Source organism: Hippichthys cyanospilos, chromosome 14 (assembly GCF_059441005.1).
Source record: "Hippichthys cyanospilos isolate Australia breed blue-spotted pipefish chromosome 14, RoL_Hcya_1.0, whole genome shotgun sequence".
NCBI classification, from domain to species: domain Eukaryota; kingdom Metazoa; phylum Chordata; class Actinopteri; order Syngnathiformes; family Syngnathidae; genus Hippichthys; species Hippichthys cyanospilos.
The window spans coordinates 18,172,501-18,282,500 of record NC_142382.1 but is presented as its reverse complement, the minus strand read 5'-3'; the positions used below and the strand labels follow the sequence as shown (position 1 = coordinate 18,282,500).

Sequence of the window (110,000 nt, the reverse complement as noted above, 5' to 3'; positions counted from 1 at the left end):
AGAACTAAGAAACTCCAGAAATGCCCTCTACAGGCATTTGTACGCGTATCTTGAATGCACGTCATAACAGAGATGGTTATGGGACCATCAACAACCCAGAGGTGTTCTTCAACCAAGACTACCAAAGTTTGAAAGAATATTGCATCAACCAGCAACTACGCTACATCGATGAGATGTTCCCCCCAGACAGAGGATCCATTGGCAATGGCATACTGAAGCCCTCTGACCTGAATAGAGTCCAATGGCGCAGACCAGGGGTAAGCGTTTTAAGAATGAACTGCGGTGGTTTTACAGCTATGATAATCAAATAAAGGAGGCCCTACATAACTCATCACAGGTGTACAAATAAATAAATCAGTCATTTTTTTTGCAAAACAATGTCCCTTCTAATTGTCTTGCAATACAACCTCACTAAATAGCAGATTACACTGGACATTATGTATAATTTGAAATGCATAAATATGACTATTATGTGATGCGTTTTCATAAAATCAAGCTTATGTCTAAGAAAATTCAAAATGAGATATTGCAATTCTACACTTAATTCCCGTTTAAAATGATATATAATATATGAAGATAACTCAAAATTGAATTATGTTAAAACTATTTGGATGTGGCCAATTTAAAGTCTCTTGTTTTGACAAATATGCCTTTAGTTTTGGCACAATATTTCAGTGGTGCACATTGTCCACTAAGCTCTTATTTTTCAGACTTTTACTACAATTTGAACCTTTGAGACCTTAAGCAGGACGTTTTGACAAAAAAACATCACAATTACATTTATTAATGCCCCCACCCCCCTTTTTTTGATTTTTGGTTAACGCAATGCTTCCTCCATGTCTGTTTCAGAAATTGGTTTCCAATCCGTCTTTTGTTGTTGATGGCATTTCGAGATTTGACTTTGGTCAAGGCATGATTGGTAAGAAAATAACTTGCCCTTATTAAATAGCTTTTGTGTTAACCTTCTGGAACTCTCTAACGTCTTCCGATCAACTCAATAAAAATGTGATTTTTCAGGAAACTGCTGGTTTCTTGCATCTCTGGGTGCATTAACATTCCAGGAAACTATTTTTCAGCATGTTGTTCCTCTTCAGCAAAACTTTGTTCAAGACTACTGTGGCCTGTTTCACTTTCGGGTAAATACACACAGAAGTGACATTACCACTCAGATGAAAATGTTTCTTTTTTTGCTCGTCTTGGTGTTTCATTTTATGCTGTCACAGAGGGTACACCATGTGTTTTTTTTAACATGGCAGCAAAAAAAACAAAAAAACATTTAAATTCATGTTTTTATTCAGATGCGGTTCACTTAATCGGAGTAAAGTAAATACAGAAGGTCCTCAGTTTACAGCATAGTTCGGTTTCTATGGCAGTGACCTAACACTAATTAGTCATGCTAACCTACGTTAATGTAGCAGTAAAGTCAAAATTAGTAATTATAAGTATTTCCTATATTCTGCCTTTACTATATCATAATAGATAATACTATTACTGTTGTGTTTGGCATAAATTTAAAATAGTAAGATGAAAAATCTTACAATAAATCTTAGACCGCAGCACAAACTGTAACCCTTTGTAACCTCAAAACGTCATGCATTTAATGTAACAATAACCCCTGAATTGAAAAAAAAACACTTTTATGAAAAAGTTGTTGCAAAATAAACAATAAAATATGTTATGTGTTATAGTGACTGGAAAATGAAACTTAATAGTATCTCATAAACCAGGTGTCGCATTTGTTGCCTACGCTAGATTGCACTGTTCTAAATTGGACTGAAGCACACTGGCTTGCCTTTTCTTAAACCTCTTTCTCTAAACTACGGTGTCAAACTCAAGGCCCTGGGACCAGATGCGGCCCATCTCATCATTTTATGTGGCCCGCAAAAATGTTGATTTGACTTCAACTTTCGGGCTAAAACGCCAAATATGTTCAAATACAATACCAAATTCAAGTTGTCTTGAATTAAAAAAAAAAAAAAATCTGGGAAAGAAAACAAGCATTTTTTGCTCAGTCTGTCTTATGAACAGATTTTACCAGCCTATGATTTTAAATCTACATAACTGTGTGACTAACACACTTCAAATTTATTTAACTTCACAGTCATACCAGCCCTCTGACATAAACTATATAACTACCGTAATTTCCGGACTATAGAGCGCACCTGATTATAAGCCGCAACCCACTACATTTTAGAGAAGAATGGATTTTGTACATACACAAGCCGCACCTGCATACAAGCCGCATGTGCCCACATAAACATGTAAACATATTTACAAAGAAAGACGGTACACAGAGAGAGTTTTCAAAGTTTTAATGATATAACTTAATAATAATATAACTTTCTTCCCAAACCGTGCCTGTGACAGGGCAGTAAAACGGTAGCAACACGCTAGCAACATGGTAGCAACACGCTAGCGGCATGGTAGCAACACGCTAGTAACACAGTATAACAGGTCTGGTAAAACAGGTCTGGTAAAAGAACATACTGGTAAAAATCACGGTAAGCCGTCTTCATCTTCCTCCTTTGAACTGAAGCCTGTGACAGGGCAGTAAAACGGTAGCAACATGGTAGCAACACGCTAGCAACATGGTAGCAACACGCTAGCAACATGGTAACAACACGCTAGTAACACAGTATAACAGGTCTGGTAAAACAGGTCTGGTAAAAGAACATGCTGGTAAAAATCACGGTAAGCCGTCTTCATCTTCCTCCTTTGAACTGAAGCCATCAAAGTCATCTTCCTCAGTGTCGGAATGAAACTGTTATATAGACGTCGTCACACACTCCCTGGTCATCCAATTCTCCCATTCAACACGGAGCGCCACTTTAAATGCACGATTCACACTAATGTCAAGCGGCTGCAAATACTTCGTTGTGCCCCCAGGAATCACAGCTGGAATGGAGTTTGTCCTGTGTCATATGCCTTTCTTTTTGCATTTTCCATGATGAGGGTATGTTCACGCTAATTTAATTTAAGAACAAGACAGGAAGTTGCAGTCTTCCTCGACGCATATATTCCACCGGTCTTAATCTTACCTTTTCTACTCGAGCGCCCCTAGCGGCTGTTAGAAAAATTACATAAATTGGCCGCATCACTGAATAAGCCGCAGGGTTGAAAGTTTTGGAAAAAAGTAGCGGCTTATAGTCCGGAATTTACGGTACATGGTGGCCCAGAACAAAAATTTGTTTGACCCCCTGGCTCTAAAACAACCGTGCTATCTAGAGAAGTAAAAAAAAATACAACTGGTTCAGCATCTTGAAGCTTTATTTTCAGTACTGTATTGGTAACATCTCTCTTAACATTTCAGTTCTGGAGGTTTGGGAGATGGGTGGATGTTGTCATTGATGACAAGCTCCCAACAATCAATGGCAACCTCATCTTTGTGAGGTCGAAAGACCCAACAGAATTTTGGCCTGCTTTATTGGAGAAAGCTTATGCTAAGTATGGACATATGGACATAAAATTGGTTATGTATTTCAGTCTTTGCAATTAATTTCAATCTACTTGTGTCAGAGTGTGTGGCTCCTATTCAGACATGAATTCGGGGACACCTGATGAGGCGTTGGTGGACTTCACAGGTGGTGTTCACATTTGTATCAATCTGTCAGATCCTCCTCAAGATCTTTGGGAGCTAATGTGCAGAGCTGGACAATCCAAGTCACTGATGGGATGTGGCACTCCTCAAGGGGTAAGCACAAATCTACCACACAAGACAAATCAAGCATTTCATTATAATTTTTTCAAAGAAACTTAACTCCTCATTGAGCCATATGTTATGATGTTGGGGATGTTTGTGTATCCCAACGATCGTAGGAGCTAAGTTGGGGGTCACCAGCATGGTGCCTGCGGGCACTGGGTAGCCCCATGGATCACCTGTTCTGCAAATAGTTTACAAGTTATAGAACTTTGTGATTTTCTAGGAATTTCACTGACAATTGTGCATATGTGACATATACATACAGTAATATATTACATTTGATTTACATATTTATTACAGCTGTATTGTGAGAAATCAATAACATGATCAGGGTCTACACACATGAACTGGTAGCCCTTCGAATTACTCAATATCAAAGAAGTAGCTCTTACTTTGAAGGAGGTTGGTGACCCTTGAGCTATGTTGTCTGGGTTGCCCCCCCCCCCCCCCCCCCCCACACACACACACACACAGTAGGGTCACCTATGAGCAACAGATCCTACAACAAACTTTGTAGTACAAGGTTACCACGGCCTCACTCTGAAGTCAGGCCCAGACGTGGAGCTTGATAGTGAGTGCCTTGGCTCCCACCGGGCATCGCTCAAATATTTGCTTGGGAACTTCAATGCACATGTAGGCAGTGGCAGTAAGACTCAGAAGGGTGTGTTAAGGGGGGAATGGAGGACCCAATCAGAACCCAAAGGATGGCTTGTTATCAGATTTTTTTGCTTGTAACTACTTGTCAATAACAAAACCACGTTTAGATATAAGGGAATCACCATGTGAATTTGGGACCAGAAAACCCTAGACTGCAGTTCAACGACAGACTTTGCAGTCATCAGACTTTTGGTCTTCGGACAGACGGGTGAGTAGAGGCTGCAGAGCTGTCCGCCGATTACCACCTGGTGATATTTGCTCCGATTCTGCCGGTCTCAGCTGGCAGCCCCAAATGTATTATGTGGGATAGATGTTCCCAGCATATTCCTGCAAGAACCCTCATGCCTTGGGAGGGGGTAAAAAATTAGTGCCGCTGTTTCTGAGACAGCCAACCTGAGCTCTGTCCATACGGTCTCTCACCTAGGACCTGTTGCCCATAGGTGACCCTGGTCAATGCCTGTCATGACGACAGTATAGAGAAAAAGCCACTTAAAAACATATTCAACCTTAAGGTAGTCATCCGAAAAGAGGAAAAGATGGGGGTGTCCAAGAAAAAAAAAAATCACCTTACTATGGTACAAACAATCACAACTCCAAGCACAGATATTCCAGTGGAGGTTTGAATTCAATTCTCTTGACTGTGAGACATATCATGCAGCCTTATTTTTCAAACATTAATGCAATTTGTTTTTGCAACCAATCACATTTTTGGGAATAATGTTTGTAGTATGCAATAGAATCTGAAAGGAAATTGATGTTTTGTCGCATGTTAAGCAATGAAGCTAAAACCAGATAAATGGAGGTTGAAAAAAAAAAACTTTTAAGATAGATTTTATTTTTATTAGGGCATTTCAAGATCATACATGTATGTTTCTTTCACTCTGTGAGAATAAGCCTACACGTAAAAGAAAACCTTAGGGTAGGACTAATTTATTGTTATAAGGACCCACAACAGCAAAGTGTATCACTTAACATCTTGTCAAAAATAAGCACAGAAGGAGCTAAACAAAACACTGTTTTGCTTTTTTGCCTAGGTGTACTATGTGATTACCTAAACCTTGCTTGCTTTGACTTGTAGGAGACTCCAGCTAACACTGTTTTGCCAAATGGATTGGTCGAAGGCCACGCCTACACAGTCACAGGGGTCAGACAGGTGAACTTTGAATGAAAATAAAAGTTGTCATAGAACGTTGACACAGTAGTAATACCCATCTTTTTTCTTTTGTTAAGTTCAGTTAATTTAAATTTTAGGTTTGAAGTGCGATTAAGAGGGTGACAAGTAACATTTACTGTTCTGTGTTGGCTTTATGAAAAAGATGATGAGTCGTGGCCAAGCAGTACGTCTGGTGCGACTGCTAAACCCTTGGGGAAGGGGGGAATGGAATGGAGACTGGAGTGATCGGTACGTTCCGTCAGGACAAAGCAATCGCCGCCATTCATTTGTTAGAGTTTGTCATGTTTTTTCTAATACAACCACGATATTTTTATAGCCATACTATTATTCTTACTTTTGTTTGAAATTGTTTTGCCAGAGTCTACAACATCACATTTAGTGAAGATTAAAATGACTGATCAAAGCCAGAACAAATGTACATTGTATGTTTTATTGCTGAAAGTGTAAACAAGAAAGTGGCAAATGAAGATGATGTTTCAAAAAAGATACAAATTAACCAATAAAATATTATGACCCAAGTTCAGATAATTCCCACCTTTGACGTATTGTCAGATGTTCCTTATTGCTTATGAATTAATGATTTTAAAAAGTTACATTCAGCTTGGAATTTGGAATGTTTTTAATCTTCCCAGGCATGGAATTAATAAACCAGAATAAATGGTAAAACTTGTTTCACTAGAACTTTTACGTTATGATAGAAAATGAACTATATGTGACAACACGTGTGTTTGTAACAATGAAGTTCATTCTGTGTCTCATAATTAAAATGGTTGGTTCTTTTACAAGGTATCTTAAGACAGGATTTAAAACAAATAAATAAAAGAAAGTTTATTCACCTTGATGTGTGGAAATCATTGAAGAAGGGAAAAGACTTCCCCCGAAATGCTTCTTAGGTTTTAGGCTGTTTACCTCACAAGACAAATTCAGTGTTTTTTTGTTGTTGTTTTTTTTTTTAAATGAAAGCAATAACACCCGTTGATGATTTATGCTTGTCATTTAGTCTTTCACTTCTGCTGAAGCATTTCAGGCAAATAACACCCTAAAAAGACCTTTCTGGGATAAAAGAACTAACGAGGTGTATTTTTTGTTCTGATTTCATATGTGCAAATTTTATGCAGCCCAATCAATGGACTGCAGTGTACTTTGCTTCGTATTTATGCAATCAACATTGGCTCCCTAAAAGTGAACGGCTTTTGTATATTTGATCAAACATATGAATCAACTAATGAATCTTCTATAAAAAAAAAATGGAGACCCGATCTAAATGGGTTGTATTAATCCCAATGATTATATTCCTGGTGCTTTGTTAACGTGTGCTGCCGATTATTTGTTGACTAAGCTGTTAGAAATTAAGCTTGTTCTTCAAACTGCCAGGTCACCTTTGTGGGAAACTGTGAGCCCTCAAGATCGAGCTCTGTGTCTTTCTGTGGTTGACAATGGGGAGTTTTGGTAAGCACCTTAAAATTAAAGTGAGAATACTCATTGGCGATTCTAACCAAACAATGATTCCCACAGGATGAGTCTGCAAGACTTTTCTGCATTTTATAGTGATCTTGACATTTGCTGTATGTGTCCCGACTTTCTTGATGGAAGTTCATCCTGTCATTGGAAAACATCCTTTTATGAGGGCAGATGGCTAGCAGGGAAAACAGCCGGAGGATGCATGAATAATCTTGGTACGTTTGAAATATCTGATCTTTATTCAGTACCTAGCTACCGAGGGTTTTGTTTGACATGTTTATGTCACTGTTTTACAATAAAATGCAATGAATTAGTATAATCAATAGGAAACACATTGATAAAAGCCAATATGCAGCCGGACTTGTTTTTCACAGTTCTTTGTGTCTTTCTAGTTTAATATGTTATTGATAATAACAACAACAACAAAATAGACCACGGATCTTTTGGTTGAATTGACAAATTGTTTGATTACATTGCAGAGAAAAGCTTCTGGACCAATCCCCAGTATCGAGTCAGTATTGACCAACTTCGCAGTGAATGTGCTCCCAGACAAGGGGAAAAAAACATGTTGGTGTCCCTCATGCAAATGCCGGATAAAAGAAACCGAGCCCTGGTCAAGAACCTCCACATTGGATTGACAGTATTTAAGGTCAATAGTAGCATATTTAACTGAGAATGATGCCATGACTCAAACATCCTCAACATACTGAAATAGCACTGCTGAACCAAAAGCTCAAATAACTTACTTACTTCCTTATATATAAATCAGAAAACAATAACTTGATCAAATACTTCACCTAGTTGACCTATTGGTATGCCGAATATGACAGTGGGCCCTCCAAAGTCAAATGATGTAATTATTGCTTAGTTGTAAATTCAATGTAATCAGTAAAATTCAAAAAATCGTCTGAAGTTGCTTGAAAAATGTATTTGCTTTTAACCTTTTGGGTTACGGGCGTGCACTCAAGACTGCACTCAAATAAGTGACCCAATTCCATTTTTTATTTTTTATTATTTTTTTGCCCCTTTGTGAACTGTATCTCATCTTTTAATGGCAGTTTGAACATCACATATGATTTTCTCAAATTCCAGCCAAGCCGCAAATCAAAGGACAACTAATGGCAAGAAATGAATTGGAATTTAATTTTATTTTGGAGGTACCACTGTATTTATACTTGTACATTATTTTCTCTTGGATAAGTAACTACAGTATTTTTTTGGTCCCAATATGAACCAAGTTTCAACAAATCTCAGGTACCACAAGAGGTGAGTGGACTTTTATTGTCAGTATCATCTATTTCCTGTTGCTGGCTCTACTTTAAATGTCATGCTTGTTCAAATGAATTACAGTTGAAGGCGCAGAGAGGGAAGTTTCCAGCATCTTTCTTCACCAGTAACAAACCGGTTGTACAGACCAAAAATTACTTAAATGCTCGTGAGGTGATGGAGCTTGTCATGTTAGAACCCGGGGAGTACCTGATTGTACCGTCAACTTTCAAGCCTAATGAGACCGCTTCCTTCATCTTGACAATCCTCTCCAAGGCAGAGGCACACATCCAGTAAGTCTCTCAGTAATCTCTTCGAAATAATGTGCCTACATTCAGTTTTCCTTTACAAAATGTTTCTCCACAGTGAGACCTCTGGTGGTTATCTCCACGGACATATCGAGGTTGCGTGACAAGCTTGTTACTTCATTGAATTCTAAACAAAAACATGGCTTTCAAATGGATTAAACACTTGTCATTGATACAGACAAAAGAAGCTGACGATGATAAGAGAATCTTGTTCCAGCAGTTATTTGACAAGGTAATTTTTGCGTTCTCCTGTGGCAATATTCGTTAATTGATATAGTGCATTACATATTATTGTCACTGGAAATGCTTTTAAGCACTAAATGTTGCGCCCGCTTTTGAGGCGTGCCTGCCTGTCAGGCTACCGGGAGCTAAAACTTCACATTTGCTTTCTTAGGGTGTGTTGGCATCGCTCTGCTGAATGACTCACTTGTTGGCATAAGGATTTAAACCCTTACTTACACTTGGCAAAGCAATTTGTTTCAAGTCAGCAAAATTTCAAGCCTGGATCAAGTAGTGATTCTTCTTTTTTGAGCTTCGTTTATTTTGCAAGCATCAGTGGTGGCTCATGTGAAGGTACATGAGCAACGCCCTCTCATTAAAGGCCAAAAATTAAATGCTTCAAAAATATACATATGTCTGTTTTGAGATATTAGGCTAATACTACTACTACTAATAATAATAATAATGATATACAAAAACATAAAATAAAGTACATAATAATTATGGCAACAACTTGCTGAGTGCAAACCATTGGAAAAAATGAAGCCCACTTAGAACCAAGCACATACTACAACAGACCTGTAAGAACACCTACAACAGCCTTAGTTTTTTTGCAAGAAAAAAAAAACAGTACAAAAGTGCCAGAGTCAATCAAAGGGAGTATAGACTTAGCAGTCAAAATGTTATTTTTGGTCATTTCAAACCCAATTTAGTAGAATTTTTGACAATCAGATTTTCCAAACATGTGGTAAATATTGTCATCTAAATGCTTTTAGGTTGGAATTGAAACCTGATATCTCCGAAGCGTCAGTGAAACCATCTTCAGCATTGTCATTGTGTCCCACTCTTGACGCGTAGAAGTAGACGTGTGTAATCTCGCCGGCTAGTAGATTCAAATGATTGAAATCCTTCCAAGCTTTTTTTTTTTTTTTTTTTAAATTAGAGTCCTCGCCTCTGCGTACTTGCTCACCGGTATTTACCGGTGAACACCAATAGTTTGCGCTTCCGCACAGTAAAGAAATTCCAGAAAGTATGCATTGCGGTAAATTTGTCCAGCGCAGACGCAAAGTGGTGTGGTTACCGAAAAGACGTCACTTTGACGCATGGAGCCGTGTTGAACTCGCAGGACGCGTCAAGCATAAACCAAGCTGTGGACGTTCTTGCAGGATTTGCTCGCTTGCTATTTCTTAAGCTTAATGATGTCGTAACCTTGCGTTTGCCCCTGTTGGTAGGATGACCGAAAGTGCTTGATTTGACATGGACTGGTAGGCAGCTTTTTAAATGTTAATATTGCAGATTTTCTTAATTAATCGTGGCAGCCAATATTGTGATTGCGATTAAAATTCGATTAATCGTGCAGCCCTAATAGTAGGTGATTGTTTATTTCAGTATGATGAAGTAGATGCCGAACTGCTGCAAAAGCTCCTCAATGATAAAGTCTTGAACGGTAAGGGTGAGACATCTTTCACAAACGCTATCAAAGTCATTCCCTTGTATTGTTCTGATATGCTCTTCTTTTTTGTAGGAGACTTGAAAACTGGGGGCTTCAGTATTGATGCATGCCGGAGCATGGTCGTTTGGATGAGCGTATCCTTGTTTGTTTTCAAAGTAGGCAGAACAGAACAGGAAATACAATAACTCCCCACATTTTCAGTCCAATGGTTATTACATTCTGATTATATGAGCACATTGACCAGTGTTGGATTTGAAATTGATCAGTCTATTACTTAAGGATTTTTTGTAATGTACACTCTTGACACAGGAGTTGTGTGGAACGGTATTACCTGGCATGTCATTATTTTCATGGAAATGACTCAGGTGGACGTGTTTATAGCATTGTACTGTATGTCATGGCAATTTGCCATTCCAGCTCCAGTCTTTGGTGTTATCAGGAAATGCAGTCACATCAAAAAATACAGTCAACACTGAAAAAAAATGTCATATTTTATTGTACATCGTAGCGAAATGTGCCACCCTTAAACCTTGATTTTGATTTGAAAAGGCAACTACCAATGGCAAACTGGATGCCGCCGAACTTTACAGTTTGTGGAAAAAGGTTGTGAAATACAAGGTAAACACATCTATGTTTTTAAAAAAAATGGAAGCAGACAAACAAAGTTAGTTTTGATAAAATGTACAGTATAGTTAACAATCAATTTTGATTAAGCTCAACTCTATTTTTGTCAAGGATATTTTCCTGCAAATTGATGTGTCAGCAAATGGAGGACTTACACTGAATGAGATGAAGAATGCTGCTGATAGTTTAGGTATAACGAGAAAAGCAGTTTGTTGATGAACCATGTTTATCGATGACTTTGCCCATGTGATTAAGTCAGAAAAGATCTGCCAATACACATTCTTTTGAGTTCATGGACTAGGCGGCGCAACCCTGAAATGCGTACGTTCCCTGCCAAATCTAGTGGAGCCCACATTCATAGAGACTTAAGCATCTTTTCTTATCTGCACACAGTAGGTTGGACTAATTCTTATACTTAATATCTACATTTCATCATGCACAATGAAGAATAAATACTGACATGCTGATTATAGGCTGCATTAAAGGAGCCATATCATGATATTTTCGACTTCACAGTTAAACAGATGTGTAAACATGATGAAATCTTACCTTTGGCACATTTCATTTCCTTTGAAATAGGAGTTTTTTGGTCACAACTTTTCTAACTAAGCAATGACACCTTTCATTCATGGGAACCACACCTCTCACCTTGCGGTTGCTCCGCCCTCCTTCATGAAAGGGACTGGCCACAAAATTTATTTTGTAGACTTTTCCATTTGTCTAATTGAAGCTTGGCACAATTTCCAACATGCCTGAATGAACTTACGACTTAAATGTCCTATCAATCCAATACTTAGAAGTATGACATGAATTGTGATGTGTCACGAATCCCTAGGGGAAGGGATGAGACACAAATCCCAGGAGATTGAGCCCACAATGTTCATATATATATATATATATATATATATATATATATATATATATATATATATATATATATATATATATATATATATATATATATATATATATATATATATTACTGATCTTACTGAGCAGACTGCAACAAAATTAACAATCCTGTGTGCAAATGTAAATATAAAAGATAAGACATGAGATCTTTCATAATACTCCGTGATTTACCATAATGCCTACAGCTCCTCTTATCTCATAGATGTCAAAGTTCAATCATCGATCATGATACTGATTAAACTGCCTTGTTTCTACTTTTTAAATGTGATGTGTTTTCACAAAATCAGGCAGACAGTATGTCACACGTAAATCAACTAAATAGGTTGGACAGTTAAAAATCTTATAGCCCTTTTAGGACCTTAATTTTTATTTGCCAACACCCCAAATATTAATTATCTACTCAAAGAGTATGAAAAACAGTGATTAGAAGGCATAGCTGAGGAACATGTTCTTGCTGTTACGCTTTATCAAAAAAAGAGATGGGAGACAAGGCATAGCATCAAATGTCATTTCACAAATGCTCTGGACAGTATAAATGCCCTTAGCAACAAATAAAACTGGTGGCTATGAGCTGGGCGACAAGAGGAGGCATTTGTAGTGTGTGGAATAAACTGTTTTCAGCTGTGCCGCTCCCCCAGAATTACAAATTCTGTTTCGTTTTGTTAATGAAAACTGTTTGGGTCATGGGGAGCTCTTTGATGTGTCCAGGGACCCAGTAGTCACACATAACCGTTATTGTTCCGTCCAACGCATCTTGCCCAGAGACGCACCAAAATCATAATCAAATCGTGAGACAACCAAAGATTCCCAATCCTAGCTCTTAACGTCACCCATTTCAATTCTAAGTCTTGACATTCAATGAATTTTCTGTTATGTGTCATTGCAGGAATAAGGGTCAGTGATAAAATGTGGCAAGTGGTAACGTTGCGCTATGGGACCTCTTCTGGACATGTAACAATGGAGAACTTCATCACACTCGCTCTTCGCCTCGTCTGTATGAAAAGTAGGTGTTGTTACCCTTACAACCATAATAAGGATCAGAGTGCCTAGACATTGCTATTCAATAACAGATAATACTATCTCTTTAACTTATTATGCAAGCAAACATGACCGCATTGCTGAATGGATTTCTCTTTCTGTCAATGCATGTGACATGTTGTCCCTTTAACATTTTTTTTTTTCCCTGATTAGAAGTCTTTAAACGTTTTTCTGATGGAATGACTCTGACACTTCCTGAATCTGAGGTATGAAACAGCATGTAGGATCCTGGGTTAAGTTTCAACAGTTTAATTATGCATGATATTTCTATTTTTCAGTGGATGCAAATTTCAATGTCTATCTGAAGAAGATGAGTGACAAAGGAAACAAAAAGAGAAGAAACCAAACACAACTTCATCGTGATGGTTATTTTTTCTTAAAAAAAGGGGGGCGTGTGGGGCAGTTTAAAAACTAAGGCTATTTCCATTCTGTATTTGTTGCTAGGTCAATCCCCCCTATTATTTGGTTATAATTATATCTATACCAAAATGTCTGTACTTGTATTACTATTTTTCTGTGTATTCTTAACAACTATACTAGACTACACTATTGCATCAACTACTTGTAAAATGTTTCTGTCAATCATAATTTCAAATTACTTAACAAATAACGGGAGCATTATTCAGCACTCACAAAGTAGCTAAAATTCAAACATTTTGATGGTACCTGGTGTCACCTAAACTCTTTCCACGGCACCATTAAAACTAAAATGATGTACTGAATGAAATAACAGCCTAAGCATGTTTATTTACTAACTTGCAAGACACATCATTTTGGTGCATACAGTGAGTACCAAACGCAGTATGATACTGAATATGTACTGTACATCCAAGAGTTGGTGACCCTTGAAATAAAAAACACACTTTATCCAGCAATTATGAAGAAAATTAAAAAGTATTTATTCGAGAGATGTCAACCACGGGCTCCAAGAAGATGTATAGACTTGTCAAATAGTGGGTTCATCAACAAACATGTTTTATAATCCCATCTGTCATGGTCCAAGGATTTTATCTTTCACCCTGCACAACTACCCTTGTAATATGGAAAATGGGAAACATGGACTATCATTATTGCTATGTTATATATATATATATATATATATATATATATATATATATATATATATATATATATATATATATACAGTTGTGCTCATAAATTTACATAACCACACACCCGAATTTATTCATTCTTGGCCATTTTTCAGAGAATATAAATGATAACGCAAAAACTTTTCTTTCACCCATGGTCAGTGCTTGGGTGAAGCAATTTGTTATCAAATAATTGTTTTTATTATTTTTAAATCATAATGACAACAGAAACTGCACAAATGACCCTGATCAAAAGTTTACATACCCTTGAGATTTTGGCCCGATAACACGCACACAAGTTGACACAAATGGGTTTGAATGGCTACTAAAGGTAACTATCCACACCTGTGATCTGTCTGCTTGTAATCAGTGTGTGTATAAATGTTCAGTGAGTTTCTGGGCTCCTGACAGAGCCTTGCACTGACATCTCTGAAATCTGAGTCATGGGTAAAGCAAAAGAATTGTCAAAAGATCTGCGGGAAAAGGTCATTGAGCTGTATACCACAGGAAAGGGATATAAGAAGATATCCAAGGAACTGAGAATGCCAATCAGCAGTTTTCAAATCCTAATTAAGAAGTGGAAGATGAGAGATTCTGTTGAGACCAAACCACGATCAGGTCGACCAACAAAAAATTCTGCCACAACAGCCAGGAAAATTGTTCGAGATGCAAAGAAAAACCCACATATAACTTCAGCTGAAATACAGGACTCTCTGAAAAAAAAAAGTAGTGTGGGTGTTTTCAAGATGCACGATAAGGAGGTACTTAAAGAAAAATGGGCTGCATGGTCGAGTCGCCAGAAGAAAGCCATTACTGCGCCAATGCCACAAAAAAATCATGCTTACAAAATGCCAAACAGCACAGAGACAAGCCTCAAAACTTCTGGAACAAAATCATTTGGAGTGATGAGACCAAAATTGAACTTTTTGGCTACAACCAAAAATGTTACATTTGGAGAGGAGTCCACAAGGCCGATGATGAAAGGTACACCATTCCTACTGTGAAGCATGGAGGTTGATCACTGATGTTTTAGGGATGTGTGAGCTACAAAGCAATGGGAAACTTGGTCAAAATTGATGGCAAGATGAATGCAGCATGTTATCAAAAAATACTAAAGAAAAATTTGCACTCATCAGCCCGGAAGCTGCGCGTGGGATGTACTTGGATGTTCCAACATGATAATGATCCAAAACACAAAGCCAAATCAACCTGTCAATGGCTACAGCAGAATAAATTGACGGTTATGGAGTGGCCATCTCAGTCTCCTGACCTCAATATCATTGGGCAACTCTGGGGAGATCTCAAGCGTGCAGTTCATGTAAGACAGCCCTAGAATTTACAGGAACTGGAGGCCTTTTACCAAGAAGAATAGAATAGTTTTACCATCAGAGAAAATAAAGAGCCTCATTCACAACTACTACAAAAGACTCCAAGCTGTCATTGATGTTAAAGGGGGCAATACACGGCATTAAAAATTGGGGTATGTAAACTTTTGATCAGGGTCATTTGTGTAGTTTCTGTTGTCATTATGATGTAAAAAGAGTAAACACAGTTGTTTGATAATGAATAGGTTCACCCAAGCACTAACCATGAGTGAAAGAAAATTTTTTGTGTTATCATTTATATTCTCTGAAAAATGGCCAAGAATTCATAAATTCTGCCAGGGTATGTAAACTTATGAGCACATCCATCTATCTATCTATCTATCTATCTATCTATCTATCTATCTATCTATCTATCTATCTATCTATCTATCTATACAGTACTGTGTATATATATATATATATATATATATATATATATATATATATATATATATATATATATATATATCTGTCTATATATTCACCTAATTACACACACGATCCCTCGCTACTTCGCCCTTCGCCTATCGCACCCTCAATGCATCGCATATTTTTTGGGGGGAGAAAAAAAAATTATATTGCGGAGAGTGTGTGCCAGATAGGCAAGTTATCTATAAATGCACTTGTCAATGGCATTCCTTGGAAGTCGAACTACTACTGCAGTACACATTTTTACTTTAATCTTAAATGATTAAACCTTATACAGTAAATCTACTGGCATGCCCTCGTTTCCGTGTCTTCCTGTCTAGTCACGTGCCTAGACGGACGTCCGACTAGAGCGAGTAACAAGAAGTTTACCGAATATGATTAAAACGCAGAGTTTACACTTTAAATTCAAATTTATAACAAAAGGCAAAAGGATCCAAAAGCTCGCTTTCGTCTCTCCTGTGTCTCTCCTGTAACCGCCTGTGTGTGCTCAGCTCAGCACACACGCACACGTTACGAATATGCTAGTATACAGCTTGGTCTCTGGGAGCCGATCATGTGACTCGTAGGCATGCCGAGAGCAAACGCACACACCCTTCTGTGTGAACCTGACACTTTTCCCTATGGGGCCTTTGCACAGAATAATTGAGAAGCACGGAGCTAGGCCAACGCTTTGCTAAAATGGTAACACTTTCATGTACAGTTCTTATTGTGAATGGCTAAAAGACTAGCCAGATCACAGTTTGTGTGACAACATATAGGAACATGGCAAACTAAACAGAAAAAGCGCTAAGGTTCATGTAATCATGTTCTACCTCAAATTGTCATTCCTAAATGCTAACATGCAAACTCTTGATCTGTTCAAAAAGAGCAAAATAAAGTGAGTGCTAGTAGGGCTGAGGGACTTTTAATTTGATTAGAAATGCCAAAATATTATTATTGTGTAGCTAACTAACGAGACAGCAACCTTTAAGACTCTTGTGATTAAGAGCTACATGAATAAAATTGACTTCCCGATCATAAACAAAAAAGCGTGAAGGTAGATGACAAAGGATTTAACAGATTTAAGGTGTCAGTTGCTTTTTCTTCATACAATTCTAGTATGCTAAAGCTTATTTGCTAAATGCTAAGATTAGCAGCAGTCAGCTGTAGTGCATTGTTTGGCATACCTTTACTATTTTCCCTCTTTCCATGCCTCCAAATTCATTGCTGGTAGATTGCTACAAGCAATGTAACCTGAAGGGTATTTCCCAAATATGAAGGCATCTGGTGGGACTTCTTGGATGTCAGTATTGTCACAGACGATCTTAGACAGTGACACCTTTACAAGTTCTTCCCTCTGTTCTTGGCTGAAAATTCCTTCTGCCTCCCACCAAAACCTTGAAAATAAAAATGGATTGAAAACTCATTACTTGAATCAAAACCTGTTATCAGGCCTTGATTGAAATTGTAGAATGATATGACCTTTCAAATTAGCAGATTGACGTTATGATGGTTGAGCCAGATACTAGATTGTGTAAATTATTTGAATGACAGGACGAAAAAAAAAAATCTCTTAAACATGAACAACAGAATGAACTGTTGCTAACAATTTAGCAAATGTTTTGTACACACCTTAAAAACTCAACCATGATCCATCATCCAACAATAAATCACAGTAAAAAAAGGTTGGAAATCTGTTTATAAAGTATAATAAAAATAACATTATTTTTGTTACTTTGTTACTTTATTTCTTTGTTAGTGTCAAACAGTGTTTTAAAATTTTGGGTAACTTTTCTGCACATGTAACAATATTGGTCACCTTATTTGTTAAAGCATAAGTATTGAACCCCAGTCCTGTGTAGGGAAGGTATCTTGCATGTTTTTCGCTTTCCTCTCCCCAACACATCTGTTTCAAATGATTAGCTTATTAGTAGGCTCTACAGGAGCTTGAAAATAATTTGAATCAAGGTTCAAGGACATGCAGGAAACCGGGCCTACAGAACTGGAGTTTGACACCTGTGACTTAAAGGACTTGTATCATGGTTCTACAGCTAAAATATGCTTACAAATGATTAAATCCTATCTCTGCACATTGGTATTTAATTTTTTGTAGAATATCAGTTTGTTTTTTGTTTGTTTGGAGCAGCATGTCTAACCAGGAAGTGAAACCTCATGTTCATTGAAAAAGTCTTGCTGCAACGCCTTCATGACGATGTTCTAAAACTGACCAGCCATGTAACAATAACAAAGAAAAAAGTGAAGTAAACTTATGTGCTCTACTTTGATTTACAATGTCAACTCAAAAGTAGATGTATACAGTACTTCAAATCAAGAAACATAAGAAGTTAGTAGCACAAATGGCCCCTCAAAGCAGTTATTATAGATCACAGGTGTCAAACTCAAGGCCCCGGGGCCAGAACCGGCCCAAACTATAAACTATTAAATTCAACGTTGTTTACTTTGCAGACTTGGTGCAAAATTTATTCCCAACTACTCCGAAATAAAAAGAATAGTAAGGGGCTCCTCGAATAACGGGGGTGATACAAGGGCAAGCCTCCTCACACATGGAGATGCGACAACGAGAGAAGTTTGCTTCTGTTCTGAGTGTTTCTGTTGTACTTTATATTTTTGCGCATTCCCCATTCTGTTCAGTTTTTTCATTAAATGATCTTTTGAGCCTCAAACCTATCAGCCCCAGCAATTCTTGGTTCCAGCTTTCCCACACTCCTCACCAACATACCACGAGATCCTGACACTTTGGGCCTGAAGATACTCTTTAGAAAGCATTTTTAGAAAGGGAGGGAGGGGGGGGGGGGGCAGATCCCAGAATCTTTGTCAGGACAGACAAGTCTACTGTGCAATTTTTCTGTGAAATAAAGGTGAATGGTTTAAAATTTTGTCACACAACTTGATGATAGAGAAAGATGTTTGTCCTCCTGAAGGTAGACCATTTGAGAACCATTGCATTATCCAGAGCAGGAGTGTCAAGCTCGTTTAAAAGATTGCGAGTGCATGAAGGAAAATCTATTCCAATAAAATCATGGTATACATTTATGTGATTGTAAAACAACAACTTCAGTCTAAATGCGCCCCGTGGTCAATTTCCATCCGGCCCGATGGAAATAACGTCTGGCCCGCAAGGACAATTAATACATTGGGCAGCAGAGCTTTTAGCTTTTACCTTCGTGTGCTAAATGCTGCCATCTATAGGCTCAGTTAGGAACACCAAATAGTATATGAGTGATTGACTGTATGAGCCCCTAATTTTCTAAAATGGCGACAATCAACATAAGGAGGAAAGTTGCGCTGTATTGTGACGCAGAGAGCTGCGGTAAGCGGTTGCCGCTTTCTTTCGCCAACTTTTACCGACAGCTGGATAAGGACGAGTTCCGAGAGATTGGAGCATTTGGTAAGAAGATGCAAAACTTGTTCGGGTCGACGTATTCCTGTGAGAAGATAGTTTAGGTTATGAATTTAAGAGCTGTGTGAGGGCACGGCTATCGGACTCTCACAAGACATCTTGTGCATCCATACCACTGCCGTAGAGCCAGACCTTATTTTAAATGAGTCCTGCACTTGTTTATGACATTTACTTGCTCATTTACTTGTTATTGTGTTTAAAAATTCTATAAATATTAAATTGAAATGGTGAGATTTTTTTTTTCAAATGGGATTTGCACCAAGAGTACAATTACTGTACTTCTGTACAACTGTTACCAAAATGTTAATTAAAGTGTTTAAAAAAGTGAAGTTAAATGAATATTCAATTTCAAAATTTAATGTCTATTCAATTTTTATGTGCATGTTTCAAATGAACCAAAACACATGCTTATGATAGCTGAAATCAAAATAAAAATGCAAATGTTAAACACAGAACAGCCCACTGAAATGTATCTAAATGAATTGCTGTTATATGTAAAGAACGGCCGCCAAGGTTGGCCCCCCTACTTTTTTAACACACCAAATCTGGCCCCCTTTACAAAAGGTTTGGACACCCCTGGTCTAAAACAAGTAAAACATCAGTGTTAGCCATAAACTATTACCATTACTATTAATCAAAAAACTTTTTAGTTTTTTATTAGTAAAAACTTTCAGCTGATTTTTATACTTATCATCTCGTGGTCCCGATTAAACCCATTTGCAGCCCTGAACAGTTTGACACCCCTGATCCAGACACTTTATCTGTCAACTAAGACAAGCTTAATGCGGTGTTGTCAAAATGATCATCGTTTCATACTGTTGAAACCAGGGGCATAACTAGACCTAATAATGTACTGGGGCACAACTGGAGCAGAAAGAATTCTTGAGCGCGTGCAAAGTGCGTGAAAAAAAACATTCAGCTTCCATCTATCCATCCATTATCTATAGCCGCTTATCCTCACAAGGGTCGAGGGCTCGTCAATTGCTGGTGCCTATCCCAGCTGTAGGTGGGGGGCCCCCTGGACTGGTTGCCAGCCAATTGCAGGGCACAGAGAGACAAACAACCACCCACGCACCTAATTACACCTATGAACAATTTAGAGTGTCCAATACACTTTCCAATTATGTTTTTGGAGTGTGGCAGGGAATGCCCGGAGAGAACCCACACAGATTCGAGAAGAACATACAAACTCCAGACGGGAGGGCTGAGCCGGCTAGGTATGAATTCTTAAGACTCTGAGGCAGACGTGCTAACCACTCTGCAACAAAACCTGACATTTCTATCCATGTTTCTGATGACAATTACAGAAATGTTACGATAGTTTCTGGCAACAAAACCATATGTACTTTTACTGTAACTACTGTGACAAAACAGTATAATTTTAGTCAAAGACAAACTTGAAATCTTGCCCAACAACTGTTCTTGATACAAGGAATACATTGGCTAAATTAGCATACACTTAAGATAGATTTATGTTGCCTAGCTAGATAGAACTTCACAAACCTCTTTCAATCCCCGCTTCTTTATCCATGCCATGGGCGAAAATCTTTCTGATTTCCATCCAGAAGTTACAGTTTGAGCCAAATTAAAAACAAAATAATACTATTTAAAATATGTTTTAGGCTCAACTGACCAACTTCATCTGCCCGTTTCCGTTTATCTCTTTCTCCGTCGTTCTCCCTCTTGCTCGATCAGTCACTGACAATGAGTTTAGGTTTTTTTTTTTCATTAATTTTTACTGGTGCACAAATTGCGTCCAAATAAATCCGCCTTCTCTTGCCCAAGTCTGTGTGAGGCGAACTCGTTTGCTATTTCCGGGTGAACGTAACAAGCAATCTAATTGGAGAGCAAACAGTCAATCAATGTACTTTTGCTAGCTTTGATTGGCTGGCACTTAATGCGCAGAAAGCACATCTAGATGTTAGGCAAGGAGAGAGGGCTATCTCGAGCAGTGAGAGATTTTGAGCGAGCAAAATCTTATTGTGTACACATTTTTTCACATTAATCGTTAATTGCTCAATAGTGGCACATATAATTCCATACTTGGCAATTTCACCTGCAACTGAGAGGTAGCTCTTTCTTGTGCACTCTCTTTTTGTCTCCTTGACAAGTACTGCACGTAAATAATTGACCATATTCATTGCTTATGTGCAGCGTCGTGACACATCAACACATTAGTAATAAAGTATCATAGAAAGTAGAATTTGCGTTCTGAAATTATTATTTTTTTTTTTATTGATGAAATTTTTATCTGGACACAGCAGATTTATACTGGGGTACGTGCCCCAGTAAAATATGTTTGGTGACGCAGGTGGTTGAAACTGCAAATTTCCCTGACAGCTTGGACCACAAATGCATTTGATTGTCTTGACAAAGAACACCTCAAAAAAGCGTTACCTTAATTTTAATTAACATTTTCAAATTGGCAAAATGCCAGTGTGGCTCAAACCATTGTGGTGAAGACAGGGTGTTTGGGTTAATGAAATTGAGTAGCCGCCTGATTATAAAATCGTTTTCATAAAGTTACACTCTTATTTTATGTAGTATTTTTTTGTTTTAAAAAGATTTTTGCATGGATGCTACTTTTAAAATCTCCCGTACCCTTGGAGTTCCTTCATGTAATCCCAGGGTACGTGTAACCAAATTAGAGAGTAAAGAAGACTAGCCTTGGATGAGCGTTTGGCGTCTCCTTTCAACAGTTCACACAATGACCGAGTGGGGAGAGAAAAAGGGGAAAGGCGAAAGAGCTGCCCAAGACTTTATGTAGCCGTGAGTGGCGACAGAATAGACTTGATAGATGTGATGGCTTTTGTCAAAACAATTCAGATGCAGTGTACACACCCATGCTAGTCACCATTTGTAAAGTGTTGTAAAGTACACGTAACACATGATTGGAACAAATGCGCAAGTGAAATAAAACAAAACACGATATGGGTCTAAAAGTAATTACTATTACTAAAAATAGTAACAGAAAGCATGTAGAGATAAATAAGTCAAGTTTATTTACCTTATAAATACTGTATTAAAATAATATAAACGAAATACTATAAATAAAGTAACAACAGAAGATACACGGAAGATACTCCCTAAAATTAAAATTAGCAACTGAGGGGCAACAAGGAAAATTGCAAAGTAACAAATGAGACTAGCTCGGATAATAACTTGCCCCTTGCCCAGTTTTGAAATCAGAGGCCAGTAAAAACTTTTCAGAAGAGAGATTGGCAACAAAAAATGGTGGTTATTTTAACTCCAAAATTTTTAATAGTTGAAGACAACTTTTATTTGATATTTTAGCCAGAAACTTGAAGTCAAATCAGTATTTTGCGGGCCGCATAAAATGATGTGACGGGCCGCATCTGGGCCTTGAGTTTGACGCCTGTGCTTTAAAGAGTTCCAGCATTAACATTTAGATATATATTTTTTGTTCGGATTCAACACTTTGATGAAACATTTGAAAGCTAGGTCGACTTCTTTAAACTGACAAAAGCTGTTAATGTGTAGAAAAGTGACTTTTTTTTCTTAAAGGGACAATGTGTAAAATTAAGACAGTTTTTCATTAAGGACAGCAGAAAATGCTGCATTTACCATTGTCCGTAGCTATAATAGACATGGCAGCATTCGGAGGAGTGCAACCCCCCCATGAAATATATCTTAATGACAACTCGACCTACAATTATATGTAAAACATATTGTTGGTCATTAAGAACACATTTATTTGCAAGTTTTTGAACTTTATAATCTTTTAATTGATTCCTTTTTAATGATAAATGGTATAAATCGTACACGTTGTCCCTTTCAACAGAGTTTGAAGCTAAATGTGACAAAATGTTGCTGTTGTTTTCAGCAAAAGCCAATACAAATGGCACTAGGCTAATTTGTTTTATTTAAAATTCATGTGCGAATCTTTTAGTATATTTTCAGGATAGCTCTTACCTGTCACCATCACGAAGTGCTTTCATCTGCTTTGCAATAAGGCATGCAAACACAGGACCGGTTCTAGAACCTGGCAGAAACGTCTCAATAAGTCCTCCTAGCCATACATCAATGTTGTCAGGGTGTTTGTATAGTTGAAGTATCCTCTCTGCAACACTGCCGTCACTCACAACCTTTTCTAAGTCTTCAAGTGTCCTGATGGGCTCCAGTCCACAAAAATCTCTCCAATCATTGTATCCTGAAAAGTAAATGCCGGATGATTTTCTTTTTGTATATTGTGATGCTCTCCTCCTAACTTCGAAGTAGTCGGCCCCCGGTTTACGAACACCCTGTTTTACGAACACTTCGGCTTACGAGCGTGGCCCACGGAGATTTTTGTCCCCTGCTTGCAAACAAACCGTTCGTCTTACGAACAATTCGACATCCCTGCCATTGTGTAAGCAAATATATTTTCGCTTGGCTGCGTCAACAAAGTCAGCAGTTGACGCTTGTGACAGTAACGTGAACGCTATTGCTCTTACAACGTCACAGTCACTGTCTCAGTCATGGTGTCAGTCACGTGACTGAGACAGTGACTAACCCCATATTGGATGGATGCCAATATGCTATTGGTCGATTAAGGTCACCCGGTCTCACTCACGGAGATGCTATTGGCCGGCGTCACGTCAATCACAGAAATGCCGATATGCTATTGGCCGAACGCCTTTATCTAGTTTGATGACACAGCTGGTCGGGATGGAAGGAAGGAGAGAAAATGAGTGAAACGGAAGGAAGGAATATTGTGAAGACTTTGCAAACTTTATCTGTTAGACATAGCTTCTAAAATTGCTAGTAGCAGTAAAGGAAGAAGTAAGAGGATGATGTTTTAGCATCTCCGTGACTGACACTGTGACTGAAACAGTGACTGTGACATTGTAAGAGCAATAGCAAATCAACGTAACTGTGTTTACTTTGCGGGTTGGTCTCTGCTCCCCTCCGCCTCCACCCAGCTCAAGTTACATTGCTCCAAAGGTAAATGTCATTATTCCTTGGTATCTGTTATTTAATTTAACTGTACAGTAGATTGTTACTTATTTTTAATACGTGTATAAAGTCGTGATATTCTTGCCTAAAGTTTTTGCACGCGTTGCACGCATTCACGAATTAACATAGGTTTGGATTGCCCGTTATACGAGCAGTTCGAGTTACGAGCGTAGCCGCTGAACGGATTAAGTTCGTTACCCGGGGGCCCACTGTATATAAATAGAGCATCCCGATTCGTCTACTCATCATGATACAGCAGGAGAAGCAAAAATATCGTTGTATAGCTTTAAAGTGTGTAACCTTGTGAATCTGTCAAGCAAACAGTCTTAATAGTCATAATGCAAATGGTTTGAACATTTCCATTACTGTCATTTTTAAGACAATATGATTAATCTTTCCGAATCTCATCAGACTAGACCAGTTCACCTAATAAAAGGACTGTCATGGGGTGGCCCAGTGGCAGACTGGTTAGCATGTCTCCCTCACATTTCAACGGTCTTGGGTTCAATTCCTGCTTCTGGAGTTTGCATCTTCTCTCCTTGCTTGTGTGAGTCTTCTTCGGGTACTCTGCCTTCCTTCCACCCACATTGTTGTGGATTGCCCACTTAGAAACAAACCTGGAAGACCATGATCTCGTCCTCGCTGTAGGTTCAGTGAAGCCAGGTCCATGTCTTGTGGGATAGTTAAAACAATCAGCCTCTCAGTCAGCGCCTCTGACATCAGGTTGTTTGAACGAAGGGCTGCTGCTTCTGTTCCAATCGCACCTCTCAGGATTGGGTCAATCCCGCCTTAAAACATAAAAACATCAACTTTTGTTTCATTTTCTTGGGACGTGTAATTTTGAATTTGTTTCTCTGTGCTAACCTTTGATTTAAAGCAAACAAATATGAGAACATTATAATCATTTATGTAAATATGTACAATAAGCAAAATAAAGTACAACAACAAAGGAAAGTACAGGGAAATGGAATAGAATAAAAATAAAAAAGACAGAAGAAAATAAAAATAAGAAACAAATACAGTGGATCGCCCCGTGTTACAGCGTCCCTGGCTTATGTTTTTTTCATGTTGCAATGTGGAATACTGAGTTTTTTTGTCCCCTCTTTACGGTATTTTCCCCACTTTGCGACAAAAACAACTGTCATGACTCTTGGGGGTTGACTGTATTTGTGTTGTTTTGTCTCCATCTGCAGGCGTTTTTAGATAATTGCACTTATTTTCTGTTCATCATCAACTCAGTCGTTTGTGTTAAGTTTGCCTGGAACACTTCATTGCATTAGTCTAAAATTGGCTTCTTGGGTCACCGAAGGTGACTCTACATGGGTCACATTCACTGTGAAGCTGTGAATGCCGTGCTATAACAGCGCATGATCAAATCTTTTTTTTTTCTTTCAGTGCGAGTCGAGCACTCTCCCCTCCTCTCAATCAAACGTGCTAACACATTAATTCAAAACAGGAAACAAATATGAATAAATGAAAACACAATACATACTAAATGTTAAAACTGCTTCATTTACAATGGGTGAGTACGTACATACATAGTTCATTTTAACTTTGAAGTGAATTAATTGAATCTCGACCCAAGTAATATATATTTGTACACACGATAGTGCCAATTAACAGGAGGAAACCGTTTGCTCCTTTTGTCTCGATGGCAATGGCACAGACGAGCTTGCACTTGCTTTTGCTGGTTGATTGAATGAAGCCAAAGGAGAACACACATTTTTTTTCCCTCTTTGGGGCTTGCTGAACTGTGGAATTGACGCGGCGGCGTGCGTTGCGGACTTTTATATATGTGTGTGTGTGTATATATATATATATATATATATATATATATATATATATATATATATATATATATATATATATATATATATATATATATATATATAAATAATGATGTCAGGTTAAGCCAAAGAGAAGGCCTTGCTGGCTCCTAGAATAACACTTTGCTTTCCATGTTAAAATGTTTACATTTCCAAGCCTAATTGTTCCATTCGTAACACATATTACAGTGCCAACACAGTACATGAATGACAAGCAATGTAACTTACTTACCTTCTTTGATAATTCTCCATGGACTGAAAAAGGTCTCATGCAGCTTCAAACTACGGAACAATTCATGTGTCTGGTAGCTCTCATTGAGTCTCTTGACAACTGGGGAGATAGTTGCATGACCAAACCGGAACGCCGCTGTTGCAAAAACATTTGAGGCAGATGGGTCCACAGTTGGATCGTATCCTCCATACGGTCCAATATAACTGTCGAAAAAGTCTTTGCCAATTATTTTGGGAAGATAATCTCTCATAGTAATAATCTAAGAAAAAGCAGAAAACAGTGTCATGTAGTTTTGAAAGCCGAAGGGCAGATAGAATGAAAGTCAGGACACTGCACCAATGTTTTATCACCTGTGCAGTCCTATACTATACCTGGTGCAGAGCCCCGATAATCTTGCGTGTTTCTTCATATACGGTGTCTGCATTCCAGTGACTGTTGAGTTGTTTAAGTGTCTCTGCTATTTTATTGTGTTGCCTCAGCCACAGCACATGCAAACTAATCAGAGGCAGACCCTCGTTGACTCGACTGTCTCCAGCACGGAAACATGCCATATTATCCTCACCATGGAGACAGATTGATTGTAGAGATTCTTCAAAGGGTAAGTAGGGTCTTCCTTTGGGGTCCTTAAAATGCTTATTAACACGGAGTTTCCCATTTAAGCCACCGAGGTCTCGCAGACCCTTGTTCACTTCAGGACTAGAGCCATACACAACTGAAGCATCAATGAAGGATGTGATGGCGTTCATCTGTTGTTGCTGTAAGGCTTCAGAGATGTCAGTTTCAAAAGTGTTGAAGCAGGCCGCTAAAGAGCGATTGAAAGGCATGCAACTTTGTGTACTTGAGGAATTATGCACCTGCAGAAAAGAAAGGAAATTATAATACACAATACAGGGATCCCTCCGCTACTTCGCGCCTCCCATATCGCACCCTCAATGCATCGAAAATGTTTTTTTTTCCATTAAGAAAAAAAAACAAAACATAAGCTTTATTACGGAGAGACACACTGTGAAGGTTCCCTGCATACCAGACTGACGGGTTAACAATAAATGCACTTGCCATGGGCACTCCTCGGATGTCTAACTACTGCAGTACACGTATTTATTTCAATCTTAAATTATTAAATTTATACAGTAACTGTATAACAGTGTAACTATATGTTGCCCAAACATGATAACAATCAGAGTTTACACTTGAAATTCCAATTTATTAAAAAAGAAATCTAGCTAAGAGATTTACAACGCTCCGGTGCAGCGCTGCTCTTTCCTCCTTTTCCATTGCATCTACCTAACTGTGTCTGTAAGTTTCATGAGGGAGATGTGATTGACTAACCCTGCAATTTCATTAATTGCAGGGGTCCCCATTAACCACAAAAAGGGGGAATTACTGTACATCAGATCAATATTTTGGTTCATTTTCCCAAATGGTCAATGTGATTTAGGTTAGGTTCATTTGTTTTTAAAACCAGTAATACCAAAGATGAACTTCTAAGCACACCAGCTAAAAAATCTAAAACAAAACTAGGCTTTTCAGAACTCTGGAATATATCTGTCATTATAACACTGTCACAGTTCTCCAGTTCAGCCACCTCACTTCCAGCCTCACCTGCTCAGCCCTCCTGCTAATCAGCCCCAAACAATAACACCTGCAACCACTCACCCGCCCAGTATAAAGCCCGGTCACTTCCCTCCACAACCCGCCAGATCGTCCCTGCGCTACGCCGAGCTTTCCAGCAATTCCTCCTGCCAGCCTGCCTGTTGTCCGACCCTGTTTGTCCTTGACCACCCGATTGCCTGCCGAATTGACTGGATCCTTGGTATTTCGACCCTACCTGCCTCTGACCGCCCGCTAGCCTGCCGCTTTAACCAGTCTGCCCAAGTCCCCTTCCCGTCTGCTTTCCTTCGCCCGGCTGCCAGCCAAACCCCAGCTCCCCTGACTCCGCAACCCCCCAGACCTCTGTGCCACGCTCCCATCAGCTCCCACAACTACCTGCACCTTCTGTTCAATAAACGCTCTGCCATTGCCCTTACCAGTTCGTGCGTGCTCTTGGGTCCTCTCTCCTCCTGCCGTAACAAACACTGATAAATGCTATACAATCTTGACCTAAAAACGTTTGTTTTTCAAGTCAAAAGTTCACTCATTCACTACCGTTGATGGCAATAGACTTCAATAACCCATTTTAACTAGGCAGTAACAGCTATATATATATATATATATATATATATATATATATATATATATATATATATAAATAAATGTTGTGGGGTCGCGTGGGGTGTGACAGGGCAGATGGGGTCACAGAGGTCAGATGTTCTCAATAAAATGTTTATTTTGTCACTCAAAGTTCAAAGAAACTATATCAAAACAGGTGGTCAAAAGACAGCAATCAAAATCAGGTTGGCTCTTAGAGTTCAAACTATTCTCTTTACAAAGTACAAACGAAAGCAGGAAAGATTTATGATCAAAAATGCAAAAACTTGAAATAAAGTCTGTTCACGGGTTTCCAAAACTGGCGCACAAAGTACAACTTAAAGCAGTTAAAAAAACGGTCAAAGTCCAAATAAAACCTGTTCTCACAACTCTCTGGCTTTGTCTGGTGGCACTCTCTTGCTTCACGTCTCTCGGCCTCAGCAGCCCAGTCTCTCGCTTCAATCAGCCAGGTCGGCTTTTATCCCATTACTTGATCAGCTACACCTGTTGAGGCCGTGATGCATGCTGGGCCTTGGAGTCCTCGGCATCTCGGCCATTTTGGGGTGTGGCATTGGTGCACAGAAGGGGAAGTAGCGGCCCTCTACTACACGTCCCCTTGTGATGCCACAATATATATATATATATATATATATATATATATATATATATATATATATATATATATACAGTGGTACCTCGGTCCTCGAACGCCTCTATACTCGACCAAATCGGTGCTCGACCAAAAAAATCAAGTAGGTAATGCATCGGACCTCGATCAGATTTTCGGTGCTCGACTAGCCGAGCCTAGCCGTGCTCGACTAGCCGAGCCTAGCCGAGCCGACCCGAACGCGCTCCTCGGCTCTTTTCGGCTAGTTCAAGCGCCAGTTCAACTCAGACCGCCAACGGAGTAAGACTTACGCAGTTTGTTTGAGTACGTATTTCTTCCCAATTTTCAACTTTTTTGTGTTGCGCTAGCCCTTAATGATGGGTCCTAAGAGAGATAGTGATAAGGGGAAGGCAAAGAGAAAAACAGTGAGGACCACTATCGAACGGAAGAGACAAACAAAAAAGGCAGAAGCAACTTACAATGGACAGGTTCCTTCTTAAAGAATAGAGGAAGGCTACTGCCCAGCCAGATTTACCTCCACAGAAGAGAGAGAGAAGGGAGAAAACCCCTGAAGGCGCGTTACCTAGCGTCATCATGAAAGGGGATTCCCCTTCCAAGGATTAACCCTCCCTCCCGTCCTCGCCGCATCCATTCCCGTATGCCATCAGCCACTCTCCAAAACGTAAGTAAATTATACAAAATGCTTAATAATGCTTTATATATCTTTATCATGTACCGCTTGTGCACATTTACGTCCTCATTGTTGTTTAGATACATGTTCTTATAATATTTTAGGTATTTTTCTTAATGGTAAAAACGGATTAAAATAGTTTCCATTATTTCTTATGGGAAAATTGGTTTCGGTGTTCGACCAAATCGGTGCTCGACCACCACCTCGGAACGGATTATGGTCGAGTACCGAGGTACCACTGTATATATATATATATATATATATATATATATATATATATATATATATATATATATATATATATATATATAAACATAATACATTTTAAATACTTTTTATATAAATATAAACTACTACTAATATTTTAACTGATCTTGCAGTCAATGAGTTAACATTGGAGCCCCTCCCAGAGTTGCTGTCTGATTTACATGACAATTACGTTTTTTCAAATAGTAAACTACAAACTTCAAATGTTTAATGTTTTCATTCATTTTACAAAGTTGAGCTTTTCCTCAGCAGAAAGTTCCTTTCAATAGAATAGACAGTTTCATTCAAAAAAGTGACGTGCTAATGCTTGTTAGTGATTTAATTACCCTTCAATCAGTTTGATCTCAAAACTAAATATTCAGATTAATATCTGTTTTAGACAGAAGAGGCAAATAACAAATGCAACAACTTCCACAGAAAAGCTACAACTCAAGGAAATAATCATTTGGAACGCCATGCCAAATTGGATTGTAAATCAGGTGAGAGAACATTTGTTGTGGTTTCAGTTTACCTGGATTGGAAAGCAGGGATGCTCATTTTTACAGGAGTTGAGGCAATCATCTCCAGGTTTCCCAGGGCTTTGCGGTGTCAACGTTATGTCATGGTCGATATACTGGCCCCACTCCACAAGCATATGAGAGTAAGTATTATCTTTACATTTGATAGAGCTCTCCATGATCTTTTTGCTGATGAGCTTTGGCTGTTGAAATTTAACACAAAGTATAGTTTGATATATATATATATATATATGTGTGTGTGTGTGTGTGTGTGTGTGTGTGTGTGTGTGTGTGTGTGTGTGTGTTAGATGTTTTTGATGCTAAATTATTTCAAAACATGCCGACTTTCACTATGCTGTCCTGCCATTTTTTCTTAATGCTTGCAAACGGGACGTTGAGAAGTACACAGCAGAAGATGTCAAATTTAGCCCATGTCAGGCTCCTTTACGACCATTAAAAGTTGGAAATATTGTCAAAAATAGAAAATTTTGTGTTGAGAAACCAAAACCACCATAGGGCGCCAGCGGAAAACTTAGGACGTTAGTAAGCCTTTCAATGATTTCATTGTGGCTTAGCCTGACTATCATAATGCAAAGTTTTTGCTATGCATTGTGGGACTTGTGCACAGTGCTTAATATATAAATATATATGCTTTCCCTATGTCAGCCTATGTTGAGTGATAATAAGGCCAGGTTATTGAAAAATCTCTAGACACCCAGGGGTTAATTGAAAAAGAAACAAAAAAATGATAATGGTTGTTCCAATAAATTAATGAAGTACTTGGAAAAATGAATGAATGGTCTCTAAATGCATACTGGATAAAAAGGGGCAAGGCTCTTCATTTTTATGTGTGATGAATTATTGTATATGAAAACTGACATTGAAAGTGAATGACATAATATTCACTGGTAAAGCAAAAATTATTTTAAGATAAATATCTTTGAATGCATTGGCCTATAATTCCACAATCCTGACCTGTCACGCACGATTCTGCTGCTTTGAATTAATTTGGTTTTCAAAATTAATTGAACGCTACATTTACTGGAGCATTAGTAGCACTGTGTTAAAAATATCAATAGTTTTGCAGATTACCATGGGCAGCTCAAATCCATTATACAGCCTTCCTGCATTCCAACCTTTGGGTTGTCGCACTCCATCTTCATATTGAGGTGGAAGCCACCTAATCAAAGGGATGTTGGCAGCTCCCCAGAGATGATTGTACCTGGCAAAAAAAACCCAAAACAAAACATCAAGATGTGAAGAGTAACAGTGAGACCTCAATAGTTCAATACTCCTTGGGTTGTAGCATTTGGAGTGTCAGATAACCCAAACTAAAATGTGCCTATGAAGTCAGTAGAACACCAGAGTAACACATTCACAAAGCACAAAAGATTTTGCCTTCACAACTAACTGCTTTGCTTTATGTTCACCTTTGAAGGACCAGGCTCCACAAAGATTGAATAATATGTCAACCCTGCATAAATAACTTTAGACTTACCCAAAAGTTCTGAATTCATCAACATGTTTTCTTCTGCTCATCTGTGACTTGATGTTTTTGTCTCGAATTGGACTGTTACAAATAATTGACAATGGGCTATTGAGTGTCCTCCTCCCTCACAAATTTACATGATGACGCCCCCATTTTTATGCTTTTATGATTGATATTTACCCGTGTTTTTGAGTTGATACTTTGACAATTATAGTTTTTGCCTTTACGTGTTCTGTGCTTTTTTCAGTGAATACATTTTTCTAAAATAAATCTATAAATTTTCTATGTTATCTTGTATAAAACGCACCAACACTTTGGCAGCAATGTCAAAACTTCAGCAAAACTCTTCATATTTTCTTGTATTCATATCCGAAAGTTTTATATATATATATATATATATATATATATATATATATATATATATATATATATATATATATATATATATATATATATATATATATATATATATATAATATTATATCTGTTGCGCATTAAGTTAAATTTGCATCAGATTTCCCATATTGTGAGTGGTTTGTGAACACATTGCCAGTGTAACGCTTGAAGCTGTTTTACCTCTCCCTGCAATGCAGTTCGCCTTCAATTTCATTTAAATACCCAAAGTTGACCAGCATCGCCGTTTCAACAAGTTTATGATTATACTATGCTTAAGGACTGCAATTCTAAACGAGTCAAATAGATTCCCTTTCCGTGTTTTTGAACCCAGTGGTTCTCAACCTTTTTCAGAGAAGTACCACCTGTGAAATATGTTTTCATCCAAGTATCTTTTAGCTAGTTGCAAAGCATGTGTAGGTTAAAAAAAACACTTAAAGACTTAAAACATGGCATCAATGTCTGAATTACTAAACTTTCAAACTTCATTTGTATTGGTCCAAAAAAAAGAAAATCTACACAAAGTGTCCTCTTTTGGATCATAGAAGAGATCTGTTATAAAAATAAAACAACTGAATTATTAATAAATATTTGTCCACAAAAAATAATCAACATAAAGTGCAAGACCCATTCAAAACAAACAAACAAACAAAAAGAATTATAAATAAATATTTGTCCACGGAAAAATAATAAACATAATCATCCTTTTTTGGATTACAGTAGAGATCTGCTCATAAGAATAAATCATTGACTTAATTATTATTAAATATTTGTCCATAAGAAAAATCAACAAAAGTGTGAGACCTGTTCTGAAAAAGGAATAATTATAAATAAATATTTGTCCACAGAAAAATATTAAACATAAAGCATTCTCTTTTGGGATTAGAATAGAGATCTGTTATCAAAAAGATGTAATTTAGTTGATAAATGTGTCCACAAAAATAGTCATTATAAAGTGTTAGACCTGTTCACAAAAAGAAATAATTAGAAATATTCGTCCTATCAAAAATATTCAACTTAAAGTGTCCTCTTTTAGGATCATAGTAGAGATCTGTTCGCAAAAATGAATCATTAACTTAAGTGGTAATGAGACACGTGACAAGGTGATTGAACCATTATGTAGTATGGGGGACAATCTAGGTTTGTAAATAATGAAATTGAATAACCTACTGAACATTACATTTGTTTTTTTGAACTTATTTCCTTAAAACATTTGATTGATTCAGTTATTATTTTTAAGGGATTTTTCCATGTTTGTTTTATTTACCATCTCAGCTAACCCCTGGAGTTCCTTCATTTACCCCCCAAGTGTACCTGTACCCCCATTTGAGAATCACTGCTCTAACCAGTGCACTCTTAATTGAATCAGCTTGCATCATCATAACTTTTTACTCTCGGTTTTAGTAAAATTCCTGTGTGTGAACAAGGATGGACTCAGATGTTGGTTTAGTCTGCCCGCTTTTTTTTATTGTAAAATAATGCCGTAATAAGCTCAGCTAACATGAACTGCTGTTAGCTGCAACAGGTACTTGATGCTACCAGCCAACTGACGTTCACCCATTATGCTAATTACTGTGAATAACAATACAGCCAATATAAAAATGTGCATCTGTGCGTCAAAACCCGACCTCTGTGGCTGACAGATCAATCCTACCCAAATGGTGTCTAATCTAATTTGCAAGTTACCGTTAATAGGACACACTCCTACTTTTGTCCTTCATTTTAGGTGTCCTGTATTTGGTGTTACTTTATGTAATTATGGTATTTCAAAATTTATGATGATTGTAATTATCCTTTGAAACAGATGAAAAGTAAAAGATTCTTTGGTTAAGTAACAACATTTGATATGTTCTCTTGTCAAAATTGTTTCTTAACTCTTTCAGTGCCAAGTGTTATTGAAAAAGGAAACCTCTAAAAGGCCAGTATACTGTATTTAGCATTTTCACTCTCTTTCATGGCCAATAGAATAGTGTGTGCTATGTTTGTAAATAAGGGTGGTATCATATGAAAGATTGATTTCCATTCCTTAATTTTAAGTATGTTCAGTATGTGTAGTATGTGTGGAAACACTACTATCCAATGGTCACAGTTATCACTGCAGTGATAAATTGGCTTTTATTAGGTAAGCATTAGTCTAGGGTATCAGCTACCCTTCATAAAAAAATGATGTTATTCCTGTTTTAAAGATGAGAATTCATCCATGGCACTAAAAGAGATAAAGAGGAATAACATGTTTTTTTGTTTGTTTGTTTTTTTAAGATTCAACAGTAAACTCAAAAGTTGAAAAAAACCACAGTGACAGTCCATTGACAGCCAATTTGTTCCCAATTTCTTGTTTTTTACGTTTTATACTGTCTATCTTAAAGTTCACGTGAACCTTTAAAATGATTAACTCTCTCAATGTAGTCTGATGGGATATGACTTGAAATCAATGCAATGACATCAGCTAACTACAGTACCTGTTGTTGCACCTGCCATTTATGGAGCGATACTTGTCAAGGTAATGATACTGGCAGATGGCTGGATACACTGGAGGTGGACAACCTGAAAGCTCTGCCATCAACTCCACATGCTCCCATGTAAGCAAATCTTTGGAGCAAAACATTTAATCATTTTACCACAGCATCAGCGAGAAAAATAGCAGCCTAAATGAGAGGAAGCTAAATGATTGAACACATCCTTGCCTTTTATAATCAAAAGTGAGCCTACCTGCTGTTGTGATATCCCTTTTATACCTCTGCTTTAGTTTTTTGTGAAGGCCTTGAAGAGTTGATTGAAAAAGCTCAGCAGCGCTTCCCATCTTGAGGGTCTCTGTCTCAGTTTGTCTACGCAGCGTGAAGCCATGCGTGGTAGACATGGTTGAGCTTTGTCTACGCATACAAATTAAAAGAAAACAAAAACGTACAGCTCGATGTGGTCCCTTTTGGACAGGTATTTTTCCCATAGAAACAACAGTTTAACAGAGGATAGCATTTCACTTTGTGAGTTGATTACCTTTGTCTGGTTTGAAAGACTTTTTCATCAAGTGTTTGAAGACTTTCTTGATATGATGACATTATCAATTTTTGAATGGATGTATCTGTAGCATACATGGTGAAACATTTGAAAACCCGTAACAGATGCTGAAACTAACATTCTAAAGTAGAAAATACATTATTGGTAGAGGAATGCACAAGCACATTTTATGTTAATGAAATTCAATAATTGCAGTATTGAGTTAAGAGCAAAACCTTAATGCAACTTAGCAGCTTGACAGTCAAATATCAGATGATTAATAATACCTGTCATGATGTAAGTGATTGAACTTTGCGGTGTGACTTGGTCATTGTGTTGTTTGCATGCCCTTGATTACATGCTTGATTGCATCCTGATTACACGTGCTCATAATTGACAATGGAACAGGCACTTGAACTAGTACTGTAAATAAAATTTACACATCACAAATTTACCCAAAATTGTATACAGAGGGCCACCGGTTTACAAACCCACTGTTTTACGTAGTTTTCATCGTACGACGTGGACCGCGGCGTTTTTCTGTCCCCCTTTTACGCAATAACCTTTCGTCTTACGAACCATCCAACATGCCAGTCAGTGTGTTCGCACTATTTTTTTCGCTTTGCTACATCAACAAAAACAACTTTTCTAGCATGTCACGGAAATGCCGATATGCTATTGGTCGATTAAGGCAGTCACGGAGATACCGAATGCTATTGGCCGCCGTCACGTCAATCACAGAAATGCCGATATGCTATTGGCCGAACTCCCTATCTTGCTTGATGGCACGAGCTGGTTGGTGTGTTTTGAAGACTTTGCAAACTTTTATCTGTTAGACATGACTTCTAAAATTGCAAGTGGGGGTAAAGGAAGAAGTAAGGGGATGATGACAATAGAAACCAAGCAGGAGATAATAAAAAAATACAAAGGCGCACGCATAGTTAACCTTGCTAGCGAGTATGGTCGTAACCGCTCGACAATCACTACAATTCTCAAGAACAAGGAAGCTATTAAAGCAAGCAAGTCTTCTAAGGGCGTCACTTTCCTTGCCAGGGGACGGACCTCGGTCAACAACAAAATGGAGAGGCTGCTTCGCTTATGGATTAAAGAGAATGAAATCGCCGGTGATTTGTTCTTGTTTAAAAAAAGTTCTCGTTTAAAAAGGTTCTCATTTTAACAAAAAAAGTCATTGTTTAAAAAAAACTTCTTGTTTGAAAACAGTTCTCGTTTAAGAAAAAAAAATTCTGCGGGTTTGTCTCTGCTGCCCTCCGCCTCCACCCACCATCAGCTCAACTCACGTCGCCTCAAAGGTAAATGTCATTTTTCCTTTGTATATTTATGTTATTTAATTTAACAAAAAAGTAATAGTTGGGCAGGTAAGTCAAAGACTGGTTAGCACATCCACCTTGCAGTGCAGAGGTCGCGGGTTCGCCTCTGGCGCCAGCCAGAAGTAAGCATGTTCCCCCTGTGTCTGTGTGGGCTTTCTCTGGGTTGCATATTCCCAAAAGCATGCATGGTAGATACATTGGACACTACAAATTGCCCTTAGGTGTGTTTGTGAGTGTGGATGGTTGTTTGTCTGTGTGCTCTGCAATTGGCTGGCAACCAGTTCAAGACTGTACTGTACAGTATATCACCTGTTGTGTTGGGGTCCAGCACACCCGCAACCCCCGTAGGGATAAGTGGCCAAGCTAAGGGATGGATGGCTTTACAGGTACAGAATTTACATCTATACATATATAGAATTTATCCGAGAAACCAGCAAAACGCTTACATTTCTTGATTTTTGGTTCTAATCAGGTTCATCATACAGCAAAAAAGACACAAGCATTTCAATGAAAGGTATCCTTTCAGATATAATACATAATTTGAAATTGTTTAGTTTATTTCGTTTGAATTCCATTTAAAAATGTGCCCCTCTCCCACAAAAAGACAAAACATGGCAAAGCCTCCAGAAACTACCTAATGTCACAAACAAGCATTTAACAGTCGTGCTAATGAAAGAGGAATTAATGAATAATCAACATTAAATAGTTACATATGCATAAATAAAAAAAATGGGTGTCATGCTATGTTCCATTATTGTTGCTAAAAGATGAACACAAGAAATAAACCTAAGGTGCAAGTGATTATTTACCATCTGAACATTTACACAAAACATTTATTCAGTTCAATATCTATTACAATATACAGCGTTAGTTTATTTTAAAAAAATACTCACTGCTGAGGAAGGTGACGTCATCCGTTGACATAATTGTAGAAATAATGCAGCAGACCAACATGCCAAAATCTAACATCGTGTGACAAGCCATTGTGTGTGGGGTTAAAGTCAATAGGAAACCTTTTGTTCTTTTATAGTGAGCTTAAATTTGGTGTGTTTTCTTCATGACCTCCCAATGCATGTGGCTCAACCAGTAGCCAAAGATTAAATAAACAATCCTAGGAAGACTGACTCAGAGATTCAGTCTTGCCTTTGGTTGGGTCAGGAAAAAAAAAAAAAACACCCACCCACATACAAACACACACACACACACACACACACACACACACACACACACACACACACACACACACACACACACACACACATTATTTATATATATATATATATATATATATATATATATATATATATATATATATATATATATATATATATGTGTGTGTGGCTTCTATAATCTACAAAGAAAAAGGCTTGCTTGTCACCTAATAATTTATACTTGATCGTTAAACGTTTGTTGAAGTTACACTGAATGACAAGTCAATTGCTAACCTGTCTGTTGTTCTCTCAACTCCAATGAGCTTCACTTGAGGGCGCTTCAGGCAACGGGCAGATTTAATCTATTTTAGAAAAAAAAAGGCAGTTCGTCTTCTCACTTTGTTTTGTGCCATCATAGAACAGTGGGGATAGAGGAAGGCTTTTTTTGTTACACTTACGCCTCTCTCCCCTTTCGTCTTCTGGTCTTTTTTGGGTACTCATACATTTGCCAAATTGATAGTTTTCCATGCAGCTCGGCGATGAAAATAAACTTGAGTTGCACCCCTTTATAATTACACTATGAACATGTTTTGTCCTAGTCTGCTCTTTCCTTTTGTGACCAAGAATGTCAAAATTCCCACTATCTTATCCCTCCTAAGATGGTGCTGTAAGGTGTCTTTCAGTCTGATGTGCTTTAAGAGTGTGCCAAAGTGTGTACAGTCTTGTTTCTCAAATTGGGGTCCGCGGAGCACCGAAGGACTTTGGCCTGACTGCAGGGGTGCATGAAATAATTTGGGTAATTAATGTTGAATTAATGTTAAATAATGAAATTATTCATTACTATTCAATGAAGCAATCAGTTCAATCAGTTTAACTCATTCAATGCCAGGGATGTATTTTCACATTTTTTAAGAGTCAAGACATTCAATCCTAGATACTTAAGTATCGATTTAATACTTAAGTATCTGGAAGTTAATGTCCTTGATGTACCTATCGATTGTAATGTAAGTATTGATTGTCCAGACTCTTAAAACATGTGAAAACACTTCCCTAGCATTGAATGAGTTAATATGTTTAAAATTGTAATCATTTAGAAATTTGTCTTAATACATTTTGTGTCTACAATTGTTTGCTAAAGAACAACTGAAGTCAGCAATGCTAAAACAGCATCTTACTTTACAGAGGTGGACCGTGAGGGCCAGCAAAGCCTTCTCTGCTGGCCTAACATAACCTGACATCATGATAACTATATAATAAACTATAATAACTATAATAAAAGTCAATTTCATTTTAAATTCATTTTTGCTAAATGTATGTATTATATATTTTTTTATTTATAGAATTAGTCTACATTTTCTGTTCTTACCGTGACATGTTATATTCATTTGGTTACACTCCTTCTTGTGTTGTAGTTTCAAGTTAGCGTTTTTAGCCAATTAGAATTCAGCTAACTTGTCACCAGGGTGTATGTAATATGTCTTAGCCAGAAGCCAGGGCATTTGCGTCAACATGGCGCGAGCGCAAACTCAGATGAATATGTGAGCAACCCGTATAACATAATAGACAGCTGTAATAGCAAATCAAGTCAAAAGATCGCCATCTAGAAGCCTCACATTGAATGTGACGGGAGTGGATGCTCACTGCAGGAAGAAGGTGCAATGCTCAACAAGCAAGCTACACGGTTGGCTTTGGCTAGAGGCGTAGCGTAGCTATTAGCTAACCTGTCCCGACTTGCTCATATTTCTGACTGGGCTACCAGGGGCGTGAGCTTACTCTGCCAAATAGTTCTGCTGGGAGTACCTTTTGTTTGCAAGGATTGATTTGGTGTTTGGAGCTACCCTGGATTTGCAAACTTCAATTGTTTAACCAAGGCAGCAACGAGACATCAAAGCACGGCTGGACACATGTGCGACGTTGCTTTTAAAAACTTGAACCTGAGTGGATATACAGTATTGTACATCTCAGTTTAAAGGTAAAGAGAGTTCCTCAATGCGGTGCTGTGCTTTTAAAAAACTTTTGGGAACACCCAAGTAGATATACATCTCAGTGCCAAGAGAAAGAGCATGGATAGGTCAAGAAAATCGGGAGATATTGAAAAGATTGATCGATTGTGACTCCCATTTGTTTTGGTGTGTGCAAGGCTTTTCTTTATTGTTTCATTTTTATTATGTTTGTCTGATTTTATTTCGTTCATATTCTATTAATAGTAAAGAAATAAAATGATCTTCTTACATTAAACTGTGATTTGTAATTTGGACTCCATAAAATTCGTGGATATTTATTTTAAATTATTTACTTTTTTTTTTTTTTTTGAAGTTTTGACAGCATCACGTATAATGACAAGTTTTAATAGCTGATGTGGGTTTATTGACTTTTAAAAGCTCCGGAAAATAGCCTGTGTACCTCACTAATGCATATGTGTGCTCATGAGGGCTATTTATTCTAGAGTCTGACATCACAGAAGGCGTACGTGTGAAAGTCACAGCCTGCCACTGTTATTTTATAATGCTGTTTTTGACTAAATAATTAGAAATTGACCTGATTTGTTATAAGGAGGTCTGAAAAGTAACAAATATGGTCAAATTTAATCTTTTGGTGACTAGATTTTGTCAAATCTTACATATCATATTCCTCTGTGTACAAGTGGACTTCGTGCTTTAGTGGAGCACTCTTTTTTTATTTCAATTTGGGTGAATTTGACAAAAACGTGAGTATGTTTACCCTTGACTTTAGTGGTTACACAAATCATGGCTGTCCAAATATAACACATGGTGTGTTTTATAAAAATAATCAAATTATGCTACTTTTAGATGTATTACTTCATCCTATATTAAAAACATACTGTTGCGGTTAGGGCGGGGGGGGGGTTGGTGAGTGGGGATCACAAGTGCGAGGCAATGTAATGCGCTCATTATTAATGTTCCAACAATAAAACGATTTGAACTTTCAGTGCTTGTCAAAAAGCCCTAAACATTATCATCACTATCTGACACACCCAATAGCTCCTCCCATTTAAATCTCCTTCCTGCTCGTCATTTGAGCAAAGATCCTCATTACTTTTCCATGAGTAGTCATCTTGGGAGCCGTCCATTTTTTTTGTAATGGATGTCTCCAGAAATGCTTTGCTGATGATTTCTCTACCGAACTGACGACGTAATGGATCGTATTTCATAATGGGTCAAAAATCCCCCCCCCCCCCCCAAAAAAAAAAAAAAAAATCCTTTCAGCAACAGAGGCATTAAGGCGGCACATGACAAAAGTGTATTTGACACGCAAGCACGCTAAAACAGATGCATACTACATGAAATTAGAGGTGGATATAATGATTTTAAGCCTTGTAAATGACATGATATGACTTATTTCACATTTGAATTAATGTCATTCAAACACAGATATGGGTTCCCAGAAATGGGAAAATATGGGTCTGGTTTTGAGTTATGCGGGTATACTGTATATCAACATCCCCCATATGGGGGTTAAAAATAAGGGAAACAAAACTCGACTTGTACACAGAGAAATACGGTATATTACCTTTAAAGACCTTGTGAAGGGATTTCAGGAAATGTCAGTGATGTGTTACAAGTAATTAAACATGATACAAAAAATAGAGCATGGACATTTTTAAAATATGTTTTACAAAACAATTTTTTCCTCTAATGAGAGCCGAGTGGGCGACATACTCCGAATGTGTCACGTCATTTTGTTGGTTTTCTACCATTTTATTCATGCAATTGGCTTGCCCAATGTTAACTATGGACTCTCAACAGTGTGAACTGTACCGCAGCATCTTAGACAAACTTGTTGTGAGACATGTTACAGCACATTGCTTTCTGTGTGCGTAAAAGGAGCCTTTGAAGTGGCCCTGGCTACATCTTATGACAAATCCTGCCACTGTTAGCATTCAGGCGTCAAGGGAGTCAACCATGACCACCGCGGCCTGCTGACAGTTGAACATCGCACTTAAAAGTCACCCTACGCCATGCTTGTGAAACTGCATGAAGCCATTTGTGTCTACAGAAAGCAGTTTATTCAGTGGGCTGATGAAATCACGTTTTACTTTTTCTTCCTTAGGTAAGGGGACAAGACATCTCTTTTTAACCGGCACGGTACCGATTTTGAGCCCTGTGTTTTGTGTCCCAACTTACTTTGCCATAACCGCTCTTCTTCCGTGATTTTACGTAGATCACATCCCGACATCCCCTTATTTTTTTCTTTAATGGTTCAGCAAGCCAATTGATTGACTCGTGATTAAATGAGTAATAAAATAGAATTACGGTAATTGCATATTTAATTTTTGCCAACTTGTCAAGTCTCAGTTTCATGTTTTGAAAATCTGGTCATCCTATTCTTAGGTGAACCCAACCACAGACTTACTGTATGTTGGCTGAACTCACCTCCCACTTATTTGGAATATGGAGGCCAATTCCCGTCTTGTACTTTGCAAAGCAAATTCAACCCATGTCTTTACCTCCTCTGTCTATATAGCTCATCAGTTATTTGTCACATGAGCCACTCAAGTATGAGCTGAGGCAACTTCTTGTTTGTGTACCAAGTGTTTCACACATATGCTTATACACTGTGTGTGGGATCATGAGTAGACATTTTCTTTGTCAAGTCATATTGATTTATATAGCTCTTAATCACAATAGAGCCTCTCAGTCACAGGTTTCAAACATATGACCCGCAGGGACATTTAATCGAGCCCACAAGATGATTTTGTGACGTAATAAAGAAATTAAGAGGACCGAACCTATTTCTCTGCTGTCCATAATCAGTCAACAAAAATTTTTACTTTAACAAGCAATGCCCCATTGAGCACTGCAACTTATAAGCAAAAGTTGTCATGCTTGTGGAGAATTGTTTCATAATCGCTTCTGTTGTGATTGAGCATGGGCAGATGTAGATGTGCACTCAAATGCAGGGAGGCTGAAAGAGTGCTCAAAAAGGCTAATTTAATGCAGCGCGAGGACAAAGCAAACAAGAACCAAGAACCAAAACAGCATACAAAGTAACAAATAAAAAAGGCTTGGGGGGGGGGGGATGAGGTGACAACCCAGCAACAACAACAATACCAACATTGAGCAGACAAGAACTGTAAGAAAACAGGGAACTAAATTCACCCAAAACTGGTGCGATAAGACAAGGAACACCTGGGCAAGACACAATTGGTACAGGAAGCAGATTGGTAAAGACAAGGGAGGGTTAAGGGAGGTTAAGGGAGACAGATGGATACAGTCACACTAACAAGACACTGACAAGGGAAAAATGAACTTGAACAAAACCCTACACAGCTCAGAACATAAAAGACAAATCAAAAGCCCAGAACCGAAAACGCAGAACCAACCAACACACTACAAATACCACCCAAAAACATAACAGCTTGAGTGACGGAAAGTGGAACGTCTGCATTTAGTTAGCATTAGCATCTAGCTTCACTGCGACTGGTGGTTCTGCTCAGCGCAGATGAATTCCTTTAATCCACAAAGAGATGCACAAAGTTTGCAGTCTGGGCCATTACCAGACTTGTGGGTTTGACCAGTGATGTATTATCAACAATCATTTATTTTCTAAGTCTTCTTTTTAACTTTATTTACAGCTTAGCAGTTAGCACACAGCGCTTCTGTATTCAACATTTTAAACACTCCCAAAATTCTAGTAGAAGCAGATCTTAATAGCAGGCATCAAATTTAAAAGAAGTGAATATTTCCAAAGAAAATAATCAAATTCATTGATGTTAAATAACTTGTCTTTTTATTCAATTCTGTTATGTGTGTTGGAGTTGTAAGTTATGTACAGAATATGTTGAATGGCATTTTGAAGTATTTATAATCTGATTTTATGTACGTTGTACACAACAACCCAACTTCACTGGAAGTGGAATTTGTATTTTGGCCACTGACTGTGTGAGCTGTGATTCATTTCATTTCTTCCCAAGGACAAATTAACAATCAATCAATTTAGCCCATATAAATGGAGGGAAAATTACTTAACAGCCACAGCAATGTTTTTTTGTAACTAATAGGCTTAAAAAAAAAAATCTCATTTCCATCATGTTTTTTTATTATTATTATTATCATACGCTATTGAAAATACAACAAAGAAACCTTTCAAACTTTAAACTCATGACAGAATTAAGAATTGTTTTCATTGCACTACAACACGGCTTGAAACATGGGTCATTAAATCATGTTGCACGTGAAATTTCACATTTCAGCCAAGTGCGAACATAGCCAATTCTGATGGCTTTATTTGATACAAAAAAACAAGCAAATATACAAACCTAACTTCGACGACAGCAACAAAGAACACTTTTTTACCCAAGGTTTTTTTTTTTTTTAATCCATTTACATTGCAAATTATACAGTTTTCTTTTCCCTTTTCTTTTCAGTGTAATTACACATAAGAGAAAATAGCATCATGGGCGGGCTCTGGGTGCAAAATTGTTGACATTCAGAAAATGGATTAAAAATGGATCTTAGACGTGTGTGCGTGTGTGTGTGTGTGTATATATATATATATATATATATATATATATATATATATATATATATATATATATATATATGTGTGTGTGTGTGTGTGTGTGTGTGTGTGTGTGTATATATTTGTAGCTACCAATGGCAGTGAATGGGTCCAGCCCCATTAAAATGGAATTCTATAGCCATCCATGGTAGTGAGTGAGTCAACAAAAAAATTTTGAATACTTACTGCATCTTCTTTCCACAACGTACAGATAAAGACTAGCAATTACAAGAAACATGTCCATCAGAGTAAATGCACTGACATTGTGCATAAATTGCTGTTTTTCGCCAGGTCCATTCATATGTTTGTGCAATTTCCACCCAAGCTTTGATTGCATCTAAAGAGAGGGTCCATGGAGGCCACTTTGGCAGCAATAAAAGAGTGTATACAGTGAAGGACTGCTGTTAGATTAGAAAACTCTAGTTCCTGGAAAAAGGTCAAGGACAGAGACATAGATCAGTTTGTAAATAAAATAACATTTTTTAATTGAGCTGCAATATTTTAAAACTATTGTGATGGATGATTCCAAGCTGTCAAATTTTACAGCCCAAGTGATATCTTGACATAATTGTGCCTTTTTTTTTGCACTGAAACCATGTTAATACCTTCAAGTCTATTTGCTTGCTTTCAGCATTCTCGAAGAGAAGTTTTACCCTGGTTTTTCCATCATCGGAGGAGCCTTTCAGTTGAGAGAATTTGTATCGCCAAAGTAGCATCTACAAGAGAACAAGAGGTTGCATGAAACCAAGTGCTTAGAGTGCAGTGATGAGCACAATTTTGAAACAGTTTAGGTTAAGACAAGTGCGTGATCAAAGACCATCAATTGTTGCTGCAACTGTAATTTGATATTGGTATTGCTTTGGAAATAAATTTTGTAAATGAATCAATAATTTGAGAAAAACAAATCAAACCCATATTCAAACCTATTGATCGTTGACAGTCATTACACTAATCCTGGGGTAGTAACAATTTAATTATGTTACAATAGCGTTTTCTAAACCTCTCACCTCAAATCCAAATAGAAAATTTCACAATTCTATTGTTTGTACAACATTGCCATACTTTTGCTTTTATTTGATGCAAAGGTTATTGAAAATTATATACAGTACATATCGTATATATCAGGGGTCACCAACGTGATGCTTGCGGGCCCTGGGTAGCCCTCGGGTATCACATGAGTAGCCCGCAGACCTGTTCTGCAAATAGTTTACAAGTGATAGAACTTTGTGATTTTCTAGGAATTTCACTGACAATTATGCATATATGACATATACATTATAAATTACACTTGAGCTATATATTTATTACAGCTGTATCTTGTGCAAAATCATTAACATAATAAGGGTCTACACATAAACTATGTGTAAATACATATATATATATATATATATATATATATATATATGCACACACGCACACACAGTTCTAAATTCCTGTATCTCGGAAACTACTCTTAATGAAACTAAATGATTTTATGTTGAAGTTCATAATTATTGGTTAAATTTACAAAGAAAGGTACAAATATTTAAGAAAAGAAAGGTACAAATATTTTTTGGTTCTACGACAGATTTTCATAAGTGTTCAATATGAGCGCCGCCTGTGACTCTGCACACACCGTCGGTATTCGAGCTTGTGCCAAACTCGCTGTAGCTGCAGCAGTTAAAATCGCAATCGTTTCCTCAGAATCCGCCAAACTGTTGTTAGAGGAATGTGGGTTTCCACACTTGCTCTAAGACTCTTCCGAGGACTACGCAGGAAGGCTTTACGAACCTGCTCCACTGTCTCTGCTGATGTTGATGGCCGTCCTGGCAATTTAGGTATGCATAAGCAGCCCTTTTCTTGAAATTTAATTTGTTATGTAGTTGGTGCCTTCTTTGCAAAGTTTGTGAAGAAGGCACGCTGCACTGTCTTCGGTGACTTGAGTTCAAGCATACTCTAACACGCAAAATGCCTTTTCCTTTGAAATGAACCGCATTTCTTAACCTGAAAAGATTAAACTGCCAAATGTTACGCACACAAAAACATGAAATGTTTCTACACAAGCTGTGAAAATTTGAGGTAATTCCAATGAAAATTATCAAAATTATTGGCCTCCAAAATGGGGTAAAACATTTTGGAACATCCTGTACATTCACTAAATTATTACAGATCAAATGGGCCTTTGATTAGCACACGCTTCTTCACTATCATGTTAAATCCTCGTTAAGCTGGTCAAGAGGATGCTAACCAAGGCACACACAGCACAGAGGACATGACTCCACATCTAAATACAACAGTTATTTGAACCTGCTAATCAACATTGCTAGTCACATAAAAAAAAGAAATTTCACAATTCAGGAAATACAGTGGAACTTTCGAAATTGATCCCCTCATTATACTTACCATATACTGACCGGTATTTAATAAGATGCGATATATGCCTTAACCCTTGCAGCATTTTGTCCAATCCTTTACATCAAAGACATTTCACAGATGGTCACAACATGTCAAAGTTCAACATGGCATGACCAATCATCACACTACTAGGAGTGTGCCATCCCATGGATAAAGTACTGCACGGATCATGTAGAAAAAGATGACCCAAAAATGGTCAAAATACCACACCAAGATTAAGTGAGAAGTCAGCAAAACTTGCGAACCTCACTTGAGTCCAGTTCAGCTAACATTCAAGGAGAAACTCCCTCAAGCATGACTTGTTTTTCTTTGTGTGTGGGTGTGTGCGTGTGCACATGCGTGTGTGTCTGCACATATTCCAAAGGACCAGCTTGAACAAGATATATTGTTAAGAACGTACAAACAAAAGGTCTGACGATAGTAGAGTGCATTAAACGCTGTAAGACTCTAGGGTGTCCTGGTGGAATGACTGATTATTTGCTTGCCATGCTGGTTGAGAAAAATACAGCACTGGGCCAGGAGCTGAGGACCGGTGGGCTCAGGGGAACAATGAACAGAAAGAGAATTGAGTAAAGATTGTTACGGGGTGAGGATGCTCACGAGTAAAGTGTACCCCAAATCAGACTGGACTAAAAAGTTCGAGTTGAAATTGTTTAATAACAAAAGGGAGCATGTAACACGCGATGAGAAAAACAAAGGTGAGCCCGAAAGTAACAAATGAAAAGCACAGTAGAATTTGCACAGCTACAAAGTAACAACTGAGAACGTACATAAAAGATAAATATGGAATGGGGCAACTAGAACCAGCTACTCACGGGGAGGGCGGATCAGCCGTAAGATGCCGTCGGGAGTCAAAAAACGCAACAATGACTAGACTCCAAGACTAAGGTATGGAGACTGAAGATGCGATAAGGCTAAGAAATTGTCCAAATAACTGATCACTAGCATCAGCAGCTAACACTAGACAAATTTATTCACGAGACGGAGGTATTCTATACTCTTAGTACCTTTTTGATCCTTAAAGGGAGAGTGTGTAAGATTTTGATCGTTTTTCATTAAAAAGAATAAATTAAATGTTTGTGAATTTCAAGAACTTGCAAAAGAATGTGTTCTTAATGACCAACAGTATGTTTTAAATATAATCATAGGTTATCATTACACTATAATACATGGGGGGTGGCACTTCTCTGGAGGCGGTCATGTTTGTTATAGCTACGTACATGCAACCCCTTTCAGCTGTCCGTAATGAAAAACGGTCTAAATCTTACATACTATCCCTTTAAGTGTTTCATTGTTTTGTTAATTTATCAACTTATTTTTAAACGTATATGGCTCTCAAGGAAGTGAAATCAACCTTAACTCTTAATGTACATATCTTTGTAATAGCTATCTGTGATTTCTCTTCACTGGTTAAGCCATTTGAGACTTGTGATGAGAATTGAGAATTGTGATGATTAAGGGCTATACAAATAAACTTGACTTGACTTCAGTCCCTGTATAATTAATAAATCTTTAATTACAGAGGTTTGCCCATTAAGTGAATATAACATTCATTTTGGAATCTGACCTTACCATGTCCAAGGTCAGATTGCATATAGGAACATCAAGGTTCCACTGTACCTCCAACAAGCAATGCTTTTAATGACAGAACCAGCATGTCATCAAATGAGTCATATACTTACATTTGAAGATCCATCCAAACAGGCAAACCCTGAATCAAAATCTATGGTGAAGCACAGTGTATTCCCACGATTGCTGCACATGTAGCTTTTTGTCTAGTGGGCAAGAATACAAATATTACAGAAGCAAATATTACAGAAAGAAAGATAGATCATGAATGTCAGCCAGGTAGTCTTTGGATGACAATACCAAATATGCCAATAGCCAAACAGAGGGTGTGTATAGACAAACCATAGTCAGAGACAAATTTCCACCTAAGACTTGTGAGCATAACTTTAATATATAAGTACTTAGATGGTGGTAGCTAACTTTACAACAACTAGCAATGTGTCAAATGGTAGATTTTGTTTTTTACTGCGCTTGCTTCTTGATACTCATAGTTGGGGCTTACTGTTACATTAAAGACATGTTCTAATTCCCTCCAAATACTCCCACGGTGGGAATCACTGTACATGCGACATCTGATGGCAAGCGTAGATATGGCGGTGGTTCTTAACCTTAAACAACTTACCGTAATCCCCCAAATATAGGATACACTGTGTATAGGAGGCACCCTTAATTTTAGGATCAAATTCTGCATAGGACGCACCCACAGTTTGGTAACAAAGTAGAAACTATAGCAAAACCAAATAAATCTGATCTTTGTAAATTCATATTCATTCATATTTTCTTTGGTTCATATCCGTTAGTTACATGGGTTAAGTGTGTTTCAGATTTTCCACATTGTGAGCAGTCAGTAAACGCCAGTTTAACACTGAATGTGCTCAAAACAGTTTTTCCTTTTCCCTCACGACACAGCTCGAGTTCATTTTGCAATATGCAGTATAGTCGAAGTTGTGCACCATCTGTGTTCCACATAGTCCTCTCCGTTTTAGTAATAATCTTTAGCGTAAAAAAGGATGGACTCAGACACTGGTTCAGTCCACTTGTTTCTTTTCTTGAAAATAATGCCGTGACAACCTCGAGTTGCCTTTAGCAGCCAGTGCCTGTTGCAGCTAACAGACAATTGACTTCTGGGTTTAGAAAACATACAAAAAAAAAAAAAAAAACATCCCAGAATCTTTGTATGGAGCTATTGTTGGTATCCCAATAAATGGTGGTGCAAATACATCAATATCGTCAAACAATGTTTAGTGATATCACAGTTAAGTAAACTTTTTTTGTTTAGCTTGTTGGCACACTAGTCAAATGAGATTCACAGAGAATCTGCTGCCTGTCAAGCCACTGTAATTTTGTCGAGTGTTTATCAACGAGGCTCATTTACAAGGAGGACAATTCCTTCACCAAACATAAGCTGGGCAAAGTATGATGGGCAAAGTACACAGATTGTTTACTTGAGTAAAAGTAAAACTACCCAATGCATATGATATGCAAATCGGTCCAACTCAATGTACGCAATGACCACTAGCACACCGAAACGCGTCCTGACTCTTTTCAGCATTTGACACTTTCATTTGGATGAGTCGTTGTAGAGTATACCAAAGCTTGATAAAACGGAACCTTGAAACTCAGTGATGTATCAGCACGAGAATATACCATATTAAAAAGCTTGTGTTATGTTGTAAGGAAATACAAATCATAAGGAAATAAAAATGGAAGTCCTTGATGATAATGATCTAGGCTGAGTGTCTTTTGTTTTCTGGTGTTAGCATTAAATTGGTCCAGATCATTTAGGTTTATGATGCTGTGATTTTTTTTAGATTTTTCCATCCCTGCTCCCCTTGTGAATCAGCCAACAAGTTCTCCCCACCCGTTTGTGCCTTCTTCCGACATGCCTCTTTGTCTTACCTGTCAGTTTGCATTTAACTCCCTATTCTTATTTCAGTCAGTCTCTGAGCAGTGTCATAGGTTGCTTGTGCTATGTCAAATGTGAGGTCCTGCATTTGTCTTCTCTGTCATTTCAGTTGTTTATGATGATTATTATTTAGTCTTTATCAGGATTGGGCACTTTGCTAATACTGATGGACTGTACATCAGTTCATTGCCAACAGATGCCTGTTTTGCCAATGGACCAATAAGTGACGGGAATGCTAAAAAAAAAAAAAAACAACGGCGTGTCGTAATCGTCAGGATAGACAATAAATCAGATGTCCGTCATATGTCCGTCAGCCCGCCACGCCCCTTTTTGCTCACTGAACTATAATTCAACTGTCTTGGATGTTTATCTCCCATAAAGCTGCATCTTTACAATACCAACTACAATCAACCTGCAGTCTATGTTACAATAGTCACTTTACAACATCACCAAGCAGTGGAGCAATATGTTCAGTTGAGTGAATAAACTGGGTTGGTTCAATTTATTATTTGTACAGCTTACTTTACTGAATATTTAGTTGTAGTTGCTCCCTTTCTTAGTCCTGGTTTCAGGTTTCTTGCCAATAAGCGCATCCTGGGAATGCAGAACAAATTTGCATTCTTTCTCTGATTGACTCTTGGTCAGGAAATGCAAGGTAGAAGTTTTTTAATTCCCTGATTGAAGATTTTTTTTAAATTAAATTTAACCTCAGCAATACTTAATTTTACTTGCAGTGTATGAGACAGATGAAATTTAGACAAATCTTAATATAGTTGTGGGGCAGGCAGTTATAATTGTGAACGGACATCCACCATTAGAGTGTCATTTAAAGCTTTAAATGCAGACAGAATTAGAACAGCGCCTGACGAATGACGGATCAGAAAATAAAATGTCAAATGTTGCACTCTTGTGGTGGCGGGAGGTTGGGTGAAAATACAATTTCACCTGACTTGAAAAAATGACGGACCGGCAAAAAAATGTAGGTTGTCCACCTCTGGTCTTTATCAAAAACTAACAATCTTGCAGTTTCTCTGAATTCCTGCCTCCCTTGCCTGATTCCCTGACTCACTCACTTCATAACACCCCACCTAGCATAACAAAATCATTTATCCATTCATTTTCTAGAGCCGTTCATCCTCATAAGGATCGCAGACTTGTTGCTGCCTATCCCAGCTGGCCTTGGACAGTAGGCGGGGGAGACCCTGAACAGATTTCCGGCCAATTACAGGGCGCACAGAGATGAACAACCATTTATGACGCTCCCAATCACACCTAAGGACAATTTAGCATGTCCAATTCACCTGCCATGCGTGTTTTTTGAGTGTGGGAGGAGTGCCCGGAGGGACCCTGCGCAGGATTGGGGAGAACATTTAAAATCCACACAGGAAGGCCGAAGCAAGCTTGATTCAAACTTGGGTCCCTTTAACTGTGAAGCAGACGTGTTATTCACTGCGGCACCGAGACGCCCATAACAAACAAAATCGGGGTCTACTAATGTGGTCCTCAAGGGCCGGTTTGATGAGTGTCTTTTATACCCTCTCCCTGCTGCATCACCGGTTTCAATAGTGTTTTTTTGATGCCCCTCCCTGCTGCAACACCCCTCCTTCAAATGATCAGATAATGAGCAAGGTCTGCAGAATCTGGATAACTATCCTGATAACTTGAATCAGGTGTGTTGCGAAGGATTGAATACTCTTGGTCTAAATATTGAATTTGTCTGTGCATCATGTGATCTTTTCCTCCAAAATTAGGATTTTCTATAAGTAATTATGCATAATGTTCCTTAAGATTTTCTTTTTGTGTGTGTGTGTCACAAGACTTAGCTTGAGAGTTCCTACAAATTTGGAAATATGATTTTTTAGTTTGGGTCACCTATTGAGTTATTTTTCCACTGCAGTGGAAAGAGCAGTGACTATGACACGGAATAGGTCCCACTCAGAAAAGAGCCTCCAGCTGCAAAAGGGATAAACAAACGAAAAAAAAAAGCACGGTAGTCGTTAGGTTCTTGCTGTCACCCCATGTTAAACTCAGGCAAAGCATTAGCACTTCACTAATTGGAAAGCATTCTTCAGCGGGAATTAACCAGATGATTTTTTTTTTTTCTTTGCTGAAAATCTCCTTAGATATGTCAGACCAAAGTATACGCATGAGAGGGACATGCTATAAAACATTTCTCTGTGTGTCTGTTGCAAGTAATTTGGGTTGGGTTATAAGCTGCTAAATACATCCTGCTTGAGACTCTTTAAGAGAAGCTTATGAGCCTGAAATGGACCATTCCACTGACATCTACTAGCTGAGAACTCCCACTCCATGACCGTGACAGATTGTCAGATGAAATTGTTTGACCCTCAAAAGCAATTTAAGCTGCTAGAAATCAGCTTCATAGAAGAGTTGAGTTGGCGGCCGATGACCTCATGCAGTTTATCAAATCCTATAGTAGGAATTACTGAGGGGAATTAGTTTTTTGCGAGACAACATTATTTATATAGTTGCTTCTAACACCGGCAAAATGAATTTCAATAAGAAGTTAGCAATAATATGTTCATCTGTCCATTCATCCAGCTTCAGTATAAACCAAATGTCCTCATCGGTCCTCATCGTGAGTAAGCTGGAGCCTATCTCAGGTCTTGCCCAAAATCGGGATGCAAACTCGACAGGTCACCAACCAATTGTATTCCATAAACCATGTTTTCCACATATAAATGACACATTTCTCTAAGTAAGTAGGTAAAAGGTTTGAAATACATTAATTTCCCAAATATAAGACACACTATTATTCCCCAAAATGGACAAAAGTATGGCGGTGTCCTTTAAACTGTAACTCAAAGATTATTTTTTTTTCCAAAAACCATTCGAGGAGGATTGATCTGTCAGCCACATAAGATGAGGTTTGACGCACAGATGTACATTTTGATATTGACTGTATTCTTACCCACAATTACTATAACAGGACAAGCAAGAGAGTGGACATCAGTTGGTCCTAGCAACCAGTGCCTGTTGCAACTTGCACCTAACAACAGTTTGTTATGGCATTATTTTCAATAAAAGAAACAAGCAGAACCTATGTCCAAGTCCATCCTTGTTCACACAGGAATGTTACGGAAACGGGGAGGCTCGTGTAAAAGTTATGATGTCTTAATGTCTGCAGCCGATTCAAATAAGAGTGGCGAGGTTTGCAGCCGAGCGCTCTGGTTAGAGAACATGGATAGGCATTCCATTTGACTCGTTTATTAATTGCGGGCTTCTAGCATATACACACAATCATAAACTTGGTGAAACAAGGATGCTGCACAACTTTGGGCGTTTATGGCAAAATGAACTCGAATTATTTTCGTAAGTAGAAGTACCACTGTACAGTAGTTAAAAATACTCACTCGCACTCGTTGCACTTCCAAGAAGACAGCTCTTTGGAAGGACTTCTCCCAAACAGCCAGGTCAGAGGCCATCTCTACTTGAAAGGTGTGGCTCTGTCCATGGCTGATGAGAATGCTGAAGCACAGAGACTCAAGATCAAGCGAGTTCTCCAGACCCAAGTGGAGGCTTGCCTGAAGCCAGCAGTCCTCTGTCATCCACAGCTGGAAGCACAAACAATAACCCTTTCAGTGTTGGCCAGATGTATTATTTTGACCATTGCTACATAACGCATTGGAAGCTCGTAAGTTGAATAGTAAGTAGACCAACCAGTATTTTATTTGATTTATTCTATATGTTCTATAACCTAAAAAAAACTTGCAGCCAGTGTGTATTGTGAGAGAATTTAGTTAAGATCATCTCAAATACATATGTCAAGGGACCCACATCCAGCCTGCAAGACGATTTTTTTATGGCCCCCGGAATGATAATGATTTATTGTTAGAACCGGCTTGCTTACTGTGGCTTGCAGGCCGCAGGTGTTTTATACACATTTCCCACAATGCCACTATCGGCGCACTCAGGCGGGAAGTAAGCTTCATTTGTTCATTTATCAGAAGTCGTTAGCTAGTATAACAAGCAAAACTCAACTTTCAGATACCCATTAAACATGGCAAATTGAAAGTGGTCACAGAACCGGGGGCGGGGGCACTAGTTAATCTGATGTTTAGTTTGAATACGCCGATGTTAACTGGCTCCTGGGAAGCAACTTGACAGGGCCACTACCCCAGGTTCTTATGAGCTGAATTCAATGGTGACCACTGCAAGTATGCATACATACAAAATAATTGATGTAAAAATGACGCATATACTGTACGTGTTCCAAGAGATATTGCACTTGGCTTCCTTCTCAATCCTACACCTGATAAAGAGAACAGCGCATTGCTGCGTTTGTCCGTTTGATCGGGTTTAACGCTTATTCGTCATCATACGGAATAGCATTTTCATTCATCAACCACTGCAAAAAGAACGTTTGGATGAATGAAATTGAACCCTTGGATCATGTAGACAATAATGATAGACGGATGGATAGAACATGATTGATGATTGGTAATTTGGTCTGAAGAAATGGAGGGAATCTACTTTGTAGCTGTATTGTAGCTGAAAAACTTGTTCTAATTCAAATTATTCAGCAGTAATGATGTAAGTCTGTGCAACTAGAGGACCCAAAATTGAAAAAGAAACCAGTCAATCAAGCCAATTTAGCTCAATTTCCCCTTCCCAGTTAATTTCTTCTCAATTTGTATGAGTGAAAAATGCGTAACATAATTCAAATTTGATCGGCTCTATTTTAGTTTTGTCATTCTTGGTTGACTAAACAACTTAATTAAACACCAAGCATACCTTGTGAACCTTGAAAAGTACCTCATAGAGGTTATATGTTGTTTCTGCTTGACCCCATTCAGCAGCGTTGAGCTGAGAAAAAAATATGTGAGAAAAGATGTAAACGTTATGAGAAGCACTTTTTAACAGGCTTAATTTGCAAAGTTAAATATTTAATATGAATTGTAGTCAAACGGATTGAGTAGTAAACCCCTCGATAACGTCCTTGTTTATGATTAAATAGGATTTGCTTTGTATTGTTTGACGTTTTTTGAAACTAGCCCTTGTATTTATATGCTAGGAAAAGGAAGAAGAATCCGTGCTGATCGAGACTCGTATTGAACTCCTACAGGGGCAAAGCCTGTATCAGTGGTGGGCTGTCAGGGCCAGCAAGACCTAATATAACCTGACACTATCATACTATAATAAACTATAATAATTAAAATAACTATAATAAAACTCAATTTCATTTTACATTTATTTTTACTAAATATATACATTTTATATATCAAATTGTTCTCCATATTTTGTTATTTTCGTGTCATATTATATCCATATGGTTACACTCTTACAAGTGCTGCTGCTTTAGAGTAGAATTTTTAGCCAATTCGAATTCAGCTAACGTGTATCGCCAGGCAGACTTCATGTCTGCTTAGCTGGGAGGCGTTTGGGCACTCACTTGAACAAGTGAGAAAAAATATGGGCCCATATTTTTATTCGACAGCTGCAATAGCCAATCGACCCATAGAAAATGCCTTCAGCGACTGCCGACGCGACTCTCAGCATTGGCGTCCATGTCAATACAAAAGGATTTATTATTGGTAATGAAACGCGAAGACAAACTCTACAAGCAAGTTATAAAAGTCTTTCTGAAGAAAAAAAGAAGAATGGATTTTGTCCTGAACTAACTTGGGGACAGCCGTTTTGGGTGAGTTAATATGTTTTTATCATTTTATGTCATTCATATTCAATTGTCATGTTTGGTTGGATTTTGTTGTTGTCGGGTTGTTTTTGTTCCACTCGCGTCTGCCTTTATTGTTTGCGTTCTCGTTAGTTTGATTTGGTCCACCTGTCTGGTGATACTTTGTCCATCCAGTTTTTCCTCCCATTCGGTCCTGCCTCATTTCCTTGTTAAAACTTCCCTTATGAGCCATATATTTCTCAGTTTTCATGCATTTTTTGGGTCCTGTTCCTTCCTCCCAACTCAGCTCAAGTGTCTTTTGTAATTTAGCGTACAATCTTGTTAAAGCTTGGCTGCTCTTGGTGGACTTCATAAAACTTTGTAGACAAATAATTTGAAATTCTTATGACTTATTCTGAGTTTTGGCACGTCTAATGATGAGCTTTAATTGCTGATGCGGGTGTATTGATGTTTAAATACTCTGAAAAAAAGCCTGTTTACATGCGTACCTGTGTGCATGAGGGGTCCAATCACTGAAGGCCTAAGTGCGAAATGCACGGGCCGCCTCTGGCCTGTATGCATTATGTTGTTTGTTAAATGGTTATGGTCAGATTTAAAAGGTAAAGTGACGTATAAGGTAATTAATCAAATTGTCAGCTAATTTAAGTCTCTCTTTTACACCTGCTGTGAATGTGTGCTATCGAAAAACATGTCTGATTTGAGTTACCATCTTTATTTTTAGTTTCACTCTGCTGATGTTGATGCTGAGATGTGCATTAAAAGCTACAAACTACTATGAGGACGTCTTGCATCATCACTTCAGAGTTTAGCTTGCTGTCTCGCTTGGACTAAGCTTATACTGTTCTCAGTGAGGAAAGTATAGTTTCACTTAGCTGTTAAGGAATGAGCTATTGAAATAAATGACCAAACCAAGAAAAAATATTCATACAGAACACAAAGCAAATAGTTTATCATCAATACAAAACAATGTATGCAAACTCCAAATTAATTCACAAACACATATTATTCACATACTGTACATGCAAATGAATAAAAATACTGTCTCTACTGTATTAAATAATATGTTACAAACAATTGTGACTGATAATGCTCCTGACGTTTTCCCCTTACCTTTACCCGTACTATCAACTTAGCTGCTCATTTGAAAACGTTCATACATCTATCTTGTTTATCACAAATGTATTGATAAATATCAATAGTTTCCATTTGGGCAACAATTGAAAAATATAATAATATTCATCAATATATTAATAAAATAATATTTCGGAATATGAAACGACAATGTATCTTGTTCTTCTGTTTTTGTTTCATCTTATTTTATACTATAAAAGCTATACAGTTTATAGTTCACTTAAAAAATAGCAGTTGTCAATATGCTATTTTGTGGAAAAGGGCATGCTCCTTACAAATCAAAACAAAAAAAAATGCACTGTATCCCTTTGTTATTCTGTCTTGCAAAAATAAATCACATAGTATGATGATTCTTTGCACTTATATAGATTGAAGCAGAAATCATTTTTAAGTAATTGAGTTGAATCGTTCTGAATTAGAAATCCTTGCAAATCAAAAATCGATTATGAATCGAATCGGAGACCCCACACTCTGAATCGAATCCAATCATGAGACAGCCAGACCCCTAGTAGTAAGTACACACTACAATGCATTTCTAATTACTGTTAATTAATCCATTTAAGCCCAATTTTTTTTCTGGACATGAAGACATCCAAATCATATGCCATCGGTAATCCTTTGAAATAATCAATAACATTAAAAAACATTAAAAAAAAAAGTTAAATAGTTGATGAAAAGGTATGTTTTATGACCGGTCACAACAATGTAATTACTCATCGTGCAAACACACCAAACCAATTTAAGTAAGTACAAATGCATATATCATATTTAAGATCAATTGTACGAAAAATCTTTGTTCTATGTTTATTTTAACATACTTACCGACCTTTTGTTTGGGAGCTTTGAGGCTGTCATCTTTCTCTCCAAGTGCAACCACAAAGTAATCTGCTCTGGTCATGTGATAATATTCTCTAAACATGTGACATTGCACACATTTCATCTACACAATGTAGTATTTCAGTTATAGAGTCCGATGGGTTGAAATGGGTTTTAAGGGTTCATCAAAAAGGAAAATGATTACATATTGATTACCGGTGGACTTTTGAAGATGTGAAAATATTGTCCTCTCAGTGCCAGGAACTTGAAAGTTGCTTTTCGAGAAGTAGTCCTGGCCTCTGATTTTGCACAAGCCCAGCCCATGTAAACAATCTGTAGATAAAGAGGATAACAATCCCCTTATTTACTCACGCTCGGTATCAGACTTTCATGAGGAGGCCAATATTCACCACATTGCTTATGAGATTGTAAAGCAAGAACACAGTCATTGATTGGTTTATGGAGAATTGTGACCTCTAAATTACAATCAGAATGGAATGTGGATCTGGAACTGGTTGCATTTTCAGTTTTTTGAGTTAATTGACTTTGGTACCTGTCAACAGTGCAGCATGATAAGGAGATTCACATTCAATGTCAATTAAACACTACAATTGCAAAATCTGTGTAGTTATGTTTATTGCTTGCCTTAATCATTTTTAACTCAATTGAGAAATGTTATCTTGGCCCTCGTGCTAGTAGGGGATTAAAAGTTGCTAGTAGCGACGCACAATCCTGCTGCTATAATGTGGTATTTTGAACATTCCACACATATGCCATTGAAAAACTAACTACAGTATTTCAGTATACATCAAACCAAACATACCACTTTACCACTTGCTTTAAATAGCAAAGATAATTACAGCTAGCCGAGAGTAGCGTAACACAAGAAATAGATGTGGCAAACAATCAGTGCTGTGTTTTATATTAATCCATAAGTATTCTTGCTGTCAAACAGCCTGTTCACCATCAAATATAAATGGAATAATTGCACTCTCCAATTGTGGTAGGCCCGCGATGCATACCTGATCATCTGAAGAGCTGTATTTGTTAGCCAGTTTTATCTGTGGAATAAAAAAAAAAAAAAAATCTCTATAAGATTACAAGAAACACGACTTGTAGTCTGAAGATTCCTGCATGTAGCCTTTTTTTGTTTGTTTGTTTTGTTTTTGACACTTTTATAACACATTCATTCTTAATAACTCACAAGGAGGATGCCAAATTCATCTCAATCCTTCCAAACACTTTAAAAAGGAAACCAGCATATGCCAATATGACACTCCTTTATTAATAAACTTAATGGGGTTATGTGTCACCTTATGCATAGATGGTGAGCCGGACTACATTAAATGTGTAAAAATACTAGTTAAATCCAAGCCACCCACACACTGTCACATTTGCGATACTAGTACTGTACAGTACTCTCATTCGCCTGATACTATGACTCCTGAAATGTTCAAATAATGACGATTCTAGCAAAAATGTGGCATCATCACAAAATGTTCATTAAAAAGCATACAATCAAAGGGACATATTATTTTTATTGTACAGTAGTTTTGCCACAGTATTTTTTGTGTCTTTTCTTAGACGTTATATTTGTTAGCTACATTCTTGCACCACACTGCCCCCTTGTGGGCTAAGGCACACAGCATAAGCAGCACATAGTGTACTTATACCTCCTGGGCAAGTGGAATAAGCATATCACGTATGTCTAAAAGTGTTATGTTTTGGTGAAGTGTAAGCGGTATATTGTATTCCTCTGGGTTTGACTACCAAAGAGCCTGAGAAGCAATGCTCTATATCAGGGGTGGGCAACTCCAGGCCTCGGGGGCCGGTGTCCTGCATGTTTTCCTGCTTTCTCTCTCAAACACACCTGAATCAAATGATTAGGATTATTCTCAAGCTCCAGCAGAGCTTGTTGATGAGCTAATGGTTTAAATCAGGTGTGTTAGGGAGAGAAAACTGGAAAATATGCAGGACTCCGGACAACATGTAGCCCTCGAGGGCTGGAGTTGCCCACCCCTGCTCTATATCGTAACAGCAACAAGTCTCTGCACGACTTCTTTTTTGCAAAGGGAGTCTCAATATGACCTCTTTTCGCCTGTGAAGCCCTTTGAGACTTCGGCTATCCAAAAAAAATTTGATTTGATTTGAACAAACTGCAACAGCCCTTCAAGTACTTGGAGGAAGAATTCAAAGTCATCAGAATCAGAGAAGTGGTTCACTACAGGGTCTCAAGTGATCCAAAGGTGGCCAAAGCAAGGATCCACTTGAGGACTGGCAGGAAATGGAGGGCTGAGAAAGCGGTTGAACAGGCTTGAACAGATGCAAAGCTCTGGCACAAGACCCTGGTTGGAGTGGTCACACAATTGAACACCAAGGGTAACGAAGGGTGGTGTCTTGTTGCTTGTAGAGCGCAGTATCATACACAGAGGTATGAAAAATTTTGGGCACCCCTGATCATTTTCAAGATTTTCCTTTATAAATCATTGGTGGTTCGGATCATCAATTTCAGTAAAATATATCATGAACACAGTGATACTGTATTTGAGAAATGAAATGAAGTTCATTGGATTTACAGAAAGTGTGAAAAAATTATTCAAAAGTAGACAGGTGCGTAAATGTGGGCACCTTAGTTTTATTCATTTGAATACCTTTAGCGCTAATAGTGGGGAGAAAAATTTATTTGACAAGCTCATTGACCCATGGCCTACATCAGTCCTTCTCAAATAGCGGGGCGGGCCCCTCTGGGGGGAGCGCAAAGCGATGCCAGAAGGGGTGCGGATGATCGCAGAGAAAATACTTTGTTTTTGTCATGTGACGTATAATTTCGATAAAATGAGAAATGTGGTTTTTTTTGTTGTTTTGTTTGTTTGTTTGTTTGTTTGTTTGTTTGTTTTTAGTTTCAGGCACTTTAATGCAGTTCGAGTTAAGGCCTGAAATGGCAGGCCAATAAAAATCTCAGATAAGTAGAGGCGAAAAACGGTAGGAACAGCCAAACTCAACTCACAGACCAGCTCCTAAGACCTACAACATAATTTTGCTTCAGAAGGTGTCACTGTGGATTGTTCAACTATTCAGCTCATTTTGCGCAAGGAGATGCTCTATGGGAGAGTAATATGGCAGAAAGAAGCCTTTTCTGCACACATGCCCTAAACAGAGTTGCTTGAGGTATGCAAAAGCACATCTGGACAAGTCAGCTTCATTTGGAATAAGGTGCTGTGGACTGATGAAACTAAAATTATTGGGACATAACAAGGAGCTGTGTGCTTGGTGGAAAAAGAAGACAGCATTCCAAGACAAGCACTTGCTGCCCAGGGTAAACTTTGGTGGTGGTTCCATCATGCTCTGGGGCTGTTTGGCCAGTGCAGGTACTGGCAATCTTGTTCAAGTTGAAGGTCGCATGGATTCAGTATCAGCAGATTCTTGAAAAACAATGTTCAAGAATCAGAGACAAAGTTGAAGTTGCGCCAAGGCTGGATATTCCAATAACACAATGACACGAAACACTGGTCAAATTCTACTGAGGCATTCATGCAGAGGAACAAGTACAATGTTCTGGAATGGCCATCTCAGTCCCTGGACCTGAATATTACTGAAAATCTGGGGGGTGACTTAGAGCGAGCAGTCCATGCTCGGAAACCATCAAACCTGACTGAACTGGAAATGTTTTGTAAAGAAGACAATACTTTCAGCAAGAGTCCAGACACTCATTGGAAGCCATAGGAAGAATTTAGAGGCTGTTTTTGCTGCAAAAGGAGGCTCTACTAAATACTGATGTCATTTTTATGTTGGGGTGCCCAAATTTATGCACCTTCCTACAATTGTTTAAATATTTATTGCACACTTTATGTACATCCTATGAACTTCATTTCACTTCTCAAATATCACAGTGTTTATCTGCTATATGATATATTTTACTGAAATTGCTGATCTGAACCACCAATGATTTATAAAGGAAAATCTTGAAAATGATCAGTGTGTCCAAACCTTCTCATACAACATTATGCCTTGTGGCATTTCAATCTGGTATGGCTACTGCATGGCACAAGACAAAAAGGCTCTCCAGAGTGTGATCAGGGCCTCACAGCGCATCTGTGGAGCAGCCTTACCCTCACTGTAGGACATTTATCACGCCAGGGTTCTGCAGAGAACAGGCAACATCATCCAGGACAAGACACACCCACAAAACAATATGTTTGAAATGGTGCCATCAGGCAGATGCTACAGGAGCCTGAGGGCCAGAACTGTCCGACTGGCACACAGTTTCTAACCACAAGCCATCCCGATTCTCAACAAATCCTTCACAACCTAATCTGCCTCCTACTGCATGCTTAAACAATATATTGCACTAAAAAATTTGCACTACATGATATCTGCACTACATTATTAGTACCATTGTCTTTATTTATTATTTATTGCTATTTACAGTTATTTATTTATTGCTCCATTGTGTAATGCAGTCTTGCTGCTCAGGGAAGTGAACACAATAAGAATTTCATTGTGTGGTACAACTATACATATGACAATAAATCTCTTGAATCTTGAATCTTGAAGGCCTTGCATCCCAGGACACCCTGCATGTACTAGTCCAGTGGTTAAAACCACTCATTACAAATAAAGAGGGCTGAAGATTAAACCCCAGTCAAGGTAAATGTAATGTCCTCATGAGAACTTAAGGCAGCCCTTCGGGGACTACTGGAACTATAATTCAAGGATTTCATGATCCAAGACCAAGTTTTTTGAATGTCTCTATATACTGTGCGATGGGAACCGAACTTTGAGCCCAAACCCAAACCATGACTTCTCACTTTAGAGCATGCCGGGTCGCAGGTGATTAGCGAGCCTGCTAGAACGGGTGTGGAGTCGTTAAGGCTAATGGTAACCGGCACTAGGCGGTTACGGACTGCTACAACGCACATAGCATACTTAGTCTAGGTCACTGCAATCCACACACTGTTTCAACACCTAATGCTGAATCCCCTAGTGATAAGATTTCTGCTGAGATTTTGTTGATTAAGGAAAGTAGCTGTGCCTCCTTAACACACCCACAGTTGCAGAATTACAACAATTTTTGTTGTCCATTAAAAACCTACTTATAATATATATATATATATATATATATATATATATATATATATATATATATATATATATATATATATATATATATATATATATATATATAATGTTGGGGTTCAACTACATTAACATGCTCATTGGGTCCTATTGTTCGATCCCACAATGCTATTGGGTCGCACTTTTGTATATAAGGCGTGCCCCGAGGTCAAGAAGTCACACAACCTCCAGATTTCTGATCGAGCATCATTCCTACAATTGCCTTGACAGGATTTATCCCATAGAAGTAAGTTAAATGCTTTAAATATTTTTTTTGTGTTTATTACAGTGTCTAGAACATGTAGATATGTAGCTATTATGGAAAATGTGCCTTGCAGTTTATTTAGAGCTTGTTTTGTGAATGTTGCAACATTACAATATTGGGTGAATGTGATAGCCAAAACACCCCTGTTTTGAGGGGAACTTCAACTAAAATTTCCCCAATATAACTTTAAACACACAACTACATTTATCCCTTAGCGTGACATTGCATTACATATATTATGAAAGAGAATCTAATTTGCAAAAATATAGAGCCATATCTGATCTTTTTCATTAACTTTTAATGATTTTTAACTACCTTCAACACTCCTGTTTTTTTTTTCTTCTGTGTTTTCCATAACCCTAACCCTAACCCTAAGAAAGGACTTTCTAAAAAAGAAATTCTGTTTGTGCATGTCCCTTGTCTTGGCTGTTGATAAGGGATGGGCTTGGTACAAATGGTGGGAACCCGTATGTATTGGGAGAACAATATACGTATCCCCCTGTTGCTGATGTGATGCCACGCAACAGATTCCAATCTCTGTTGACAAGCTTACATTTTGTGAACAATTTAACAGTGTCGGACACTGAAAAGATGGACAAACTCTGGAAACTCAGACCTGGCTTGAATCATTCAGAGAGAAATGCCTGCAGGTGGTACCAGAAGAGCATAATTCTGTGGATGAGATGATGATTCCTTTCAAGGGGAAGTTCAGCTGCATCAAGCAGTACCTGCGAGGGAAGCCACACCCATGGTGGTTCAAAGTGTGGGTGAGAGCTGGAATCTCTGGTATGATGCTGGACTTTGATGTCTATATTGTCTGTATGACAATGTGTGACAATGTGTACTGTATGTTTTGGCTGTATGATGTCTGTATTTTCTTAAGTTATAATGTTCTGGGACAAAAGCAAAAGCCTGCAAATGTGTCCTTTGTTCTCTGTTGTTGTTCCGACAATGAGTTCACACTACAGGAAATTCTGCTCCCCCTCTCTCCCAATGTTGCAACATTACAACACTTCTGTAAAAACCTACAAAACTTTCAAAAAATTTAAAACACTTCATTTTCTTCTCCAATGGCCTCCTACAACAACATCTGAATGGTTGAAAAACATTTTTTATGTGTTTTTCTAAATTTGGGTTTTCCAGGGGTCGGACTAGTGACATAGTACCTAGGTGGAATATTAATATTAATACGTGCGCTGTAGCCTTCAGCAATCGAATACCTACATTACTAACATTGCGACGAGGTTTTAATTACTCAAAATACAAACCAAGGCCCAGCCATCAAAATCTTGTTAAGTATTAGTACTACCAACATGAAGACTCAGAATAGAATAAATTCCGCTTCATAAATATTAGATCAATCCCCTCAAAAGCCCTTCTTGTAAATGATCTTAATACAGATCACAATTTTAAAGTGCTTGGTCTCTGCAAAACTTGGCTAAAACCAAATTATTTTTTATCATTAAATGAGGCCTCACCCACAAACTTTGTTGGCTCATACGTTGCCTGTCCTTGTAAAAAAGGGGGAGCTGTTGCCCTAATTTCAGAATCTGATCTTAAACTTAGCACGAGCACTAATCACACCTTCAAGACATTTGAGGCTCTCATTATGTGATCGAGCTCCTCACCAGCATTCTATGTGGTAGTTATTTACTGTCCTCCCGGCCCATACTCTGGATTCTTAGATGAATTCCCTGAAGTTATGGCTGAATTAATAACTCATACAGATAATATATTAATTATGTGTGACTTCAATATTTATATGAACTCCCCATTGGAGCCACTTACAGTAGGATGTCAAGCAATAATCGATGCATTTGGATTTACACAAATAATAAAAGCAGCAACACACCGGAATGCTAATATCTTAGACTTAGTGTTAACCAGTGCCCTAATTGCCTCAAATGTCACAATTTTGCCGTATACTAACGCTATGTCTGATCATTATCTTATAACGTTTGAAGTCCTAGATCAGTGTGGTTTTATTGACCACCACCAAGGCTTTAAGAGTCGTGAAATTGACTCATCAACCAGTGCTGTACTTTCTGAACTACTGCCTTTCGCAACAGCTGCCTTTCCGTCTTTCACTGGTTCAGTCGATAACCTCACGAGCAATTTTAATACGTTTTTTTAAATTCCCTAAACTCTATTGCGCCGTTGAAACTTAAAACTCATCCGAAGCAGCACACTACGTGGTTTACGAATGAAACCCGTACGTTTAAATTGTTAAGTAGACAACTTGAGCGTAAATGGCGAACAACTAAACTCGAGGTTTTCCGTCAGGCCTGGTGCGATAGCTTGCTGAAATATAAAGAGGCTCTTAGGTTAGCAAAAACAAATTACTTTTCCAAAATGATTAGTCTTAATACAAACAACTCAAAATATTGATTTGAACGCAACAGCAGCAGATTAATCATAGTTCCCTCCATTCAGCACACGATTTCATGCAATTCTTTACTCAGCGGATTCAGCTAATAAGGGACGAAATAAAAAAGGCAAGCGCCACTTACCCCCTCGGCTGTGATTGTTGATGCTAGTTCGGACAATCAGGTTCAAGAAAGTCTGGTTACCCTGTCCCAGTTTGATTTAGTATCCCTGGAGTGTCTTACACACCTGGTTAATGCAGCAAAGCCGACGTCCTGCATGCTCGACCTGCTTCTAGGCAAACTCGTTAAAGACTTATTCCCGGTTTTAGGGTCATCTGTCTTGAATATTATCAATCTGTCACTCTCCTTTGGCATTGTACATGAAGCTTTTAAGACGGCAGTCATTCAGCCATTACTTAAGAAACCTCACCTAGATCCTGAAAATGTAACTATAGACCAGTATCACAGCTTCCATTTATTGCCAAAATTCTTGAGAAAGTTGTTGCACAACAGCTTTGCGATTTCATGATACATAACAATAGATTTGAAATCCTTCAGTCAGGTTTTAGGGCCAACCACTCAACTGAGACAGCCCTTGTAAAAGTGACGAATGATCTTCTCTTAGCCATGGATTCAAAGTCAAGTCAAAGTCAAAGTCAAGTTTATTGTCAATTTCTTCACATGTGCTCAACATACAAAGGAATCGAAATTGCGTTTCTCACTATCCTCTGCGTTTTACATGTACAATAACAAAGTGCAGGTGTGCAAGACGAGACAAACCTAAAAACTAGATACTTACAGTATCTATAGTAATGTAAAGTGCAGTATGTTTGATCTACTTTACCTAGTGTTGCTAAACTGACAACTAAAACTAAAAACTAAATAAGAAAAACCATGTATGGCAAGAGTACCCCAAGACAAGACATAAGTAGCAGATATGACAAGACAATCCAACAGTACGAGACAAAGCAGGACAACTCTGGCTGTGGTTGTCCCAGTTGTGTGCATTTGAGGTAGTTGTTATAGTTCTAAGTGTAATCGCTAGTGCATTAGAAGTATAATTATAAATAAACATGGCAGCAGCAAGTCTGTGCAGATTTTGCAAGTGCATGAGTAAAGTTTGAGTTCAGGTGAGGGGCCAGCTAGGTGTTTCATCTGGCTGGGGCTGAATGTGAGAGAGAGGAGTGGAGAGAGAGAGAGTTCAGCAGTTTCACAGGTGGGAGGGGGGGGGGGGGAGTTCAGCAGTCTCACAGCCTGGTGGATGAAGCTGTTCCTGAGTCGGGTGGTGCGGGAGCGGAGGCTCCTGTACCTCTTTCCGGAGGGCAGGAGGCTGAACAGACTGTGTGCAGGGTGGCTTGTATCTGTGACAATCGTGACAGCTTTGCGACCGAGGTGGGTGTTGTACAGGTCTTGCAGGAAGGGGAGCGGAGTACCAATAATCCTCTCAGCTGTCCTCACGAAGCGTTGTAGAGACTTCCTGTTGTAGTCAGTGCAGCTCCCGCCCCACGCGGTGATGCAGCTGGTGAGGATGCTTTTGATGGTTCCTCTGTAGAATGTGGTCATGATGGGTGGCACGGCACTTGCCTGCTTCAGTTTGCGCAGGAAGTAGAGACGCCGCTGTGCTTTCTTGGCCAGAGATGCAGTGTTGGTGGTCCAGGAGAGGTCATCGCTGATGTGCACCCCCAGGAACTTGGTGCTGCTCACCCTCTCCACTGCAGCATCATCGATGCTCAGTGGGGGTGTTGGGTGCGGCCTCTCTGGAAGCTTACGACCATCTCTTTGGTCCAACATCTCATCAATATTATTAATGCTTGACCTTAGTGCCGCATTTGACACTATTGATCATCATATTCGTATAGAACATCTTAAATCATGTGTTGATATCTCGGGATCAGCACTTTCTTGGTTCAGATCTTACATCCTAGGAAGGACGCATAGTGTCTCTTATGGCAATGCGATCTCTGAATCTTTCTTCGTCTCATGTGGTGTCCCACAGGGGTCAGTACTTTTACTGTTCAACATCTGCATGATTCCTCTTGGTAATATTATACGTAAACATGCTATTAGTTTTCATTGCTATGCTGATGATACCCAACTGTATATGTCTTTAGAAATAACAGATCCTTGCAAGTGCAGTATACTGGAGGGCTGCCTTGCCGAGATTAAACAATGGATGTCTGCCAATTTTCTGCTCCTCAACCCTTGTAAAACAGAGATGTTAATTATTGGCCCTGCTCATCATCAGCACTTGATTAAGAATAGCACGTTGAACCTGGAAAAACTGTACTATTTCCCAAAGTAGTTTTGCAAAAAATCTCGGCGTGATATTTGACTCAACACTTTCTTTTCAGACACATATTAATAACATGACAAGAACAGCGATTTTTTTTAACCTTCGCAATATAGCTAAAATTCGCCCTATTCTTTCTCCTAGCGGTGCTGAAACATCAATACATGCATATATTACGTCGCGCCTAGACTATTGTAATGTTTTGTTTTCTGGACTTCCCATGTCCTGCATCAAAAGCTCTATTCTGTACAGAATGCAGCAGCGAGACTATTGACAAGGACGAGAAAGTTCGATCATATTACTCTGACTCTAGCTGACCTGCATATTGGCTTCCAATACACATGAGATGTGATTTTAAGGTGCTGTTAATTACTTATAAAATTTTACACGGTTTAGCTCCTTCCTATCTCGTCAACTTAGCATTACCATATGTTCCGTCCCAACAACTTCGGTCACAAAATGCCGTTTTGCTATCAACCCCACGGGCTAAAAAGAAGTCAGCGGGATCAAGGGCATTTTCCATTCGCGTGCCAGTACTATGGAATGCCCTACCTATGGAAGTTCGCGCAGCCACTTCAGTAGAAATCTTTAAATCCCGACTAAAAACACATTTATACTCAAAAGCATTTAGTTAATTGGGCCTGTCTGCAGCTTTCTTCTTTTTTTTTCTTTTTTCCTGCCCCCTTCTTCCGTTTCGGAGAGGGGGCTAGCTAGATGGTGAAGGTTGACTTGACCACCTCCATTTGGCCCTGCGCTGATCGACCATCGCGGGTTAGGAGATCGGCCGTCTGCGGTCCAGTTTGGGATGGTTCCTGCCCAATGGCTTTGTCATCATTGCACTATATGGGACAATATGTTTTCAGTAATCTATATTGTTTACCTGTACTTGTCTGAAATGTGTATCTATTTGCAGCATCCACTTCAACCTGTGGGCCTGGAAGGGGGCTCCTCCCACCTGTGGTCCCTTCTGGAGGTTTCTGATTTTCCCCTCATTGGGGTTTTTGAGTTTTTCTTTCCCCTTCTGGGAGCTTTGACAGGGGATACTGTTGTGTACCTTACACCGAAAAGATGTCTCTGTATGACTTCTTTTTTCGAAAGAAGTCTCGATATGACCTCTTTTCATCTGTGAAGCCGTTTGAGACTTCGGTGATTTAGGGCTATACAAATAAAATATGATTGATTGAATTTACCAGTGGAACAAGTGCAGAAAAAAAAAAACAAAGAAAAAAAAACTGTGTGCACTGTATTGCTCACTGCTCAAGTGCCATGGAAAGGAAGATATAGGAACACAAGTCACGGAGAGACAGAGTTCCATCACTAATCATTTCAGCAACTTGCAAAAGACAGCTTTTCGACCTTCACTGTCCCACCATGAAAAGAATGTCTTTTTAAAAGACTTGAAAAATATTTCCATTAGACTTTCACGTATCAATTGTTTTTTGGACATACAAGAGCGACATCTTTTCAATGCATTTTCAACAATTTTTTGCTGCGTGGGAAGTAATAAGTGTGTGCGCACATTGTGATTGAGCCCTAGCCATTTTCCCTCTGAAAGAAAATGTGTCCTTTTGTCAAAAGCAGGTGTTTTCAACACACACACACACACACACACACACACACACACACACACACACACACACACACACACTCAAATGCATGTTAAATCCTAAAGGCAAAACAAATCTTTGTCACTAATTATTATTTGTCACCAAATATTTTGAAATCTGCTGGATTCAATAATGCTGTGAGTAAAATGATACTGAAAGAGGTTAGAATTGTCCTATTGTTTATTTATGAATGTTACAAAAAGTGTTTTTTCCCCTCACTTAAGCCCCTGCTTTTCAAAATAGCTGCGCATGTCCCTGATCAGTAAAGAGCGTAGACATGATGTTCCCAGCTTGTGTAGTTTTAAAGAGAAGCTCCATTGTGTGGCAATTTTTTAGGCACTTTGACTACAGGGCTTTCACTGAAGCCTTTCCAAAAGCACAATAGAGAACAATATCAGGAACCTCCAGACACTTCAGACACCATGCCAGATGTCATCCACCAAAGTAACATTTGAGCAACTAAAGGGAGAGTACAGGCTGTTTCAAGCTAGAAGGTCATTAAAACAAAACATCAGCTCCTCTAAAGCCTACGCACAATTACATCTTGATTGGCCGTTTAGCAATCACATTGCACTGCCACAATTAGGTGATGCGGGTATGAATTAATTGCATGCTTACGGTAATAAAAAGGCAGCTGCACAATCAGCATGTGAGCACATATGTCCGCATTCTTACATCAATGCATCACATCAGTGTGATAATCAAAGTCAAATAAGAGGAAATCAGCTTGTCGTGCACATGTTGAATAACTACTTAGCAGCCATTAATTAGTTGCAAGAGTGTCTCAATTAGCACAGAGGCTGAGCTGCCACTGTACCTCAATGTCATGAATGAGTACTATTCCAAGCAGGTTTCCAAAACCTGCAGACTGCACAAATGTGGCAAACACACACAGCAAATAATGATAAATTATATTTTTAGGATGAATTCTTTAAGTATAAATTGAGGGGCTGTTTGTGTAAAATCAAAAGAGGATTATTATTATGAATTATATGACAACAAAAACTTTCACTTCCAGATGACAAAATTATCAAAAAATTAGTCATTATTGACATGGACCAGAAAACAATACAAGATGCATGGTCTGGTTGTTAAACTTTGAAGACCTTGTCGAATACATCATTGTTAATTGTTTGTTTTGTTCTAAAATTTTAGAATTCTACTTGTCGAAAATGGGAAACAGGCACACGCATGTGTGATCAGCTGTGAAACACACATATGCATATATACTCTACATACATACATACATATACATATATATATATATATATATATATATATATATATATATATATATATATATATATATATATATATATATAATAATAATATATATATATATATATATATATATATATATATATATATATATATATATATATATATATATATATATATATATATATACAGTCGGCCCCCGGTTTACGAACACCCTCTTTTACGAACATTTCGACTTACGAGCGTGGACCGCGGAGTTTTTTGTCCCCCACTTACGAACAAACCTTCTGTCTTGCGAACAATACGACATGCCGGCCATTGTATTCGTACATTTATTTTCGTCAACTAAATCAGAAGTTGACGCTCAACACAGCAACGTTGATGAGCTATTGCTCTTAAAATGTCACAGTCACTGTCTCAGTCACGGTGTCAGTCACGGAGATGCTATTGGCCGGCGTCACGTCAATCACAGAAATGCCGATATGCCTTTGGCCAAACGCCTTTATCTAGCTTGATGCCACAGCTGGTCGGGATGGAAGGAAGGAGAGAAAATGAGTGAAAAACGGAAGGAAGGAATGTTGTGAAGACTTTGCAAACTTTATCTGTTAGACATGGCTTCTGAAATTGCAAGTTGCGGTAAAGGAAGAAGTAAGATGATGATGACAATAGAAACCAAGCAGGAGATAATAAAAAAAATACGAAGGAGGCGCACGCATAGTTAACCTTGCTCATGAGTATGGACGGAACCGCTCGGCAATCTTCTAAGGGCAAGACTTTCCTTGCCGGGGGACGGACCTCGATCGACAACAAAATTGAGAGGCTTCTTCTATTATGGATTAAAGAGAAGGAAATCGCCGGTGATATGTTTTAGTTTGAGAAAAGTTCTTGTTTAAGAAAATAAATAAATTCTGCGGGTTGGTCTCTGCTCCCCTCCGCCTCCACCCAGCTCGAGTCACGTCGCCAAAAAGGTAAATGTCATTTTTCCTTTGTATATGTTATTTAACTGTACAGTAGATTATGTTACTAATTTTTAATATTTGTATAAAGTCGTGATGTTTTTACCTGTTTTTGCACGCGTTGCACGCATTCACTAATTAACATAGGTTTGGATTTCCTGTTATACGAGCAGTTCAAGTTACGAGCGTAGCCGCTGAACGGATGAAGTTCGTAACACGTAGTTACGTAAGTTCGTAATCCGTTCTGCAGTTGGGCTCGTAAGGCGAATTCACCGTATAGCGGGCAATCCAAACCTATGTTAAATAGCTAATGCATTTAGAACCCCTGGTACGAACATCAATATTGTACATACATGTTCCAAATTGGTACCAAAATAGTATAGGAAGTGCTACAGATATAAAACATACATGTATACAATCAAAAGATATCATAAAGAAAAAATAGGGAAAGGATTTATTTACCTTTGAGTGGCGCTTGTTATGCGTATGCCCATATTCCCTAGTAAGGGTAGCCCAGGCTAGGCTAGATTCGTATTTCTTAATTATCTCCAGCTTCGTTTCCATATAAATCATCTTTTTCTCTCTTTAACATCACTAGCAATCTCGGGACCCATGGCTAACCTATTCCACTTTGAATTAAGCAGTAAAATCAAGCTTTACCAATCCGCCATTTTGATACAAGTGAGGCCAACCAATAGCAGACCAGCATCTCTGTGAGGAGACGCCGACCAATAGCAGACCAGCATTTAGTGACGCGTTGCATGGAAGCAGTTTGACAGCAATAGTAAATACGTGCAATTACCTAAAAACGCCAGCAGATGAAGGCAAAACAACACAAATACAGCCAACCCCCTAGGGTCATGACAGTTGTCTTTGTTCCAAAGCCGGGAAACTCAGTATTCCACATCGCAACATGAAAAAAATGGCTATGACACCACCTGCTGGTGATCAGTTGACAGCTCGGCCCCTCCCTTCACCTGAGTGACCAAAACATGCAGCCACAAATCTGAAAATATGAATACAAAGTCACTCATCGAAATGCAGCCTCGGGTGTCCTGGTGCCAAGTGCATGCATGGAGACCCCTATGTGTGAACTTGGTGTTCATTATGGACAATCCATGACAATCACAGAAGTCCAATAACAAAGCACCGCTCGGGTTAAGAAGAGGGGGCTTGTTCCTTCCAATCACACCCCTCCAGGTCTCAGTGTCATTGCCCACATGAGCACTGAAGTCCCCCGGCAGGAGTCCCCGGAGGGTGTGCTCTCCAAAAAGGATGGATACTCAGAGCTGTTGTTTGGCACATAAGCACAAACAACAGTCAGAGCCCAGGCCTCCACATGAAAGCGGAGGAAAACTACCCTCGCGTCTACTGGGGTTAACCCCAATGTATAGGCGCCGAACCGGGGGTAATATGCTCATACCAGCTCTGGGCCTCAAGAATGGAAGAACGTCCAATCCCTCTCAAGAGGACTGATACCACAATCGGGACAGCTTTGTGTAAAGGTGAGTCCGACTATATCTACTCAAACCTCTCGACCTCGCACACCAACTCAGGCTCCTTCCCTGCCAGAGAGGTGGCGTAACATGTCCCAGGAGCTAGCTTCTGTAGCCTGGGATCGGTTCGCCAAAGTATTCTGAATCTTCTGATTGGATACTAAACTGCATCATTCTGTTATATATATTTATATATTAAATTGTTTTAATGGTTTAATATCTGAACAGTTCTGGGAGAACTGGAATTATAGTCCCGGTTCCACTTGAGTCTCGATTCTCAGTGCTCAACCCTAACAGTGACCCATCTTGAGATATCTGAGGTGCGGTAAATGCTGTGCTGTACATCAGATAAGAGTACTATACAGTATTTGACAATATGTAGTGTGGCAAATTAGGATTGTCCGGTGCATTTCTGAGTCGCATTCAACTTTTAATATGATTATGATTTTATGTGGTTATGTTGCGGTAAATCATCTGCGCATAGAAATTAATTCTTAAGAGTAAGGAAAAGTATTACTGAAGATAACCTCTTGTAATTGTCGAAACTTGGCCTGTATATTCACTTTCATTTTCTCTTGTAAAAAAAGACATATGAGCCCTTTTAATAAGCAAAAACACTTACATTCTCAAGGGTCAAGTCACTGATCTTCGTTGATATTGCTTGGAGCCAGTCTGTGGTTTCTGCTGCACTGCAAAATTGAAGAATATTGGGCCTGGCTCCATTCAAGGCAAATACTTCAAAACAATTTGACCTGGAGAAACACAGAGGTCAGAGCAAAAGAGGGGTGGTGGAGAAGACTAAAATCATTACTGCTTGAGTGACACAGAGAAAAGTTGTTGCCTGGGATGGAGGATCAATAGAGAATGACTCGTTAATTATAACATGCTGGTTTCATGTATAGTTCCTATCTACAAGGGGTACAAGAGAAGTTTTGAATCTTCTCCAGGCACTCCGGTCTCCTCCCATATTCCAAAATAAAAAAATGCACGGTAGTTGCATTGGACACTCCAAATTGCCCTGTGATGTTGTTCATCTCTGAGCCCTGCGGTCCCTACTGAAGGTTTCTTATTTTCCCCAGATGGAGTTTTTTTTCTTCCTCTTCTGGAAGCTTTGTTCAGGGGATGCCCCTGTGTATTTGTGATGTTCAAAGTGATAATTTCCCTTCCCCTGTGAAATTCTTTGAGACTGTGGTGATTCAGGGCAACTATATAATTAAGCTTGACATGACTTCATAAGCGGCTATACAAGATGGATGGATGCATTTATACATGTACAGTACAACTGTATGCAGCCAATATGCTAAGATGATGCGCTCTGCAGATGATACTTTCTGCAGAAGTGAGTGGTGGGCAGGGTCGGGGTGATGAATGACTCTTTACAAAGACTCAAATTCCATCATTTACAGTGAATTTAAAAGACTTGGTTTGTTTGCAAACGTCACATCACTAAAAGCTATCTCTTGCTTGCATCTCAATACAAGAAGAAAAACATGACTTTATTGATTGCACAGCAGGAAAATTCACAATAAGAGGTTGTCATGTATTTGATTACAGTATTACTCAGCCACAAATTAGGTAAACTTGCAGTACACTTAAATCTTTTTGTACTCGTCCCAGCTGAGAGGACAATTGACCATCTGGTCACTAGATTCCCAGGGAAAATTGTATAGCAGTCAATCTCACGTGAACTTGACACAACCAGTAGCAATATGACAAGTGTCTGCCATCTTTGCAAAATTAAGAATTAAAAAAAAAAAAAAAGTGGAATTAGCACTTCAAACACCTAAATAATCCTCCACGAGAAAAGCATTCTGTAGAGATGTCACTTGCCATGGAGTTGCTCAGGTCAAGCTTTTTTTTTTTTACTTTTGTCATAACGGTCATGTGTGAGTCACCTTTGCGATGAGCTGATAACTTAAATCTGGAGTGTTGGTTGATTGGAAACATCGAAAAAAGGCTGGATTATGGCTCTCGGGGACAGGACCAGGACAACCCTGTCATTTTTGGGTCACATATGTACTGTTGCGTCTGTGTTGTTCCGTGTACTATTAGTTGCCACAGACTTTTTTGTTTGATTTATTTTGTAATATAGGATTTATTGGTTGACAGTATTTAGGCTCTTGGTTCTCAGTGACACGTTTCCAGAACATTGCGTCAGCTCTCAAAACTACCTTCCTAGTTTCTATCTGAAATCATCAACAGCTGCCGCTTATCATCTGTTCAGTATTTAACGCGGCCTCTCCCCTCCAGAACTCACCAGATTGTCTAGTTCAGTAATGCCAAGCTTTCCCGCACTCTATCCCACCTGTCTACACGTGTGCCGACCTCGCCTGTCTCTGACCTCCTACCTGCCTATTGCCCACTCCAGCCCGCACGTGTATTATTGACCCAGCTTGTCTCTGACCACCCGCCTGCCTGTTGCCCAATTCTGTCTGCCCGTGTACCGATCTTGTTTGCCCTTGACCATCCGCCTGGCTGCCACCCTAGCTGGTCATTTCCTGCACGACCTAGACGGCCTCTGACCACCCACTTGTAGAGGAAGACACACGCCCGTCCGTCGCTCGGCTGCAATCATCCACCACAGCCGCCACGCTGCCACCATCCTGCTCGTCAGCAATTCCCCAGCAAGTCATAAAGTTAACATGACAGGGCCAACCTGTGTGTGCTCCTGGGTCCTTTCTTCATCCGTGATAGTCAAAATATCTCTCTTAAAATGTCAAATAAAATAGCAATATTTGTAATGACATTTTTGTAAAGCATTCTTTTTGTCTGAGTCGATGTGCGTGATGTGGCAAAAATATGGAAACAATTCAATTAATTATATGAAATTGATTAAATAAAAAGATTCTTTTTAATGTTAAATGGAAGCTTTATTTATACACTTAAGTGAGAAATTCAAGTGCACTGTCACATGTTATTTGGTGGATTTTGGATGAGGCCAGGTATACAGTAACACTCGTCCTTGAAATATGATACGGTTTGATATCTAATTTCAGTGCATTAACAAGCTATGACAATTTTGACCTCAAATACAGTTGTATGTCTGATTAACATGGTTCAACATGAATTGACTGCTATTTCATGGCCTTGATATTCCATTGCAGTGGCGATTTAGCAATTCCAGGACAAATTAGAATAAAATGAAAGGCATGGATCGAGAAAAAACATTGCATAGTTTGAAGATTGCAGTTTTCCCTCACTCTCATGGCTGCAGTCTCTCAGTGTAAGATGCAAGACAACTGCTCATAATCAATTCCCGTGAGAGCATGACTCTCATCCTTAAGAAGCTTAAAAATGTGCCGCTGAATATTCAGTTATTCATCAGGGGTGATTTTTTTATAGTGTAAAAAATGATAGTGACCTCATTGGTCAACGGGTGAATTCATTTGTGGAGCCAAGATTTTGGTGTGAGCATGTCGGCATTCAAAGGGGGGGATGCCTTTAATCATTCAAAAAATAATAATAAAATAAGCATTGAAAATTATGTTTCACATGATGATGATGATGATCTTAGAAGGAGTGATATTAAGATCATTTTTGCAAGTATTTGGCAATCAGTTTTCCCATTTACACATTCACCCACCCTGAAATGGAAACCATCAAAAACCAGGACTCAACATAGAAAAAAATAAGTAGCTGGGGGTAAGGTAAGTGGATAGATAAGCTCCAGAGTTTGGAAATTGTCAACCTGAAGTCTGTCAAATGATTATGTCAAAGAAGAGAGGACAGACTTGACTGTTGTCATAAAAGTAGAACACGTCATTTATTGCTGTCACTCTTAACCTTTATCTGCCCACTAATTATGTCTGCAGTTGACGATACAAAACACACTGCTGTTTGGAAGCAAACCTGCCAGCACTGGTGTAGGTGCAAGATAATTCGATCCTTCATATCTGTTGTGCGACAGCTTGTACCCATTTTTTGCTTGTTGCCTACAGAAAAAAAAAACACAGGTGCCTCAAAAACTCCCTTGACATCTAGAATGAAGATGTTTATTTTTTTTCTTCAATATGTGCGGTGGACATCGCCTTTATTTGGTGGACCTATCCTTGCAATATGTTGGCGCGCTCTTCATATTGGTCACTATATGAGTCAAAAAAATCTGCACATTACATTTGGAACATGGTGTCAAAATGCAGAAAAGTAATACAATAAAAAGTCCAGTCTTTGATCGTGAAATGGTTGACCGATCGGGATTTTGCTACATTTGATGCGGCTGCAATGTTGACGTACAGAAGGTGGATACTATGGATAATGCATTACTGAAAATGTTACCTAATTTATTGCTGGCCAGCAGGTGTAACAAAAGAAACAATTCTACACTACTGAGAGTATGCGGCAGTGCAGTGTATACACTGTGCCCCCCAGCCCCGGAGGAAGCCCTCTCAGCGCCCCGTGCAAAAATCTGCCATGCCCCTTTTGGGAAATTTGTAGTTTATTTAAAGCGTTGTGGTCACTTACTGTTATAAAGGATAAAATAACAACATAATCCTTTTGAAAAGGAAAAAATAAATTTACTTCACATAACTGCAGAAAGTGACATTCTAATTAGGCTCATAGGCTGACTTGTGAGTGATTTTAGGCTATAGTCATTTTCTTCAACTGCGACGCAGTTGGCTCTTTCTCAGCCATTTTTCACTGGAACTCAACAGTCTGTCGAGGGCTACAATGGAATAAAGAAGAATCAGTGTCTACCCTGTAGCCTAAGCCTACTGTAAGTAGTTACAAAACGAAAAGCACAGTGCGACTGGACGCACTTTGTTGGGAAACTAAACTACCAGCATTTAATTAATCAAAAACGCACGCACAATAATATCAGGTTGACTGACTCACCTAGATTCTGGCTTTTCTTGCCTTGCTCCAGCAAAGTCTTCAACTATCTTAGAATATTTCAGCTCGCGGGCTACTTTGTGCTCAATAGCTATTTCTGCAAGTCCAAGACGGTCTTGACACATAGTTGACGCGGCGGCGCTAGGAGCGGCGCAACCCGTGAAATAACTTGTTAATTTAAGATATGCTTCTAATTCTTTCGTTTTTTCCACGTGCACGGCGTCGGTTTTGCGCCCCACTTGGTTTGGAACATTTCATTTTGTTCATTTGATTTCTCCGGGGCTGATCTGAACTGGCACTACTGGGGCTGCGTGGGTGTGGGGGTGCCTCTAGTGGCAGGGCGGTGTGCGGTGGTGCCAAACCATTGTGCGCCCCCAGTTGGCTGGCAACCGTGGGCAAAAGCACAGGGTGCCCAACGCAATCGCCGGGCCTGGTGAGCCCACTAGTCCAAATACAAAATTCTGACTAATACTACGTTTTGCATTGAATGAGGTGTCGAATCCCACCATTTTTGGAGGCGCTATTTCGCCACTTGCTGCCCACTGAAAATGAATTCTGTTTAGATGTTAGTGGTGGCATGATAGTAAAAAGACAGAATTGAATGTTCTACTGTTGTTTAAATGAAGAAGGAAAAGGGAAATGAAAAAGAATGAAAAAATAGAATTGAAGAAACTAGAAAGTGTGTGTGGGGAGAGAGCGAGAGAGAGTGAGAAAGAGAGAATGAAAAAGAATCTGCTTTGGAATTTTTCATATTTCCACTTGAAAACACCGTTATATGGGATTTCATGTTTTCCAAGATCACACAGATTTAAAAAAAATGTTTGCTTGGATTAAAAACAACCAGAGATTTCTAGGTTTTTATATTTTTAATGCTGATACTGTGCAAAAAGTTTTAGTAGGGGGATGAATAAGTAACGGAACCATCAGATTTAACAGCTGTTTCCTCCCCCATTGGAAGCAATTAATTTCAACCAGACACTTCTTATAGTTGCAGATCAGTTTGGCACATCGCAACCCTGGACCATTACTCTTTCCATAATTGCTCTGGTTCAGTCAGATTCTTGGGATATCTGGTATGACTCATTGTGTTGAGGTCATGCCACAGCATCTCAATGGGGTTCATGTCACTGATTTTACTTGGCCACCATGTAACGTGTATGTTGTTCTTCTGAAACCAATCTGAAGTTGATACACGTTGTGTTTTGGATCATTGTCTAGTTGCAGCATCCATCCTCTTTTTTATCTTCAACGATCTGACAGACTGCCTCAGTGGCCTTTGGTTTCATCAGTCCGCAAAACATTTTGCCAGAGGTTCTGTGGAGTGTCTTGTTGCCTTTTTGTAAATATCAAACATGCAGCAATTGTTGTTTTTCCTTTTGACAGCACTAGCTTCCTCTGTGTAGTCCACCCATGAATACCCTTCGTTGCCAGTGTTTCACACAGTTAATTTATGTACAAAAATAACTGACTGTGTGTTAGAATAATTATTGTTAGAATAATTATATAGTGATTATACATTTGCTACAAAATATTAATGCTCGCAATGAAGGAATGCTTTGCTGTGTGAATGAATAAATATATACTGAATGATAATAATGAATAAATAAACTGCTGATGTACTGCTAGGTATGTTGATGGTACGCTGGGAGAATGAGTGCACTGCTTGTGGGAAAAGAACTGTCTCGTCATTGTTTTCTCTCAAGCAGAAGGAAGGCCGCTCAAGCCTGCCAGTCGGAGCATTCCCACAGCTGTGACTCTTATCGATGTTTTGCTATGCATTATCAGAATGTTTCGCTACGTATTTTTTCATACATGCATTAGTTTCTCACCCACATGCTCACACATAGGACAAGTACACAAGGTCCCGGCCATAGACTTGCGTTTTTTCCTGCCCCTTGAGGGCCGGGACCTTCATGTAGTTAGGGATCTCTGTAACAAATAAAAGTAAGGGGAGTCGGAGAGATTGGCAGAGCGCAGTAGAATTGTCCTTGGCCGGTTCCTCTTCGCTCCCCTCATGCATGAGTTGGGAAGATTGCCTTGTCTCCTTTTTTGTGTACAATTTCTTACAAATGTCTGACAAATGAACCTGACACTGTGCCAATGATTTCTATGAGTGTTAAGCAGACACCTGTGGGTGCTTTTTTACCTGTCTGAATATCTTGAGTGTATATTTTACTTTTTGATGGAAGGCCTCTACTTGTGAGGATCATGCCAAACGGTCCCCATCTGGTGAAAATTTCTCTATTTCACCAGATGAATATCCAGACCTTAAGAGATGCTTTTGTAACCTTTCCCAGCTGTATACAAATAAAAAATATTTGATTGTTGATTTTCAGAGGACTCATTTGAGCAAGGCTAGATGCACTTCAGAAAATCCTTTTCATCAAAAGATAATTCTAGACACAATTCTCTTCATTCTTTGTTTGTCGTGGACAGAGCAGCTTCGAGTGGCTCCTCAGTACAAAAAAAACATGCTATTAAATGCTCACAAAATCTCACTTACTTATTTCTCCCCCTTTTTTCAGGGCTTGCATGTTATTCTCATTAAAATTATGAAAACCTATAAATGGTTGGGTGGTTTTAGATAAAGCAGACAAGTTTTTTCATGAGTCATTATGGAAAAGATGAGATCACATTAATGGTAATTTTATGCAGAAATGGGAGAAATTACATGTGTGTGTAAATAGGTGAATGTGAACCTTTGTAAAACCCTTTGGGCACGACGTGGTGGTAAAAAGCTGTGGAAATTACATTACATATTAAAGAAAACAACATGTAAAAGTACACCGAAGCCCAAACTATGCATGTTAAGTCAACCCCAAGAAACAACAAAGAATCAGCAATGTCAAGAAAATGTATAGCTGGTGTACATCTTTCATAAAAGATGATTCAATACACATCAGTGAGACTACGTTTGTGGATCCAAATGTTTTAAATTGTAACCGTTAAGAATGAAAGTAGAGTGAATTAAAATCTCTATTAAGGCTAATTAAGCAAAGAGTGCTTCTTATGGTCTTGTATGAAGTCAGCACTCCTGCTCACAGCACTAGTCACCCACACAAGGCCAGGGAGGCATCCGTTAATAATCTGTTTTACGCTCTTGAGACTTGTTAACTACATACATGAGGGTGCAAAGTAGCTTTTGACAGAGCAGCGCAGTGGCTTACACACAGTGTTATACGTGGACTGAATTAACTCAAGTGTCCTGGTTATTTGCATTGTAGTTTTTGATTGTACTATATTTGTACTAGTTTACAATATTTATATAAATGTGGGAATCACGGTACACTTCAAATGTTAGGTAGTGACATAATGAACATATAGTATGACTATAATGATTGAATAATGATAATAATGATTTGCTCTTCACTGGGACATCATCATAGTAGTAGTAGCATGTGTGTCCCAGTGTTCTTTGGAGCAAAATTATTGAGCTTTAAGCCTCTGGAAGGGTCACCCAGGGCAACAAGATCCTCAGGAAACAGAAAAAGCAGGACTCAAAAGACCTCGGCTGATGACCATAATTCCCCAAATGTAAGACACATGTTTTAACCCAAATGAACGACAAAAATATGGGTGCATCCTATAAATGATAACTTGAAAGTTTGAAACAAAATTTTGAGGTACAAATGTGCATTTTTCTATCAGCTGTATTTTTATTTTCAATAATTACTGTAACAGGACGAGCTAGAGGGTGGACATCAGTTGGCTGTTAGCAGCAAGTGCTTTTTGCAGCTAACAGCAGCTTGCGTTAGCTTAGATTTTCGACATTATTTTCCATAAAAGAAGCGAGCACACTGAACCAGCTCCTTGTTCACACTGGAATATTACTAAAACGGAGAGGATCATGTCAAGGTTATGATGTCTCCAGCTGACTCAATTAAGAGTAGTGAGGTATCCACCCTGTATGCCCCGGTTAGAGCACACAGAAACTTGTTTAATAATTGCAATCATTAGGTAGATACACACAATCATAAACTTGTCGGAACACGGATGCAGCACAGCTTTGGGTATTTATGGCAAAATGAACTTGACGTGAGTCTCGAGGAAAAGGAAAAACAACTGCTTTGAGAGCATTCAATGTCACTGGGGCTGCATTCACTGACTGTTCACTAAGTGGGAAATTTAAAACACATTTAACCCGCAACAAATATATAATTTACCGATATGAACACAAGAAAATATGAATTTAGTGAGATGAGATTTATTCTGTTTTGCTAAAGTTTTTACATTGTTTCCAAAGTGTTGGTGCATTTTATACATGGTAGCATACAAAATTAAGGGTGTGTCCTTTACACAGGTGCGTCTTATATTTGGGGAATTACGGTACTTGCAAAGGACCTCATTTTCCATTTCTCGGATGTGGGTCACTAGGCCCCCTTTTAAAGCCAGTCTCACAGATGCTTGATGGCAAGTGTCTAGTTGTCTGTCTTGGGCCTATGAAGCCCAGTTTTGGACAGTCCAAAAAAAAATCTTGCGACTGTAGGGTTCAAGGTGACTCTTCGCTCAGTTCGCGCATCTTTAATACTTGCTATGCTAAGAGTAATTACAGTGTTTTTTCATTCCGTCTTTATGACATTTTCAGGGTTGTGCGGACAAAACAATTGTCATGAACCTCGGGGCTTGACTATTTGTGTTGTTTTGCCTCCATCTGCTGGCGTTTTTAGGTAATTGCACTTATTTACAATTGCCATCTAACTGCTTCCATAAAACGCGTGACTACAATTTTGGTCTGCTATTGGTCGGCGTCTCCTCACAGAGATAATGGTCTGCTATTGGTCGGCCTAACTTGTTTAAAAAATGGTAAAGCTTTGTTCGATTGTGAGTGCTTACAAAACCGTATTTATAGTACATTTTAATGCTTAATTCAAAGTTGAATGGGTTAGCCATGGGTCCCAAGATTGCTAGTGATGTTAAAGAGAGAAGTAAGAAGATGATTTATATGGAAACGATGCGGGAGATAACCCCTATTAGGGAATATGGGCATCACAAGCGGCACTCAAAGGTAAATAAATCCTTTCTATATTTTTTATTTATGAAGTTTTCTGATTGTATACATGTATATTACATATACATATACACTTACTATTCTATTTTGGAACCAATTTTGAATATGTATGTACAATTTTGATGTGTTTACCTGGGGTTCTAAATGCATTAGCTATTTAACATGGGTTTGGATTGCCCGTCATACGACGAATTCGCCTTACGACCCCAACCGCGGAACGGATTAAAGTCGTAACACGGGGGCCTACTGTACCAGAAGACTGCATGATCTCTGTTGCGCTACTGTATGCTAGAAAGGTCAAGTACACAGCTGCGGAAGCTTTTTCTGATTGATGTTGGAGGTCTCAAACTAAATGGTTCCTACTCTTATTCTGTCTTGGCCATGCACCCGTAGGTTTGTGTGACCTTACAGTTCTAACCGGTTCCAACTATATTACATACCAAGGTGCAGATATATAGAAAGACACAAGGAAATGTCAACAAAATAGCCCAGCTCAAGATATGCATACTGTATTGTACTACTACAGTATAGCACACATACAGCATACAATAAACCCCAACAACGTGAGTCACCGTGTATTCTGTGGTTGTTGTATCGATCCCTGTGTCAAGTCAAGTAATGCTCATGTAAGTAAGAAGACTCTCTAAATTATCTAAGAATAGAAGTAACTGTGAAATTGTTTTGGGTTTCAACTTAGAGGCTTCAACTTCATGAACATCTGTGAAGTTCACGTAATTTTGACCTGCTACACATGCAGTAGATTTGACAACATGAGAAAGATTCAGCCCTTGAGACTTTCAAATCTGTCTCACTCAGTCATAAGCCTTGTGTGAGCTGTTTTATTTATCTACAGTATGTTACTTTGTGGGCGGCACTGGGTAGCATGTCTGCCTCACTGTTCAGAAATCCCAGATTCAATTACAGCTTGCATTTTCTCCCCGTGCTCGCGTGGGTGATCTCCAGGCACTCCGGTCTTCTCCCACGTTCCGAAAACATGCATGGTAGGTATATCGGACACTCCAAATTGCCCTGTGATTATGAGTGTGAAAGGTTGTTTGTCTCTGCGTGCCCAGCAATTGGCTGGCAACCAGTCCAGGGTGTCCCCCAAAGACAGCTGGGATAGGCACGAGTAACCCTGGTGAGGATAAGCAGCTATAGAAAATGGATGGATGGACGTTAGCTTGGTTCTGCAAACACAACAGATAGCGCTTTTCTCTAGATTTACTTTGCCATTTAAGATTGCATTTCCAAATAACATGTTCAAAATGCTTGTTTTGTTTTGGGTTTTTTTTTTATTTTTTTTTGGGGGGGGCGGGTTGCAGGTACTTTTAGTGAGCTTACAAAAGAAAAAGAAAAGAAAATACATTTTAAATCAATACCTAAATTACAGAATATGATATACAGTGGACCCCCGGGTTACAGCATCCCTGGCTTACTTTTTTTTTTTCATGTTGTGATGTGGAATACTGAGTTTTTTTCATCCCCTCTTTAAGGTCTTTCCCCGCTTTGTAACAAAAACAACTGTCATGACCCTGAATTACAACTGAATGGGTTAGCCATGGGTCCCAAGATTGCTAGTGATGTTAAAGAGAGAAATAAGAAAATGATTTATATGGAAACTAAGCTGGAGATAATCAAGAAATACGAAGCTAGCCTAGCCTAGGCTACCCTTACTAGGGAAAATGGACATAACAAGCGCCGCTCAAAGGTAAATAAATTCTTTGTATATTTTTTATTTATGATGTTTTCTGATTGTATACATGTATATTATATATACGTAGCACTTACTATACTATTTTGGTACCAATTTTTAATATGTACAATTTTGATGCGTTTACCTGAAACGCATCAGCTTTTGAACATAGGTATGGATTGCCCGCCATACGGTGAATTCGCCTTACGAGCCCAACCGTGGAACGGATTAATCTCGTAACACGAGGGCCTACTGTACTGAAAGGTTTTCACACATGATTGTGGCTGTGTCTTGTAAAAATGATATTAAGTATTTTAAATGGAAGATACAGATAACAACAGCAAGACGTTTAGAGAACTCGAAAAAGAAAAATCTCTCCGCAACATAAAATGAAAATGTGACTTAGTACATTATTTGAAAACCAATAAGTAAATATTTTACATTACTTCAGTTCTTTCAACTAAAGATCTGAAAAAATGGTGCATATAAGACTTGAGTATACTAAAGAACATTAAGATGCTTAGAAAGTTGAAATAAAGTTAAAACGAAATACGCTCTCGAGAAGAGGATTAAAATCAAATGCATGTTCTGTCACACTTTCTAAGTCAGGCCCTTTGCTGTCATGACCTTTTAAGCCGTTTATGTCTGTGCATAGATATTGGCATTAGCAAAAGTGCTTGCTAAGCCAACAGCAACACTAGCTGAACTATGACAGTCAAAGGTGAATTGTATCACGCTGGATTACCCTCACCTTAATTTATCCGCGCCAGCTTTGTATCTGCAGACTCTGGCCATCAACAAGGGCAGGGAAATGGCATCCAGCCAGCGTTTCTCATACTTTGGTTCATTAGCTGAGGGTGAAGGGGGTGATGATGCCTGGAAGAAATACATAAACAATGAGTGTCTTTAAGCCTCTTTTTTTTTTTTAGTGTATGGCATGGCCACAGCACTTTATAAAAAATGTTTTTTTAAACCATCCAATTTGATTATGTAGGTTTTAGTTAGATTTATAGTGGTGTGTATATCAGACATTCACACTGAAACAAACAACTAAATGCTTCTCAAAGACTCTAAGCGCATGTTAAATTGCCACTAGAGTTTAAAATGGAGTCATTTAAAAAGTTCTAACGCATAACAAGAAACGGGACATTTAGATGCAAATTATTTGCGCTTACGGGAAAACAGCACTTCATCTAATGAGATACAAGTTAAGGAATAAGGTGATGCATTAACTACATCAAAATAAGGAATAATACCAGAAGCTAAAGCTTATCTGCTTTCATAAAATCCCATAAAGTCCCCAAACATCAATCTCTCTCATGATGGGGACAAGCAAAACTCAGCACACAAGAACCACATTGTCTGCTATTTGCTGAATTTAAAAGAGCCTCTGTTTGAAAGCTGACAACGTATGTTTCAAACCGTTTAGATTATTACCTGCTACTTCCGCGCGCCTGTTCCAAATACTCATGAGGCCTTTTTCATCCATAATCCAGGTATAACAAGTATGGGCATGTATAGAAGGTAGGGCAAACCGGAGACATTTTAGCGCCTGTTTACAGGAACCTCATCTACGTGTAGACTATGCCTTAATTGCTCATGTTTTTTCTGTGTGTGAGGAAAATGTCTCAATCTACTTTCTTGCACAGAAAAATGCCAAGAAACACTTAAAAGCTTAAATGTAGTTGCTTTATGAGGAAGAATACCACCAACCTATGAGATATTGCCAAACATTAAACACACAGATAACTTTACGTACTTTACGTAACGTTTAGTTTCAGCAAGTTGTTAATTGTAATTATAATTGTGAATGTTTTTACATTATACCCTATATAGTGTTGCATATGTTAAATACAGAATTTCTCTTTCCATTTTCCTCTATAATAGGCATGCCAACATTATTAGTATAAAAGCCTTTCCAAGGCCCTTTGCATAGAGATTAGTATAACTCCCACTGCTGATTGAATCAAAATGCCTGAAGCCCAAAAGGATAGTCTTTACAGCTTTCATGTTAATAGTGATATTAAAATGTAATTTTGAGGACAGGATTTATCTGAAAACTCATTTGCATTCTCATCTTTCTTTGCTTTGATTCTTTGATACTTTGCCTTATAACTACAGTATATGAATGAATAACATTGAATATTTTAGTGATATTAAAATAAAATTACCATGATAAAAGGGTGGGAATGTTTGATTTCATTGTGTAGTATTACTATGCTTATGACAATAAAATTCTTGAATCTTGAATCTGAAATCTTTCAGCAAAAATAGGTGAATTTGTCATTCCAAACGTTTTTGATGAATCTCAGACTTCTTGGTTTTCTTTGATGAGCAGCAAAAATCTAGCTCTAATTCAAGTACAAACCTTCGTCAATGTTCACAAGTCTATGTAGTATTGTTACATCGCTACGTCACGGTTTTGTTATTGTGACTTCACTTTATCACGGATTATCATTTATGAATATATCTTTTTCTATTGCAGGTTTCTGTTGCTATTTTTCTTGCAAATGTTCTTCCTTTTAAGTCAGACCAATCAAAAATAGCAATTATATTTATTTAAAAATAAATCAACCCCAACTACATGGATTTTCATTTATGACCTTTGTCTATTGCAGGTTTACTTAGTTGTTTTTGTCTTGATATTATTCCTCCTAAACAGGAACTGAGAAAAAAAAAAATATTGTTTTCATGTCTATAATTTTTCACCGAAAGAAACTAACTATTTCGGGTATTTTGGGGATTATAACCCACACGATAAATGAGGAACCACTTTAATCTTGAATTTGTTTTTGCTTTGCTGCACAAAAGATCAAAAGCAAATGCAATGCATTGAGCCCTATTTTCATGCCTAAGTCTAATGCAAAGTGCAGTCTCACTTAATTTTCTTTCTTTCCACTCAGATCTCCACTTTGGGATGATGTAAAGTTAGCCGCAGTGCAGCGAGCACTTTTGGAAACATTTGATTGTGCGAGTGTATGTGACCCCACATCCCACACATCCACCCATAGTTGTGCTGCAGTCGAGGGGTGCGTTTGAAAACACATTTACAATGTAATGTAATCATACTCATTTGTTCAATAAAAGTGATAAAAGGAGAGTGGGCACATGCTGCCATCATTTGTGAATGAAATATGAGGTCCGCCACATATACTGTACATAGCTTAAAATCTGTCAGCCTGCACCTCAAGCAAATCCACTAAAATCGCATTAAATTAACATTTGAATATCAGAAATATAAAGCATGAGAAATGCTGTACGTCAGATATATGACAGACATATGTCTTACTGTGCCACCATTTAATTGTGAGCTGCAGTCGGAGAGGGAAGAAGAGTCACCTCTGTGATCACCAGTTAGCCCAGGTGAACCTGTGAAAAGGAGATGCATTCGTCACAAAAAGGCTTGAAAAAGGCATCCCAAATACTATGGTTTTTGAACCACGGTTTGTTGGTGTTACATTGCCCGATTTCGTTAGACTCAATCCCTGATTCGTACAGAACAATCACCGTGTTTAAAGCCCCACATGGTTCATGGATTAAATGTGTATCTTCTCATGAAGGCTGCATGTTCAACTGACATTGCATATTTGTCGGAAGATGGGCAGGAAGAGTAGGTGGAGTCATGTCAAGTAAGGAAGGAGGGACGGATGGATGCAATTGTCTGTGTGCGTGTGTGTGGCACGATAAGAGGGCAGCACCTGCCCCTTCTTATTGTTACTGAGCCAAAATCTAAATGTTTGATGAAACATCCATCCATTTTCTTAAGCCGCTTATCCTCACAAGGATCGCTGGCTTTCTGGTGCCTATCCCAGCTGACTTCAGCAGTAGGCGGATGAAACCCTGGAGTGCTTGCCAGTCAATCGCAGGGCACACAGTGACGGACAACCATTAGCAAAGTTGAATTTGCCATTCGAATATACCATTGTATGGTACTAGTAAAGGGACAGGACCATATCGCTCCCAATCACACCTAAGGACATACTTCAGCATCTGATACACCTGCCATGCATATTTTTTGAATGTGGGTGGAAGCCAGAGTGCTCAGACAGAACCAACGCGGGCTTGTGGAGAACATGCGACAAACAACCATTCACGTACCCAACCACACCTCAAGACAATTTAGTGTGTCCAATACACCTGTTATGCAAGTTTTGGAGTGCAGGAGAACATGCAAACTCCACATAGGAAAGCCGGATTTAGGTGGATTTGAACGCAAATACATGAACTGTTAGGCGGACATGCTTACCACTGCGCCACCGAGCCGTATTATTGTAACATTTGTAAGCGTAAACAATTCAGGAACCTTACCTAGAGGCAGTTTGAGAAAGGATGGAACTTCTCGCAAATATCGGACTGTGATGATGACTTCCTCTCCGGCGGTGCGCAAGAGGTGAACCTGACAGGAGTAACAGAGAAACATAAAAAAGACGATATATAATAATTTCACAAATATAAAAGAGATACCAACCCTTTAAGAATGTATCCTACTATTATGTCAATGGGTTTTGCTCACCTGCTTATAGATTCATGTCATTGCTATTTTTCAGCCTAATCATTTCTCCGCACGTCGTTTGATGAATCCCTGCATCTTAAATTGATATCTGCAGCCGAGCAGCCGCCTAATGCCATTTCAATGCCTGATATAAACTTCAAACAGCAATGTCTCATTTAAGTAATGGGACGGAGCCATATCTGTAAAATTAATCTTTTAAGAATTTTGCTGAAATATTTCAATTAAAACTGAAAGCTTAAAGGGTAATTAACTGACTGAGCTATTTCGAATCCATTGTGGGGTGTAAAGGCAAAATCATAGATCTGCTATTGTCCATATTGTGCCAGAGAGATGTAAGAAAAAACAATTACCGTTCTTCCCCAAACATAAGACACACTCTTTTTCCCAAAAATGAAGGCCAAAAGTATGGCTGTGTCCTATAAACGGTCATTTAAAAATGATATTTTTGTTATTCTACACCATTCGAGAAAGATTGATCTGTTGTCGACCACATAAGCCGAGTTTTGACGCACATATGTGCATTATTATGCGACATTATATACCAGTATTGTCATAGTGCGGCGTGGCAGGGAGAATGGCTGACGTGCCTGCAGAGGTACAGTAGAGGACCCAAATACAGGAAGGCTCTGAGGCAGTGAGTGCGAGCGCTAATCCATATTTAATATTCAAAATGGCAGGCAAGAACAGAAGTGGGGAAAAACATGATGGCGAAAATTCCCAAAACACAGGCGGGCTGGCGAAACAGAAAAAACAACGGGGCGGGCTGGCGAAACAGAAAAAAACAACGGGACGGGCTGGCAAGGGGACAAAGGACTAGACGAGAGGTGAGGCTGATATGCGACTTAGGACAATGATCCAACAACCAACTGTAACTTGCTGGGACTAAAATAGACAGGACAATAATAAGGCAAATACAAAACAGCTGGACAGAATGAGAGGTGGGGAACGCTGATTGGCTGACACACGGGGCTGGAAGACACAGGCAACAGGTGGAACAAATCACGCAAGGAAGGCAGGCGCAAGGGAAACCAAATAGGAACAAGATACGGCTGTGTGCTGAGCCCCCGGCTTTACACACTCTTCACCTATGACTGTGTTGCCTCCCAAAACAACACCAACATAATTAAGTATGCAGACTACACTACAGCCATCGGACTGATCACTGGTGGGGCTAAGACAGCATACAGGAAAGAGGTGGCAGACCAGCAACAACCTCCACCTGAACACGGACAAAACCAAAAAACTGATCATAGACCCAAGGCGGCAGGTGGAGCCGCACAAACCGCTATTCATTGACGGGACTGAGGTGGAGAGGGTAAAAGCCTTCAAATTTCTCGGCACCTACTGCAGTGACGATCTCACTTGGTCCCACAACACTCGACAGATCATCAAGAAGTTCCAATTTACCACACCAGGGTTCTGCGGAGAACACGCTAAATCATCAAGGACAGAACACACCCCTAAAACGACCTGTTTGAAATGCTGCCATCAGGCAGATGCTACAGGAGCCTGAGGGCCAGGATTGCCACTGGCAAACAGCTTCTACCTGCAAGCCATCCAGATTTTCAACAAGTCCCTCACAAACTAATCTTCCTCCTACTGACGCATAAACAATATTTGGCACTATTTTTTTTTTTTTTTTGCACTGCATGATATTCTGCACTACATTATTAGTAGCATTTTCTCTCTTTGTTGTTTGTCGCTATTTATTGCTATTTTATTGACTGCTCAATGTAGTCTGCTGCTGGGAACATGAACGGAATAAGAATTTCATTGTATGGTACAAAAAAAAAAAAAAACACAACTTGAAGATACAAAGGAACCACCAAAACAGAAAACCCACAACAGAAATATGAAACATACAGTATTTGTCAAAAGGAGGTGGAGTGGCAGCAAAGCTGCAAAACTACCCTTCACGACACCCCTTTGGTCCTTTTTAATCTTGAGGGAGTGCAGCACTTGAATAACCACACATAAGAATCCAAGACAGAGTCCATTGGTTGGTTGCCAATGCGACCAATCCTAAAAGGTAAAAAGTCACACATAAAACACAAGTGAAAGTCATAAAAAGTTAAGTCCAGACTAAAACAGATGACTGTTAGAACATGCAATTGACAGTCCACTAAGCTCCCATGAGTCCCTAGCCACCATTCCAGATCAGGGGTCACACACCGGGGTCATGTAGGGGAACAAAAAAGGGACACAGCAGCCAGCCCACTGAGAAGTGTGGGGCAAAAAGGGTGCACTGGCCAAAAGAACGCATTAATTTGTGGCAGAAGCTCGAGCCTCTGCCACTCGCGTTCACAGGCCCTTAATGCACCGCTGTCAGGCCAAGGAATAGCAAGGCCTCTGCCGCTTGCACCTCAGGATCAGACAGCCACCAGCTCTAATGCAGTCCTTCGTCAGGGCACACATTCCAGTACAGGCAGTCTTTTTAAAAGGGAGAGTAGTTCCATCCCTGATTGTGATAGGTCCATTTGGTCAGCATAGCAAACTTGATTGGATCTTGTTCAAGTGCCTGTCCATTGTCAGTTAAGCGAGGTGTTGAAGCCATGTAATCAAGGGCACGCAAACAACACAATGACCAAGTCAATCACTTACATCTTCGTACTGAAGTTCATTACTGTAATGGGACGAGCTAGACCACAGGAAGGGAAGGACGTCGGTTAGCTGTTAGCATTAAGTGCCTGTTGCAGCTAACAGCAGCTCGTACTAGATTAAGTTATTATGGCATTATTCTCAATAAAAGAAGCAGACAGACTTAACCAACGTCCAAGTCCATCCTCTTTCGCACGCAGGAATATTACTAAAAAGGAGAGGATCATGTCAAAGTTATAATATTTCCAGCTGATTCAATTAAGTGCACCTGTTAAAGGGAGACACGACTTAGACCATTTTTCATTATAAAGGAATCAATTAAATGATTATACATTTTCCAAAACTTGTAAATGTTAAATGTGTTCTTAACGACCAACAGTATGTTTTAAACATAATCGTACGTCTAGTTATCATTAAATTATATTTTATGGGGTTGGCACTCCTCCGGAGGCTGCCATGTCTTTTACAGTTACGGACAATGGTAATGTGGCACCTACTCCTGTCCGTAATAAAAAACAGTCTAAATCTTACATGTTGTCCCTTTAAGAGAACACGGAACACGGAACACGGAATCCATTTGACTTTTTCAATTGCGGCCTTTTGGCATAACACACAATCATAAACTTGGTGAAACACGGATGCTGCTCAATGTCGGGTATTTATTGTAAAATCAACTCGAACTGTCGCAAGGAAAAGGAAAAACAACAGCTTTGAGCTTATTCAAAATTACAGTGGTGAGGCGTGCACTGACCACTCACAATGTGGGAAATCTGAAATACGCTCAATGCGCAACAAATATTTAACTTAAGGATATGAACGCAAGAAAATATGAAGCGTTTACAAAAGATGAGATTTATTCAGTTTTTACATTGTTGTCAAAGTGTTATACAAGATAACGTAGAAAACACCACAATTTGACCCCCAAATTAAGGGTGCATTTTGTACACAAGTGTGTCTTATATTTGGGGAATTACGGTATTTATGGTTGTAACATCATGTACACATTCCATGTATGTCACAGCCAATCTACTTCTATTAAACTCAGATTGTTGAGGCGAACATCAGGTTTTATAACTACTGAAATCTTGTTGTTTTTTAAAATATATATTTATAAAAATATATATTTATATATATATATATATATATATATATACTCACAACCTGCTCATGAGAGCAATGCTCCACGTTTATGCCATTGACCTAAAGAAAAAGAGAGAATGCAAAGATACTTCACTATGGCAATATTGCAACTACCTATTTCTTAGTGGGTCAATCAAGCAATAGACATACCAGTCCTATATAACAATATAACGACGAAAGCATAAGCAATTAAATTCTCAAGATTAATCTCTTCATTGTTACTGTTGATCATTAAGTGACAAAAGTCATTTCACTGTCCAATTACTTGGCTAAAAAAGATTAGTAAATGTAGTACTGATTTAAGAGTTGTATTTAAGTGAAAAAGTGCAGATTCTAAGATGTGCTAATGTAAACAAGCACAGAAAAAGTTGTTTATGAAAATTACCCATGACAGTGGAAAAAGCAACAAAAAGCAACCGAGATCACATCACACAGACTTGGGCGGAAGAAGGTGGAAACAATGTTCGGGCGGCATTATTATAATAATAAACTGTCGTGTTATTGTGATGAATATTACCTCATGTGATAGAACTACCTTGATTGTTTTTGTGCTTAGGTGGTATAAGTCAACCTCCTCCTGCCCAAGTCGGTGTGATGCGATCTCATTTGCTTTTTCCGGGTGAATGTAATAAAGGAGCAAATTTGAGAGCAAACAGCTATCAGTGTACTTTTTCTAGCTCTGATTGGCTTGGCTTTGTGGGCACATTCATACCGTGTGCGCAACGCTGAGCACACAAAGATGCCAACACAAGAACAGGAGGTTTTATGCTGTGATTTGCAAAGAATCTTTCTTGTAACCAACCGGATCAAACAATTGTTAGAAGATATTACTCTTTTTAATAAATACTGTGTGTGATATACTTTCACAATATCAGGCTTATATCTCCCAAATTTTATATATATATATATATATATATATATATATATATATATATATATATATATATATATATATATATATATATATATATATATATATATATATATATATATATATACAGTGTTCCCTCATTTTTAGCTATTAATGAGGGTTGAAAACTTGAAAAATACCAATAAGCCACAACTTTTTTCTTATGATTTGAGCTCTGCAGCTTACAATTCGGTGTGTTTTTTGGTTTTTTTTGCTAGCCACAAGGACACAATCCACGAGTAAAGCAAATGTATCAAGGTGTCATTTATGGAACAATTTTTCAGTAGAACTGAAAAGTTGTAAATCAATGAGCTGTGCTGAAAAAGAGATTTAAAACACTAGTATAACTTGTCATTGTATAAACATATGTATAAATCGAATATGATCTTCTAATGAAGTTTGTAATGTGTAAATTTGATAAATATAATTGTATATATGTATAATTGTATATATGAATTATGGGCAATGTGTTTATGTGTTCTCAAAAATAATCAACTAAATAAAGGGAGACAGAAGAAGCACCTACAGTATTTGGTGAATTGATTTTGAATTTGAACAACTAATTAACTCTGAAGTATTCTGTCATTGTTATGGTGAAAATACCCATCCATCCATTTTCTATAAATATGATGGTGCTAAACATGCAGGCATTCTAATGAAGACATGATGTTGCTGTAAGCAGGCGATTAATAAAAGTTTAAAATAAATAAATAAATAAATAAACTTCCATACACTGTATACCAGCTTTCTGCTTTGATATCCGATGTTGCGACCGGCGGGTTATCTTTTTTTTTTTTTTTTTTTTTTTTTTTTTTGCTGAATTTGCATCTCATATGCTTGTGCAGCTTATAGTCCAAAAAGTAGACTAAGTAAATTGTTTTTACTCAAGAGCTTTATGATTGAAAACATGATGAAAAATAAATCCATATAAAGCAATATTATAATACCGTATGCTGGTATTAGCTGGTTATTTGCATTTGAGTTGAATTATAAAAAAAAAAAAGATCATTTCCAAATTGAAACTTTTCAAATATTAAAACAATAAAACCTTACTGTAGTTTTGACCCCTTAAGATAAGCTATTTACAATGATGCACTCACCTCCACCACAGCATCACCAATGAACAGCTTCCCTGTCTGATCGGCTGCACTCATCAACAGACAAGCATTAGAGGTTAATGAAAACATTCCAAAATGCTTATTTATTTGATATGCCCTAGTGAAGTGGGAATAGCAATCAGCGTGTCAGCATTACTCAGCCTAAGTAGTATCTAACTTGTTAAAAAATGACTGAAGCCTGCAACCTGATAATCAGAAAACATTTTTAAGACACATAGGGTAACAGTAAAAAGCGTGTTGTTGTTGTTTTTTTTTTTTTAATGTCTCGTAAAACCATGAAAAAGTAATGATATTTTGCTGAAATAATCCATTCCGAAGACAATACAGTACAGTATATGTAGCTACTGAAAAAGCTCACAGGAAAAACACACCACTTTGCACAGAAAGTCTGAATCTGTATGAACGGTTTGAGTGACCTATCAATAAATACATACATAAATAAAATGTTAAATACATTGTTTTATCTTTCACTTTTCTTTGCTGCTTAATATAACAATGATACTCCGGATTACAACATAGTGTTAACTCTTTAGTAGCCATAACACGTAATTAAAAACCAAAAGGCGGTGCAACACAACACGGGGTCGGGGTTACCCATCATGCACTGCATGACAAGACTATGGGTATCGTTCCAACTCAAAATACACCACATACATAAATAGGTAAAAAGAGACCATCCAAAACAACAACAGAGGTAGCTTAGAGTGATAAATGTCTCATTTACTTTGTAGGCAAATCTCAGGTAAGCATACTATGGCCCTGAGTTGGTTTCAGGATACCGGGTCGCTTCTGATTTGTTGGTATTCAGAATCAATAGTTTGCAGGGGAAAATGGAGTGCACATTTCCACAGAAGAGGATTCATTATGGTTTTTGATACACAAGATGATTCAGTAACGGTTCAATTAGAAAGCGGAAAGATTCAGTTCAGTTTGTCTCTGGGATTAGTACTGTATTTGATATCATTAGGTAAGGCAAGATTCAATGACTTTTTTTTTGTTATTTCATATGCATTTGAATGAACCTGTCAGCACTGCAAACACAACCTATCCTTCTAAGAATTGAACTGCATATTCGATAAAAGGCGATTCATTATGTATCTTGATATATTTCAAAGTTGAACAACTTGATTCGGTTCAAATCAACGCACTCACATTTTTTTATCTCAAAATATGTTTTTGCGATTTTTTTCCTTTGTTACACTCCTAGTCACCGTCATTGCACATTTATAAACTGTACAGGCAATGTACGTATGTAAAAGACATAACATTTTATGCAGTTGTTAGAAATGTCTTTAGGAGACATTGCTGTAAATCTTCTGCAATTTAGATAACATATTACGGATGGTTAGTTTTAGGGGCAGTAATTCAATTGTTATATAATTGTTCAATCTATTTAAATTGTAAAAACTGAGGACAAAACTAATGTAATGTATGGCAGCGATAATTAATTTTGGACTGTGTCAGATCAATACTATCACTTTAGTCTTGTCCATTTCTGTATTCCATTGAATTAAATTTGTTTAACATTATTATGTATGATGCAATGAATGTATGTATGTATGTATGTATGTATGTATATATGTATAACATGCTGGTGACATATGTATGTATGTATGTTTGCATGCATGTACAGATGTGGGCATTCTAATTTTCTATTTTTTTACTAATCCGTCAGTCGTTGGTGTCCGCTTCTAACATCATCACCATTTTGACTTAAATTGTAATATTCGTTCCATCGCTCCATCAGCCAATTGTCAGACTGTCGCTCACTCCTGTCATCGTCGCTAACCCCCCCCCCCCCCCCCCCCCCCCCCCCCCCCAAAAAAAAACCACATATTAGTTACCATACTCCTGGGTGCATGTATGCATGATTGCTACCAAATTAGGCTGTTAGCACTTCCATGCTTCCAAGTAGTATCAAGTAGTATTCCTGCCGGTTCATTTCCCTGTAAAAACTTCCTTTTTTGAGCCACATATTTTTCAGTTTTCCTGCATTTTGGGGTCCTTCCTCCTCCCAACTTACCATGCCCAGACGTGACACTTATATTAAATTGCCATTTGTAATTTAACGTACAAACTTGTGAAAGCTCGCCTGCTCTTGGTGGACTTCATAAAACTTTGTGTACAAATAATTTGAAATTATTATTACTTATTCTAAGTTACGGCACGTTATAATTGCAGATGCGGGTTTGTTGATGTTTAAATGCTCTGAAATAAAGTGTTTGTACATGGCGCATGTGTGCGCATGAGGGTTCCAATCACTGAAGGCTTAAGTGTGAAGTGTAAGTGTATAGATACACAATGAATGAACAACTATGCTATGTGCAATTGCAAATTAATCTAATGTGCAATCTAATGTAACCTGACATCACTCTCCCTTGTTCTTAATGACTGTCATGATCTGTCTGTGTTTTGTTGTGGGTTTTGGGTTGTTTAGTTTAAGTTATAGGTTCACTGTGTTTTCCCCCGCGTGTCATTACTGTAATCAACCTCACCTGTCGCCCGTGTGTGTCCTCCAGTCAGCTACCCCGCCCCTTGTTGTTCCCAGGTGTCTCGCGTTTTCATTAGTTCTGTTAGTATTTAAGCCCCAGTGTTTTGCCTCATCCCTTGTCGGGTCTTCTCCTCGCCATCTTGCCTCGCGTTGCCCTGATCCCATCCTTCCCGTGCTGCCTCCCGTTCCTTGTCGCCCCCAGTAAGCTTCAGTTTAGCGTTTTTGTTTGTACTTTGTATTTTTTCCATTCTTTCAACCCACCCTTTGTTGTTTTTAAATCACCCTCTCTTGAGCCTCACCCCAGTCAGCCCTGCTTTTTATTGGTTCCGCCTTTCCCGCATCCCACACTGCCTCAAGTCGCCATGCCCAAACGTGACAATGACTTGACTTTAAAATGTCATTTGGTGGTTCATCTGCAAAATGTATGTATGTATGTGTGTGTGTGTGTGTGTGTATAATGTATATATGTATGTATAATGTATATATGTATGTATAATGTATATATGTATGTATTATGTATATATGTATGTATTATGTATGTATATATGTATGTATTATGTATGTATATATGTATGTATTATGTATAATGTATGTATATATGTATGTATTATGCATGTATATATGTATGTATGTATGTATGTATGTATGTATGTATGTATGTATATATTATGTATGTATGTATATATTATGTATGTATGTATATATTATGTATGTATGTATGTATTATGTACATATGTATTTATTATGTACATATGTATTTAAGTATGTCTGTGTGTCTTATGTATGCATATAAGTATGTATGTACACATGTATATTCAGTATGTAGGTACGTATGTTTCTATTTATTTGTCTTTTTGTACATCTAGTATGGTCACTTTAACATAAATTTCTGAGTCGCTTTATTCAAAGCAATCGAATTTTTGAGGTTGTGTTAAAAAAAAAAAAGACCCATTTGGGGTGTTGTTTCGTTTAAAACAAACGAAGTGGGGTTTGCGTTATTTGATACGCAATTGTTTTTTTTTTTTTTGTAGCACAACTGATTTTAGAGTATACAATTTACAGGTTTATATTTCTTCTATTTTCATGCACACTGTATGCCAGTACTCACCTGTGCAATATATTTGGAAAGAATTTATGAGTGAAAGTTCATCCAAAGGCAACTTTCATTCTCTAGTGTGAACATTTCTTGTCAACTTGATCAAAGACTTTTAGCAGTGAACTTTCAAATGGTATAAACTACATTCTTACCTACTTGATCTTTAAAAATCTTGGAAATAACCACAGGCACATTATTCTCAGCACCCCCCTGAAAATCAAGAGACAGATGAAATTGTCAACCTCAGACAGTCACCTTTACGAGACAAAGCACTTTTCATTCCTACTTCAATGTTTTATAATCAAAATGGATCTGCTTACTTTGATGCTCAAGCCCAGACCGCCAGTTTCTTGTCTCCGAAGTACTACAGTTCTGTGCTTTAGAAAATGTGAGTTTTTTTATTGGCAAAACGATATTGTGAATGTGACAAGTGGTATGGAGTTGTGCAACGCGCCATCATAATATATTTGAGGCCCCAGGGGCACTTACATTTGCTTGGGATTTGCTCCCTCTTGTGCAAACCACATCCAGCTTCTGTATGGTTAATTCCTCTTTGGTTAGTTTCAGGCAGACGTCATAGGAATTGTTGGTCTCCTCATTGTATAGCAAAGCAATTCCAGATTTCAACTGTTGGAATTGAGAACTGCATTCAATTTTTGTCGAGCAATTATATGCACAATGAACGTATGAGCCTTTATTCTCAATGGGTGAGTGGTCATATGTCTAGCTTTGGATAATTTGGTTTTACCAATGGGTGAACAACACAGTTAAAATTGCCAGATAAATGACAGCAGTCATTGGCTACTGGAACGTAACCATTGTGCAGTCTTTTGACCATTTCTGAATCATTTTCATCCGAATCATTCTTCAAGTATTTTTGCCAAGGGACACTCCTCGTAGTGTGCTAACGCAGTGGCAATGCAAGTTTGAACTTTGACTTGTCACCATCATTTCAATTTCAGCTCCCTACTGTCTTCTTTGAATGCTTTCATGTGAACTGCATTTGATGTAAAGATCAAGGGTTGGACAGAAAAAAAAAATCACAAGGTGTAAGATAACAACACTACATAACAATAATTGGATGAGACACGATTCCCACAAGATGAGTTGTCTCACAAGATTGTCCATAAGAATTAGATACAGTAAGATTCAAACAAAAGTGGTAATATAAAATAATGCATAATATATCTTTTTTACAGTTTTCAAAATACAGTATATTCTTTTTGGAGGTTACCCTGTGCCAAATTTCTTGGTGGGTTTAACCAAGCCAATTTTGATTTTAGTGAAATTTGTCACATTCTGTCTCTTTTGTTGTGGGTTTAAGTTTGTGTAGTTTCAGTGAAAAGTTCTGTGTTTAGTGTGTTCCAGCCTATAGTCTCAGCCAGTCAGTTTTTCCCCGCCTCTTGTTGATTCCAAGATGTCTCGCGTCTCCTAATTAGTTCGGCTTGTATGTAAGTTCCAGCGTTTCCATGTGAGCTTGTCCGGGTTTTTTGTACTTTGTATTATTTTTTGTGCCATCTCCTCCCACCACAGTTTGGAAATGTAATCTTCATTATTCGAGTCTCACCGCTCTCAGTCCTGCACTTTTATTGGTTCCACCTCTCCCACGTCCCGCACCTTCTCGCGTCGCTATGCCGAAACATGGCTAAAGTAGGTGGAAATTTTCCTAATCCTTGTCGTTTCCGAATCCTATTCGTTTCAAACGATCTAAACAGACTTTGCATCTCTTCCCGACGTGGTGCTCGCCAGGTGTTGTTTATGGGATTTATATCGTGGTATTCCTTTTCAGACGAATCATCGCAGTGTTTTTATCGGCAATTTTCTATAAGCAATAGTTCATCCGCCATGTTGTCAGTTCATAAAAAAAAAAAAATTGCGGAAGATACATGTGGCGCAAGATTTGGACTCTGCGCGGAGAGGCGTGGTTGCCGAAATAAAGTCATTTTGATGCGTGCAGTCGCGCTGAGGATAAACCAAGCCAACACTTGAAGAAGTAATAAAAATGAAAGATGGATAAATTAAAGTGAAAGACACTATACAAGAAATTGATGTAAGTATGAAAATGAAAATGAATGCTTATTGTAGATTTGGCAATTTCTTTCTTTTTTCTCTTTTTAAATATTGTTTTGTTTTTAACTTCAGTCAGATTGTCGAGTGCACAACACGTTTTTTATGTTTACGTCCGAGACATAGATTTGCTATTGTGAAAAGTCCCTTGTTGTGAAAATTTTCTGGATGCAAATATGATTTTGTTTTGGATGAGTTCTACTGTAATGTAGTTGTAAAAATCTGTTGGCACGGCTTGGAACATAAATCTTTTGCTTGTGCGTTCGTCGTAATTATTGGGGGATTCGTTATGTTGGTCCAGAGTCTACTACTGTGTTTAGGTTGCAAATCTAGTTTGGTGAGTTTGTGCATTTGGTAGATTAGCTGCAGTGGACTGGCTCATGTACAAATTTGGTTACAAGTCAAAACCAAGTGTAAGTTTGCTGGATCAGATGGAGGCACAGTGATTTCAGTCTACACAAGGTAATAGAAATTATGCTTTTTGGTGCTGTTTTGTTCCAAAGCAGAATTAGATGCAGAACCATTGCTTTTAGTGTTTGTTTGCGCTCCAAGGTGACAAACTATATATCCACACCAATACCTTATCAGCTATAAAAGGGGATTGGTGAGACTTTTTTTCCTCTCTCTTTTAATGGCAAATAAAGGGAACATTAACTTGCATACATTTCTATTTCTTGTTATGGACCTGAAAAAAAAGTTAATGAAACACCCTGGGTAATAATAATAATGGAGAGGAGCTGTTTTCTTATTTGCTTAACAACATTCTTGAGAAAATCAGTACACATTGATCTTGAAACCTTAATCAGGATTTATGACACAATCTCTTGACATTTAAATAATAAAAAAGCATCAAAATGTGGCCTTAATTAGTCACTTGTTTTGCACTCAGTTGTTTATGGTTGTAACTTTGATCTTCCTGAAGGGACTAATTAAAAGATTAAAATAGGAATCTTCCATTTGGTTAAGTTCTCATCTCTCAAGGTTCCTGTCAATAGTTTACAAAGTACATGCTGATACAGTACTTATTTATTTCAAGAAACTATAACAAGATTAAATCAACATGATGTACGGCAGTATAGACTTATTTTACCAATGAATAGCACATGTATCTGCAGAATTCAAACCTGTTTCAGGTACAGCATATGGAGCTCCTGACTCAGGGTTATTAGGTCATAGTTTTTGTATAGAGCTTTTGCTACTGCTTATAGCAGGAAATTGTAATATTTCAGAATAGAAAGTAGCTTAATGTTCCATTTTCCTCAAACTATTACATTTAGGAATTATAAGTGAGCTTGCGTCCTTTCCAATTATTCATATTGGTCAAGAAAACTATCTAAAATAATTTTTGTTTGACCTAAAAAAACATTAGTGTTGACACTACTGAGATGTAATAATCCTTCCGCTGTCCCTCCCAAGAGACGACCTCAGGCGTGTGACCATAAGGTTTGGTAATTCTGGATGACATGCATGTCACTTCTTATTTTGAAAGGAATGAGAATGGGTATGATCGTCTGATAAATTGTATCACATTAATTCCATCTGTAATGATGAGTGAGTTTAGTGTTCTTGCCGTCATTCTTTTGGAAACTGCTACTTTAGCTGTTTTTAAATGCGTCATGATTGGTGCTTGATAAATCATGAAAAACGCTGACTGCGACCAAAACCTTGGTTATCATTATAAAGATTACGACTAAGTGCAAACCAAGACTAACTACAAACCCCAAATACGATCAAGATTTCTTTATAGTAGAGGTGGTTCGATTGATAGGTCAACATTCCTAATTGGACGATTTTCATGAAAAATTGCTTTTGGTGACCTCTGATCAACATTGATCAATCAGTTTAATAGGCCAAATGTTCTCAATCATCATGTATTCTCACCATTTGCCGCAACAGCAAACAATTAAAAATCTCAAATTGTTGTGCCAATTTGAGCAAAGTACCGTTTGGAAAAATAAAAGAACAGAAATTTTACAAATGTTTTTTTTTAAATCTTGAATTAATGAAAATCTTGAATGAACGAAAAGTACCATATTTTGGACTGTAAGTCGCACCAGAGTATAAGCAGCACCATCAAAAATATAACAGAAAACCAAATTTTATCTCTTATAAGCCAACCGGACGATAAGCCGCAGGCTATAACATCAGCTATTTAAGCTGAAAGATGGCTCATGGAATTTTTTTAATTTTTGGTTTTATTAACGTTCTTTTCAACTTTTCAACAGAGACAGAACATACTTGCACGTTTGGGTACAAGAGCATCAGATTTTTAGAATACAGCACCAACACAACAGTAACATCCCTGTCCGCATTTACTAGTGTAGAGTGGCCCCTAGTGGTGAGTAAAATAGCAGTTTGAACTCTAAATCAATACTTTGAATGTGGACTCTTCTTTCTGCCTTTATTTACCTGAAGATCGCCCTCTGTTGGCTAGGAAAAAAAAAAGCAGATAAGCCCCACTGGACAATGAGCCACAGAGTTCAATGCATTAGAAGAAAGTAGCAGCTTATAGTCCAAAATATACGGTAATTAAAACAAAATAACAGATTTAACAAATCAGGACGAATTAGTATTTGCAGCTTTAAACTAGTAAATTCATGCAGTCTCTATCAGCACACCATGGTGGGTATGATTGGTATCGACATCTTAAAACCCTGATGGAAACCCCCAATGTGTGGATGAAGAGTAATGGGCACCCAGTTTAAAATGTTCTCTGCAAGGGATTTTCTTTCATCTGTCATGTCATGTTAACGCGAAAGCCAAGTCAATTATTTTTTTTTTCGATTTAGATGTTCAATTTGCTCTCACGAGCAGACTGAGTATGCTCATGAACCTGTAATGAATAAGAATTAAACATAATACAAACAAACACTTTTCATCCATGTGTTGGGACTCTTGTACTGCCACCTATTGTCGCTTTAAATTGATTTCATAATGCCCTTGAGCTCAGTTCAAGAATTGATTGTTCATTGTTACGTGTCAATTTTGTTATTGTCATGACATCTTGGTGTGTGGTTGAATTTCTGGAAAGCGACCCTAACACAGTATGAGAAGTGTTGATCAATTAAGTTTCCTTTTTTTTTCTTTAAAATTTGATATCAGGCTTTGTGCCAATTTAAAACTCCCATCTGAATTCCTAGTGTACAGTACAATCAGTGGCATTGTGCTCCTACCAGACCCTGCAGAGCCCAGGGATAAGGAGGGCCATGAAGAACCCAATTATTATTAATACTCTATACAGCAGGTGTGTCCAAAGTCTGTTCTCGAGGACCGCTAACCTCCATGCTTTTGAAGTTTCCATCCTCAAACATACAGTACCTGATTCAAATGATCTGCTTATCAGCAAGCTCAGTAGAAGCCTGAATCCTGATCCTTACCGTCATCTGTTTTGGAGTACAGAAATATCAAAAAACAGAGGTGGGCAACTTACATTTTGTTGCTGGTTCAACATTTGGCAGAAGCCAGCCCCATTTCTGTCTTTTTTTTTTTTTTTTAATCCAAATGACATTGTAATCATCGGTCCATCAGTCCACAGGTGTCTTTTTGCCTTACACCACCACTACAGGGTGACACTTGACTTTTTTGTTTCTGGTCCGTCATTCGTCAGGTGCTGGTCTACTTCTGTCTGCTCTCATACTAATTATTTTTTCTGTTTTAGTATTTACACTTATAGTTAACACCATGTCTGAGGTTTTACAGTAACACTGCAATTTAATCACAGCACCGTAATGTAAGTGTAACAGGAAAAACAAAGCCAGCTAAGGGGTTTAACCCTAGGCTGTAATACGCCATCATGTCCACTGGATGGTATTATCATGCTTGGCATGACTCCAGTGGTGGATATCAGTTCTTATTTATAACTGCCTGCCCTACATATGCCTTATACTCGTGTAGCTTTGCAATATGTGTGTACCGCTAGCAAGTGAAGTGAGATGATATTTACAATGTATTTCTATATACAAGGTATTTACATGAACAGTTTCTTTGAATACGCCCACATCAGTCATTTTAGGTGTGGCAAAGTGACATTCACTTGTTCTTGGAGTTGTAGTGCCAAGCCAGAAATGGTCTTGAATCTCCGCTCGCCTTCTTGGCTAACCTACTGTCATGTTCTGTTGATTTTTGGTGGTGGGTTTATTTTGAGGGGTTCTGTTCTGTTCTGTTTGCATAGTTCCTGTTCCAACTCGTGTCACCCTGCGTTAGTTTTGATTTGGTCCACCTGTCTGCGTTTACCTGCCCCTCGTCTGTCCACCAATCCTCTTCCCCTGCCTATTGTTTCCTTCCCAGCTGTTGCGCCGCTGTCATTAGTGTGTGTGTGTGTGCGTGTGTGTGTGTGTGTGTGTGTGTGTATATAAACCCAGCAGTTTTAGTTACAGCCTTTGCCAGATCATAGTCGCGTGTCCCCAGTTGAATATAAGTCTGTCTTGTCTCGTCCTTTGTCTCCATGCAAGCCTGCCGTTCGTGTTTATTTTCTGTTTCGCTAGACCGCCTGAGTTGCTGGGGTTTTTCATTGTTTTCCCGCCTTTGTTCCTGCCTCCCCTTGACTTAATAAAATGGACTATAACTTGCATCCCCTGCCTCAGAGCCTCCCTGCGTCTGGGTCCACGACCCCCCGGCATCACGCCGGCGTGACACCTACGATAGTAACCAGCGATGACCTGAGCAGCATGCGGGCTAATACCCAGCTAACTAGAACAAAGAGCTGATCATCAACCCAATGCAGCAGATGGAGCTGAACAAACCAGCACTATTCATCAGTGGGACAGAGTTGGAGAGGGTGAAAGTCTTCAAATTCCTACCTCCATCAGCGAGGAACCCAGCTGGTCGCACAACATTCGACAGATCATCAAAAAGACTGTACTTTCTGAGGAGACTGAAGAAATTTGGCAATTTGGTAAAATTAAGTTAGTGGTTTGCAGTGAAGCCCATTGAGCGGATGATGACAGAAAACTGTTATCATACACTAGTGCAGGCATGCGTGCCTGTGTTTGAGAGAGTGGGTGAACGTATGCCACCAGAAGTTTTCTGTGTTGACTGAGAGGTCCCAAGCAATTTATGGCATTTTCGGTGGACTTTTGTTAGTTTTTGTTGCGGGTTAGTTTCAGCATTTTCTGTTCTGGGTTTTTGTGGGCTTTTGTTCATGTGTTCTAGTTCATGTTTTGTTCTCCTGGTGCATAAGTGTCATTCCAGTCCTTGAGGGCCAAGTATCCTGCATGTTTTCCGGGTTTCACTCTCCAACACACCTGATTCAAATGATTAGCTTATTAGCAAGCTCTGCTGGAGGTTGAAAATGATAAAAATAATTTGAATCAGGTGTGTTTGAGAGAGAAGGTACGAAAACATGCAGGATACTGTCCCTCATGGACAGGAGTTCGACACTTGTGCTCAGGTGTCTGCCCTCGTCAGTGTGATTGTATCCACCTGTCCGCATTTAACTGCTTTCCTTGTTGGCCAATCAGATCCCTCTTCCAATTGTTTTCTGTCCACATGTTTCGTGTTGTCATGTTAGATGTGAGTGTATTTAGTTTCCAGTTTCCTTTCAGCGCAGAGTTTATAGTTGTTTTTTTTTTATTTTTTTTTTAATGAAGTTTATTTCTAGATTTTTGGTTTGTCACATTTTGAAGTCTTCAACTTCGTTCATGTTTTTCATCTGTATATTAAATCAGTATTCCCAGCACACCTCACATGTTTGCCTTGCTGCTTCATGGGTCCTCACCCTCACCCCACAAAGCCTAATCATTAATCATGACTGTGAATGAAGTGTTGGGTTTGTATTATTAAACATTTCTCCCCTTTTAAAGTAATAAATATGACTTGATTCCTTGAAATGAATATCAGCGTTAAATATCATTTATCAGCCTCCAAGATGATCAGCATTAGTATCGACCCTGGAAAAAAAAAAAAAATGGAGTACTGATCTCTAAAAATTAACTTTTTTTTTTTTTTAATCATTGCAGCTTTCTGGTGGGTGTGGGCCCCGTATGGCAAACCTGTGGTGATGACGCTGGATATTACATTTGAGATGGTTGACAGGAGAACAAAAATAAGTATTTTTCACGCATTGAGCCAGTGGATTTGAAGTCTTCTTGATTGAGATTCCCAGAATATATAGGCTACTTGCTGCACCTAGAGTATTGATCAGGGGCTGTGAAAGGAAAGAACGCTTGATGAAGTGAAGTGAGCTCAGAGAACAGATTTTAGTCCGCTGAGGTTTATGAGAATGCGTTTAAAGCAAAGAAAGTGTTTGGAATCGGCACTTGCTCCTACTGTATAAGATGCGGATCTCTGTGAATGTTCTACACTACTTGTGAGCGTCATTTGAAGTTTTAAAAAAATTCTGAACATCAAAGATCGCAAAAATAAAATAAGCTTACTTTCCTAGTTGTTAGTACAAAGGCGGTCGAACCTACTAATTAATTGAATATGTTCTGAATTATTAAAATAAAGAAATGTATCATCTCGCGACTGATGATGTCAGTAGGCTTTTTTTTTTTTTTTTTAATACAGTATATACATTATGTTTGCCAGCCGGGGGACAATGCGCGCCGAGAGGAATTAAGGTGAAATGGAGTTCTCTCACTCCAATATTGTTTTACTTACAGAAGTGCAGGGAAGCAAAAGGCTGGCGGGTCGCTCGATACGGTGGGGATGCTGCGGCTGCCCGTGCACGTTCATCTCCCAGAGCCGCTTCTCCTGCTCACTTTAGCGGACTTCTCAAGTCACGTCTGCTCCGGCCGACCGGCAGCTTCACTAAGCTGCGCCTTCTTTAACCACATAATAGACTAAATCCCGGGCACGAATAGCATTCAGCTCCACTGTGCTCTTCCCAAGCCAGCCGCTAGCCAGCCACAATTCTGTTGTGTTCAGCGCCACTTGCTCGCTCAGCTGACTGCCAAATGAAGATCTGTCCGCCTTCTTTTTCTCAGCTCTCTGCGTCATATTAACCCGTTGATTGACAACGCACGTATTGAGCCATCATTTAAGGCAGTGTCGGCGCGGTAAAACGCCTTCTTTATGTTTTAGAGATGTAACGAAAAAAAAAAAGCTGAAATTTACCCATAAAGGTGGTGGAGTTGCTGTAGCTGCTTACTAAATACATTTGAGGCAATTGTCCTCAAATGTTTACACCATCACAGAGTGCAGGTGAACCCCTTAAATTAAAACTAATTGAAAGTGCCACGATCATGAGCAAAAGTAAAATACTCGGAGCCTCAAAGGTGACGAGAACAAAACAAAGCAGAAAAAAGGGTGGGTATGAAAAGAAAAATTTGAATGACTCTTCAAAAGAAGAGTCCCTCAGTGCTGTTTGCCTTGCATCCCCACGTCCGAGACTTGATGGGACACATTCTTTCAAATCAATGTGTCCCTCTGACGCATAGTTTTTTGACATCAAACCCTTCATCATCGTACATACACTCTTTATTTCAACAAAAACTTACGAACATTTTTGACAACTTCGCCTGCCATGTTTGTTTTCATCTTGCGGGGAAAAAAGAACGCCAATAGAGCAATAAACAAGGAGAAATAAATACATAAACGCTGGTCGCTGTGAGCCTGCGTTGTGAGGTAATGATCAAGCAAATGACAGATCATTGTCACAACCATGCTGCAGGGACTAATTTCAAAATAAAATAATGATGTTATACGTGACATCCCATATTTTATTATGAAGCATTGCCTGACTTCCTTTACTACTAGCTGTGTTGCCAGACAGATGTCACCAAGGCACATATACCGTACAGTACTGTTCTGCAGTACTCAGGTAAAAATTTTACCAATAAAAGCAAATTCACTTAAAAACGCACATGCTGCATACTTCTTAGTATAGTAATTCATTGCTACTGAATTCACTCGATGTAAACAATGTGCACATGGCTAATTAATATGGTAATTTATTCACATGGAGCTGACAGTCTTTCCGTGAGCAGGGGATCTGCAGGAAATGAGAACCACAAGAAGTAGGTATCAGTAATTTTATTATTTTGAATTGACTTAAAGTGTAACTCTGAGATGGATATTAGAAGGTTTTTTACCCAGAATGAGGTAGGCAAATGAGGTCCCAGCTAGCTAAGCAACATACAGTGAACTCTTGTTTATTGCGGTAGATATGTTCCGGAACCGGCCGCAATAGTTGAAAATCCACAAAGTAGCAGCCCCGCTCTTCACATTAAAGAAAAATAAATTAAAAAGACAAAAACATTGTTTTTGTTTTATACATGAAAAGGCTTCATGCTATACAGATTATTTAAGAGAAATATTACTGCAGTACACATATTTACTTAAATTATTAAACCTTATACACTGTACAGTACTCAACTGTTCGCCTTTTCCTTTCAAGTCTTGCGCAGCTGGGGTCATATTAGCAGCGGCCTGGAAGTTGAATTAAAGTCTAATCTGTACATGATTAAAGATTATTACAATGGAGAGTGTACACTTGAAAAACCATTTTATTATCAAAGAACTCGAGGTAAGACATGTCCAACGGTTTGGCGAACATCTGCTCCTTATTGTGTCTCTCTCTCTCTGCCTCGACAATGTGTGTGTGTTTGTGTGAGTGCCTTATTGCTGTGGGTGCGCTTCATGACTGACACAAATGTGCCTATGGGGCGAGAGTAGATTAAAACGTCACAGGCACACGCCGTATAACTCATGAAGCGCACTCCAGCGCTCCAGAGGCAGAAGAGACACCAGACCATTGGAAATCTCTTACCTCTACTTCTTTTATAATAAAATGGTATTTCAAGTATAAACTCAACATTGTTTGATTAAGTACATAGACTTTAATTCAACATCCGGGCCGCTACTAACATGACCGCAGCTGAGCGAGACTTCAAAAGAAAGGGCTTTTCCCGTTGGCAGTCGGCAATCCAGATTGCTAAAGCAGCTTCCATATGGGCTATTGTTTTATTACTAGCCGTAACAAATCGCTTCGCTGAATTGCCAAAGGTGATGGCAGTCGTCTTCTAATGTTCGCCTTGTCTTAGCTAAGTAGCAAACGGTGGATTGGTTCACTCCCAAATGGCGGCCCACGGCCGCGTAACTTCCCCCTTGGAGAAGTAGCACCTTCTCAGCAATTGTCATCATGTTTTGTTGGTGTTTAGGCTCCAGTACAAGCGTAATGGAAAAAAAATCCGCCTTGTGGCGAATCCGCGATTGTGCAAATGATTGCTGCAAATGAAGTAATTTGTGAAGTACAAAAATGAACTGAATTTTTTAATGAATGATAAACTTGAAATGTTTTATGATTAATAGTGATGTTATACCTGCTTTATTTTGGACAGTATTAAAAAAGAATAACAAATTTGAAGTTTTTGTTTTAAAGTTACATAAATCTTTACCATGATTTTGATCTGGCCCTCTTTGGAATACATTTTTCTCCATGTGACTCTCAATCAAACGACTTTGATACTCCTGCTATGGACAGTGGAGTGGTTCTCAAATGGTCTAATGTCAGGAGGAAAAACTGTTTTCCCTATCAACAAGTTGTGGGCCATATAAATATGTTTAGTGTGACG

At 38.5% G+C, this 110,000-nt stretch overlaps 3 protein-coding genes across 8 annotated transcripts in view; 1 reads left to right on the top strand and 2 right to left on the bottom strand.

The window, feature by feature from the left end:
- The window catches only part of LOC148413214 (calpain-1 catalytic subunit-like), a 15,062-nt gene extending 1,372 nt beyond the window's left edge, over positions 1-13,690 (top strand). Inside the window, exons 2-22 of one of the 3 annotated variants that reach the window (XM_088432803.1) lie at positions 3-257; positions 850-919; positions 1,018-1,136; positions 3,311-3,444; positions 3,517-3,691; positions 5,436-5,510; positions 5,674-5,759; positions 6,906-6,980; positions 7,047-7,207; positions 7,472-7,641; positions 8,247-8,258; positions 8,343-8,551; positions 8,625-8,661; positions 8,745-8,798; positions 10,175-10,232; positions 10,311-10,372; positions 10,788-10,856; positions 10,974-11,052; positions 12,661-12,777; positions 12,966-13,018; positions 13,091-13,690. In XM_088432803.1, the coding sequence (XP_088288929.1) occupies positions 21-257; positions 850-919; positions 1,018-1,136; positions 3,311-3,444; positions 3,517-3,691; positions 5,436-5,510; positions 5,674-5,759; positions 6,906-6,980; positions 7,047-7,207; positions 7,472-7,641; positions 8,247-8,258; positions 8,343-8,551; positions 8,625-8,661; positions 8,745-8,798; positions 10,175-10,232; positions 10,311-10,372; positions 10,788-10,856; positions 10,974-11,052; positions 12,661-12,777; positions 12,966-13,018; positions 13,091-13,117 (2,079 nt within the window). In that variant the 5' untranslated portion in view covers positions 3-20 and the 3' untranslated portion in view covers positions 13,118-13,690. Of the gene's footprint in view, positions 1-2; positions 258-849; positions 920-1,017; positions 1,137-3,310; positions 3,445-3,516; positions 3,692-5,435; positions 5,511-5,673; positions 5,760-6,905; positions 6,981-7,046; positions 7,208-7,471; positions 7,642-8,246; positions 8,259-8,342; positions 8,552-8,624; positions 8,662-8,744; positions 8,799-10,174; positions 10,233-10,310; positions 10,394-10,787; positions 10,857-10,973; positions 11,053-12,660; positions 12,778-12,965; positions 13,019-13,090 lie in introns of those variants that run through there. The other 2 variants (XR_015867752.1, XR_015867753.1) reach the window with 2 other exon arrangements.
- On the bottom strand, positions 3,253-37,547 carry tpo (thyroid peroxidase). Its single transcript, XM_088432805.1, has 12 exons — positions 37,457-37,547; positions 35,236-35,320; positions 34,951-35,111; positions 34,701-34,830; positions 31,452-31,581; positions 30,374-30,562; positions 26,482-26,964; positions 26,111-26,369; positions 24,670-24,840; positions 23,030-23,267; positions 16,863-17,072; positions 3,253-3,703 (listed from the first exon to the last, which is right to left on the bottom strand). The coding sequence occupies exons 1-11, from the start codon at positions 37,545-37,547 to the stop codon at positions 16,868-16,870; spliced, it is 2,142 nt and encodes a 713-aa protein (XP_088288931.1). The 3' UTR covers positions 3,253-3,703; positions 16,863-16,867.
- Positions 37,548-43,528: 5,981 nt separating this feature from the next.
- sntg2 (syntrophin, gamma 2) lies at positions 43,529-107,359 on the bottom strand. Of its 4 annotated transcripts, XM_088433908.1 has the most exons (18): positions 107,086-107,167; positions 103,804-103,868; positions 98,908-99,045; positions 98,739-98,790; positions 98,571-98,628; positions 94,814-94,857; positions 92,822-92,863; positions 88,861-88,948; positions 87,842-87,921; positions 85,304-85,428; positions 73,644-73,773; positions 58,731-58,769; positions 57,925-58,041; positions 54,861-54,932; positions 53,480-53,680; positions 48,313-48,405; positions 44,842-44,952; positions 43,529-44,662 (listed from the first exon to the last, which is right to left on the bottom strand). In XM_088433908.1, exons 3-18 carry the CDS (start codon positions 98,943-98,945, stop codon positions 44,534-44,536), a joined length of 1,419 nt encoding a protein of 472 aa, XP_088290034.1. In that variant the 5' UTR covers positions 98,946-99,045; positions 103,804-103,868; positions 107,086-107,167; the 3' UTR covers positions 43,529-44,533. The 4 variants fall into 4 exon arrangements, with proteins under 4 accessions (XP_088290034.1, XP_088290031.1, XP_088290032.1 ...); XM_088433905.1 differs by lacking the exon at positions 103,804-103,868 and having other exon boundaries at positions 98,739-98,795; positions 107,086-107,359; XM_088433906.1 differs by lacking the exon at positions 103,804-103,868 and having other exon boundaries at positions 92,825-92,863; positions 98,739-98,795; positions 107,086-107,359.
- Between the last annotated feature and the right edge of the window lie 2,641 nt (positions 107,360-110,000).

Coding starts and splice junctions, on each gene's coding strand:
- sntg2 (XM_088433905.1), bottom strand. CDS start 107,160: ATGAACGTGCACGGGCAGCCGCAGCATCCCCACCGTATCGAGCGACCC. Junction 85,429..87,841: donor CACAATTAAATGGTGGCACA/GTAAGACATATG, acceptor TATTTCTTCCAG/GCATCATCACCCCCTTCACC. Junction 58,770..73,643: donor GTGACTTGACCCTTGAGAAT/GTAAGTGTTTTT, acceptor TTTATTCCACAG/ATAAAACTGGCTAACAAATA.
- tpo (XM_088432805.1), bottom strand. CDS start 37,547: ATGGCTTGTCACACGATGTTAGATTTTGGCATGTTGGTCTGCTGCATT. Junction 34,831..34,950: donor AAGGGATATCACAACAGCAG/GTAGGCTCACTT, acceptor TTTGCTCCAAAG/ATTTGCTTACATGGGAGCAT. Junction 31,582..34,700: donor AATGGCAGGTGCAACAACAG/GTACTGTAGTTA, acceptor TTTTTTTGCCAG/GTACAATCATCTCTGGGGAG.